Source organism: Varanus komodoensis, unplaced genomic scaffold (genome assembly GCF_004798865.1).
Source record: "Varanus komodoensis strain SLA01 unplaced genomic scaffold, ASM479886v1 scaffold9, whole genome shotgun sequence".
NCBI classification, from domain to species: Eukaryota; Metazoa; Chordata; class Lepidosauria; order Squamata; family Varanidae; genus Varanus; species Varanus komodoensis.
In genome coordinates this window covers 18,996,227-19,140,405 of record NW_025336598.1, presented here as the reverse complement: position 1 = coordinate 19,140,405, position 144,179 = coordinate 18,996,227, and the positions used below count along the sequence as shown (strand labels likewise).

The window sequence follows — 144,179 nt, the reverse complement described above, 5'->3', positions numbered from 1 at the left end:
TTTGTTATTTTAATTGCCCCCCCCAACACACACACATTTTTTAACACATATGGATAATGGATCTGGCCAAGGGGAGCCCCCCCACTTTGCCCCCCCACTTCCTAAAATTGATTACCCTGATACAGAACCACATCTCAAGCTGGAAGAGCCCTGAACATGCAAAAGCAGGTTGCTTACCTGTAACTGATGTTCTTCGAGTGGCCATCTGTGCATCACACATATGGGTGCTGCGCCTGCGCAGCGCCTAAGGCTGGAAGATTGAAAGCTAATGGTTTTTGGCGGGAAACTCCGCTCCCCTCCCCTTCAACAGTATATATAGAGTGGAGTGTCCGCCATTTTACCCAGTCTTTGAAGACCGATTGTTTGCCCCCTTATGGGAGAGAAATACATCACGGTAAGAATCATCAGTACCATGAAGATTAAGGTATGGTACTGATGAGGACATCTACTCACCGACACCAAGCGGGGCCGGTGGGTGGGTTGTGTGAATGCACAGATGGCCACTCGAAGAACATCAGTTACAGGTAAGCAACCTGCTTTTCTTCGTCGTGGCCTCTGTGCATCGCACATATGGGTAACTAGCAAGCTTACCAGATTCGGAGGAGGGAGGTGTCGTCACTGAAGGACAGCAGAGAGAACAGCTCTACCAAAAGAGCAGTCTTGTCTGGCACGTACATCCAGTTGGTAATTTCTTGCGAAAGTGTATGGAACAGCCCAAGTTGCAGCCTTGCAGACATCTTGAATAGGGATTCCCGCAGCAAAGGCAGAAGAAGCAGCTACTGCTCTTGTGGAATGACCCTTCGGAATGATAGGTAAGTCTATTTTGGCAAGCTGATATGCCAGTACAATAGTCTGAACTATCCATTTAGACAGTCTTTGAGATGTAACAGGAGAGCCCGTATCCCACTCCGAATATTTAATGAAGAGTCTATTGGAGTGTCGAATAGATTCAGTCTGTGATCTGTAGAAGGCTAAGCATCGTCTCACATCAAGAGTATGTAAGGATCTTTCGATCGGGTTCAATGGTGATGGGAAGAAGGCTGGCAAGACTATCTCCTGATTCAAATGAAATGGAGTAGCAACTTAAAGTCGATCATTTGCGTGGGAACAAGAGAGGATTTCTCAGGTTAATGCAAAGTCCCAGGTCATTCAGCAGGGCACAAGTCGTTTGGATGAACGACAGAAGACCCTCTCTTGACTGGGAAACTAACAGCCAGTCATCCAAGTATGGGTACACTTGGACACCTCGAATCCGAAGATGTGCGCAGACCGAGGCCATACATTTCGTAAAGACCCTTGGAGCAGTAAAGGGAAGTATGTTGAATTCAAATATGTCCAAGGCAACAGTAAAATGGAGGAGACGCCTGTGACAGGGATGGATGGAAATATGAAAGTAGGCATCCCTCAAGTCCAGTGAGGCGAACCAATCCTCTCTCCTCATCAACGGAAGAATATTTTGAAGGGTGGTCATTCTAAATTTCTTAGGTTTAATAAACATTAATTTCTCATAGATCCAATATTGGACAAAGACCACCATCCCATTTAGGGACTGTAAAGTATCTCGAATAGAATCCGTGAAGCCCTTCAGAATGAGAAAGCTGACGAATTGCTCCTTAACGAAGAAGCTGGTGAACTTCGTCTAGTAATACAGGCGAGCATGGCATGAACGGAATCGGGCTTGATGGAGGAACGATGTTGAATTCTATTCAGTATCTGTGCTATATGATGGATAACACCCACTGATCAGATGTGATGAACTCCCAAATGGGGAGTCGGCTTTGTAGTCGGTCCCCAAATGAGAGGGGGAAAGGTGGGAGATGGAGGAGAGGAATGGTTCACCAGTCCCATCAATGCTGACGTTTATCAACATCAATCTGGCGACAGCCTTGCTGGAAGCGCTGCTGGGGCTGTTGTTTGCGGCGCTGCTGTCGTTGATGGTACTGCTGCCTGGGCTGATACTGCTGGCAGTACGACAGCCGGGACCAGGACCACTTATGTCGTTGCTGCGGTTGGATTTCCATACAACGAGCTGTCATCCTCGATTCATGTATGGACTTCAGCTTGTGGTCCGTCCTGGTGTTGAATAGTCCCGACCCGTCGAAAGGCATTTCTTCAATTCTTCTGTTCATCTCCTGTGGAAAATTGCAGCTTCTTAACCAAGCATGCCGCCAGAGGGAGATGGCACCGACCAGAGCCCTGGAGTTGGTAACAATGTGGTGCCTAGCAGTCGAGAGTTACTGAATAGCAACCTGCATTGCCTCTTTGATAAAGATCTTCGCGAGTTCCCCTTGGTTGTCAGGCAGGGCAGAGACAATGTTGTCAAGGTGCTGCATAATAAAATATTGAAAGCGAGCAAGAGTCGCCTCATAATTTGAGATGTGCAGGCTGAGCCCAGAGGCTGCATAGACTCAGCGTGTGAGGGAGTCAATCTTCCTCCCTTCTTTGTCTTGTGGAGCTGTATGACCTCTAGATTCCCTGCCCTGAGAGGACTCCACCACGACCGAGTTCGGTTTCGGGTGTCTTAGAAGAAAAGGAATGTCCTGTTCACGAACCCGGGACATGGGTTTGTACCATCTAGAGGTGGGTTGAGGATTGGCAGGCAGGTCCCAGGGCTGGACCATCGCCTGGCGCAGAGTTGTTATCAATGATAAGGCGATGATAAGGTTATCAATGATAAGGCTGATTGTTCACCCCTGACCACGTCATAGAACCTGTCGGTGCTGGGACCGAGCTGTTGTTGTGCCTCGATCTCCAGCAACCAAACAAGCCTAGACATCAACTCCACAAAGGAGATATGAGGCTCCTCCGGGGATCCTGGGCCCTGGGAAGTAACAGTCATGTCAGGGGAGGTAGAATCAGCTTCGGACTCATCCGAGTCGATTTGATAGCGTCCTGGGCTGCTGGATGAGGAATCTCCCAGCAACATAGATCGATGCTGACCCCTTGGTTCTTGTACGGGCCTCAGGACCGATGAGGACGGATGATCCTGGGCCGGATAATATCCGAAGGAGTAGTAATCTCCCCATCCCGAGTAGCATGGATACCGGGGGTCCCAATCGTCAGAACGCTGCTCCGCTGAGCGGCTTCGGTCCCTTGGAGAAGACATGGCTGTCTCAGCATCAAGTCTGGTTGGCGGCATAGGTGTAGGCAACCTAGCAAATTTTTCCGTCCGAGATGGACTCATGATGTGGAGCCTCGGGTTGTCGAGGAGATTCACTTTCAGCCCTGACTACATGCCGAGGGGAACCTGGAGGGGTGACCTGCATGGCAGCTTGGAGTGTCAGACCCGATGTTTTTTGGCAGAGAAAGCAGGCTGTTGAGCCATAGTCAGCATGCCTTCATCTGAATGGCACGAAGGCGCCGCGGCTGAGGCAGAGGCAGGAGCAGGGGGTTGCGAGGACGCAGCCAAAGCAGGAGCCAGACACTGGCCAAGAGTGGTCGAGGTGGAAGCAGACTTCGTAACCAGCTGATCTGATTGCATGAGAGCTTGGTCCCAAAGCAGCTTCCACAGGCGGTTTTCCCTGTTTTCCGGGCCTGCTTAGTAAAGGCCAAACAATGGCTGCATTTATCCGTCCTGTGCCCCTCACCTAAACAAAGGAGGCACAGGTCGTGCGGGTCTGCCGGGGACATCTTGGAGCCGCGCTCCACATATTTGCGGAAGGCCACCCGCTGTGCCATCGCAAAAAAGAAAAGAAGAGGATAGTGCAGAGAGAGTAGATAATATTTTGGGTTTTTTTTTTTTTAGAACAAGAGAGATAGTATTGAAAAGAGAAACTAGAGAACTTGGGATATACAAACTTGGAATAAGGGAAGAATGAACAAGAACAAGCTAGGCAAGTAGTCAAAAATCTAAGCGAGAGCCGTTATCAGCCGTTTTTGACTATTTACCACCGCTGTGAAGGCCATCGAGTCCAACCACCTGCTGTTGCAGGACACTATGTTACAGCTTCCCATTCAGATGTCCACCCATTTTCTGAAAATGGAAGACTCATCCACCCACTCCCAAACAAAGCAGGGAAAAAGAGGGCACCGGTCTGAATTATATTTGTCTGTGCTGATTTATTTTTACTAGAAGATAAAATAGAAATTATCATAATTTAAATAGAAATATATCTGATATAGTTGCAACGCCTATGGCCAAGTAACCTGTGTCAGTCAGTCTCAGTCTCTTGTCCAGGTGCAAAGCAGTCCTGGGCTACTTCAGGACCCCTTGTAATGATAGAGCAGATTGTCCTCTATACAAAAGGGCCCATGGCCACCATCCCAGGGATGTTATGCAGAACTGCAAAATAAAAACTATGTTTTAGCCCATTTCCTAATATTAAAGACTGAAGAAAAAGAAGCTTGATCATTAACGTAAGACAACTTCATAGATCATAACATCAAAACAAACCAAGTATCTAGTCAATTCTCAGCATGCAAGAAACATACCTTCGTAATTTACCTTATTCATTGATTTGAGCAGATTTCTGGGGTTTTGGGTTTAACTGCCACTGGTATTAGGCACCTTGAGCCATTCAAGCCATAAATCTGATGAATGCAGATACTTCTGTAAGGAATTATCTCTAATCCTGCAGCATTAAACTGCAGGATTAAGCAAATATATGTGGATGGTTCTAATGTGGGTGGGGATCCACGTAGCAGAATTCGGTGCTTTTGTTTCAGAGGCTTTCTTGCTTTTACCACTGACATCTTTTTTTTCTTTTCTAACTTTTCAAGCTTGTCTTGATTGAGCTGAAAATTCTTCTTCTCACACTATCCTGGGACTTTTTGAAGTTGGCGTTTATCTTATGAAAGAACAATTGCTTGGAACAAGACTGCCACCTACTGGGGAGGTAAGTTTGCTATCGCATTGCCCCTCACTTTGTTACAGTCTTTGCACATCTGTTGAAGTAGGATCCAGTCCACAAAACGTAACCACTGGACACTGTACTTACAGCCACACTATTCTTTGGTTTTTAAGCTATTCATGTGTACTTAACCATCATAACCAGCGTTATCCTTCCCAACCCTTTCCCATGAAGGAAAGGAAAAAGTTGCATCATTTGAGGTGAATATCACAATTCAATGTAAGTGAAATTGCTCTGCCTGTTTTCTCATCTGAGTTGGAAAAGCTACACTTTTAGTTTCCATTTTTCACTGAAATTAATGTTATTCATTCTGGTGGGACCATATCTAAGACTCTCCATGTAAGCTGTGTGTAGAGCATTATCTCTCTTGAGAAGAAATTGTGCAGATTTTGCCCGGCTTTGTTTCTGATTGTGAGGTTTCCTGGGTGGGATGAAAGAAAGAGGATATTCTACAGGTCTTCAGTGTGGGCTTTTCTGCAGTTGATTCAGTAAGAATTCTGTGACTTGGACTTGGAAATTAAAGTTGTAGCTCCACGAAAAATCACCACATTATCCAGTCACAGGAACTAAATTACCAAAGCATTAGCATACAACATTTCCCCTAATATGAAGCTTGGGTGGTCAAGTATGGAAGTTAAATGGGCTACCCAACAGTAAGTACTAATTTTTAAATGCCCAGGGAAATCTGCATATACAGACCACGAATTAATTTAAGTAAAATTATGTTTAATGACCGAATAATGACCTGTGAGTTTCCAGTACCAGCAACAGATTAGGAGCATTTAAACCATGGAGTGCTGAAGTACCATTTGATGTGCAGTTCTTTCTTTTTTTCCTCTCTTCTTTTCAAATTTTACTGTTATTCAAATAAAATTATTTCTTAAAAAAAGAATGGGGGAGAAGAACTGCACAAATGATTAGTGGTTAGGACAGATGGCAATGCCCAAATGGGGAAAGAGGTGTGACCATCTGATACCAGACTGTGATCCCAGGAAGGCCAAATTTGACCCAAGGTCTGGTGGCTCTTAATTATAGACTATCCTTCTAGAAGCTGGTCCCAACTAACAAAAATTTAAAAAATTGCTGCACTAGTATTTTCATGCCGATTTATGGATTCTTTGTTTTGTCACTGCACAGAAACCAAATGACATTCCATACTTAGTTTGGAGATCCATATCTTCTTCTTTTTTAACCAGCTGAAGGTGTAGGGCAGTCAATTCGTATAATAATTGCTGCATGCGTAAAAGGGAAATGTAGCCTTCCTCCAAGCTATAGCCACAATATTTGCCCCCAAGTTTTTTCTCCTAATATTCCTAGCTGTGTGGTGGGAGGAGTTTTGGGGGTGTCACGGCTGGCATCTTGAGCAGGACTTCTTCCTTCCAACAATATCAGTATCAGTCACAATTCTTTACTAATACTCCTTACTATTACACTGAGTCTCTGAAGCTGGACATACACAAAGCATGCACAAGCTCTGAGCATGCACAAAGTGTTGAACCCTTTCTGCTGTGCATTACCCAAAACTCTCTTTAAGAGCCCTTCTGCATCTCAGCCCCAAAAGATGGGCACTGTGAGGCATGCCTTTTCTTCTTCCAGTGTTACCCTAGTTGGACCTTTCTCCAATGATATCTAGTGACTGGGTCTAGCTCTTCAGTAGGTGGAAGTTCCCATCAGACCCATTTCAATTTCTCCTCCCTCAGGCTGCAACTCTTCCCTATTCCCATGGCTGGCCAGGTTGACTGGTCCTCTTGTCTGCCGTGGGTTAATCTTCCCACACCTAATTCCTGTGGAGTCTCAGGACCTTGAATCACAGCTGAATCATTTCAAAAACATTCTTGTCTTTGGAATTTGAGTTGTCAGTCCTGCCAGAATGGGCAGCCTCTTGTGCAAGTTCCTGAAATCTGGTCAGGACATGGACACGTGACAGTTGGAGAAGGACAAGATAAACTTTTGCTACCACATGCTGCAATCTTGATGATAATTGGGTCCCTTACAAGCATACATACTCAGTATTGTGTGTGGTTTATCCTCAAGTGTGTCAGAACTTAGTTAACTACCCAAGAATGTGAGTGAGAATCATAAGAAGTAAAAACAAAACACAACACAAGAAAAACACATCTTCTAAACTATACAGGGAGTCTGATGAAAGATGCATATAAAAAGAACATCTTTCTGCTGACCCCTGTCCAGAAACTCCCCCTCCCCTCGCAATATGCCTAATAGACCTGGGAGAGGGATCAGGCCTTAGGAAGGCATTTATTTTTGGCTATGATAACATTACACCCAATAGCATTGCTCTCTGTAGTTCACAACTTAACATAATGACATACAGCATCATAAAACTGTAAGTAGGAGCATAACAGTTATCCAGCAAAAAGACTGATCTAAAAAGCCTATTTTACATCACGGTGAAATACATACAGCATAAAAACAGTGGTTCAAGACAGTAAGTTCTTGGGTTAGGAAAATAGAAAAGGCTTCACCTGGTGCCAAAGTATGTATGTATGTATGTATTTAGAATATGTATATGCCATCCTGTCGTGAAGGCCTCAGGATGGCTTACATAAAGTACCTTTAATACTATCTTCAGAGAGGAGAGGAGAGGAGAGGAGAGGATAGGAGAGGGAGAGGAATAGGAATAGGAATAGGAATAGGAATAGTAGTAGAGTTGGAAGGGGCACTGAGTCCAGCCCCGGCTCCACTTACACATGTGGTCACCCATCCAGCTTCTGGTCCCTACTTTCCAGCTTAGCAAAGGTTACTTGACATGCTTGTTCAGTGTGTAAATATGGGAGCCATGCATCTCACTTCATTTGACTAGGGCAGTCAAAACAGATTCTCTGAAGAGCGTCTCAGAAAATAAGTATATGTGGCAGAAAGCAATCTCTCTGATAACCCGGTTCTCAGCTGTTAAGGACATGAAAGGTTAAAACAGGAAATAGCATACAAACCAGTGTACCAGTCAAACAGCAACACTTACCAAATATACTGTGAGGCTGAAGAACTCTCCTTCCTGTTCTATTTGGAGGAGGTTTCAAGAGTGTGTGCTGGGGGGAACCAGAGCACTCTTGCTTAGGGTTGCGCATAAACGACATTTAGTTGTGAGTCCTTCCTTGTAACTTCTAGAAGTCAAAGTGATGAATTGGATAGTGTTGTAGACTTGGATACTGAAGGAAGTGCTCAACAACCGGGGTTCAAATACCATTCCCCCTCAGCCCCCCCCACACATAAGCCATAAAACAAATGAGGCAGTTTTATGTATTTACAAGATTTACATACTATTCTGTATACAATAGAATAGCAAGCAGTGAATATTGAAAAAAACACTGTGCCAGTTCATTCCCTTCAGGCTTGATGATCTCATATATTGCTTTGAGGATAAAATGGGATCCTCGCACTCCTTGAATGAAGAGCTGAATACAAATGTGATAAAATCAAAGAAACAAATATGAAGACAAAGCACCAGTGCAATTAGGCACAAAGGGAGCATCTAACTTAAGTTACATTGGCACAAGTGCAGTTGTGCATTGTGCTTGTTCATGGGGTGCGAGTTACATTTGCACAATCTATTGTGCAACCAGTTAGGAAATGATTGTGCAACTGGTCATAGAACAAGTTAGGGAAACATAATGTATAGCCAGTTCCACAATGGATTCAGCAAAGTTCTGCTGGGGTTGTCTGAGTTTGCATAATGGCAGCACTGGATACTGCCCATTGTTTCTGTTGGATGAATAGTGCCATATCAAAGGTCTTTTGCCCGGTTATATTACTCCAAGTGCTGCGAGGAAAGCAGTAGCTACAGCAGCTGAATCTTGACATGGGAAACCCTAGTCAATATTTCTGCTGATCTGTGAAATTCACTGGCAGTACAATCTCAGCTTAAACTTCTCAAAAGGAGTTATAACTACAGTTCTCAGTGGACTGAAGAATTCTTGGTAGAGATTTTTGTTTGGTTCGTTTTTTTAAAAAATGAAGAACTTACTAAACACCACAAATTTCTTCATAAATGGGAAGCAAAGAACTTGTGGACTAAAATTAAACCACACACACACACAGTTGGAGAAAGTGAATCTGACAGATTCTTCATTTCTGGCCTAGGGCTTGGAGTGCTTCACTCTTGAAAGTCTGGCTTTGAATTCCTATGTGGTCAGCCATGTTCACTGTGTTGAAGCAAGATTGCTACCTCCCTTTCCTGGCACATTTCCCACTTTAAGAGTTTCAAGGCAGGCAGGTACAATTCACCAGGCTGCTAAGAGCTACTGAGCATGGCTGATGCAGTTGAGAATTTCACTGGGTTTGGTTTTGATAAGAATGTAAGAGATTAACAAATTTCTTCATAAGCAGAATAGAAAGAGCAGGAGGTCTTCTATTTTGTTTTTAAATAATTAAAAGTGGAGGAAACAAACTTGGCAGATTTGTCCATTCTTACACTTTACGTAGTTGTCATATGGGGCTTTGTGACAACTTACATAAAAGCAAAGTTTAGATTTTTAACAAATCAGCTGCTCAACTATGTGGATGCAACTTTGTATTCAACTGCAAGATATGCAGATGATGATGTCATTCTCAGCTCTTTGCAGGAAAAGCAGGTGGGAAGAACAAAGAGAAAGGGCATCTTCCTGACTCACATTGCAGAGCATACTCCAGATCTGATTTTGTTTTTTCCCCAGCTGGGCAAATGGACATAGATCTGAAGGCAGGGAATTTTCATTGGTCCCTCTGCCATATTCAGATGTTGAGATTTAGTCTGATCTTTTCCCCTCTGCAAGTGTGGGGGATCTTTTAAGATGGTTAATGGATCCAAGGGTTTCTAGAGGGACATCCAGAGTTTTCTGCTGATATGTCTGGCAGTACCATCAAATGCCTCACTGATATCTTGAACCCAGAGATGACCCAGGCAGTTGACATCATTGCTCTTGTAGTTGATCTCACAGAGTTTCACGTTTACCTGGGAGCTGAGAGTGATGTGACATAAAACAAAAACAGCTTGAGTACAGATGGAGGAAAACTCCAGGTGGGTGCAGTTGAGCCCTGGTACATGCTTATAAGTGAGTGTATTTTGGAAGCAATAAGGGTGGCAAAGAAATAACATTTTTCTGCTTCTATTCAATATTCACTGCCCAGAGAAGCTTTTTGGTGTTGCCCCAGGCCTTCTCCATGCAGGTCACTAAAGGCATCCTCAACCTGTCAGAAACCTGCTGCAATACGTATGCTAGGTACTCCCAGGCAAAATCTCTTAACATCCACCAGGACTTAGTTTCTAATGTTATTGCAGTTGGACCAGGTGAGGCAACCAGAATACATACTGGTCCAGTTTTACTGAATGAGTTTCAGTTGGTATAGCTCAAGGATGATGACAAAGTACCTGGATGTGTTTGTGCAAGCTGGACCCTGGAGCCTCGCGGTACCTGGAGCTTTGTCTTAAAACTAGATGACTTATAAACTGGGCCAGGGGAGTGATCCATGGCCCCTTGCAAGAGCAAGTTATCCTATGCTGTTTGAAAGGAGTGGAGGTGAGGCCACTCCTGAAGAAACCCTTTCTGGACCTGGAAGATCTCAACAATTTCCTTTCCTAACCAAATCTAGGCAATCTTCAGTGAGACTAATCATCTGCATTCATTTCAGTTGAGGTTCAAGTTGGGTTTTGGCATGGAAACAGCTTTGGTTGACATGTACAGTGATTGATTCTGGTGGTAAATCAAAGATAGGCAGGACAATTTAAAGTGGGCAGGGTAACATCTACCATACTATAAGCCAGATAACAGATTATTCCTTAGGCGCATCTATATTTTTGGTCAACTTGCACATTCTACACAGAAATTGATTACATAAAATATTATAATTGATTATAAAATATTAAATGCACAGACTACAAGTTATGCAAACCAAAGGCTCACATACCTTCAGATACCTTGTATATGGAAACATTAAAACCCTAATTCCATATAAACCCACTGAGGTCATCTTGAAAGGTTTTCTCCAGATGGCTTAGCCTTCTGAGGTGAGCCAGGTGGCATCAGAAGAGGCTTTTGGGTAGTGACAATACATCTTTGGAATGCTGCTCACCAGGGTGCTTGCCCGGCATCCACTTTTCTGCATTTGTCATGTCAGGTGAAGCACCTTTGTAAATATTTGGGATGCTCAGGAGGCTTTGTCAGGATGCTCAAGGCAGCTTGCTCAGGAGGCTTTGGGATATTTAGGCAATTAGTCTCACTTTTTTGTTGGAGAAGTTGGAACTTGTAGTCCCAGTCCCAACCTCAGTGGCAGGAAGGTACCAGAAATCTGAAGATCTTATTCTCGATTGCACATAAAGTTATTAGGCCTTGGAGAGAAGTGACAGGAAGGAGGCAAGGGAAGAGCTATTCTGCAAATGTCCTTGTGAGGGCTCACATCAGATGCTTGCAAATAGCTTTGGCTTGTGTGTGTGACCAAATGGCGGAGACTTTAGGGGATGCTTTTTCAGTGAACCCCAATAAATAGCCTTGATCTTATTGCTACAGCTTCCATTTATTTGACTTTCGCCAATTGTGATATTTTACATATTCTGATGGTATGTTGCTTTACTGTTTTAAACTAATTATTGTGTGTTGGTTTGTTCTGGGAGTAGGAATACTGAAAAGAAAAGCAGGTTGCTTACCTGTAACTGATGTTCTTCGAGTGGCCATCTGTGCAGTCACACATATGGGTACTGCGCCTGTGCAGTGCCTTTGGCCGGAAGATTGATAGCTAACGGTTTTTAGGTGGGAAGCTCTGCTCCCCCTCCCCCTTGTGGCCTATAAAGAGCGGAGCGTCCACCATTTTGTTCAGTCTTTGCGACCAAACGTACGGTATCTTAATAGAATTTTTTTGTGTGTGTCGGTACCGTAAAGGAGATGGTCGGTACCAAAGATGCCCTCTCTCATCGACATTGAGCTGTTGATGCATCCACTCACCGACACCGAGCGGGGCCGGCGGGCGGGTTGTGTGACTGCACAGATGGCCACTCGAAGAACATCAGTTACAGGTAAGCAACCTGCTTTTCTTCGTCGTGGCCTCTATGCATCACACATATGGGTAGATTAACAAGCTTACCATCAAAAGGAGGAGGGAAGGTGTCCTCATTGAAGGACGGAGGAGAGAACAGCTCTACCGAAGGAGCAGTCCCGTCGAGCCCGAACATCAAGACGGTAATGCTTGGCGAAAGTGTGGGGATTCGCCCAAGTAGCAGCTCTGCAGACATCATCAATTGGAACCCCGGATGCGAATGCAGAAGATGTAGCGACAGCTCTAGTAGAATGGCCTCAAGGAAATGAGGGCAATTCGAGCTTAGCTAACTGATAACACAAGACAATAGTGTGGACTATCCATTTAGAAAGCCTTTGTGGAGTGACTGGGTCGCCCTGATCTCTAGCCAAATATTTGATGAACAGTTTATTGGATTGCCGAATAGACTCCGTTCGCGATCGATAAAAGGCTAAACAACGGCAAACGTCAAGGGAGTGCAAGGATCTTTCCAAGGGATTCGACGATGATGGAAAAAAGGCAGGCAGTACAATGTCTTGTCCTGTATGGGAAGGTGTAGAGACCTTGGGCAAGAAAGATGGGTCGAGATGTAAAACGACCTTTTCTCTGTGGAAGTTTAGATAAGGAGGGTCGACGCGGAGGGCACAAAGTTCACTGGCCCTCCGGGCTGACGTGACAACTACATGGAACGCCGTCTTCCAAGAAACTAATCGGAGATCCACAGTCGCCAAAGGTTCAAAGGGAGCCTTCATAAGGGCCTGTAGAACTACAGAAAGGCTCCACGTGGGCATAACCAGTCTAATTGATGGATTAAGATTATACAGTCCTTTCTAAAATCTCTTGAGGATAGGATGAGAAAATAGAGGTGATCCGTCGACTAAGCCACGGTGGTAGGCTATTGTGGCCGTATACACTTTAATAGAAGATGGCTTCAGTCCAGAGTGATGCAACTCCAGGAGGAACTGAAGAATTTGTTCGATTGATGAGACAAGTGGGGAGAACGAATGAGACTCGGCGAAGGCGGAAAAACGTTTCCATTTAGCCGTATATGACTTCCTTGTGGACGGCTTTAGGGCAGAGTCGATAATATGCTGAATCTCAGGGTGCAAGAGTGTTGGGTTCGAATTCGACAGGGCCTGTCTCGAACCGGATGGTACGGAGAGACTGTGGCAGTGAGAGGCACCCGCATGGTTGGATTTGAGAATCGGAACCGAAGTGGTCGAAGTAATCGTCGGTACCGATGGATTAGTAGAAGCTGTCAGATTCGAGGCTCTCGAATCCGTTGTCGGCCCCAATGGAAGGTCAATCATCGAATCTGCCACACTGTCAGGTTCAATGAGAGCAAGTCCGGGTGACGAAGTGTGCCGTCCATTTGCGTTGTAAGATATGGAAGTGCTGGAAGTTGAAGAAACTCCCCGCGGGAGATGTCGAGCAGTCTCGCAAACCACGCTTGACGTGGCCACCAAGGGGCAACTAGTATCCCTGATGCACAGTCTCTCAGTATCTTTGCTATGACCCTCATCAGAAGAGGGATCAGAGGGAAAGCATAGAAGTTGATGTTGTCCCAAGGGATCATGAATGTGTCCCCTAGGGATGCTTGTCCGATTCCCGCTCTGGAACAGTAAGTCTCGCATACCCTGTTCTGTTGAGTAGCGAATAAGTCCACATCGGGGAACCCCCAGTGCCTGAAAAGGTGGTTGCGCATACGAGGAACCAGTTCCCACTCGTGAGAAGTGAAGATGTGTCTGCTGAGAAGATCCGCGTGCATGTTGTCTTGCCAGCCAGATGAACAGCCATCAGAGTAATATGTCTCTGAATGCACCAGTCCCAAATTCTCATAGAAAGCCTGGCTAAGGTCGGTGACTTTGTCCCTCCTTGCTTGTTCAGATAAAAAACAGTCGCTATATTGTCCGAAGTTATCTGAACGATCCAATGATGGAGGAGGTCTTCGAAAGAACCAAGGGCCTTGAAGACTGCCAGCAGCTCTAGGAAGTTGATATGATTTGTGGATTCTAGATGAGTCCACATTCCCTGGGTAGACAGGCCAGAGCATATCACCCCCCATCCTAGGAGAGATGCATCGGCACCGAGAGTTATCGAAGGAGGTCGCGCCCTGAAGGGGACTCCCATCACGAGATTGGTCAGTTTCAGCCACCAGCACAGAGAATGGAGCACGGAAGACGGGATCTGAATCCGTTTCGACTGTGGGTCCCTTTGTGGATGAATTCTTCAACACCTTGTTGAAGAATAGTTGTAGTGGGCGAAGCCGAAGTCTGGCATGTGGAACTACAGCAACTGAGGAGGCCATATACCCCAGGACCCTCTGGATGGATCTCACCGTAACCGTTCTCTCTTGTTGGATTCGATGGATATGGTGAGCAAGAGTCTCCTGTCTGTCCTGAGGGAGGAAGGCTTTCTCCAATGTTGAATCCAAGCGGGCACCAATGAAGGTGAGCGTCTGTGTCAGAAGAAGAGAAGATTTCTCTGTATTAATACGTAGGCCCAGACTATCTAGTAAGGTACGGGTTGTATGGATGGTGTCTAGGAGTCCTTCTCTGGATTGTGAGACCAACAGCCAGTCATCGAGGTATGGGTAAATTTGTATGCCCTGAAGGTGTAGGAAGGCACAGACAGGAGCCATACATTTGGTAAAAACTCTCGGAGCCGTAGCCAGTCCAAAGGGTAAAACTGTGAACTCATAAAGTTGGTTTGCAACAGCAAAATGAAGGAAACGCCTGTAAGTTGGATGAATTGAAATATGAAAGTAGGCATCCTTCAGGTCCAGTGAGGCGAACCAATCCCCTCTCCTTAACAACAGCAAAATGTTTTGAAGGGTGGTCATACGAAACTTTCTCGGTATAATAAACTTATTCAAGTCCCGTAAATCCAAAATCGGACGTAGACCACCATCCCACTTGGGGACCGTAAAGTATCTGGAATAGAATCCGTGAAGTCCGTCAGATGGAAATACTTGATGAATCACTCCTTTAAGGAGAAGTTGATGTATTTCGTCGAGAAGTCCTGGCGAACATGAAGTAGACCGGATCGGACTCGATGGAGGAACGATGTCGAATTCTATTCGATAGCCGTGTTGAACGATAGATAATACCCACCGGTCAGATGTGATAGACTCCCAAATGGGGAGTCGGCTTCGGAGCTGATCCCCAGATGAGAGGGGGGTGGGTATTAAAGGAGCATGAGGAGTGGTTCGCCAGTCCCGTCAGTGCTGCCTCCGATCGTCAAAATGACAGCGGCCCTGTTGGAAGCGCTCTTGGGGCTGAGGGCGGCGGCGCTGTTGTTGCTGGCGGCTGCTGTCTCTGCTGGTAGGACTGCCTGTAGGATGGCCGATTCCAGGACCACTTACATCTATTGTGTGACTGGATCTCCATCCTGCGCGCCGTCATTCTTGACTCATGTAGTTTCTTAAGTTTGTGGTCGGTATGTGAATGGAAGAGCCCAGATCCATCAAAAGGCATCTCTTCTATTCGCCGCTTGGTTTCCTCCGGGAAATTACAATTCCGGAGCCATGCGTGTCTCCAGAGGGAAACGGCACTGACCAAGGCCCGGAAGTCAGTGTCCACATGGTGACGTGCCGTGGACAACTGCTGCACCGCGACCTGCATGGCTTCTTTGATTAGGACCTTCGCAAGGTCACCCTGGTGGTCTGGGAGGGTGGAGGCGATGTTGTGGAAGCGCTGCATAATAAAATAATGATATCGCGCCAACGTCGCCTCGTAATTGGATATGCGAAGTCCTAAGCCCGAGGCAGCATAGACTCGCCTGGCCAGGGAATCTATTTTCCGGCCCTCCTTATCCCTCAGCGCCATATGTCCTCTCGCCTCTCTGCCTTGCGAGGATTCAACGACCGCCGAGTTTAGTTTCGGGTGCTTTAACAGGAAGGGGATGTCTTCTTCCTGGACCCTGTACATAGACTCATACCTCCTGGACATCAGCTGAGGATGTGAAAGTAGGTCCCAGGGCTGCATCATCGCCTGCCGCAGGGTGGTTATGAGCGGCAGAATGATGAAGGTCGATTGCTCCCACGGACGACATCGTAAAACTTGTCCGTCGATGGTCCCGGGCGCTGGGCAGCGTCGATGTCCAGGGACTGGACAAGCCTTGACATCAGCTCTGCGAAGGAGACATGGGACTCATCGGGTGACGCAGGATCCTGGGATGTCACCACAATGTCCAGGGAGGTTGAGTCTACTTCAGAGTCACCCGAATCAGCACTGTAGTATGGTGGGGCAGAAGATGATGACTCTGCCGGCGAGAAGGAGCGGCTGCTTCCGCTTTGCGGGGATCGAGGTGGCACCCTCCTCGGATCCAGTGATCGCGGTTGGTCGCAGGGCGGAGGTGAGGATCGCGCCCTGGGAGCAGGGTAGTACCCCACAGAGAGCGGGTCTCCCCAAGGTTGGTAGTAGGGACAACGCCAACTCTCCGGGCGTTGCTCTACCGAGTGGCTCCTCCGATTCCCTGGTGGGGACAGGCCAGCTTCTGTCTCCAATGTCACCGCGGGCATCGGTGTCGGTGACCTCGCGCTAGGAGGGGAGTCCTGGATTTCCCCATCCGGAATAGACCCCCGTAGAGTTGGAAGGGGTGCAGGCGGGAGGTTGACCGCACGTCGGGGAGACCCTTGAGGGGTAACCCGCATGGCCTCCTGAAGGATTGGTTTGGGCGGGGTCGGTATCGTAACCGCCACTGGTACCGAGGGTCCCGTCGGCTCCAAGTCCCGATGTCGGGGACGGCCCGTGGACTTCGCCTTCTTTGGAGGCTTAGAGGCCTTTTCCTTTCTGGCCTTCTTATGGCCTGCCGACTTCTCTTCGGCATGCTTCCACTTCTCATGCCTCTTTTTTGGTGAAGCAGAGGGGGCCACCGAAGCGGACGCATCTTCATCTGAAGGGCGTGAGGGTGGAGCCACAGAAGCGGAGCCAGGTTTTGGGATGGAGACGTGTGGGTCTGATTGCATCAGAGCCCTATCCCAAAGGAGCCTCCGAAGCCGGTTCTCGCGGTTCTTCCTAGCCTGCTTTGAGAAGGCTAGGCAATGAACGCACTTATCCGTCCTATGCCCCTCTCCCAAGGCAGAGAAGGCATAGGTCGTGCGGGTCAGTAGGTGCCATTTTTGACCCGCAATCCGCACATTTGCGGAAAGCCGCTTGCTGCGCCATCGCAGAAGAAAAGAAGAAGAAGAGAGATAGTGCAGAGGGTAAGTGTGTGTGTGTATTGATAGATCGAAGAAAGAAATAACAAGAGAAAAACTACACAGAAGCGGGAACGAAGAAAAGGGAAAGTAGTATAAGGGCAATGTATAAGGAGAGAACCAAGAATAGCCAAAGTGAAAGTCGAAAGCGGCACGAGGCACAGCGAACGGTGGTCGCAAAGACTGAACAAAATGGCGGACGCTCCGCTCTTTATAGGCCACAAGGGGGACGGAGAGTGGAGCTTCCTGCCAAAAAACCGTTAGCTATCAATCTTCCGGCCAAAGGCACTGTGCAGGCGCAGTACCCATATGTGTGATGCACAGAGGCCACGACGAAAAAATGTTATGAGGAATAAAATGTAACCACAAGTAAAGCTCTCAGAGAACATCATACCTCCACACCCCCTGGTGAAGTCCTGTAATATATCCTAGAGTGAACCTTTAAATATAGCTGAGAATCTTTTGTCTGGACCTAGCTCCATCTCCCGCTCCACTGATATTGAAATTTAATATGGTACCTCTGGGGATCTTGGTGAGGGGACGCATCTAGACAGCCTCTCTATCCTTTTAAAAGTCACCACCAGCACATTTTCCGAGTAGCAGAACCTTTCTGTTATGTTGGAGCTAGATTTCCTTTGTATCTTAGATTTTCGTTTCCTCCTTTGATCATATACTTTGCTTGCGCATGAGTTCCTTGGACTAACAAGCTTCCTCTTCTTTTAAAGCAGTTTCTTTCCACTGTGGTAAATGTATAAACTTGGGGGTGGGGAATAGGAAGATCAGATGGCCAGGAACTAATTCTCTTAGCTCCCAGGAAAAGAGACTGCCTCTCTGTTGAGCCATAGTGCATTTGAACCACAAAACTATCTGTACCCAACCTTCTTAGTGCTGGTATACTTCACTTTGGTTGGTCTTGGGAGGAGTTCTTTGGTATGAAAAAGCTTTTCTTCTTCTTTAGGTAATGCACTGATTACATCTGTTTACTCCAAGCACCCATTGTGAATGCTGCTGTATTAGAAAATGTGCAAACTTGTTCTCACAGCAGAGCAAATAATTGGCGTTCTGGGCTGTTTTTAAAAATAGGAGTCTCTTGCTGAACTTCCTCCTAGCACTCTGCAATATTTACGACTTTTTATTCTGCATCTTGATGTTAGTGTATTGTTTCCAGGCCTAGAAATGCTGGTGCCCCAGTTGATGCCAGTTCTGCATCACTTACACCTGGCGGCAATAACAGAAGGTAAACATTTTAATGTCCCACAATACCTCTCTTATGGTGTTGCTCCTAGGTCTTGTGGGAAATAAAAATGCTGCTAGAGAAGTTTGAAGAAACAATCAACAAATCTTGGCATCACCTATCCTGTAATAGGGATGAACAAATCAGTTTCCCTTTATACATATTTATTAATACATTTCTCATGCACACATTTTCTATGCAACTTTGAATATACAGATTTTTGCATGCATTTCCCCCTAATAGATAGAGTTTGTGTAGCTTTTATCAGCTGAGAACTCCATTGCAAAATCCAGAAAAGTTAGTTTTGAAAAACAGATGGGTTTCACTTCATGTATTGGTTTGGAAATGCAAAATTAGGTAAGCTCATATTATAGTGTGCGTTGAATGAATTTCTAGCCCATTGGTATCCTGGAAACACCAAAATTTCATGAGATTACCAAAGCTCATGAAATTTCTCCAAGTAGTATAAATTACTAAATTTCCCCTTATCATCACACAATACACCTGTGGAGAGGCCTAGGCAGCTGTCACAAGTAGAAAGCTGCCTGCATTTAAGATAAGATCCCTTCAGGGATAATATGCTAAAACAGAAAGTCCTGTGCTAGTAACTATGAGAAACAGGCCCCAGGTGGGAGTAATAGGACCCATTCATTCATCTTACAATAGTTTATATAACTAAAACTGGCAATACAGGACAAGTCATGCTGTGTCTGGAAACTAAGAAGGAATTTCTAGCTGAAAGTTTACTGGACAAGGCTTTTAAAGTGTGTGGGAGATGTGCATGCAAAGATGAGTCAGTGCTCCAGTGAAAAGCTTGTATCCCATTACTAGATGGCCTGGCTTAAGTTACTAGGTAACTAGCTGGTCTAGGAAACTGTGATCAGTAGTTCAAAAAATTTGGAAAGCCAGAGTCAGAAACAGAGAATGTTGCCATTAGGTCCTGCCTTGTCTGATCATCATGGTCTAGGCTGATGAGACACATTTTCAGAGGCATCATGCCCAAACCTCCTTCCACATTTTTTAAAAAAAATTCAGGTTACTGCAGTTCAAATCATGAGAGAGTTTGTATTTTGCCATGTACAGTTGAAGACAGCTGTAGTCTTTTAAGAGGACTTGAGAGGATTCAGTACTGCCATGGCTGCCCTGAAACACACAAGCGATTTTTTTCCCATTGCAGCTGAGAACCTGGGAAAAACAGTTCCAAAGGTTTTTGTGGCAGAATAAAAACTAAAACCCATTTTTTCTTTAAAAAGGGGGAAGGGCAGGCACTGATTCCATCATGGTGAGCTGAGTGCCTATTGCCTAGCTGTGGAGAAATTCGGCAACTGTTTAAAAACATTTTTAGACCTTGTGCAAGGTGAAAAGAAAACATGTGTGTATGCAGACATGTGTTGCTTAAAAAAATATAATCCTGCAACTCTACAACCTCAACTCTACAGAAACCACCCACAATGTAAAGATCAAACAATTCCCCACTCCAGTAGGCAGTAAACACTGTTAGCATTCTCACTCACCTGCATCACATTGGCTGCTTTTCCCAGTTTTAAGGATGAATTGATACTGTAAGAACCAACACACCTTGGATGGATATTGTTCTGACAAAGCATCCCAGGGTTAAATATCACCTCTCTCTAATTTTACTCCTGCTGCTGTATTTGGTCAACTCATCTATTTGAACAAGTTCTCCTTTGCTATAGAAAACTCTCCTAAGCAGGAGCCACCACTGCTGCAGCCTCCTCCTCCTCCAAAACCCATTCTATCTTCAGATTGTCCTTTCCAAAGAGACCATTAATTTCCCTTTTATCTCAAGAACTGTCTGAGTGCACATTTACATCTTAACGAAGCACAGTTGAAGAAACCTAGTCATCTACTTATACAGGAACAACCATGAATGGTCGAGTACCATGGGGCAAGTTTCAGTAGACAAAGGCAGCAGAGAAATTGTTGGACAGTACCTGGGCACAGAGAACCTTGGGCAGCACTAGGTAGTCACCTTGCAAGTGATGGGGTTTTTGCCTCTATCTCTATTTGTATCTTGCTAACATTTTAGAAGGAACAGTTGGCGTGGCGTGGCGTGACTTCTATGCCAATAGAAAACCTGCGGGAATTTAGCATGTGACACATCCAGGTGCAACACACAGAAGTTTTCCGAAGATACTGAGCACTGTTTGCTGGCTGAATCAACCACACTATGTCAGCTTAGAGCAAAAAAAATGCAGAAAAATCCAACCTTTGCCTTGAACAAGAAGCAGTTAAACACTGTCAGTATTCTTTTGTAGACCTCACCTGCTCTGTACAACACCCAAAATGATCTGGTCAAGACAGTTTGAACATGATGAGGTTTCCTTTTCCCCACACAGTTGTATAAGAAAAACAGTTCTGAGTTAGAATAACTCATATTCAGATATATCATGCAGTAAGATATAAAAAATAAATATATTCCTTTGAGGATGCTCCAATGCAGAATGCTGATAGGAAAATTCATGATTAAACATGCCAGAGCAAAATCAAATAAAACTCTGGCTGAAGAAGGGGAACCCTAGTGTTTTTCTTGATGTGCTAGTTTTCTAATTTCAGAGCAGCTTTACATGGGAACCACTCTACCAGATGATTTTTCCATTTGTATTTTAAAGATGTACAATCCTGAAAGCCTTATACAATAGAATCCTTTTGGATGTTTAGATTGGTTTTAAGAGGATATTTGCGATTTCCAGATGTGTTACAGGATCTACTGTCATCCAAAGTGTTTTTCTTTGGACATACATTAAATGTCAAGTGCCAGCTTTTCACAAACTTGCATAGCTGGGTTTTTCACTAAATCCAAGAGCAGTATAATTACTGTCCAAATTCAGTCTTGCTTTCTTGTCATCATAATAACCAGTTGTCCCAGTTTATCAGCACAATAAACCCTTTTAATTCCTGGTGGCATAAACAGGAGTTTGTAGAGGCATTGTGGTTATGAAATATTTCTTGGCTAGCTTTGGGGTTATAGCCTGAAAAAGCCTGCTTTGAGGTACTGGATTCCTGCTATTTCAAATGCCTGAGAAGGAAGGTGTGTTTCCTGGCAGTCCCGCACAGAGGCTGTTTCTATCTAGGGTAAGTTATATAAAACAAAGATATGGTGAGCATTAAATGTTCTATGCAGAGCCAGTGCCTGGGTGGTAATTTGACAAACTGCCAAGTTTCACCTGCCTTTAACATTCTTTCTGTAGGGAAAACCTTTTGAGGAAAAAGGCACTGTACTGTGATGTCCAGAGCTGGCTTTAGGGGAGAGGGGGAACCATCATGCATGCTTAGTCACATTTCATTATGCTTGTTGTAATTGTTGTGTTTATTTATTATGTTTAATTATGTTGTAAGCCATCCTGAGACATTTGTTATGGACGGGGTAAAAATACTGTAAATAAATAAAATAAAATAAGCATTTGCTAGAAAGCTTGCTTAGGGCAACTTATAACTGAAAGGTTAACGCCCATTAAAATACTGTCTCTCCCCGCACGCTACAACAAATCCGACTCACTTTCCCTGCTTCCAAGCCCTCCCACTCATTTTGCAGTATGTCCCTGGGGAGGATCTCCCACATGCATCATCTTATAGTTATTTTGGGTTACGGGCATTTCAAAATCCTCCAACCTATTCTCAGTCTTCTAACTTTGCTCTAAGGGAGCTATCTTCCTTGAACTCTTAGGAGCATGGCTGCTGTTTTTGACTTCCTGCTTGTTCCTACATACCAGTTTACTCTATATCATCTGCTAATGTATCAAGAAAGCAAATATTTCAATAAATGCCATTCCAGGATGCCTTTATATGTATCCCCTCCATCTACTGCATTCCTTAAAACAAAAGAGTTGGCCCATACCCAGCTCCCAGGGTTGCTTGTTATTCATTTGGCAACACAAAAGTCAGTGCAGGAACACAGATTTCCAATCACACTTCAAAGGGGATAAAGTGTACAGCTTGAAGAATGTATACTATACCACTGAGGACATATCTCCATTCATTATGTTGCAATACCTGCATTTTCTAGGAATGGGTCTATGATCAGAACCTCTCTCTGCCCAGTTCATGTAATCTGCATGCTCAAATTCCAAGGGAGAGAATTTTATACATTCAGGGAAACTTGCTATCACATCCTGTTATTAATATGAAAGCAAAGAAAAGCCAGAAGAAAATTTGCAAAGGTTGAAGATATGGGGAATGTTTTGTCCTGTCTCTTTGACAGTCTGTGCTTGCCAAACCAGTTATCCTTATACTTTATGAAGCGATTGCATTGTTACATGCACAATGCTTTCCCATAGGTGTGAATGACAGGCAGACACTATTAATTTTCCAGCTGGGAACCCTGTCATAGTCATGGTTTCAAAATACATGTGTGCTGCTGTATAAGGACATGTGTCTGGCAAATTTTATATTGTTGCAATGAGAAATACCAGTAATTCTTCAGAAGGCCTGGGTTCAAATACCTACTCTCCCTGATGTGAAAAACAGAGGAAAAATGCTGAGTTGATACATGCTATTTTGTTTCATAAGAAAGCTAAGGAATTCCTACTTTAGCTAAAATAAGCAGAGATCAAACTACAAGTTAATGGTACAATTTGCAATACTGCTGGAGCCAGAGAGCTTCCATTTGTTGTGGAAGTGAGCACAGGTAGACCGAAGGACCTATCCTTCTAAAAGGAGCGGGCACACATACAGAACTGTTGATCACTAGCAGCAATTATTGGTCTACTGTGATTTGAAGGATGTGAACTCATTTGGAAAAGAAAGTTACCCATAAGTCATCTAACAGTAACTCTGCATTGGAAGGCTTACCAACCTGCTTCTCAGACAGCTTCAAGTCCCATGGGCTCTTGGCCTATTCTTCCGACAGGTTCTTCATACTTGCACTGAATAATCCAGCAGGAAATGCTATTCTTTTTGAACATTACAACATGAATTTGGTGGTGTTCACTATATTTTTTATTGCTCTTTCTTCTTTTAGTGTTAAAAAGCCTGGATATCAGTTATTGCCTCTGTCCAAATGCAACATTGCTGGGCATTCAAAGGATTAAATACAATAAAACTTCCAAATAATCCAAAGCAAGACAATCTTTCAAACATAAAAATACTAACAGTTAAGAGTTGTCTTCCACCACACACAATGAATTCATAAATTGCCATTACCAGTATTTAATACTGCAAACCCAGGTGGTAAATTTGTGAGGACAGTTCTTCAAGAAACCAGTCTAAGGTTTTAAAAATCTAAGAATGTACTTTCCTTTTCTCAAAAATTGAGCTTAGATTGTGTCCAATGTTAGTTCTACTTAGAGCAGACCCACTGAAATGAACAAGAATTAAGTTAGTGACAGACAAACTTAAAAGCCATTCATTTCAATGGGTTTGTTCAAAGTAGACTTACTATTGGACACAACTCATTATCTGACAACACAGCATACAAGTAAACAAAATGATTAAAATGATAGGTAGGGACCTTCTACATTAAAACAAATACCAGTTTTGTAGCAGATGAATTGCTGTAATTTCCTTTTAAAAATCCAGGAATTGTAATGTGGTAGGAATGCTGAAAACTCTGTATTAGAGGTTCCTTGCCCTGTGCTTCCTAGAAATGCAGTCTGAGGATTTATTGGGGGAAAGAATTACCACTGAATGGATTTACATTTGTAATGCAGATATGTCCAGAAAGTGCAGCCCATACTCTGTTGGAGTCAACTATAAATTTCCCATAGGTTTTACCATTTCTGGATCTTATGTTTAATCTAGACAAAAGATTATTGTCAACAACTCTCAATAGGAAAAATCCTTTCATAATTAGTTTACAAATTGCAGTTATGACTGGCTTAAGTGAAAACTTATAAAAGTTCAAGCCAGCAAACAAATCTGTGTTACCAGGTGATCCCTTTGTATAGTAAATGGTGAGTTCCGCATTGTTGACTACTACAGTACTTACAGCTGTATCTGAAGTGCTTTTAATGGTTCTAAAAGTACATTACTTAAGAGGAAGATCTCTTAAATATATCACCTTACCCCAAAAGATGCTTCATTTAGAGAACCAGCACTCCAAGTTCAACTATCAGTCAGATATTTTATAAAGAATGCTTTTAACAGTGCAATCCTATACCCAGTTATCAGGCAATGGGCCTTACTTTTGAGTAACACATGTATTGGATTGTGCTTTCATACAAACAATCTTTCCAATATACTTTCCTAATTTTAGAAGGTAAAGTTTGAGGAATATGAGTTCATCAAGATTGTGTTTGTTGTCCAATTACCCACTGAAATTAAAACTGACAATCATTAGATTTCCACTTGGAAACCAATGGCTTACAACACACAAGGATTAAAGAATAAATAGATACTTTATGGCATTATCCACTCTAAGGATATAAGAGTTTCAGATTTAGGTAATGCACATGGGGGACAGGAGTATTACCTTGTTCTATTTTATTAAGAACATGGAACCATGCTAGAATGTTGCCTGTTAAAAATGCCCCCCTCCAAAGAATAATTAAAACACCACATTTGTAATGGCAGAGAAGTAATCCCAAAGTTATATGGTTATATTGGCTCCCTGGGGTTCACTAGGTTGATGTTTTCAGGTGACACTAAGGTTTTAAAAATTCCGTGTAAGCAAGCAGAACCCACTCCAGCTTCAGGCAAAGAACAACTTTGAAAAACCATCACAAACATACAAAGTACAAACACTGATGAATACACTGTAACCCCTTAAAAGAAGTCCAGGCACTCCTAGTGCTGTAATTCTCCAACACCTTTGTAGCACACAGTGTTTACAGCGGAGTTTTCTAAATGCTCAATCTGTAAGCGATATGAAGCCCTTAGGTAGAGAAGCATATACTGCACTGGCAAACTAGAAAGGTTTACCATGGAGTGGAAATGTGTCAGTCAAAAGCAAAATGAAGGCAGGATAAATGTTCTTGCTTGTGCGACTGTGTATGTGTGTCATTCCAAAGAATTTAAGATATGAATAAGCAAGGGTTCCTTCCATTAGTAACATGCTTCTCTCTTGTGCAATTACTTGGTTTCACTCAGCTGAAGTTAACTGAAGTTAAGGCATGGACAATGTGAAGGATGAAATGAAAAAATCTAATGGCGACTTCAGAAAATAGTTCTTCCCTTTTTGGATGTGGTGTATCCCACCTCAAGTAGGTCTGCAGCTGTCAATTAGCAGCATCCATATGCTCTTGTCTGCTAAGCTGGGGTTTTCCACTGGGGCTTGCTGAAGATGCCTGCAACTCCTTTACTGTCTCCAGCAAAGCTTTTCTCTCCAGCTCCAGTGTGAGAATCGTCTGCTTCAGCTTGCTTTCGTGGTTAAGCAAAGTTTCAACCATGACCTGTAGGTTTTGGATCTTTCCATTTGCCACCTGGAAGAACAAACATGAAAACATGACTGGAGTATTTGTGATAAAGGAAGAAGACAGAATGCTCTCTCAGCAAGTTTTCATCCACCGTGTGAAACCACACAGGCAGCTGGAATATACATGTAGAACAGGAAGATACAATAGAAAGAGTACAACTCTAGAATCCTCCATTTTGTGGTTCTATTTTTCCATACTCTTAAATGCACTGATGAAATGAAATTGGTGGGCCAAAAGTGCTTGCTGCACTCCCATACTTAATTTCCCAGTGCTATTTTTAAGTTCTGTAAGTTAGAAGTAACTGGGATAAATTCTGGGACACATGTGATTGACTGGGGCTCCTGGCCACAGGAAGGATTGACCTGTGGGATACGTTTTCCCTCAAACACCATCTGGATAGTCTGATGGATAGTTTGCCACTTAATAATAAATTCAAATTTGTCTGTAATATATTTTTCCATCCTCTTTTAAATCTTGATTATTTAAGCTTTAGAATGACATCAAGGCTGTAAGAACAGAAAAACTGCAAAAATAAATCTATGCCAGATTGATTAATGCTAGTTTAAATTTATTAACTAAAGCATTTTAATTATGCATAGTGTTTTTAATCCAGAACTACATTCAGTATGAATCTCGTTAGTATACTGTGCTAAGGAAACATGAATCATGACTCAGACCCCACCCCCACAAAAAAAAATGTTGTCTGCCAAGGACTGAGAAATTGGCATTTTTCCTTTTCAGCTTTAGCAAGCTTTGACTATGCAGCATTAAATTGAATAGTCTGTGTAATTTCCATCATTTTAGTAATCAGTTTTGATCTCCAAGGCAAAAAAATCCAAAACTAGGGAGAAAAAAATCTCACATACTACTTTTGTTTTTATACCTTTGTAAGCAGTGGGTGCACTATATTGATACTATAACCTCAGCTTTTCCTAACCCGGCACCCTCCAGATGCTTGGGACTACAGCCCCCATCATCTTTGACTATTGATGGGAATTGTGGTCCAAACCATCTGGAAGACATCAGACTGGGGAAGGCTAGTATAATGTTTAACACTACAACAACTTCTCAATATGGAAGGCTTTATTTTTATTTATGTATTTAAGTTCACAGACCAGGAAAATAATAAACAGATAAAATATTGCCAAACATTGGAGGACTGAAGAACCACCCACTGATGAATTGATTTTAAAAAAAGATTCTGGACTGTGCTGAAATGGACAGGCTGACTTTGTCTCTGAAGGAGAAAGAGGATACAAACTTCTATCAAACTTGGAACTCTTTTTATTATTGGCTAGAGAAACGGGACTATGCATAGATTTGAATATGTCTACGGACTGCTATAAAAAAAGGGGGGGGGGCTGACCCAGTAGGTCTGATGTATCTGATGAATGATGTTTTTTAGTTTCTTTTTTTTAGTTTGTAGAAAATAATAATAAAAATTACTTAAAAAAAGATAAAATAGTGGTAGAAAATTAAAACACTGTTAAAACAAGTAAAATTTACACAATATTTTCACTCAACAGATGACCACATTTTCCCTAATCTGCACTGCAATCATAAAAAATTGACAACATTTCCAGTCACATAAAAGGTTACATCCCTTAAACAAACAGATACCAGAGTGGAAGAATTATTCGCATAAAGATTTGTTATTAGTGGTTTAATCAGGTTCTCTCTGCATTCCCTATTGAAGTTGCAATATAGCAGAATATGTTCCACTGTTTCTACTGCTCCAGCACCCCAAGAACATACTCATTCATTGACTGGGGTCCTGTTAAAGTGTCCTTTATAAAACTACTAAGTTGACTAAGTTTCTCCCTTCAGTTCACTGTGCTTCTGATTAGCAACTGCCCACCATACCCACAGTCTATGCATCAGAACGTGCTGAAGGTCCACCAAATATATTTTTAAGACTTTTATCTTTAAAGTCATGATTTCTCTGGTTAATACAGATTCCAGAGTGCACATTTGGTTTTTTTTTTTCAAATATAAAAAATAGTAATGATAAATCCATCTGTAAATAAATGAGTAAAGTTAGTAGCCATCTCCTTGAAAATTGTGTTTAATGTACATTCCATAATGTACAGTCTGTACCTGCAGCTCCTCAAGGAGATCGAAGTTTTGCTTGCGTAAACTACTGTTGGCTTTTTCTAATTTATCCATCCTCTGATTGTCATTGAGTGAAGAATCTATCAATTCATCCTGAAGTACATGGTATTCAACTTCATAGGCTTGGAGCTGTTTGGAGATATCCATCTCAAAAACCTGATACATGTAAAATGGAAGAGAGTCCTGTATCAAAGACAAGCCATGTGTTCCTCCCCACAGCGAGACCACAGAAATGCTGCTCTTGCAAGTGGTTAGAATATACTGGTCATCCACTTACGCAATGAGTTGCATATATTAGCAAGCTGAACATATATAGTTCATAATGTCAAGTTCACCAGGTACTGTAACTAGGATATAGACTGGTACAAGATAAAGATCTTAGGGGAAAAGAGTTAAGAAAGGAATTGGAAAAAGGGTAATTGACAGAAGAGTATGACAGGTAAAAACTGGAGTGCCAGATACAAAGAAAATTATTTTCATATCTGGGAATCTGAGTGGGAAAGAAGAAAAGTCTCAAGAGGTTTGATGGCTGTGGGATAAAATATGTAGTAGATTGAGAAGTAGGGCCTGGAGGAAGATGGATGGAGGTAGAAGTGCGAGAGACAAGACGGATAGTGGAGCTTTGAAGGCAGTGATGGGAAGGGGGGTAACTTTCATATATTTATTTGAATTAAATAAGCCAGATAGCTAACTGGTTACAGGTCCTGTGTTACAAGTTCCTATATTTCTTTCTCTCTTGTTAGAGTTCCTGCGATTTAGCTGCTCTTTTTTAAAATGTCTTGATAGCCATTTCACTATAAAGCAGAACAGACTGCATTGGGTCCCATTTCTTTATGGAGATATGCCCTTTCTTGTTCCATGAAGTACTACATTATATTCCTTAGACATTACTAGAACACTCAGAATACATGTTGGTTGCTGTACACAGAATGTATTACTATTATTCAGCATTCAAAGAATTTCCATGGTTTAAAAAAACCTCAGGAAAATACAGTAGGAGATCTAGCTGGAATATCACTCAGGCACTATGTTAAAACTATTTTGAATATCTAAAAAATATTCTGATTCTGCATAGGAAACATAATCCCTAAAGTCCTTAAATGAGTTACTGAAAATAGGATCCGTTAGAAAGACAAGTACAAATAAATTGTTCGTAATGTTGCAGTGTACATCTTCCTTGGCAATATTCAGCTTCATACCTGGTTAATAGTCTTTTCCATCTGTACCAAGCCCAGGTTTGGAAGAATGCTTTTAATGAAATCAACTATAGTTTCCAGGTTTTCATGTTGCAAAATCAATGGCTTATGGCTTCCCAGTAGACTTAAAGCTACTTTAAATATAACTTCTGACCCCTGAAGAAAAAGTATGTCTGAAAATCAGAGGGGAAAATAAGAAGAGAAAAGGTTAAGGAAGAATACATTATGTATTATATTACTTTCTACAGGAGTTACCTGAAGCTATTTGTTAACTTGGCATTTTATTTATTTAAGAACATTTATATACCTTTTATAGTAAAAACTCTCAGAACAATGTACAATCAGTCTAGACATTTAATACAAGCATAATGTATAAATAACACATAATATTAATAACACTTGCACAATAATCATAAAAATTCAAATATAATCAACAACAATTAAACAGGTAAATAACATACATAATACATAATACAATATAACAACTATTCATGTTGGCCACAGAGCATCTCATTAAGTCACTGTTCTCTTCTCCCTGCTGCACTTGGGCCAGGGAGACATCAGTCCTAACCTGCCCCCACCTGACTGTGTGACTCCGGCCAGCTACATTCCCTCTAAAAAACAACCTGTTTCACAGGCTTGCTGTGAAGACAAGATGGTATAATCTCTGTGGAGAAAAGGATTAATGAAAATGTAATAAATAATACATCACTATGGTTTGGTCCTGTGCCTTGTAGCGGAATCCTACCTTCTGTTTCTTTCTAAGACTATATATAAGTCTAAAGACAACTTCATAAGTAGATCAAACTCTTGACTGATGCCTTGTAGTTATGGATTTTAGATTTGTGGTAGTGTGAGTAGATTTGCTAGTCCACTATGTTACACTGGGTGTTCACAGTTGTCCTGAATTTAGTCAATCCATACTCCATACTTTATGGGAGCCTAATCTTTCAAATCATGCATTCTATTATGAATGCTAAGGCCATCGTCAGAGAAAAGTGACCAGTGCTGTTCGGAAATGGTTTCTGAGTAAATGGTCTCTAGATCAAAATTGTAAGAATCTTTCCTTTACCAGAAAAGAAGCATTCATTATTCTTGACACCAATAAACTGCATTAGCTATGTTTCTAAATATTTAATATTGGTGAATAAATATGACACATGGAATCTCAAGCAAGAATGATTAATGAATTGGAACACCCCATATTGCCCAACCAATGGAATGTTTCTTCATCTTCATCATCACTACTACACTGCATCTATATCCTGCCTTTCTTTCTTTTGCAAGGAACCCAAGGCAGCTTACATAGTCCTCCTACACTCCATTTTCTCCTCATTCTTCTCTGAGTTAGGTTGGGACGAAAGTGAGTGATTGGCCCAAAATCACCAAGTGAGCTTCTTGGCTACATGGGAATTTGATTGCAGATCTCCCAGGCCTCTGGTCCAACACCCTGATTGCTATGCCACACTAGCTCTCTTTTCACAAGAGACTATGGATCTCTCAGGGGAGATAAAGTTGACAGTCTAGCCAATGAAAACCAAAAGTTGTGTATATACAAGGCTCTGTGAAATGATGGAGACCAACACAGGGTGTTGTTTATAATATTTGGTGCAACCTCTACCACTTGCTTCTATAAAACATCAGGCCTTAACAGTTTTGCTCGCATCTCTCATCACAGCAGTTGGTTAGCCAGGCTTTGGAAGTGAGACAAGACTTAAGGATTCTTCCAGGAGTGGAGCTACAGAAGGGGACGATCATCCCAGACTGCTCCTCAGCTCCAAATATGGGTGGAAGCCAGCTATTTGTTTTAGCTCTGCACTGGGTGAATAAAAGCAGAAAGATGAAACAAACTTCTGCCTCTCTTCTCTGGCTCTGAGTTAGAGGAGATGGTACAGATAAATTGGCTTGTCAATCTACCTGTCAGGAGCATGAAGTCTAACTGCCTGGCAAGAGCAAAGCAATGGAAACATGCACATCTCCACTAACCCTCATTAGTTTTCAGAAGGAATGGGATATTTCTTGGCTGGAAGATTGGTGCTCCTACCACTTGGGCAGGTACAGAAGCAGTGAAAGCTGCCTCTCTTTGGTTCTATGGAAGAGGAGGCATGGAGAGTTTTCAGCGGCTCAGGGCAATGACATGTCCCGGCAACAACAAATTTTTGGTTGGCTTCTGAGGCCTGGCCCACCCAGTGTTTGCCAATCCACATAAAACACACTGAACATTTAAACAAAAGGCCAATTGTTTTAAGAACATATCTAGTCCAAAAGCTTGTTACAAATGGGCAAAATGCCAGCAAGTATACAGTACAGACGTCCAAATGGATGTCAGCATGATTCAAAAACCAAATTATCTACAATCTTGGAACAGAGTGAACATTGTTTTTCTACATTTCTTTTACTACTAAGCAAATAAGAGGACTTTTTAATAGGACCATTATAAGGCTATCTGTGCAGGGGTGCTGAAAGTTCACAAGGTCAGAAAGAAAAAACAGAAAAGGAGTTTTGCAGGGCTACTGTACAATATAGTTCTCTAGGCCTCATAGCCAATTTTTAACTCATGATTTAGTTACCTGGAAGTAACACAGCAGCTAAGAGACAAGAAAAGACTCACTTGTGTCTCAGTTTTATAGCTGGAATCCTCTCCCACCCTCCACTGCCCTCCTTATCTGTAGGATACAATTTATATTGTCATGATATTCTTTGTTGCTCTTGTCTGCATGTTTCTGTTGCCTTTCAGATTGATTGTTTTTGTTTCAATTGTTTCTACTGTATTTCCCCAAAAATAAGACTGGCTCTTATATTAATATTTGCTCCAAAAGACACACTAGGGCTTATTTTCAGCTGGTCTTATTTTTTAATGTACAACAATCTACATTTATTCATTTATTTATGAACAAAAATCTGTATTTATTCAAATACAGTCATGCCATCATCTTCTGAAACATCACCATAACTCTCCAAACCCCGAATTGTGTTGCAATGGATGTATTAAATGTGTGTGTCTGGCTGACGATCTTAACTGGGGCTTAGTTTTGGGGTAGGGCTTATATTATGAGCATCCTGAAAAATCATGCTAAGGCTTATTTTCCGGTCAGGTCTTATTTTCGTGGAAACAGGGTAAGTGTTTTTTATGAGCTACTTTGAAGGTTCTACCGCTGAACAAAGAGGGAAGATATGAATATTTAAATAAATACAGAATTACCAGTACATACCTATCTTATCAGCATCTTGTAAGGATAAGTGAAATAATGTAAATGTCAAGTGTTGCTGCTGTTGTAACTGCTGTTATTGCTATTATTGATGTTATTATTGGTAAACAGTTAATTATTAACTATTAATTAAAAATTGATTATTTTATTATTCACTAGTCTCTGTTGATGCAATGAGTTTCAGAGGTGGAGGATAAAAAGTTATTACACTGGTTGGTTTCTTGTATTAGCCTGGATAACAACACACCTTTCCCCATAGGAAACCTTTTATTTGGTAAAAGCATCAAATTGTCTTGTGATACTTAAAGGCTGGCAAATATATGGTGGCAATGGCTCTTACGGGCTACAGCCATAACAAATTTACCTTTACAATTAATCATTCAGCCATAAGAGAAAGTTCTCCTCATGCAAAATAATATGAGCAACTGTGCAAAATCTATTAGAAAGCACTGACTGCTCCCAGTGTAGCAAGCAAAATGTGTGTTTTCTTACATTTTCTTCCTAAGCGCTGCTGTTCTTTGCTTCACAGTGCTCCTAAGCTTTTGTTTTGTTACATATGAACAGTGACTTTTTTAAAAAGTTGTTTCTAACTTTGTTTCTACGCAAGAAGCAAGCAAAACAGAAAAAATGCATGATAATTAAAACATCCCTACATTCAGAAACATATAGAGAAGGAAATATTCATATAACACATGTTTTAGCTTATTTGCATTCAAGCAAGGCATTGGTAAGTAATGCCAAAGTCCATTTTATTATGCATGACTATGAAGAGGAATGTTGGATTATAATCTCAATTTGTTGTATTTAGAATGTTAACTTGATTTTATATTAAGGCATGGGGATTGATCAAGAAATCAAGTGAGAGAGTAATTAGGGCTTCTATATGTAGTGCTGTTAAATTGGAATACTTTTCCAAAATCACAGGAGATTTAACAAAATCCACAATGTTTTTGTCAAATCTTGAAGGAACCTTACATAAAAGATGACTGTGCCACATATGTTAATGAATTTCCAATTTGTTAGAATTTAACCACGGTCATTCTGGACCCTTTCAAAAATTAGCAGATCATCCTAAGGAAAAAATAATGCATTTTGAGAATCGTACAGACAAATCATATTCATGAGTCACAATGGAGTATCTCTTTATTTTGACTAAAGTATTTTAAGTAATGTATCCACAGGGACCCTCTGTGGTTTTATTTCTCAGACACAACTCACAGAAGGCTTTCAATGAAAGCCGAATACAAAGAAAGCAGCAGTACAGTATTTTATCAGATAGAAGTAAACCGTTTGATCAGGTGGCATATAAGTATCTGCATTTGTACTTTGTCTGTCTCCATCTTCTCATCTCTGTGACTTTACGAAGACAGCATCTATCATTCTATTAGCTGATTTTCTTACACTCAAAAAAGCTCATAAAAATCTTAAATTTCAAATAAATATATTCTTAATGGCAAATGACAAGTTGGCTTGTAATGAATATGATTATGATAAATATGATGTAACAAATATAACAAATATGATTCCAAGATACCTTAACCATAATGGAGACTTACCAAACACTCTAGCCACAAAACCCAAGGGAAACTGAGAGGCAAACATTGTAAGAAACCAGGGAGCAGCATACAGACTTGGACTAATTTCATGTGCTTCAAAGTGATCATAGAGATCTCTGTGGTAATCATGAAGGAGTCGAGAAAGTTGATACATCTGGATCTGCAGAAGCAAGTACAAAGTAGAGGAAAACACCACTGAAACATGAAGGTAAAATTACATACCTGGTTTTAAAACTGTGAATCTTAAACTGCTGCAAGCTACTGGTTGTCTGCAGGGCACTTGTAGGTACTCAGCAAGACAAACAGCACCAATGATGACAAAGCTCAGCTGAACTAACCTTGTCTACTATATTCTAGTTCAGCTGTACTAAATCACAGTACATGACATGAGAAGGGGAGTGTGAACTAGTGGGAGCTGTTACTTTTTATTTATTACATTTCTGTACTGCCCAATAGTCAATGCTCTCTCTGAGTAGATCACACAATAACAAAATATGCTGCTCCACAAAGAATGCACAAATGAGAACAAGGTACAGAGTACAACAAAGTTTAATAATTGTCAAGGTATATCATTCATCATAGCCTGAGTCCTCAACGAAGACATACTTAGCTAGATTGAAGTCCTGAGGCATTCAGTAACACTTCCTGGAAAGCATACTTAGGATTACAGTTAGAATTATAATAAGCATTATCTACAAATTGGCATGCGTAAACTAAACAAAAAAGAAGAGAAAACAAGTGGTTTTATATCAAGCTACTTACAATTAGTCCAAATGGAAAAGATCCCTTTTGTTTATATTTGCAAAAATATTGTCATGCAATGATCTCCACAATGTTACCAAAATAGTCTTTCTGGAGGAAATGTCACCTACCCTGTATGAATAACAGATCCGGGCAGCTTACTGATCTATCACTATGGTTATCTTGTTCTACATTCTTATGATGCCCCGTTTATACCCTTGCTTTCAACCTTCTGAATACACGTGCAATCAAAATTTACAAATGTCCTCCTTTTTATGATCACATGGAGGGAAGAAATGTAATATAAACTTGCTCTGTCAATGATAGAGAAGCAGGCATTCTAACCTGTAAGATGGTCATGTCAGGTCGATACTGCTTCCTTAGGCCCATGTCAAACATGAGAAACCTGAGCATCTTGAAAGCCTCTTCTTCACTCATATGAAGCAGCAGGACACCTGCTACAAAGCTTAGGCCCTGGCAATAGCCTACTTCTGGATCCAGGAGGGAATAGGCCTTCAGGATATTGTAGAGTGACAGCTGCCCAGCTCCAAGCTGGGCTGAGAAATATGGATGTGTTGGAAAGGTGCGCCCTACAAAAATAAGAGTGAGTTTAGTAATCTGTACATTAATTAAAACAAATATGCTGTGTTGTCATGTGAAATAATCATTTCCAAGATTCCAAGTCTTATCTAAGAAACGAGGCAGCCAAATTCATTTGCTATTATTTAATCAATTACTTTGACCTAATATAGCCATTGCTTTCTGCTCATCATCATAAATACAGTAAATCTTATTTAGTCAAATTGGGATGCTGGATTGGTTTGAATACTGTGCTAGTATCCCCATCAGGGCATATGGATTTTGGAAGCAACACCAGGAAAAACTGAAGCAAGCATGTTGGGCTACTAGTGTCCACTTCAAGGGCAATTACTAACAAGGGAGTTGCTAGTCTTCTCTCCAATTCTTAGACTGGGTCCTTGCCTTTTTCCTTACCTTGGCTGCGTTTTGACAGATCTTCAGTTTTCAGTAATCCAAACTCCATAGTACAGAGTTCCAAACCCTGTAGTACAGAGTTCTGGGGATTCAGCAGAGGCGAAACTGGAGAAAAACAACTCCAGACAGACAATTTGGATTTTATCACAGCATGCTGTGCTTTGTAATTATTGTCTCAGCAGGAATACAGCTGCTCATAGATCCACTTTTGAGGTCAGACTATGAAGTTCCTCTGCAGGTGTCTTTTATGAGCAAAAGGCAGGTATGAAAATAGCTGAAGTTATGACATCATAGCATTTAGATGAAGTGAAAGTGGTTGTTGTTTCTTCCAGAACTTTTGAGTTATTATTATTGCTATTTATTAAATTTCTATCCTGCCCATTAGCCAAGATGGCACTCTGCATGCCAACAGGCACCGTTCTTAACTCCTACCAAGCAATGACTCCATACCCTGGTTTCCTTATAATCTACCTATTTTGAAACAAACTGGAAAACTCTTGTTAAGTTAATAAAATGAAGAGTTGCTTATTCAGTTTGCTTTAAAAAATTCTATGTACAAATAATTCCACACTAAAATAATACAGCTACTATAGACATTTCAGAAACAAAGATACAGGAGTGTTTATCATTCTGGAAGCAGTATGAGAGAAGGTCAGTTCAAACATCATTGTAAATCATGCTGCAAACAAGTCATGGTGGACTGATTATTGCTTGTTAACCCATGCCGCTGCCATGGCTTGCTTCCTCCTCCATGCTCCCAGGTACATATCCCAGGGCCTTTGCAGCACAAATCCTCTACACTGCTGCTGTAAGAAAATCCATCCCCTTTCCTTTTCTTGCCTTGCGATGCACCTGATGGTAAGCCAGCACAGCTTACTTTACATTAGGACAAGATGACTGAGATTTTTAAATGTTTTCTTTATGAGCTCTTTTAAAAATCCTCCATGTAGCCCATTCCTCTTCTTAGAACACCTGCCTATATGTACAATTGACTTACCTTTTGGTAATCATGCACACATGCATAGCTGTGTTAGCTTGCCTCACAAGGGGATAGAACTAGCTGCTGTCTAAGGAAGCGCCAAGCTGGAGGAAGGAGGGGCACAGGGATACCCCTCCAGGGGTTTTGTGTCATGTGAAGCAGGTCACAGAGAGAAAACACCGAAATGTACCCTTAGAGAGGCTTGTTCCTGTTTCCTTTCCAAGGCAGCTAAACTACCTGCTATAGCTTTTCACTTGTTAAATCTCATCCATCCTTTAATTTCTGAATCATTGCATTCAGGGGAGGTGGTTGTCTCACCAGATATTATCAGACCTCTTTTTTTTCTTTTAAGAAGAATAAAGCCTGAAGCAAAGTCTTTCTGCACATAGATTAGTGATTTGTGTATTGTGTACTAGGAAGGAAGACTCTGTTTGATTTCTGGGTCTGGCTGCTCCCTGCCCAGGCTGGCAGGAAACCCAGGGCTTCTGCAGAAATGGTGCTTTGCTTCTCAACTGGAAGAGCAGCTTGTGTAGCTCTGCAGTTAATTCCCTGCCCGAAGTAGGAGTTGTTCCAACACACACTAAACAGTTCTATTCAGTGTCTCCTGTTTGGCACAAAGTTCCAGCTTAGCAAAAAGTCATTTAGGAAGTATGAACTGTTAAAATAGGGTCCAAATGTATCCAGAACGGAAAAACCACCATGAGAAAGACAAAGAATTAGTTAATCTCTTTTTCTTTTAAAACAGTATCTGATGACATGGCTCAGGCAATCCCAGAAGCCACCTCTCATTGGAATGTTAAGAAATAAAACAATGCAGTTGCTGTGTTGAATCTTAAACCTCATATGTGAGTCAGTTGTTAATTTACTTTGTTCATGCTCAGAAAAGTCTGTTCTTCAGAAGATAGCATATCATAATACAAGAGGAAAAATTCTTAAATATTTTAAGCCTAGGGTTTTCATTCAAGGAAAACGCCTTAGAAACCAGCAAAATGTGTGATTCACTTACAAAAGATACAACTGTTGAAAAAAGCAACATCAAACTACCATATTACATTTTATTCAAACAGTATTTTAATAATTGTTAATATTATGTATTGGTTTTAATTTTTATAGCCAGGGTGAATCCAGATTTTATATTTTATATTCTATATGTATGATTGTTTATTTATTATGTTGGAAGCCGTCCCGAGGCTTATGCAACTGGGATGGCATATAAAAACTCCAAACAAACAAACAAACAAACATCATCTCCAAATATAATGTATATTTAAAAGCTTTTTGGCACTTTGTATGATAACTGCTCTAAGATTAAAGTATTCTGCTGTACTTATTAATTCTGAACTTAACATACTGACTACAAAATTCTGGTTCCAGTTTGGAATAGGTTTGGGCAATGGTGACAATAGGAGAAGGCTGTGGATCATCCCTATTTTGGTAGTCATGGGCATATGGAGATAGTGGTTGGATGAGCCAATTGAATGCAAGAGTGAGGCCTTTCCTTTCTCCTGGTTCACCTACCAACAGGTTTTAGGTTGCACTGCTAATTTGCCTGCTGACCTAGTAGTGCTGTTTAGTGCCATGCTGGTTCATAATAAGAGAACAGTAACCCACAATTGAATTATAAATGAAGAGTTCTATAGTGCATGCATCACTGTGAGGGATTAACTGCATTAGGTAGTTTTGCCCAGGTCTGTACATCTGAGTATTTTATTTATTTATTTATTTAGAATATTCTATGCCGCCCCATTCGCCGAAGCCTCGGGGCAGCTCACAAACATAAATAACTTCGATAAAATAATATAAATTAACAGTATAAATTAAGTCGCCCTGGCCAAAGAATAAAATAAATAAATACTATTAACAGAATACAGCACATCACAAATACAGGCTGAAGAAAGGGGAGTTATTGTCAGCTATAATGTGTGGAACATGATGCCATTATTGATACAGTTCCTATGGAGGTGTCCAAGGCACAGTCTAGGATGGTTTGCTATCAGTTTCCATGAGCTGTTTCAAGCTTGCTGCATCTTTTTTTCCCAATTAATATTTTTAGGGGTGGAGAGAGATGGTGAAAACCAACTGCCAAGTCTGCTTTCTCAGTCCTCCTTTTGACAACTATGAACTGTCCCTCTAAAGTATCTTAGTGGCACCTTGGAAAGGCTGCCAGTGATGGTTCAAGCTTTTTTTTTAATGCACCAAACATTCTTGTTTATGCATTTATTGCTCACAAACTGGGATCCCCATGGCAAGAATGGCAAAATTCCCTTGCTGTTCTTGCCATGAGGCTCTGGGCAGAGGCCAGCTAAAGTGCCCGACCATTACTTGGAGGCAGGGGACATTGGTTTCTCCTGTTCCTGCTCCAAGATTTTCAGACTACAGAGCCCCTTCTGCACATAACATGAACGCTAAGTATCTTTTCAGATTTATTTACGCTTTTGTAGACTTACCTAGGTCAATAAGGATTGCATGCTGCTGAGAGGTTAACTGTTTTAAAAGTTCTTTGTAAGCTGTATCCTTTGGTTGTTGTTTATTTGGAAACTGATGCTTAAGAAGGTATTGTTCTGCTAAAAGTTTCCAGATCTCGCCTCGATGATGTCGAGGGACTCCTTTAAAAAGATAATAGAAACAAAGAAAAAATAATAATTGGAGAGAGGGCAGATTATTACGCATCACTGATCACTGTACAATTCATCTGTCTCAAACAATACTACTAAAGAATTTTTACCTTAACTCCCATCAATTATTTACTAAACTCTCAGTTTTCAAGTTATTTGCTAAACTCTAAGAGACAGGTCTGCATAGGAAGTACTGAGTGCTTTGGATGAGCTTGCCTCCCCAAAGCAGGATAGGGATCCTAGGGTAGGCTAGCCATCCTTTATCAACCAAGCCAAAACAGTGAAGGCTGAATATATATAGTTTTCTATTTAAGATACATTATAGTCCAAAGGTTATTCATCAGGAAATAAGGATTCATTTTAATTATGTAGCATGAGGTTGTATATTCATGCAACATTTGATTTTTTGGTAAATGAATTCCATTAATCCATTCATGTCATAATGGTACACTTCTCGTTCGAGGGCCAATGTGGACAGAAGGGGGTGCTACTTCCTCTCCAAAATGCATCTCAGAATAATGCTATCCCACAGTGCAGGACCATTCAGGTGCATGGAAATTTTTCCCCAACTGTCTGAAAGTCACCCACAAAATGCAAATTAGCAAAGACTGAGCCTGCCTCATCCTCTCTTTTGACTCTAAATTCCCTCCAAAATTTGTCTGAAAATTCTCCTTATATCAGTGTACAGTAATTAATATGCAAACTGCTGACAGAATTAGGAAATGTCATCTAAAAGGAACAATGTGTGCACCTGAGACCTAATGAAGAATCCCAAACTAGTGCTATTCTGGATGTTCATGGTTCTTTTTTACTGGAAAAAAAAGCCTTGTATGGGGTTCATGGGAAAAAAACCAGCCTCTCATACTTCTGCATTTTTTGTGTATTTTCTTTAGACTGTGTGATTTAGTCTGGAATCACATGACAAACATACTGCTATTGCAGCAACATGTAGCCAATTGGATTTAGCAATGTGACAACTTCAAAGAGCAAACAAATTCCCCCAATGCACTACCTCAAATTAGGAAGGGCTGAGAAGGAACATAATCCATTTCCCAAGCAAATGGGCCAATGTTCTCTGGCTTCCTCTATATTACCTGGTGCTTTACTGAGGCTTCTTCTGTTTCCTTTGTGGGGGTCTCTTAGTGTCCTTCACACAAGATTTCCCCCCACTCCTGGAGGTTTGTGTCTCTGCCTGTCTAAAAGCTCCTGTATCTTCCATTATGCAACACAAGGTAGAGCTGCAGGGTGTAGTCATGGAACTGCAATATTTTATTAGATCTCTGCAGTGAATAATGGCACATGTAAGAAAATACCAAAATGTCCCCACAGTAAAAAATGCCATGGGAGAGGCCCTTGAGTACAAAATGTAAAAAGGCCCTGCGGATTCTGTGAGTGAAGGATCACAAGCAAACAAATGTCTTGTGCGGAGAAGCCTTCTGTTTCATTGTGCTGCAGTTGTGGAATCATTACTCACTATCACGCTCTAATCAAGCTATTGTTATGCATCATTATGCACTGGGGAAGAATGTATACTGAGATGCACATGTGAATGCACATTTCCATCCATTTTCTCCCCCTAGGAGTCAAATAGGAACTCCCAGGTCTCAATTACCTCAGTAAATGTAAAGTACTTCCTTCACCTATTCCCTCAGTTCCAGCAGCTGCATTATGAACAAGAGTGTACAGAAAAATCCTTGAAAAGATGGGCATATTTCAGAGGAATGCTAATGAAATGTACCCTTCCTGTGTCTGTACTGCAATATGCCAAGCCACTGAGCCAAAGCCTCAGGACCTTGGAAGTCTCATTGGTTGTCACTGAAATGAAGGAAGGGAGAGGAAAAGAGATTCAGCTGAAGTGCTTATAATTGGTTCTTTTTCTGTGCAGCTGTCTGAGAGCAACGCCATGATTGGTAATGCCCGCTTGCTTCTCTATGAGTATTGCTATATTTTGCTTGAACACATAGTTTGCTGTGAACTGGAACAAGCATACTGGGTGACCATGGGTGGATTCACAAGTTATGCTGACCCAGTAAGTTTTGCAATAAGCCACAGTGGGTTGTTTGCTGAATTGCCCATGATGATGCTGACAATTAATTAGCCTCTTGGAGGCTCATTATGCCTTGTTTCCAAGTCACTCTTCCCACCTGCTCCTGGCATGCATCCCAAAGGCATTTGCAGGAAAACCCATCCCGTGATCATTTGCTACATCAGCACCCTTTCTGCAATTGGTCTGCTGAGTGCTCTGGATGTATCCTGCCTCTGCCAGCTCCCAATGGAAAGTTTTCCAGTCCCTCTTTCTTTAGTCCTTGGCTGATTGATATCCATGTATGTGTCTTTTTCTGGTGAAAACTGTAAGTTCAGCATTCCTTTTGGTAGCTTTATTTTTGCCTTGCACTTACTTAATCTGTGGATGCAGCAATGCTGTCTTTGGCTGCCAAAGAAATGGATTTCACTCATCATCCTCCCCTGTACCTCCTCTGCTCTCCAACAGCTGTAGAAATGGCTATCACTCACTCTACCTTGCTCTCCGCACCCCACCTTCCTACTGTGCTCTGACTACCAGAGAAGTCTGAATTCTTCCTCCCTTTCACCTGCCCCCACACTTTCCTTTATCCAGAGAATCATATTTCACTCATGCTGCCAACTCCTCCACCCCACCATTGGTCTCCAAGAGCACAATAACCATTTCGACCTAAGCCTTGTTCCCCACCCCATCAGCTTGGTTTCCTGCCATCACTGCCTTCTATCTCCACTGTGGATTATTCCCCTAGTTTTATATCTGTTGCTTCTTATAAGCAGACACAGCTGTGCTCTTTAAAAATGTTTTACTGTGAAACCATGATTAGTAGCATGTTCTGCAGACAAGTTTTGGCACTGAGAGGGGTCTGAACTTAGCTATAGGCTTTGTTCATATGGGGATGGCCACCTAAAGCAATACTGATGTGTGGGTGGTTAAAAATCCCCCAAAATATATGAATGGGGTGACACAGGAGATATGATGGGGGGCTTACATGGGAAATGATAAGAGGTGATGACTGCAGAAGGGGAAAAGCTTACACATCTCAGGCTTGCCAGAAGTATATTAATGGTGAAAGGATGCACACATGGCATCAATGGAAGTGTGGTGTGGGTGGGAAGGCTTACCAGCTGTATTCTACCTACAACAACAGTTCCAAGCCAGAGTACATAATTTTGCTGCTGTAAATCATTTGCAAGTGATGCACATTCCCCATGCATGATATGCATGTGGGTGGTCCAGTATCCACACATCAATAGCTGTATTGTGTACTTCATTCCAATTTGCAGTTTTGGATGATGGGTTTAGCAGATACAGGAGTGAGGAGATGGATCTGGGCAATTGTCTATTCCAAATGCAATGTTCTCAGTCTTTGGTCCTGGGGGTTGTGCAGGATGCAACAAGTGACAGATGTCACGAAGTGTTCCTTCACATCCAGGAGCAGATAAAGGGAGCGCCAGATAAAGAGTGTGCCTTTAAGCAGCCAGAAGCACACCTGATGTGGTGTCTATGGAAGTAGTTAATAGTGGGACACCTCTGGATTCTGGAACAGCATATGAACCACAATCCAAGTGCAAAAATCTTGGCTGCTGAGGATGAACAGGTGCATAGGGAGTCCATTTACCATGGTAGTAGTGGTGAAGAATGAACCTGTTACTAGCTCATCTGCAATGGTGAATTCTAAAATATAGCAGTGTCATGGCATCTTCGCAAATTCTGCATGTATGTCTAGAACTCTGCCCTTTGAGTCTATAAGTTCCTGGAGCTCCATGCAATTTAAACACCCAACGCACATTTGAGAACAATCTACCACCAGCCAAAGGGAATCCTAGCTCACAGAATCCTTTCATGTTCTTTCTTTTGTCTCCTATGTTTACAATATCAGACAAATAGAAAGTGCACCATTTCTCCAAATATTTCCCATGCAGAAGACTTCCCTAGTTTAAGGGAGTACTGATGATGAAGTACCCAGTGTTGGAAGGAAACTTATACAAGGCCAGCCCCAACCTTTTGGTTTGAACTGACACATATTTACATCTTAACATGTCTGAATGATGAATTATAGGTGTGATGACGGATGCTGTGATTTCAAAAGTGGTCGGGACATGCAGTAAGTGCCATGGAATCTGGCAGCAGTCCAAGCATCCATTTCAAGCATCGGTGCCTAAAAATGTTTCAGTGTGTGGCACTGCCAACTGGCAGAGACCACATCTATCTCTTGTATGCAGCTATGCTACAGCTGCTGCAATCGTATCCTCACATCATTCTTTGTCCGAAGAAGCAGACATCTGCACCCACTGCACTAGAGTAGATTCTCTAGTGGCTCGACTGCACCTCTGTGCTGCAGGTGGAGGGTAAAGGGAGGATGAAGAGAATTGATCTGCCAAGGCGCAAAAGGCGAGAAGCAGCAAGCAGACCTTGACTCACAAAGCAAGCACTTCGTTTGTTTTGCTGCAGATACCTACAGAGCAGTAGGTAATGCCTCTCAAACAGGTAAGTTGAGGGTATGTTGATAAATTGATTAAGGACTGAGGAAACAGTGCAAAAAGAGAGAAATGAAGACAGAAGAAACAGAAACACTTTTGAGGGTGCAGTGATCAATATTCAGAGCCCCAAAACATTAAACCACATCCCCCTGCTAACACTCATGGTAGGAGTGCACCTTTTTGCCTAAGGCAATCAAATCTTTGTCACAGAAACATGAACATGTCCATGTGTCCTGGCAGTAGAGGTGACCATAGTTCCAGAAGCGAAACTGAAACTTTCCCACTACCACATTCTCTCTAGTTGAATGCCTAGTCCAACCACACAACATTACTACAAATTATGGGCTGAGAGTGGGGTTCCGACGACCCTCCATGGAATCCATCCCTCTTAAGTTTACAGACTGCCTCTCAAGCTTGGTCCTGACCTAGAAAGTGAGCTGAGCCAAAGTCCATGAACATTCACGCAGTGGTACAACCAGCAATCTTCGGCATCACGGGCAGTTGAAAAAAGTCTGAAAATATTGTGCACAGAAGAGGGATGCCACTTGCACAGCAGTCGCACAGGGTTTGATTCCTGATGAGCACTATGCAAACGGTTGGTGTGCTCACCAGGAGATTGGACTCATGACCAGGATGGGGGGAGCCAAGCCCAGGAATCTGATGGATGCCACCCCTCAGAACAGATTCCTCACATGTCCCTAGCTGAGAGTATCCTTGAAAGCACAATCTTCTCATAATGGATTTTATTTTGATACAAGAAGGATGAGAGGGTAATTAAACAGCAAAGCATATAACCAGTGTGGGGCACATATGTGCAGTGGTTAGTGGGAAGAAGCAAAAGAAGCACTTAGCACCTTGACCTTTGCCCTGGTGCCACTCCTTTTCCATGTCTGTCTGCCTGTGTGTTCAGTACTTTCCAATGCAGAACACCAGAATAGAGCTGGACCAATACCCTATGTAAAACCATTGGCAACTGCTATGCTAGCCTAGGAATAACATAGCTTATATGGATTTTAAAAGATGCAGTGGACCTACTTCAGGAACTAGAATGCAATATATCATGTCCAGACTTTAGCTCAAACCACTGATCTCAGTTTAACTGAATTTACTGGTTTTTTAAAGCAAATAAAATGGTGTATATGTTAACACTATATACATTTTCCTGAATAATCAGTCCTGCTTTCTGTATAAATAACTACAACAATAAAGCTTTTTATGATGTGAATTGCCCCTTCTATTTCCAAGTATCTCACATGCATTATTATCTAGTTGCATTCCTCAGAACAGTCCTTTTCAGAAAGGCCACCTAATGAATTAATAGCAGAAATGAGATTCAAACTGGGGAGTTCCAAATTTGTAGCTCAGGTTCTTAGCCACTATGATATACCAAGTCTTTTGTAACACCAATTAAGAATTATTTTGTGTATGTTAAGTATGGTCAACTTCTATACTAAAGTATATTCCAGCAACACTGCATAACAACAATATTTATATAATCAATTACCCCATTATTTAAATACAAATCATAAGAGTTCAGTTTCTAACAATATGTATATAGATCTGCATCTTACAATAATTAAAGCTTCACCTTTTCCAACAGCAGAATGTATTTTTTCCATGTCAAATTTCATCTTCGACTTTCCCGGCGTTGTCAACATTTTTTCCCAGACCAATGTTACTTCTTTAAGGCATGGAGTGATTTCTTCATAATCAAGCTTTAGACGTTTATTTAGAAGATTGTTTTCAGAAGCTAAAAATAATGAAGATACCCAAATTAATGATAACCAGTATAAAGTGCTCTTAAGCAGTTATTTAAGACAGTTCCCTGAAAACATTACCTCAATGAACCATGATGGGGGAAAGGGGGGGAAAAAGGCAAGTGCATTTCAGCAGCTCTGAAAAGGAAAAAATAATAAAGAAATATGACAATGCTTCTGATTCATATTCCATGGGCCACTCCTCAGAATGCCTCATAATGGACACTGGGAAAAAAATGTCATCGTGAGATATTTCCTTGCTAGCAGTTCACTGCATGTAAGTATTGAAATCATTCATTGCTGTTGATGTTGAAATGTGGAAAATGGTTATAGGTATGATGCTTGGCATTACTTTTGAGCTGAACATGGTGTTCATCTCTAAAATGGGGCATTGTGCAGCGATGTTGGCAGCTGATCCAGACAAGGCATATACTGTCAGTGTTACTGCAGATGTAGCATGTGGGCAGGGCCTGAGTGAGGTCAGGCTTAAATGCAAAAGGTAAAAAGGTAGGATTATGCAGTGAAAGCCATTCTGAATCATAAAAGACTTCCCTATCTTAGCTGCTGGGCTTTTTCTTGTGCAAGCTATGCTGCTAAAAGCCAGGAGATCTCTTGGGCAACTACCACAAGGTTCCTTCACCCTGGAGGATAGAAATGATTCCATTTTTTGAAGAAGAAAGACACTGGGGATTACCACCTACCAAACTCTACATAGAGAAATTGGAGCACAAGAACCAAGACAAATGGAGATGGAAAGAAGGCAAGAAAAGTTAAAGCACTGTTCCTCTAGCCTTGAAAGGGCAGCATTAAATGTTGCTTGAACTATTGAGCATAAATTAGGACTACATTCTAAAAATAATGCATCACATCACATTACCCCTTTAATATGCCTGGTTTGATATATGGACAACAAGCCTTTGCTGTGACAATACATTCACAGCACACTGTCATTCTTGGGATATACTAGGCCAATACATCATAAGAATACTGTCACTTTGATGATTTAACAGTATAATGCATCACCAAAACAACACTCTCATTTATTACAGTAATGAGACAATCCACAGGAAAGTACAGTCTTGGATAGCTCAGTCCTCCACTGTAATTTCATGTTATAAAATGAAGAATACCTCTTTTTTACTTTTACCCATTTCTTCAAAATAGCACACTATATTTTCATATGGAAGAGCTTGTGTAAGCCAAGAATCAGGATTTCTTCCTCTGAGCTTGATTGTGACAAAATAATTTGGGGTAAGAGCATAATTCATAAAGTCAGAACAGCTCCTGAAATATCTTGCAGGAGTTCTGATTCCTTCTTGTTTCACTTACACTGGAGATGCCTCTGTGCCACTTGAACCATGAGGGCTTGTCCTCACACCAGCTTTTCCAGCACTCAGTGTAACTGTTTATGATTTGTCAGGTTATTCTTTTTTCACAGTTTTGTGTACTGTGGTGTTTTGTGTACTGCAATGAAAAGGCAGCATGTACAATTACCTCCTTGTTTAATTTTTAGATTTCTCTTCATACACTTTCAGGCATGAGAGCCTTTTGTTACTGGTCCCTTCATTACTAGGAAATCTAGCACTGCTAGATGGGGTGATTGCTAATAGGGGTTACACATGTACATGGTGAGGAAAAAGGAAATGTCTCCACCCATTGCCTATGCAACAGGAGATGCTTCCTTCTCTTCCTGCACTGCATCTTTGCAACAAAGCAGTGCCACAGAATTCCTGCACTACATAGGCAATTCTTCTCCCTTTTGCTGTATTGCCCTACAGTTTCACAAAGCAGGACTAGAAGAAATTAAAGCCACCTAGTTTTTAGGCTATCTTCTCCCTACTCCTTTGTCTGAACAAGAGCAGTGTTTGAACTCAATGATGATAATATGCAGCACATTTTGAATGCTACTGCATGGCATCATCTTGCTAACTTCACCATCCTACATAATTTGACTAGGGCTATGAAGTGAAGGGAAAAAATATTGCACAGAAGCCCAGATGATTGCTTTGAACAGCCACAGAAGATGCCGAAAGGGTACATTGTGGAGGGGAAATTGTGGAGGGATTGTGTACCTTTATCAACTTTCCATGTTTCCTTTTTCATGAATTATACTTTAGTCATGCATCTGGTATACAAAGGAGACATGTTCTGGGATGGATTGAAAAAAGTGTTCCTAATGCAATGAAAATAGGGTGACATGCAATGTCCACCAGTGAGTCTAGTTAAAGCCAGTATCTGTCAAATGGATTAAAGTGCAAGGACAACTCCTTAAGAATTTACTCAGAAAGACTGAATGGGAAGTTAACAGATACCTAGATGACCATTACTTTAAACATAAACAGGTGAATACAAATATATCAAAGACATAGTTCAAAGAAAATAGGATTTGTGCACATTATCAGCACTTCCAGGAACCAGACTAAGAACTGCCATTGATAAAACAAGCAAAGAAGCTATTAAGATAAAGCAAACAAACTATGGGTAAAGTGCAGCAGAAGAGGGAACACAAACATGAGCAGTTACTGGGAAAAAGGAATTCTGAACAAACACAAGGTAATGGTATGTACAATGTCTCTAGACCAGGCCTGAACTGCAAGTCAATCTCCAGATATTTTGAATTTCAACTCACAGAAGCCCTTGACAAAATGGTAATGGTCAGGTTTTTGATCTAGTAATCTACTCGCCTTGCAATTTCTGATTTTCCTTTTCCATCCTAAGTAGTAGTATCTGTTGAAGAATGGCCTTCTGCCACAGTTCCCGAAGTTCCTTGGATGTTCTTTTCCTTTCTTCTTTTACTGTCCTAAAGGGGCCATCTTCACAAACTGGTTGCAGTGGTGATCTAGGAGGAAGTTCTCCCAACTCAGAGTAGTCTTAATAAGGGAACAAAATAAGGAGGAAGATTCAAAAGCCCCATTTTTTTTGGATTTCTAGATCACCCCCCCCCAACATAGCATTTATTATCTCTATTTCTTAAATGCTTTTGGAGGAAAAAAAATCTGTAAGTTAAGCACAGTCCCTATAATGTAACTTACATGTTGTTGATGAACACAACATGCCTATTTTAAAGAGGCATCTGACAGGTGAAGTTCATGATGACTGTATAATCTATACCAGTTCACAATCAGTCCAAAATCCAGTGAAAATCAAGTTCACCCACCAAAGCAGTGAATTCAGCTAACACAAAGGAAATTAGTAAATAAACATCTCTACCTAAACTTGTTCTCTTTCTGTACCTTGTGAATAGGAACACATACATATTTGGCTATGGGTGGCATAGAAATGAATGATGATGATGTGACATTGCAGAAGTGAGCCTTCTTTTTCTGAATTTGCTTTAGAAAACTTACTTCAGCTAGCTTGGTTAGCATTTTTAATAGTTTACTGATGTCAGAAAACACAGACTGCTACTGGAAAAACCATTCTGGAAACCTTCTACTCTATACAAATAGAAAGCCTTTCAGCACATTCAGAAAGGGGATTTCAAGGCTGTAACTGGTGTTCCTGAACTCTTAATGCTGAGGTATGTAACATGTACCAAGGCTTATACCTCGTTATGTTATTTGCCCAAATCTCTGGGGTTTCAGTTAGAGGTCTTTCTTATCACTTGGTACCTTGCTCTTTTAACTTCATGCACTACCACTGAGCTATGGTTCCTTTTCATGTCTTGCCCCTCATAAAAAATCATGAAATGAAGATATGGAAATATAAATGTAAATGTATTATTGCAAGTTTGACTCAGCAGCTTTGCACAATAGAATATTTAAACATGGTTGATGGAAAGAAATAAAATTGACCTAGGTATTAGGAATTTTAAGGTGCAATCCTATCCATGTTTAGACAGAAACATTTGCTGAGTCATGTAGTGAGTTTGAGAACATTTTTCTGTCTAGCCATGCACAGGCATGTGCCCTCCTTTTTGGTTACAGAACACTGTCCAGGAGCCCTGTTGAGTATGTGGAAGAAGTTGTGAAGTTCCTTGGAACAAAGTTAGAAAAAATGATTTTTATTTTTTTCCCTTCTAAAAGCAATACATTTTTCTCCAAGTAAATGAAAGTCCCAAGGTGGAAATTATTAAGCAGAATCCTATCTTTTACCTGATTCCAAATAAATAATTCCTTGTCATCAGAGCTCTGAAAACTGATGCTACCATATATAAAGGCACAGAATTTACATGCTGTAGAGGCCAAGGTACGTTATGCAAATTCTGATTGCAACTCTTCATACTGATAGTCATGTTTTACTAAAGGTCTGCATGAGACCAATAAGACCAATTCTGGAAAATTCTAGCTTTGTGATTTCCAATATGAACTAACTTGGGCTTTGCGTACATCTGTCTACAGATTTTAGTTCTCTTTCCTATACTGTATATCCAGACAACTATCATATGGATTACCTGCTTGGAAATACTAATGATATACATTGAGCAAGTACCCATTGTACTTTCATATGATGTTAGGAATCAAATGTAAGCATTTGAGGATTGATTTGTATATGGAAATTAATGTAAGAAATAATATATGATAGCTTTAGTTCCCAACTTGAAAAATGAGTACAGTATTTTATTGTGAGCACAAAAATTGAGCAAAAACAGTAGAGCAAGCAGACCAATAAAAATAGCTTAAGCATGTATAATTCACTTTAGAAAAATCTATACATTTAACAATGGCTATATTGTGTGGTAGCTGAAATGTGTAAGTCATTTAAATTAAGATGTCTAAAAGATGTAGCTCTTATACAGAATTTAGCAAACTTATTCTCAATTATTCCCCCCCACACATTCATTTATGAATTACTTTTCAGACCAAATAGAACTCTTAAGGTGAGTTACAGTGAAAGCCATTCCAAAAGTTGGAAAAAAGTCAAAATATAACAATATAATGTTATATGTAAAAATATTAAACTTTAAAAAGACATGAAAAACATTGAAACATCACCAACAGCCACACTGAGAGCAAGGAAGGATTTTTTAAAACAGAATGTAAACTAATGTATTTCAAATACCAAGCCCTCTGGAACAATAAAGGTTGAACAGTTTGCCTAACACTAAACAAGGAAGGAGCCTGCCTAATTTCATCTGAGAGAGAATTCCATACATGGGGTACTGCCAACCTAACTTCCTTTGACAGTGCAGACTGTAGGCCGGCTCATTAAGGGTGAAAGTGGTCTTCCGTATATTATAGTCCCAGCTTGCTATCCACAGCTAATCCATCACTGCATTCAGGCAAAGGGTTCAGGACTGCCAAAGCCTCCCTGGTATTAGCTGACAAAGAGAGATATTGCTGAGTACCATTAGCATTACACTGAGACCTGACTCCAAAACTCTGAATGACCTCTCCCAGTGGTTTCATGTATCTGTTAAACAGCATGGGGAAATAAAATGGATCTCTGAGGCCAGAGGCTATGGCGTTGAGCAGTAGTTCCCCAACACAACCTTTTGGGAGTGCTGAGCCAAGTAAGAATGGAACACCTTCAACACAATCTCTCACAAGAACTATACTAGCTGAACACCCTAGAAACATACTATGGCTGATGGTATCTAATTCAGTGGTCTGCACCCTTTGTTCTGCACATATATGCAGTGCCCCTGCATACACACACATTTTCTGAAAGGGCAAGGTGTCCTCTGAAACTATATAATGCAAGAAGTTTCTGCTGGAAGACAAAAATCAGGCATCACCCATTCTGCGTGTACATATAGGTATCTCTGATTCTAAATAGATTTCCAGTAAGTGTCAGTATTTGATAATTTGTGTTTCCTTTCCTCCCAACTAAGTCCTCAAACTGTGGACTTAACACCAATCCATTCCCACTACTAGAAAAGAATAATTCATTTGACTTTAACACATGGGAATAAAACTAAGCAATCTTAATTCTCTAGAATCACCAGTAGGCGAAACAGTGCCATCTGGTGTACATGATAAAAAGTGAGAGAACAATTCAATGATCACCATTTTCTTTTCAGAAATTGTGATGTTCTAGTATTTGGTGTCAAACTCACTGTAAATCAGCTTAAAAGAAAGAAAAGACTGTAGGTGAAAATGCCAGGATGTTAATAAGACCTCAGAGGCTCACATTCACAAAACGCATCAAAATGTTTGTCTCAAATGCAACTGATGAAATTAATTGAAAACTCCATACCTTATCTTTCCCAAATCTGTCTGTCTCCCTGTTTTTTTCTTGACTATTTGTCATCTTACTGCTTGAGGTCAGTGGGTGGAAACAGAGCTACTACAAGCCAGACGTACAAGATGCCTCATATTTTGACTGATGCAACAGACTTCTTCCATGAGAAACTGCTTTTAAAACGTCCTTGTATTTAGAATACATAAGAATAGCCCTGCCGAATCAGACCGAGAGTCCCACTGCCAGATGTGCTCAGTCAACCCCACAAAAACAAAGCAACAGGCTTTCCTCTTTGATTTCCCTTAGTAACTAACATCCACAACTAGAGCACAATCACTGACAGATCAATCTGGCATTATTTTTTACATCTCATAAATCCAGTGTCATCACCACTGCTTTTAGTAGTAAATTTTATTATATTATATTTGGTATATACTGAATCTATTGCCAGTAAATTTTACTCAGAGACCCTGGTTTCTGGAATTTTTAAAAATATAGAAAAACAAAGCTCCATCCATTTTTAACAAATATTTATTTATCTATTACATTTATAACACATCTTTTTCCCATTCAGGAACTCAAGGTGGCTACATGTGGTTCCTAGGTGGTTTCCCCTCCAAGCTCAGGCCACCCCAGACCTGCTTAGCTTCAATATCCTTAACAAATCTCTAGCATGCCCCCACTTAGCTCTACCTGCATCCTGGTCAATAAAACTTTGGTAGCTCTGTCAAAAAACCTGTTTTAAAAGGAAATTTAAGTTCTGACACTCTCAAAACTCCATGTACCTGTAAAGAGGTGGATAGCAACTTTCTACCTTCCTGAGTAGGTCTGGAATACCTCTAGAATCTCAGAAAGAGGTAAAACACAAAAACACTGAGAAGAGAAAGGTCCAGCCAAAAAGCTAGAGAATCTTGCCATGAAGAGGATCGTCTACTGGCCATTCCTTTTTTTTCAAACAAAGAACATGTATGACTTTACTTTCCCTTAATAACTCACTTTTTGACAGCTGTCAGGAAAGAAAGTTGTTTGCTGTTTTAGGCTAATTTTATCTTGTGTGTGTATGTGTGTTTAAATAAAAAAGCTGTGTTAACCACCAAGGCAGTGTTGGCTATTGGGCAATAGAACAACAAAATAAATACATTTTAAAAACTTTTTAAAAAATAATAACCCTATTTGTAGTCACTCTGGATCAGTGCCCAGTGCCTGCTGATAGGAGACACTTGCCAGAACATTGCCCAGGTGAAGCTTCCCATTTTAGGCCTGTACAAGTTCGCATCTCCACACTTGAGCAAGGCTGACTCATTTTAAAAATCCCTATGAAAACATTGTACAACACCTATAAAATGGTAAACCAGTGCAAAATGTACAAAGGGGTACAAAACTAAAATGGTAAACCAGTGACAACCTTCCAGTGTGCCATCTGGGTAATTTGGAGAAGGTGTCAGTGGCTGTCAGCAGATTCAGAATGTGAGATAAATGGGGCAGAAAGGTAGTATTTGGCAGGTGACTCTGTACAGTCAAGGTTAAGAAGCGAAATTGGTTAGGCAGAGATGGAGAATCAGACTATCTTGGACACAGAGGGAGGAGGCACTACAGAGCAAAAGGAGGCAGAGAGTGAATTCATAGATAATGAGGCAGTGCCAGGCCAAACAAGACAGATATGTAAGTCTCAATGCTCCTATGGTTTGGCCACAAGCTGTGAGAGCTACTTGGAGATGGATTCAAGACTCTGGGAAAAGGAATGGAGAAGGGTCCTTCTCTGTTTAAAATCAACTCTTCACATGGGCCGAAACTACTCTGACAGAGGGGAGGGATCATTACTTTGATTTATGCAACTGGTTAACAGCTCTTTTAGCAAAACCTGTTTATAAAACCCTGTATATTAATAAGTTTTTCATTAAGTGGGGGCAGGGAGTAACTCGATGGTGAGTCTGATCATCTGTCAGGCACACTGTGGATTGTTTCATGAACAACCCACACTGTGTAGTTTATTCACAGGGCGGCTTGTTCTGTTGTGCAAACCTGTGCAGTGTCTTCCTTTAGAGAAAAAAAAAGCTAAAACCAAGAAGTATTTCAAGTTATCCATCATGATCAATGAATTAAAGGAAATGACAGAGAACTTATGTAACAGAAACTTCCGGAAACAACCTGTGTTGGGCAGCTGTTCCATTCAGAATATATAATGGAATATATAACCATCAGCATCACCAGAATGAGTTTTCATATCATCATCAGATATTCCTGACAGTAGTAAACCAGTAAATAGCTACCTGGTGACCTGCTCTAATGACTATGGGCCCCTATGTTTCTAAAGTACCATAGAGGCACTTTCCATGTGGTAAACATATGTTCATAAGTGCTGACATATTAATCCATATATCTTCAGTTTGGAAAGATTTCATTCAGACCAGGTAAGGTCCATTTATAGGCTCTTCTGACTCTTGTGGTACTCAGGACTCTGAATCGTAGGATATGTTCAGTTCGGCAATAATGGAATTGTGTTTATGGTAATCCCAACAATCAGGATATGAAAGAAATTACATAAAAAGTTACTGCTACAGTACATTTTATACTTTTACTATAGATGTAATTTAACTGAGAACTGCAATTAAGATTTTGTGTTGGTTAATTATGAAATTACCATATACAATAGAAGATTGATACTGTAGTGATAAGGCTACTATTTTAAACACTTTTTACAAATCCTAAGCCTAGAAACTTTAGAAGCAAAGGTAGGTTTGGCAAAGCACTAGAAAAAGCTGAAATGCCAATGAGTGATCAAGGGAATGATGGAATATGGCCACTGTGAAGTTTATTAAACATGAACATAAGCAAAATTAGGAAAGGTTACAGCAAATGGAGCATTTCACAGATATAATTTATAATGAGTTGCAGAAATATATGGATTGTACCCATGCTATTCTACTGATGGGAACCACTATTTAAGTGGAACTGGAATGAGGGTAATTTCCCCCATCCTGCATGTCTTTACAACCTGCTCTAGGAGACGGTTAAATTCCCAGAGCAGATTTCTGAATGGTGTAGAGAACTACAATGGGAAAGTGAAAGAGAGAAAATCCCACTGTGTAAATGGACTTCCAAAGCTGGATTTAATGTTATGGTCCTTCATATATTGCTTTCCATTTTATGGAAAACATGAAAAAACCGGTATCACTCATGTGAGCTATGCAATGAAAAAAAAAATCCAAGACTTCATCTAGAGAATACATCAGGCAAATTCTTTATCTAAACAAGGCCTTTACCATCATGCCAACTTGGAGAATCACATCCTTTCTGTGGTGTTGCCACTCTCAGGAATATCTGTTGTCTCCATGAATGCCGTCGAGTCCTCACAGGGCTTTCGTGGACAGAATTTACTTCCCTTGACTTGGGCTTGTAGTCACTGAAGTGAGAAGTGTGGAAATCGCATTTATCTTTTTAGTAATAATTGCAAAATGAGGTAATTGCAGCGTTTTACAATTAAATAGAATGAAATACAAAACTAAATACAAATCCTCCACATATGCACAGCCACAAACTGCAGATAAAATATAAGAAATGCAACTCTTTTTTCAAGTTACAGGTCAACTGAGACGAATTGCTACTGCTACCCCTTCACTGAGAGTTCCTATGACAAAAAGAACCCACAGAAGCCTTTGCACCTTGTGCCCGGGCATCCTCACTGAAAAAATACCAAGCACTTGAAGCATTGGTATGAGGCATAAGATAGTCTCCTAGAAAAGTGAGGGGCCTTTCCCTAAACTTTCTCCTTTTCGAGCTCCTTTTGTAAATTCTTTCTCAAAGCACAATCTTTCCCCCAGTATTGTATTTTCTGTCAGTCATGTTTTGAACCAAATGATATTATATTACTCCTGTTTCTTGTAAAAAAAAAAAAGATACTGCCACTTTTTGTCTGAAGGGAGAGCAGCTGCAGAGCTGCATGTGCTCAGTGCAGATCAGAAACTCCCTGCCACAAATCTTCCTCTTTGCCCCTAGAGTTATTTACTGTAAACAACACTTTTAGGAACAAATTGCAGCTGTGGGGGCTCTGGTCTTCTCTAAATCACAAGTATGGCACTGAACTGAGGCTCCATGGCTGCTTCCTCTTCAAAATATATGTGGCAACATTAAAAATATTTTAAAGAAAACCAAAAGTAATGAAATGAGTGGTTTGGCCCTTAAAGAAATACCACGAATCCACAGCTGGTGGGGAGAAGTTCCTGTATTACTTGATAGAATGCAAAGTTTATACTCTAATAAATTTCATCTCACAAAAGCTCTTTCATGAGGTTTGAAGCTGATGTTACTAATACATCTCATAAAAAATTGGGTGATCCATGGATTCATTTTGTTTATATTTATAATTATATAATTGATATTTATAAATAAGCTACAATGAAGTGAAATAGCTTTAATTTTCGATGAAATGCCCTACGTTATCTCAACAATTAAACTTGAACAACAGTAATTTCAAGAACTTTAGTTGAAGCCTGTTTTATCAGAGACAAACAATGCATCTGAATTAAAGATTATTTAGCTTCAGGAAAAGACCCCTACCTTTTTGTGTTCCTAAAGTCAGAAGTGTTATTTTCATCTACAGGAGCCAGAAATTTTAAGAAGTTTGGCACAGAAGAGGAAGAATGAAGCTTTTTCCGTAGAGCAGAACGGTAGGAGGTGCTGAGAGTGTAGTTGAAAGGGGCAATTCAGAATGAGGAAGAAGAGGTGTGCCAAGTAAAATTAAAAACACAAAACACAAAGGAGTCAGTATCAAACCAGGAAAAAAAACATACTTGTAGGTGTTAAAAGCAAATAACAAAAAATCAAAGAATAACACTGCAAGGCATTATATAGTTTGTTCTGTAGGCTACCAATTTAAGCTTTATTTCCAATGTATCGGAGAACATGAAACCTCATTGTTCTGATTTTTAAAATGGTGAATGGGAGATCAGGGGAACAGATTTGGCTTTTCATTGCTACTTAGAAAGGTAAGGGGGCACCACACTTCCTTTTCAGGTGATCTTATAAAACAAAAGAAAAGGTGTAGCAAGAAAAGCACTACTGTCGTCACTTTCCAAGAATAATTTTTTAAAATATATATTTAAGACTGGAAAATAACATACTTAAATGAAGAGGTTTTAGGGCAGATTTGTATGGCCATATGCATATGACAAAGATGCACACTGAATAAATGAATCTTAACTTTTTTACTTTTCTGGATGCATGGTGAAGTGGCCATGCAAATGCTTCATCTGGTGCATACTTATGCACATTACTTTGCAGTAACACAATAAAGCAGAATGGAAGCAGATGATGGAGCCATTACAGCAGTCCTCTCCCACCCTGACACCCTTCTACCACTCTCAGGACTCACAGCTTATCCATGCTATCCCAATGGATCTTGGTAGCTATAGTCCAACACATCAGAAGACTACTAGTTTGGGGAAGGCTACATTGCAGGAATTCATGTACTTCCAAGAGAGAAATATCAACCCCATTCCTCAACTCTCATATAATCACCTTTCAAAGACTATGAAAACTGTTGGTTACTTCTGCATAAATGAAGACATCTTCAAACGATATGTGAAAAGCCAAATTCATGGCAGAAAAAGCATAAATTATGTGCTGCCTATGCTTCTGAGGACTGCATCTGTCTGTTTCACTGCATATGCACACATGACAATCTACAGAAGAAAGTGTTTTCCAAGCAATTCAATTGTCACGTTTCAAATAGCTGGAAATTATGTGTTAATAAACTAAATTAAAATATTGCCTGTATTTATATATAATATGCTCTGATCTTTCAAAACTATAGTTTGGAAGGACAGCAGTTTGTTAGTTTGACAAATCACAGTGTTCTATTAATGTAAGCATACTAGGGGAGAAAGGAATTGAGAAACTGGGCTGGTTTGCATACCATGCTAAGTCACCATTCACCCATCAGACTCGAAGATGTCTGCCAGCCACCATTCTGATATGCAAGGGGTGTTGTAGCTTGTAGAGTCATGGAAACAACCCTCAGATAACCCAAGAACAACCAGTGATATGCTACTTGCATATTAAAAATGGTGCTCAACATACATTCTCAAGTTCAGCAGGTGAATGAACTTAGAGTGGCTTACTGGGACACATGGACCAGGTTTATATGTACACACAGCTCATTCCCAATCCTTGAAACCATGGAATGGAGAACAGAATGTCTGAAATCACTCACTGTTTTAATGGAGTTTTGCTCCCCATGTTAAAACCTTATTTCCTGATTTTTTCTAATTGTCTAAGGAACAAATTAAATGGGATTGCTAAATTCCTGTGCAGTAAAAAAGAAAAATTATGCTAGTTTTCCACATCATGTGCTGGGGGACAGGGTGACAACCTAATTGCAGCCAGAAGGTAGTTTATCTTCCATAGGGTAACAGGTGATTTTTATGATTTAAATGTTCACTGAGTTTAAAAAGAGCCACTTGCTTGTTTGTCCAGGTAGGATAATAGTTGCTTCCAGGCTATTTACCAATTAAGATTTAACAAAAACGGTTCTTTTTTTCTTTTTAGGCTTCAAAACACTGATAGCTATGTGTGGAGTAGTGGACTGGTATATGTTTTTTGTGGGCTAGTAACGTTTGAAAGTTTGACCTTTATTTTCTTTTGCAACATGTAAGGTAGAGACATATGCTTACAAACTGATTTACTTCCAACCATAAACAAATGCCATACATCTCTTCTCTCACCTCATTGGTACAGCACGCCTGCTTTGTTCTCCACTTGAATTATGCCTAAGATGTTTTAATAAATTGGGTGAGGAGGCTGAGGGATTAAGACGAGCTGGAGGAGGAGGTGGAGGAGGAGCTGATGGTGACTGATCAGCTGGTTGTGGTGACTGATCTGAAGAAGTTTTAGAGCTGTTGGCAGATGTGTTCAAAATTTACAGGGAGAGTTCCAGCAGGGAAGATTAAAAGAAAGGTAAGGAAATTAAAAGAAATCTGATAAATCAAAGAAAAGGACAGAGAGTTAAAATAAAAAAGATAATCTACATCACTGTGTCAATAATGCTATCTATATGCTTGGAAACAGCACAGTCAAAGGCACCATGGAACATGTCAGGAAGTATTCTTTCCCTGAAATGTGTCCCTGTTGTGGGCTTGGTCTAACTCAAACTCTCTCTTTCAACGGACTCTCATAGAAAACAAAGTATGTAGAATGTAGACAAGATCAATGAGCAAGTAAACACATAAAGCTGCTGTACTGTTTCATTTTTCCAGATGTATGGAAGGAGTCTAATCTGACATGGCCTCCTTTCTCAACCTCCCAGAGAGCAACAGGAGTTTGGTTTCCAACACTTTAGGAAAGCTTTGTATATAACACAGAAATGATGGGCTGCTGATTTCTGCTGCTCAAATTTCTAACCCAAATCAGACTCTGCAATATCGACAGCTATTTATTTCCAGGGTTACAATATGTAAATTTCCATGCATATACCATCAGCATTGATAGAGACCAGATAATAATGTAGCAACTGCTTCACTGATGTTGTATGCAGAGAGAAAGGATCTCTAAAGCTAAGGTTGTGCACCAGCCATAACATTCAGCTGAGAAGGAATTTCTCAGTTCAAAAAGCAATACAATTTAGCTTAGACTAATCTGAACGTCATCTAGCTCCATCATGTTTAGAAGCCAGAGCTGCCACATGCAAAACCACACCACCTATCCCAGAGTTTTTCTTATATTGGAGTAACACTGCCTGGTTATGGTGTCCCTCCAGAGTGTTCAGATGTGAATTTAGTCCCCTTGAGAGGAGTTCAGATTTTAGACATATCCCAAATCTGTCTAAACTAGCCTGAATCAGTTCAGGGTTAGCACATCCCACACAAAACATTTTACAATATTCAAAGGTTCTCTCTAGGAATATATTTCTAGTGTTATGCTGAGGAACTGAAATGGGAGCTAGGAAGTTGCCATGTGAATTTTTGAATTATTGCAGTAACCTAATTATATGAACAAATTATTGGAACCACAGCCATTTAGCTTCAATTCAACTTCAAATTTACCATATTTAGAATTTACATTTAAAAAAATTACTATTCTAGACAGAGGGGGATGTCACAATGATACCTACAGTGATGCAATTCTCTTTAGGGTGTGCAGAACTGAGGTTAAAAGGAATGGATATTTTAAATGTATGTGCTGGCATACTGGAAGTCCTTAGATTCGTACAAAGCTAAGAACATAAACCAGTGCTTTTCTCAGTATCATTTACGACAAACCATTGTTTTCTCTCCCTGTAATTGTTTGACAAAGCTCAGCATAATGTCCTATAAAGATTTTTTGGATTCAGCAAAGTTGAAGTCAAAGATGAAATCTGCAAAAGACCCTCAGTTTGACTGAGCAGGCAGCAACAAACTGGAAAAGCATTACACAAAATCTGACCAACAATTTGCCAGTCTATAAGTGTAATGCTAAAGCCCTCTAGAAATAAACAAACACAAGGTTCAAGGAAAGGACAAGGAAATGAAATTTCTTTCTTTCACTCTTCCTCTTCTTTCTGCCAGAAAACAAGCACTGTATCTGAGGCAAGACTCTTTTGTTTTACCCTGCTATGCACTGCAGGAAAAACCGATTTGGCACAAATTCCAGTTTCTGATCGTTTATTTCCTAGCAAAGCAAAGAATTTCAGGCAAATGCACATTATGGAGGAGGTCAGAGAAAAGAAGAAGGTGAGAGGGGGGAATTATCAAGAATTTAGGGCTGCACATGCCAATGTTTAAAAAGTAAATATATGAAGAAAACTGGCACAAGAGGAACAAGAGATGTTCCATTAAAAGTAAATGAACTCCAGTCAAGTACCATGCAGGAAGGTAAAATAGGACAGGGATCAGATCTCTATCAGTAGACAAAGTGATATATACATTATGCCTCTTTTATAAACTACACTAGCAAATAAATAGCCAGATATTTAGTCTCCATTTCTGTGGGTATCATCCAAAGCTCATTCTCTTCCTGGAAGGAAAATCCCCTATGTACATTCTGGCCACAGGCATTCCCTTCAGCAAACACAACAGGAAAACATGTGCAAGTACAGCAGCCCATGCTTGAATCCTATCCCCTGGTATGTATCAATATGACTATTTCTCTAAATGTAAGACTTGAGTCACAGTTCCCACTGAGTGGTGGTACTGATGTTACCTAAGTGTCCAAAGGCATAATTGGGGCTTGCTTACTAACCCAATCAAAAAGGAACCCCTTTATAGGTTTCATTCATAAATGTGGAAATACACTTTGTAATATTGTCTGAGAATTTAAAAATTTAAGTCCATGCCGTGGCTCACTGAAAATGTACCTTTCCCATACAGTGGTAAGAAGTTAAAACATTTCCCCCCAAAACTTTTCCCAGATTGCATCTTACTTTAAAGCTAGTCTTACTTTTGCTGGTGAGGAGTCTCTGTGCTCACAGAATGGTACCTCATAAGTTTCTTTTGGGGAACAGATGGAGATGCATCAGTAAATTCTGAGGACTCCTGGCTGTCCGTTGGCACATGGCTCAGGGTATTGGCTCGCCGTCTAAAGCCCTGTTGGGCTGATTTTGCAGCCTGTTCAGGGGATGGGCTTTGGGGCTCACTTGAAAGATTGCCTACTGATCCATTTGCCTTCAGAGGACTTTCTGGGGGAGCAAGATCTTCTCGTTCACATAGTGACGTTTCCTTTCAACGTAAAAAATAAAAATGCACATAAAAACACACAAGATAGAACAAGTCATAAACTTGTTCTTCTCAGTACTGTATGTGTCTTCCAGCTGCACTTTGTAAGAACTACCAACTTATTTATAACTTCATTAAGATTTTATTTATTACTATGTTCCAATTGTACATGCTAAGAAAAATATTGCAGTTGTCTAGAACTACCTTTCAGTTGCTATACTGCAGTCAAGAGGCACACACTTTCCCCAGTTATTTGTGCATGCAAGATCAGGAAGTATTTATCCAGAATCCATTCTTTTTTCAAACTTAATTCTTATTAAGACTTTTTAATTACTTAACTGATACATGAACAAAATACTGTTGTTGTAGAAAGTACAAGCAAAACAGTACACCTGATCTGAGATAATGAGAAACACAGCTGCAGCCTTGGGGTCAAGATAATGAAGCTTATGCCACTGGATGGTTTATTAAAAGCATGAAAATAGGCAATCAGTTGCTTGTCCTTAATGAATAAGAATCCTACCCAGGTGACTAAGAAAGAAAGTTTTTGTAAGTGGAAAATATACAGCTCATATTTTCTTTCTGATTTACTGATCTGCTGGAAATTACTTAAAAAGATATGAATGGACTAGTATTGAAAATTGGCTAACAATGCCCTTAGGCTTATTGGCAAGCTTATGATAGATTAAATAACACGATCTTTGCTTGACAAGTAAAATTTAACATTATCTTTAATGATGTAAACCTGGGGCCCCTTTGGCCATTCTACATTTCAGGAAAGAATATTAGAAGATTGTATGCTATTACTTATTGTGCTTATCTTCTGGTGGACAAGAGACTTACCTTACTTGTAGTACTGAGTGTGCTAGACAAGGAGCTTTCCAAGTCAATGCTTCCAGAACTTTCCAGTAGACCTTTGCTTTTATTTCCCTAACAAGAAAAGCATCATGTTATACATGTTATATTATGCAGAGGTACAGATATAGAAAGAAATCTGAAAATTCACACAGTTGCATGCCCTACAAGAATGCTGAAGAAGCAATCCCAAAGATTCTCACGGATTCTCACTGTGCTGAGATCATTATTAAATTTAATTTCCTGAGTGAACTAAGAATAGCCTTACTTCACATGAGAAACAACAATCTCCTTCAGAAAGGTCACTCATACTGACATTTGTAAGAAACTGGAAACTAGCAAAACATGACTGCTAAATATTTTGATAAGTGCTTGTTTTGTGTGGCCAATATTGTTGGTTCCTTTCTAATTTAACAAAGAGTCAATTAATATTTGCAATATCCTCAAATCAGTTATCATTATAAAGAGCACCCCTTTTGAGCCACAAAAATTGTACTTCTGATTAAAGCAAAACCAGGGAATAAAAGAACTGAAAGCTGTGCTAAAGCTATGTTGCAGCACAACTTTTCCAAGAAAGGCCTCCTATTTTTATGCAGCCCTGTCTGAAGACTCTGACAGTATAACGATGTTATGATTATTATAGAGAACTGTTTTATACACTGCTGAACATCTTGCAAATTTCAAGAAATAAGAATAATCTATTCTGGAGTGTCAGCATCACAAGTTAATGCATCTACTGAAGCAACTTTTTGAAGAACTACAGAACAGAACATTTGATAAGCATTTATTTAAAACATTTTAGCCAACAATTAATATTCCCAAACTTCTTCCTTGGTTGGTAATAAAATACAATGATATGTATCTGCCGGTGCCACAGTGTGGAAACCATGAATTAAGACACCTGAAATTTGCCATGCTTAATGAGGGAGGTTTTTTAATTACTTAATTTGGATCAATATAAATGGGTCTTTGTGTTGGAAACGTGCAGTGTTCTTCAGTTACTTCCCACAGTGAACACACTTAGAATCTGCAGACAGGAGTGGCTCCTGGGATGGAGTTGTACAGCTGCTTCTCCCTCTTGCTTTGGGTAGCATTCAACTCAGGAGAACAGAGTGAGGTGATCCCTCCTTCAGGGGTACACCATGGCATAAGACAGTGTCAGTGGGCACAGCTTTACCTAAATGGAGCAGACGTAATATGTCCAACTCTGATAAGAGCATAACTTTGTTTGAAGGCCTCACTGTATCAAAATCAGGGCTCTTTCAGCCTGTGCAGAACCAGGTCCATTCACTAGTATCAAATAAGTAACGAGGAAACTTGGCCAAAAATAAAAAAATCAGATCAAAAAGCCAACACAGATTAAATCAAAAGTTTAGGTAAAGACATATATTTCAGTTGGTGCCTAACAGAGAAAAATATAAGCACCACACAAATGTTACTGGGGAGAGGATACCAAACTGTAGGAACCATCTGTACCAACAAATGTAGGAACATCTCTGGTAACCACTCACTCATTTCAGAAGGTGGAGGCACCAGGACCACAGCTTTGATATGCAAATAGGTTCTGCACTTTTTTTCTACACGTAGTTTAATTTTTCTTCTTTTCAGTATATAATATTTAGCTATCAGATGTCTACGGTAATACTATCATAACTATTCATCTAACACCAAATGTTGCAGCTAAAACATATAAAAAATGGGTTGTACTTACAGATGAGGACAATAGATGTATATTAACATTTGTACAGAGAAGGATAATTAACATAATAATATATAGTACTTAAAATCAGGTTTGTAATTCTAATTCCTGTTTTTTGTCTACTTATTTCAACTGAAAGGAAATTAGGCAAGACAGACAAGATAAGAAAACTGAAGACTCTTACTCGGGATAATATACTTTCTAACGATTCTGTTAGCGACCTTTTAGCCTTGCTCTTCAACATATCTAGTCTGAACCGGGATGTATTGCTTGGCATTTCATTTCCCACTGTCTCTATTGAAGACTGTGCATTCTAGAAAGTTACAATAACAAAATGAGTTGTTTTCATTTTTTAAAAGAGAACAAAGATAAACAACAAAATTCTATAGAAAAGATGTGTTAGTATACAATCCTGGACACTGGACACTCTGAAGTTAGAATTAATCATTCTAAAATAGTTCTAAATAGCTAAATATTTGTTACATGCATTTGATTTTTCTTTCAAAAATAATTTCCTCCGATCAGCTTCATTCTCCAGGATACATCTCAGGAAAAACACAATTTTCTGGAGTTGAAAACACAAGCACATACGTGTGCATGCACACACATTTAGAAGTGTGGTGCACTAGCAACAGTTGCTTCAAAGTGCCACTTGGGCATTGCTAAAGGGGATGTGGCACTGATAGAGTCAACAGTGAAGTCAGAACGAGCATCGGGGTTGTTTGCTGCTCTTGACAAATGGCTTGCTAGTGCATCCTCACAACCCACCATTTTATTGCTTTCTTGGGTTCTGATGCATAGCAACCCATAAGGGATTGAACAAACCCTAGAGCGTGCCATGGGTAGTCATGATGGTTTGTTCATGAAAGGTAAGAGGAGCCCAGGCTGGATTTTCATGTCATGGGAACCCAACTTATGTCCCCTTCCCCATTCTCTCAGCCTCCACTTTTTCACTTCAGGCCTCTACAACTGCAAGCCTTGATGAGCATAATGTTTCCCTTGGAATATAGCATATATTGCAAATGAAAACTTTTAGAATAAAAGGGGCATCTGGAGAGAGCAAAAATGTTGCCACAGGCCAACACAAACACCTTATTTGTTCTTGTCTACTGCCCTTTCTGGTAGTTCCTTCAGTTCAACTATACTTTAAAAAGAGCATCTTCTTGTTGACTATATGATCTAAGCCAATCAGGAGCACAAAGCCATTGTAAAGATTTAGCTGTGAGTCGACTTCATAAAGCTTTTTCAAACTATTTGTCATAAACACATTTGCTAGTTGAAAGCTAATCTGTACATGCTATTTTTCTATGTGCAGGAAGTTATGTGGAGCAGCATACAAGTCCGATCCTCCCAGGAAGACCATTCCACAGGTTTATGTATAAAAACTTTCTCAGGTGCTGTTACTTTTAGAAAAGGTAATGTCACATTATGCAATAATACATATTTTCTATCAATAAGAAATGAAAAATAATATTCAAAATTGCACACCTGCTTGGCTTCTGCAAGGTGAATGTGATCCTTCTGTTTGTCCTCATATATATGTCTCAGAGCAGAGATTATCAATTCATTCTCTTTCTGTTCATTTCTTGGCCTTATTTTCTATAAAACAGGAAAAACAAAAAGGAGAAAGAGAAGGAGAAGGAGAAGAAAACGAAAAAAGGATTGGTATTGTAGCTATCTAAATTGTGCTATCTTACTTAACCTTTGTCAGCACATTGCCACTAGATGGCAACAGAACCTAAAATATACAATTGGCTAAAAAAAAAAGGAAACAAGAAAACTGTACAAGTCCATAGACTTTATTTACAAACTAATTTTGTAAATAAGTTAATGTAAGGTGAAGAGCGGAAAGGGTATATAAGCAGGATCAAACAAAATTGAATAAACTGCCCTTGAACAAGCATTTAAAAATGCAGCTGTTGGGAATTTATCAAAAGAGAGGATGGCCAGGAATCAGAGCAGCTTAGTAGGGCCATGCAAGGGTCCTGCGATGTAGCATGGTATGCGCATGTGTAGGAGTGCAGGGAACGGTGCTGGTTATGCAAGAAAAGCAATTTGACAGCCCTCTTGGGCTAAGTGAACTAGTTTCACTGCCCTCTTTATACTGGCAAATATATTGACTGTGCCTATATTGAATCATTTACTGCGAAGAGCCTGTCATACTAAGACACTAGTTTTCAAGGTAATTCTACCTCCCAGTGTCTACATAAGAAATCTACCTAATGAATGAATAATCAATCAGATAAGGCTAAGTTTTTCCAGCATTGTGCATTAGTTTTGTTTTATCATTCCTTTAGTTCATGTAGTGAAATGCTTTAATAAGTATTTCCTGTTCATATCCCTCAGTCCAACTAATTTTTGTAAACAGGAATGAACAATTCAGTAATAAATGTTAAAAGCCAAACACATTAACACATTTCTAGGTTGTAAAATGATAATACAAACATGGGGTCATTCTATGACAGGGCTCCTCAACATGGTACCCAATGGCACATCCAATGGCATCTGCCATTCCTCCCGTCCTTTTTAGTATATGGATCTGTTTGAAATGCATACAGTCTTTATACAATGTTATTTAAGTGTAAGTGGACCAATTATCCAAATGGGGATCCCTTTGGAGTTGGTATCTACATGTTTCCTGTTTGCATTTCAGTTGTGTTGTAAGGTCCTCAAACCCAGTGCATTAAAGAAGGCACTTCTAATTTTGTAATATCAGTCTTTTACCTGTAAAATGGCTTATGGAATATATCCACTTCCATCTGTTGACTTCCATGAAACAGGTATATAATTTAAGAGAGTGTGTCTATCAGTGGATATTAAAGACTGTTCCAGTACAAAATCTTTGTAATAACCCCAACCCCAAAAAAGCAACCACCAGACATAGCCAAAATATATGTTTAAAAGAAGCATAAGGTATATTGCACCACCCCTGAATAAGACAATCTATAATTAATGAGATATTGCGGTATCTAATAGACATGAAACAAATATATCTTCTGAGTAAGACAATGGTCTAGGATACATAGATAAAACAGGCAGATGCCAAAACAGCAGTCTACTGATTAGACACTTTATTCTGGCTCCCACTGCCATTTCTCAAATTCCCCAGTGTGCCCACAGATCCAAAAAGGTTGCAGACTCCCACTATATGAAAATTTACCATTGCCAGATGTTTATAAATTGAAATTTTTAATAACAGCAGTTAACATTAGCTGCTGCAAAGTAGTAGACAGAGGCATAAAGAAATAATTGAAGTTCTTCCACCCACCTTTCTACCTCCTACACAAAATGACACAGACTGGCAAGAGGGTTACCTGAACTTCCTCAAAGATTGCAGCCTGCTCCTGGTTATTCAGTGTTGTTAAATGTTTTTGGAGTTCTAGTTTAGTTTTAGAAGGATGCATCCCTATCAAGTAACAAACAAATATTGAATAAACAAAAAAATTTTTGGTTGCAATGCTTGATCACATACAGTATCCATACAGTAATATTCATGTGCTCACTTAGCTTCGGTTAACACAATTTCCCACACTGTCCTTTGAGCTGCAAGGGAGCAATCCCCCTGGAACCTTGGAAGCATCTTATATGCATCTAACACTTTTAAGAAACAAAAGTAGTTTTCCAGCATATCTCAGAAGTTTTCTGGTATGCAAAAACACCCTTCTGGCCTAACTTTCATCCTATTTTTTCCAATCCAGGCCAAGCACATGCACACCAAGAATGACAGTTGTGAAACATTTCTTCTTCATTGTCTTCTTGTATTTTGGACCTTATAAAAACTGGTATTGGTCTGGTAATGGCTTCTCCCTAAACTTCTCAACTACCACTCAAGCAGAAGAATTGACAAAGCATTTCATTCCAGATCATCTACTTAGCAATAAAATATAAAAAAAATTAAAGCCAACATATACCATATTGTATAGTTCCTACCTTCTATTTTTTCACAGAGCCTATGAAGGCTCTGCATAGGACATCCTTCACAGAGCTGTAATTGTGCTTTGGAGGTTTGTTGGACAGCAGCTACTGTAAAAGCCTGTTTTAAAGTCATCATGATCTCATCAACCTAGCGAAGGAAAAACAAGTCTGAAGGTCTAATCTTTGAGAAAGATAAAGCCTAAACTAGAAACAGATAGTTTCTATTAGCTTAAAGTGACTGCCATCAAGCTAAGAGTCAATAAAAATATAACTGCTTTATGCCCCTTCCTACACTAAGTCAGCTTATAAACCAGTAAAATACCACAATGTGCTCCAGATTTAAACTGCCTTGAAATTCCCTTAAACCAGCATAAAAATAAGACCAGAACCATAAACAACTGAAAAAGGAAATATACAACAAAGGCAATATAAAATAAACAACTTATTTTATATACTGAATTATACTTGATAACTGCAGCATTCTGTTCTGAAAGGTGCATTAGATTAGATAATGATTTAATACAGGTTGAAAGGGTTTGCATCGTTTCATTGTTATGCATATTCATGTTAACTGTTATACATATTTAATCCATTTTGTGGAGCTGAAATCTGCCCTACTGGGTGAAAACTGGGTAATCCAGCAGTCTCATCTGTTTGGGGACTGATGTTCTTTTTAATACTAGCTGTGAATTTGTCTATTTGTGTTTAATTGTTTTATTATGGTTATTTGGGATATGCTTTCATTGTGCTAGATTTTGTTGAGCTATTTTGAGACTTGGATGAGAAAGTGGATATAAATTCTGATTAATAACAATAAGAGTAATCTGCTTACCACAACACCGCTAAACTTCCGAAAGTAGGTTAAACAAATCACAGTCTGGGAATGTGATGAAGCAAACAGGCAATCCTTTTAATGTTTAACATTATTCCAGTAATATGCATTTGCCAGTCCAAACTGGTCATATACATTGGTTTAATTGTCATGAAATATAAATAGCAGAAGTCAGGTTTTAAAATTAGGAACAATTTTTATTTATGAAAGAATCAGAATATTGGACCACAACTTACTAGCTTCTCTTATTATGGACCAGATTCCATCCCTCAAGTTGCCTTACTGTAACTATATTATGTGCATGTGGGTGGGGCAGTAAAATGCTATATAGTCATCTGTAAGCTATCTCTCTAAAAAGATGAAGTAGCAGCAGCTCTTACCAGGGCTTCATCTGTGCACTGAAAGACGTAACAGACAAAATGGAAGCCTCTGCTTTCTGAAGTTTCTCTGCAGATAAATCCAAAGTGATCCACATGTCTAATTCCCTGAAACAACAAATAAACACACATACAAATCAGATTTTCACAAGACTGGCTATCAAATTACTATTAGTCAGTTAATGAAAACAAAGCAAAAATAAGGTATTAATTGCAACAACAAGCAAAATGAATCCTTTGCAAAAGAAAACATAATATGTACATTCATAGTCTAAGATGAAGGGTTTAATGGACAAATGCTTTCCACTCTATTTTCCATTTTGAACAGATAGACAGTAAGTTTTGTAGAAATTAAATACTGGAAAGACAGATTTTTGGAAGGGTTCACAACCTTGAGTACTTTTGCTACTTCTCTCTCTCCTTGGGTTAAACTAGCCATTACATTAATTTCATGAAAGCAATTATCACATGCAGCACCCTTCTGTCTGTGGAAGGGTGAATGGGAAAAGGTAATTTAATTCTTCCTGTCCTTGCCATAGCGCCAACCAAAATAACCTCTATAAATAAATGCAAAGAGCACAGATGATGCAATAGTTGGAAAAGGGACATTCTTGTCAGGACAGAAAGAATTACATTCCCCCTTTCCATCTCCCACAGTCACAAAACTTTCATGTGGCTATTATTTACATTTTTCACAGTGTGCATATTAAAAGGGTAATTCTTCAAATCTGCAACTACAGTGGAAGGGGGAAATTTGAGGTTTGGAGCTTCTCTTCTGTATCAACATTCAAAGATTCTCTGCTATGAATTAAATAAATTAAGGGGAGAGAGTTATCTGATGAATTATCAGCACAACATTTTTCCTTTCTATGTTGACAACTTTTTTTACCCCACTCTTGCCTTCAAGAGTACAAAAGCAGAGCACACCCTTTCTTATTTCATTTTCCACAACAGCTATATTAAACAAGTTGGTCCAGAGAATAACATTTTTGTTCATAACTCTAGGGCAGCATTTTTATTCATAATGTCTACCAGAGTATTTTTCTCTCTATAAACTTTAAGAAGACATACAACTAACTTTTACAAACTTTACATTGTAATCAATACAAAAGTCAAGAGCATCAATACTGGACTAATTATAGCAGTCATCATCTCCAGAGGAAAAACATATTCATTCTCTGAAAAGTATCTTCATGTTCTATTTTCCTGTATCAAAAGAAAATTGCTGGGTATACTGTATCTATAGCAGTGCTCATGGCTGAAATCAATTAGCACATGCTTCACACGCATTCTAGACAACAAAATAGTGTTAAATGTACAAGTCTGTTCCCTCTCTCCTCTCCCAGGACACCTGTAAGGAGGAGATCACAAGTTTCCATTTCCATCTTTAACTAACCTCAGTTTGTCATTTCTTATGATCAAGAAGCTGGCTAGTTTCAGGAAATAGACCTAACACATAAACCACAGTTTGAAGTTGTGCAAACCACAGTTAAAACTAAATGCCATGTCCTAGTTTTAACAAAGGGACAAACTATTGTTAGCTGAAAATAGAAACAGGTTTTCCTGATCTCTTTTTCACTCCATAAAATGAAAAAAGGACAGGGGAGAGATGAATGACTTTATGCACATAACAATAAAACATCTTAATTATGTTTATGTAGCTGTTCAATGAAAATACAAGCTAAAGATTAAAAAATAGAAAACGTCTCTGTTCATTCAAATTGAGCACATTAACTATGAATATGAAGGGCAGCATTGTTTTCACACTCTACTTATGCTACCATTTGTCACAAGGGACATCCAACATAAATAGCTCTCCAGGGAAAATTAAGTTGTGTAATTACAGCATGCTCACACTCTCCTCTCAAAATATGCAAAGCAGGCTTAACAAAAGAGGTTGCTGTAGAATAGCCTTCCTGTATCTACTACTCCCCAGCTGTTTTGGACTACAACTCCAATCAAGCCTGTCTTTAACTATTCTGAATAGGGCTGATGGGAGTTCAACTGCAAAACATCTGGAATGTACCAGATTGGAGAAGGCTGCTATAGAGAATGTTTTTTACAAGTGGAGAGGAAAGAGAATGTTTATAGGACCACACATTTTTTAAAAGATGGGCCTCAGTATGGCTTGACTGTTAACATATTCAAGAGATAAATAGAAATGGAATGGCAGAGCAACATCAGGCTTTACTGTGCTACATACCAGATGAATTTCAAGCAACTACCCTCCAATTTTCTTTTATGTTATATATAAAGCTTCTTTTCGCCAGCAACTAAGTCACAGTAATTCTCAAGGTATTAAAAAGTCAGCCAATTGTTTAAAAGCATTAAAAGGACACATGACATCCCCCCCCCCCACACAGATAAAGTTAAGTCCTCATGGTAACACTCAGTGAAGTAGATGAAATACTTAAAAATGCTTAAGCAACTGAGTAGAAAAATACAAGACACATATCCTGCTGGGACCTCCCCCTTTATCAAGAGCTGGAATGAATTCCTGGCTGAACTGTGGTAACTTTCTTCCTGCAATTCTTGAAGGATGCCATCAACAGAAAGCCACTGAATGATCAGTTCAGATTTGAAGATGGGATAAAATTAGTAAATGGGATTCCTGTGGGTCTAACTGAAAGATGTGTGGTATTCCTGGAAGCCTGGCAACTAATGCATAGCTGCAGTTCCAAGACGAGCAGGAACCCAGAAATGCACATCATGATCCCACAGAAAATTAAGTCTCTAACTTGGATGTAATGTGAATGAGCCAATAAAAAAGCAATGAAAGGCAGAAGGCATATATTGCTCCTACACAGTCTTCGAACATGGAGTCAACTATAAAAAGTGCAGCACAAATGTTGATGAATGAATAATATTCATGAAAAGTATCCCAGACACTTTCATTTTAATATCAAGTAATGGTTTGCTTCCTAAGGTTTAATACTGACTATACTCTTCATTTGGAGTCCCTGTTTTTACAATGCACACAAACGCACATTTGAAAGGAATATATGCCTTTTTTGGGTAGGGAACTGCTTTAATATTCATGGCTTCCCAAAGAAGGAAGCAAAACAGAATGATTTTTCAATACTGCAGCCTTAAGCAAAGAGTCCCTGTCAATAGTCACCAGAGAAACAGATTCTGTGTCTGGCCTCCGAGGAAGGATGTAGAATGGGGTAGCATATGCCCTGGTTTCTCCTGAGGAAGTGAATAGAAGCAACCTTACTGTTTTCTTTCATTGGTTTGCCACTAGTCAAGCAATTAAATTGACTGGGAGAAGGAGTCAAGTCATTAAAATTGTTTCTCTTAGTCTTAGAAAGAAAGAATTTGACCTTAAGGGCAAGTTGCTAAGTACTAGCTCAGAACTATTTTTGCTGACAAAGGAAGTAGTCTCAAGGAAGCTACCTCCAAGTCTAAAATCTGACAAATTTCCCTTAGAAAAATTCTGGGATTTCTGTAAACTCCTTTCAAGGGACCAATGTTCCTCATCAACGATACACTGAAGACAATCAGATCACTCCCATAATGTACTGGAATTCTTCTTGATTTGGTTGCCTGCCTTCATGCTTTGGACGATAAAGAAAAAAAATCTAGCTTGCTGAAACACATACTCATGGAATTTAATGCAAAATAGGCTTTCCGCAAAAGTATTAGTTGCACAGTGATCTTGCCACATATTGGGCACATTTACATGTCACACCAAGCCACCTTGCAGTAAGCCATGGTGGCCTGTTCACTGTATGAACATCCCACACTGCACCTTAGAGGTGCCTGGGCTCACCATAGGTTGTTTACCTCTCTTTCCATTCCACTCCTCCCACAGGACAACCATCAGGAGAAAGCACAGAAAAACCCTTAACTGAAGCCTATTGGGTCATATCAAGGGCAAGTACCTCTGCACTTTGACTAACAGAAACAAAACCATTTTATTCTAATACTAGAAATGATTAAAAGTGTAATGTCTGATGGTTCTGCTATTGGAAAAAACAGAATTAGAGAACAGTTTTGGTTAATGGGCAACATTTATTGATGCATACTACCCATTATTTGTGAACATTAAAAATCAACATTATAATAAGACAACCGTGAAACTAAATTGCCCACACAAGTGCTGGATTGTGGCACATCTCTGCAAATTTATTTATTTAGTTATTTAGAATATCCCTTTTTATTTATATTTATATGCAAATATCAGTCAATCAAGAAGGAACACTGTTTTCACCCTTTTAGATTTTACAAGAAGCATACAGATTGATTGATTGATTAAATAAAGGAAGGAATGAAGGGAAGGAAGGAAGAATAACATATGTACCTGAGAGCAAAAAGAGATTTCTTTAAAGCTTTTCTCAATAACTACTTTTTTGGTGTCAGGACTGATGATGTAAACTTCAGACTGGCCAATCTGAAAAGAAGAAATCAAATATTACTCAGCTGCACTTATAGTTTACAGACAAAAATATGATTGCACACTGAATTTGAGATTATATATATAATACATTTTGCATGAGAAATGAGCCACATCACAAAGTATAACCAGTATTTTGCTATTGATTCTAATGCTCTGAGAAGAAACTGAACTGGATATTTAATCTATAGAAAAGAATATTGTTAAAGTATGACTACATTAACTAAAAAATGTTATGATGCTTAGCAAAGTTACCCCAACTTTACATACAAGTAGGGTATAAAACTGCTTTACATTGCTCAGACAATTATTAATCTTGCTCAATACAGCGTACTCTGAGTAAAAGCATCTTTCCAGATAAATCATGTGTTTATATGACCCTTTACATTGGAAACACCAGTTTCTGTAAAGATGACTCTATTGCTGAAATATGATCTCTCTCCCCGAAGATGCAGTGTACAAATGGGACGGCCTGAACAATCACTCTTCAGTCACTCCCAACAGAAGAGGAAGCTCTGAATGCTTGCTACCCTGTGACTGGCCACTATAATGTAGCCCATGAGTCGCCAACCTGTGCTCCTCACCCCCTCAGTTATTGCTGGATTGCATTTCCCTCACAAGCTACTATTCTGACTAGGGCTGATGAGTGTTGCTGTCCAAAAACATCTGGAGGGTGACAAATTGCCTACCTTGGTCTGGCATTATTAGAAGGCAGTACGACCGAGAGAATATTCATACATTCTAAGTTTTGTATATAAGTTGCTCTTGTTTACCTAAGAAGCTTGGAGGCAGCAAAGGCGCACTTGTTTGTACATACTCAACTCATGCAGTCATTTTAGAGCCAGTATTGGCTGTGGCTTGAGTCAGCAGGCCTAGGCTACCATTCTGAAATCATTTACTTCAGGACAGCTCAAACAAAGCCAATTCACTGTGGAAGCATGGGGCAGGTGCCATGACATGACATGACAACCCACTGTGTGAAAAAGTTATGATAGTTTGCAGAACAACTTGCAATGGCCCCAACAGGCAACTGGGCTTATCCCCTGGTCTTTCAATAGGTGACCCAGGGTCCTGTATGTCAGAATCCATCTTATCTCCCTAGTCCTGCTTGGTTCACCACCCCATTTTCATTCTAGTTTCTTACATAGTCCTTTGCTGCTCCGTCAATGCCTTAGTGGCACTTTGGATTGCCCAGTACTACCTCATTACCCTAAAAAAACAGGAATGCAGAAACTGAAATTGTAATTTTCTTTTTGGTCCTTCACAGTTGTGCACTTTTGTCTAGTCAATGTCAGGGTAAATGTCCGCTCTCAAAATTCCGTAAGCAACATCCATGGGCCTTAACCAAGCAAGGCTGCTCAAAGATCACTTGCATACATTTGACAGCTGTCAACTGGCTGTCAATAAAAAGGCAAATTGGAGAAGAGATTTTGATTTCCGAAAGGGGTGGTAAATATATCTTAGCTGTGTGATCCTCCAGTTTCTTAGTACTGCTACAATTGTTCTCCGTGCCCTTCTCTTTTCCACACTTCCCTGAACCTCTAGATATTTCAGAAAGGGAAGAGACACGTATTTTTTACCCCCATCTGGTAAATTTGAGATTTTTGGGGTGGGGACAGGGATATATATGCAGATTTTCTGGCTCCACTATGAAATCGAGATACTCAAAGTACATATACTATTTAAAATGCCTGGATTAACAGAAATGTTTTTACCTGGTGCCAAAATAGTATCTAGAAATATGTCACTCAAATCTCTCTAGGAAAGCTATTCCAAAATTGGGATGTTGCAACTGAAAAGGCCCTCAAAAATGCATGATTGAGTACAGAGTACATACATTCCAGAGGCTGTACAGGAGTACCATGATAAATTATAAGCTTTTCATGTTTTTGTGAAAATGTAAACAAAGAAGGCTAAAATGAGAGGTGCCAAGACTCAGGTCTGTATGAGAGCTTTGCTATTTGCGCTAATGCTTAATTTTATGTGGGTAGAGGCTGCAGTTGCTCATGAAGCAGGGGAAGTACATTTCAGAAGTAAATTTCTTTATTTCTTCATATCCATTTCCTTTAAGAAGAAAAAGGAAACATGCCAGTGATGGGGTGGTGTTTATTTTAAAATGCATGTATTTTAAGGATCTATAGAATCAATAAAAATTGTTCATATAAGATTTGTCAGCTGCAATCCTAAGCATTCATATTAAAAATCAATTTCATTTTAATCAAGTCAGATTGCCAAATAAATATGCACAAGATCTTTTTTCCCCAAGAGTGGTGAACAGCAGCTGGGAACAGAGAGAAATGATTGGTGAAAATGCAGCATGAGAAAGGTTTTTAACTTAATATTCCACACCACTCCTTCCCTGATCTAGTCAAGTCCCCCTGAAGCTGTTTTCAGATTTAAAAAATAAAAATAAGATGGGAGGTCTCACCATATAGCTCCTGTGTAATGTGCAGTGTGGTCCTGTGTGGATCACAGTGTAAACAAAGTATCAGCATGGTGCCGCAAAACAAATAATGAGTGGCAATGAGGGGAGGATTTGACAAGCAACTGCACACAAACAGTTTGCCACATGAAGAAGCCTTTCCAGCCACCTCCAAGTCATGGCAGGTATTTGTATACTGTGGCCTTTGAAATAAAATAAGACTTAAAAAGAGCTGGGTGTAGAATTCACATGTCAATTTGAACACGAGACCATGTGTATTAACTTCGGCATGAAAATATTCACATTTTTCCTAGTTAAACTATTTTAAAAGGCTAGTAAGACAAAGATGGTATTCATTCTATCTTCATGTTCCCAGATCTATTTACAAGAACAACCAAGGAATGCCAGTGCACAGCTCTGATCTCTACTAGTTCTCCAGGTGGTTTAGTCAAACTCCCACTTGATGAGCATACATATGAATGAATCTTTGGGGGTGGGAACAGCTCCTTTACTCCCCCTTTCATGGAAGAAGCAAACAAATGAGAAGTTCTTCAATTAATTATACTTTCCCAGTTTGCCTGCCTGGAAAACAATGGCTTCAGAATAAGCCAAGATATTAAGCTAATTTAAAGCTATTATCTGGTTTGCATGTAACAACTACCCCTGGGGTATCATGTTTAACACATGGGTGGTTGGGATTACACAGGAGGAAGCAAGTGTGGTGCTTCTAACCACATGTCTGGGAGACGTCTAGAATGTAGGTGGAGGAAATCACAGGATGAATCTGACCGAACACACTTAAGAGCCCATTATTGGACCTATGCTGTGGCGGTGAGGGCAGCGAAAAAGAAATTCTTCTCTGTTTCCATTGCCTCCTCACAATGCCGTCCGACGGAGCTGTTTCGGGTGGTACAAGGGCTGGTTCGTCCTGGCCCTAAGAAAGATCCAGTTCCACCCTCGAAGGCCCGCTGTGACGACTTTGCCAAGCATTTCAGGGAGAAAATCGCTCAGATTCGTCACGAGCTGGACTCCACTAGTGATTCAGAGGCTTCTGGGGAGATACCAATGTCGCCGTCTGGTCCAAAATTGATGGATGAATTTCAGTTACTGCGGCCTGATGATGTGGACAAGGTGCTTGGATGAGTACATCCCACCACCTGCCTATTGGACCCTTGCCCATCTTGGCTAATTAACAACGCCAAGCACGGGATAGGGATCTGGATCCTGGAAGTGGTTAACGCCTCTCTGAGGGAGGGCCGGGTACCTGCCCCTTTAAAGGAGGCGGTAGTCCGACCAGTCCTGAAGAAGGCGTCACTGGATCCATAGATGGCCACTAATTATAGACCAGTGGCCAACATCCCGTTTCTGGGCAAGGTATTGGATTGGGTAGTGGCGGGACAACTCCAAGCACTCTTGGAGGAAACTGATTATCTGGACCCATTTCAGTCCGGCTTCAGACCCGGGTACGGTACTGAATCTGCCTTGGTCGCCCTGTACGATGACCTGTGCAGGTAAAAAGACAGGGGGAGCGCGTTCCTGTTGATTCTCCTGGACCTCTCAGCGGCTTTCGATACCATCGACCATGGTATCCTTCTCGATAGGCTAGCGGGATTGGGGGTCGGAGGCACTGCTTGGCAGTGGTTCCGCTCCTATCTCAATGGCCGATTCCAGAAGGTGATGCTGGGGGACTATGGCTCTGTACCATGGCAGCTATGCCATGGAGTTCTGCAGGGTTCCATTTTGTCCCCCTTGCTATTTAACATCTACATGAAACCACTGGGGGAGATCATCAGGAGGTGTGGGCTGCGGAATCATCAGTACACTGATGATACCCAGCTCTACCTCTCGTTTTCTACCAATCCAGGTGAGGCAGTGGCTGTACTGAACCAGTGCCTGGTTGAGGTAATGCGCTGGATGAGGGCCAATAACTGAAGCTCAATCCAGACAAGATGGAGGTCCTGTTGGTTGGCGGATCGGGCTTCAGGGAAGGGGACCTGAACCTAGTCCTGAATGGGGTTGCACTCCCTCTTAGGGACAAGGTCCGCAGCTTGGGAGTGCTCCTTGACCCAGAGCTTTCACTGGAAGCTCAGGTGACAGCAGTGGCGAGAAGTGCTTTCTTTCAGCTTCGGCTGATCCATCAGCTGTGTCCCTACCTGGAGAATGACTGCCTGGCGATGGTGACACACGCATTGGTGACTTCCTGACTTGACTTCTGTAACGCGCTCTATGTGGGGCTTGAAGACGGTCTGGATACTTCAATTGGTTCAAAATAGAACTGCCAGGCTGCTGATGGGGAGTGGGCGTTATGTTCACATGACTCCAGTTCTCCGTCAGCTCCACTGGCTCCCCACTGAAGTCTGGGCCCAATTCAAGGTGTTGGTTATGACTGATAAAGCCCTTAATGGCTTGGGTCCTGGTTACCTGAAGAAGTGCTTACGTCCATATATGCCCGCCTGCCCCTTGAGATCAGTGGAAGAGGCCCTTCTCCAGGAACCCTCCGTGAAGGATGTTAGGAGGGTAAGTACTTGGAGGAGGGCTTTCTCTGCGGTGGCACCCAATCTATGGAATGCGCTCCCCAGAGAGGACCGCCTGGCGCGTCGTCGTTTTTTGGCGCCAGGCAAAGACCTTTTTATTCAAACGCTATTTTTTTCGGGCCAGGTTGACTCATATTATATTGTTTTATTCAGTCCTTATTTATTTATTATTGTGAGCCACCCTGAGGCTTCGGCGAATGGGGCGGCATAGAAGCCTTCTAAATGAATGAATGAATGAATGAATGAATGAATGAATAAATAAATAAATGTCACCTCCACTTTGTTACCTTTTGGAAAACAACCCAGAAATGCCCCCTTCCTTTATTGTGTTCCATGACATCTGAATCTAGAACTCCAGATTGCTGAAACGGAGTTTTAATCAATGGTTCGTTGTTGGGCTCTTTTTCCCCTCAGCAACCCAGAATGCCATGTTCAGATGACAGATTGCACAACCCTATAAACTTCCTCCTTTTGCTGAGGCTGCAAAAAGAATGTGCAGGAGAAGGAAGTCAAGCACCTTGCAAGCCACAGTGGACCTATAATTGTTCAAGGCTCACAACTTCCGTGAACCTATTTTACACTAAACAAAATAGTATAATTACTCTCTATATTCTCAGACACAAATACTGAATTTAATTAACTACAGGAGCTCAACCAGTAGCAATACCAAAAGCTCTGGATATCTGTTTTGGTAAAATTGTTATAATTGTTCAGAGATGCTTGCAGACATAACTGTGTTTTACCGTGAATAACATAATCCTGTTTCCTGCAATATCTGTAGGCTCCACATTTTGCCCATGGATAAACCGACTTTTCAAATTCAGAGAAACCACATCATCATCAAAGGATCTGGCAAAGCTGTTATTCCTCAGGCTCCCGGCTTGCAAATCTTTCTTGAAAGAAAATGAACGCAGTCCAGGCTGAGAATAGGATTTCCTCATTGGCCTTTTTTCCAGTTCTTCGTTAACCAACGGTTGGAAGACAGCTCGGAATTTATCACTTATGGAAAAACCTCCAGAGTTGGCAGTTTCATGTTGTTGGGAAAATGAACCAGAGTCCAAGTTTTTGGTATAACTAACATCGTTAAATTTTTCAATACATTCATCTATGAGTGCTGGAGGTGCATTTTTGTGTGCCACTGTCACTCGACCACAAAACAGCACCTCAAATTTTTTGCTAAATGGATCATCGACATCTGAAAGGTTATTCTGAAATTCTTCTTGACGTGCAATCTTTCCAGCTTGTCTGATGGTGCTTATAATCTCAGGCACCTGTAAGAAAATATATCAGAGCTCATTCCAGAAAAGAAAAGTAACAGCAAGTAATCTAGGAACGTGGATCACTCCTAATTTTGAAATGCCTCTGTAAAAATAATCTCTGGGGTCTAGCTGCACATAGATGTCCATCATTTGATGGTCACCACCATCAAGAGATATGTGTGCCAATTTGCTATCACAGACCTAATTCTACAGAGAGAATTCTCATTCTCACCTTAAACAGAATTATTTTCAATGAAGCTAGATCACATGATTAGCTGCCTCTGTATTTCAGAGCAAGTTCACACACAGATACTGATTTTGCTTCCATTCTACTTCAGTTCCTATTCCCTGTTCAGGGATGCACTTGAGTAAAATTCCAAGTGATATATATGGGCTGTAGTCATAAGGGGAAAACAGCTAGCCCTTAAGCACATACCTAAACTTGGCCACACAAGTTCAATGTATTTAATCCTGACCCAAGTGTGTGTTTGCACAGATGAGTGCATACGATAGTATGAAAGGTGTTTTATACATTGATGAGCTAAGATGAATATTATTTAAGGAGAATGTAAATACAGCTTAGCAAATCCAAATATTTTACCTTTCTGTGTACAAAAGATTACTTTTCTCGTATAGAAGACCGAGGGACAGTCAGTCCAATAATACATATAAACAAAAACCACATGGAAAGGCCGGATAGCATTACTCCCTAGGACAGGCTGCTGTATCCTAGAAAGGGGTCATGATGCCACGGGAAATTTATTCAATTTCCCACATGGTTTACACATTTTTCACATGGCAGAAGATCAAACTGAGAGAAACAACTCCCACACCATAAAGATAAATCAGAAATGGAGCACACTTCTTACTTTTGAATCCTTCTGGATTCAAGCCATGATGGCATTAGCCTAGAATAAAAAGAAAGTATGTTTGCAGATCTGCTTCACTTTGCATAAAAGTTTGACCCAACATTTTAAGGAAAAAAATTGCTCATGGTGAATTAATCCTTTCAGGAATGAAGTGTGATACTTTTACTCTGAGAGCACCATCTTATTATGATGCCCATAAGCCCCTGAACTCAAATGCTTACAGTCATCCTATGCAGAGTGAGAGGAGCAGCAAAAGTGATCTTTGCTTCCAACCAGTGTATTTTATTCTAGCTGGAGTATTTTGCAGGGGGAAAGAAGTAAGGAGACTATAGGACCCTCAAGAGGACTCATATCCTGGCCTTGCCAGCTGCAAAGGGGAGGAGGGAGAGAGCTCTATTCCCAGCTCCAAGGTCAAAGTACAGTCTCCAACCTTGATAAGGTAAGATGAAATACTGCACGTCCTCTCAGACACTGTCCAGGGGCCAAAGGATTGCTCCCTTGAGAACCATCTGTGTACATAAGCAGATCAACATTACTGCAGAGAGAAAAGGGAAGCTCTCTGACTTCTATCTGACTGTATCTGCTTTTTAAAAAAGCAGAAGCACATTTCTTCCTTAATGGTAATAGAAAGGGTTTACATCCTGATTTCACAAAGACCACAGTAAGGTCATTTCAAGGATAACAGACATATCTCAATAGCATTACTCACAAGATTGCAGTAAGAAAACAAGAATGGTCTAAAATGAGATGGGAAGAATTACTTCATTCTTTGAGCATGGTGCATGACTCAGACTTCCAACATACAGTTTGGCTGCACTTTGAACTAACAGGTAGCCAGAAGCGCAAGAACAAAATGCTCTCTTGCACTTTGTAAGGTGTCATATATATGGTTGGCACTACGTAAGTAATAAAGTTACTGCAAAAAATTGTATATCTTTACTCAAATCTTTACTCAAATTTGGTATTATCAGTACATGGTGAAAGTATCTAGCATTTATCTTGTCCAGACAGAGCTTCTGACTGCTACTGACACTTAATATTATTTTATTTAATTTTTGTTTCTTTCACATTTCTACTTTAAACTCCCTCTGCTACTTATTGAATTTCTACCAATCATTAGTAATTTTATTAGAGAACAGAATGTGATGGGTAACTTTCAAATAACAAACAGAAAACAAGAAGAAAGGGGGAAATATATTGGCTTTCCGCCAATGAGCTAAAGAAAACATACTGAGCCAGGAATCCTCAAAATGATTCCCTCCAATGAAGTCTCCCTTCCATGACCCCTTTTTAAAAAAGGAGAAAAACCTTGGAAAATGTCTTCTTTTCTTTCTTTCTAGCCTCTAGTTTTGTTCCTTCTTTCCTCTTTGACTTGCTGTTTCCCTTTCCTTCCAGAGGTGTCTACCCTAGCTATTCCTCTCCCCCAGCCTCTTAAGCTCATTTTCGACTAGGCAGGTCCCCATCGCAGCCACCATAGGACTATGTGGTTCCCACAGCAGCTTCTCAATTTCTCAAATATATGCCCTTAGATCCAAAACATCCTAACATTTGCTTTCATTTGCAAATGCCAGTCCCAATTTATCTGGAAACTATAAGATATGAGAACTCTTGCACAAAGAAAACAGTAAAACCAACCCAGAACTAAAACACACACCTCCAATTGCCCTCAGCTACAGAGCTGATACTGAGAATTCCACTTAGTGAAACATATATCTCTTCCTATTGACTGTTCAGGGAAATAATAACATAACCTTGGCTTAAAATAACTGCAAATTCAGGTAAATCGAAATACACACTCACCCCCTTCGTGTGCACATTTAAGTATTTGGAGGCATAACAACCCATTTAGATCTGCAAATAATGGTTCCAAAATTACTTTTAGCTGTAAAAAGAAAAGGACTAATTCACCAATACTAAATTTGTAGTAAGTGCCTCCCAGGACACTCTAATTATGACCGTTTTTATTTGGCTAGTTCTGTCTGTTGAAATAAAAAGTTTTATATATTGTTTATAAATAGAAAATATTTATAAACAGAAAAAACTCTGTTACTTTCCAGTACAAACAAAGTTTTCAGCGGCAGAGAAACCAAAACACGGCCAGGCAGCCTATTATGAACCACAAACCAGAGTCCTGCAGGTTTGATTCTAGTTCCTTGCTCCAGTAGAGGATGATGACTACCGGCAGTTCAAGCTGAGACACTTAAACATCTCAAGATCTTCCAGGCCTAGGGAATCAAAGCCAATGTCTGCCGCAATCAGTCCATTAACAAAAAGTGAACAGTGCTCTCAGGAGGCAAATACATGAAGTCCTGCACAACTTTCACATGATGCATTGGCACAAGGCTCATGAGTCCAGGGGCAGGAGAAATGTGATTACTCTAAATGTATGTTGTAGAAAGGGAAAGGTCAGGAGACTTTGATTTTACAGCATATGGGGCATTATCAGTGAGGGTGTCAAACACTTTCCTTCATGGATTGCTTCCCTGAAGTTTGTTGTTGCTCAGAACTTGCTGTAATACTAAAAGTGAGTTTGACTAGAACAAAAACATGTAGGAGAGGAAAGTATAAAGAGAGACTTCCACCATTCATCATTAAAAATGGAACTCTTCCTTTGAATGAAGCTTAGCTATGAGATTTACTTTTAAATCTACATACATACTGACTCTACATACTCAGAGTCACTGTATTTTATTTATATTTATATCTTTCCTTCTCTCCTTTCCAGAAACTCAAGGCAGCTTATATAATTTTTCTGCTCCTCTCAGCAAGCTTATGAGGTTGGCTGGGCTGAGACTCTGTGACTGCCCCAAAGTCACCCAGTGAGCAGCATGACTGAATGGGGACTAGAACCCAGGTCACCTGGGTCCCAGTCCCTCACACATAACCATAAGGTACAAATATACAACATCTAATTCTGATCCATCATCAGTTGTGCCTAAACTTAACTGCTACTATTGAACATTTGATATTTCAACATGTTCCATATTACTTCAGATATCTGATATCTAACTCTTCCAGACTTAGTCACATGGATAGTACCATGAATTTTAAAAATAAATCATTGCTATTCTTTCTAAAATGAATTATGATCCTATCCCTCAGTGTATACCTATAATAAGTAGAATAGAAATAGAACAAAATTGTAGTCCGTGTTCTTACCCAAGTGGCACAATTTTACTTGGGTTTTTACTCTCAGTTATGAATAATCCCTTTGCTTTCATGTTTTAAACAGTTCAAAAGTTCAGCCATGCTTCTTAGTTTATCCATGTGTCTGTCCATATACTTTGAGTTGCTAAAGTTCCCAAAATCAAAAGTTGATTAAACATTCCATTATGTGTGTATGTGCATGTATTTTGCTTTTGAGGCAAGAGAGCTCTTTTGTGTTCTAAAACCAGTCTGAATGTACAAAGATTCAGATATCCCAAAATATATTTTATGTGACAATTCAGCAGTCTTGAAGATCCCATGGACCATTTTCTCTAGGGAGCTGCATTTGTTTTTATTAGCAATGGAGTGGGGGGAAGGTACAACTTTACATTTCTACGCTTTAGTACTTGTAGTTAGTGCTCAAATGGTACTCTGTGTACAGTATTTAGGAGATATGATCTGGAAAGAAAGGTTTAATATGAAGAAATTCCTAATCAAAGCACTCATGACCCATCAGAATTCAAACTTGTAGGTCTTGAACTGGTGACCTAGAAAGTGGAGGAGGCCTTAGATAATGATTCAAGTGCGTCAGCACCGCACAGCATTGGCCAGGAATAATAAGCACAGGTACAGCAGCCGAACTATCACAGGGGAAAAAAGGCTCTTTATAATAACAGGCAGAAATGGGTTGATTCTCCTGATGCGTATAAACACTCCTAGGCATGGTTTGCTCACTGGCCTTAGTGACCGAGAACCGTTCTTGTTCAATGCAGACTGTACTCATCTTCCTTCCCCACCGTACTAGCAACTTCACTGAGTTAGAAAACCACTTTGCACAGAATATCTGCATGTACCCCAGTACTAGGACCCCACCACCATGTAGCTGTCATTGCACATGGGAAATGTCCGTGCTGGGAGGACGGATACCCTGGCATTTTAGCTTTCCACATGGAGAAACATACAATAATGCAATACCCACCTTTGTGCCCAATACTTTCTGTACTGGGAGAAATCTGAAAAGTGTGTATCACATGGTTACTCCAAATATATGGACTGACCATCAGCCATAACTATGAAGCTACATGTCTTAGGTTAAACATTCACTGTTCATTGGAGTTAAGTAATCAGAGGAAATGCCATCTAGCAAGTGAATCACAGCATCTAAGATACAGGGTTCTACAGGAAGAATACTTTACCAATTCTGTTTCCTGCAAAGGGATAAGCATCAAAATTTCCCCCCATTTTAAGACCCTATACAGAAAGATTTTGGTCTTGCTTGTTCTTGTTGCATGCCAAGGGTACACAGACTGGCAACACCACAGAAGGAGAAAGTCAATGAAAACAAAAAGGGTCATGCTATTAGCCTAACTTGATCCATTTACAGAGGGGCGGGGGCAGGGGGAGAGAAACCCAGTGTGGTTTTACACTTTGCTTCCATGTACATGCTGGTCTTTCCACAGAAGCTCTCCATCATAAAGAACAACTAGGTACAGCGGAGATTTAATCCTCCAAGCCAATTCACAAGGTTCCTTAGGGAAGTCTGGCCATTAGTTCAGGAATCAAGGTTTTAAATCATCTATCAATTTATTATGGGAATCAAGGAATATCTAGCCAAGTATCAAAGAACAGTGCCATATGGCTAAGTTAAGGGGCCTCTAACTTTTGCTGGCATATTTGGCATTTTGCCCTGGGCACCACCACAAATTAAGTGTTGAGGTGGTGGAAGGCCAATCACAAAAATCTTAGGAATGCTCTCTAATCTCTCTCTGTGTACTTGTGCATGCATGCATGTGTATGTGCCTTCTGTGTGCACACTACTCACTTTGGCTTCTCTTCTCTCCCTGGATCTTTTCTCTTTCTTCCACTCTGACTTGCCCTCCCCACCCCCACCCCCACTTCCTTCATCTTTTTGATTCCTCTGAACTTTCTGTCCTTCTCCAGCTCCATCTTTCCTTCCTCTCTCTCCTTCTCTTCTTCACTAGTCTTTGTTTCTGATTTCTTCTTTCCCCCTCCCCGTCTTTCTTCTCCTTTCTCACCATTAGCAGCAATTTCTCTTCCCTTGACTTATCTTTCTCCTAAGTTCAGACAACACCATTCCTCCCACTCAAGTTGGGTAGGGGTTATTATGTTGTCTGAACTGGACTGGGCTAACAAGCCCTGGCTTTTCAACCCATGAAGTGTACCCAAGTTTGTTGCTGTTTTGTAAACTGTGCATTGCTTACCATGATTTGTCCCTCTCAGCTATTTCAGACCCATATTACAACAACTAGCAGTTCGGCAACAAATTATGCTCGACCCATATTCAGCCCTTGAGTGTGGGATATTTTGGTTCACTCTCACCAAACCCATGCAACAGAAGAAGCAATTTCTCCATTCATTTTCATGAGAATAAAAAAGCCTGTTGCTGAAAATAAAAAGGCTGGAAGTCACCTTCTGATTTATTATTTATTAGATTTATATCCTGCTTTTTTAATGAATGCAAAGCAGTTTACATCTACCTCCTGCCATGGAACCTTGATGGGGGTCAACATTTCACCCTCCTGTCTGTGTGTTTGTCAGGAGGGCTTTTTCACTGCCTGTAATGAATTCCTCCATTGGCCTGCATTGGAAGTGAACAAATCCCCATGTTGAAAAATAGCTAGAAATGAGGCAAAGCTCACATACCATACCATTGACCTGCACAGAGAGAAATTATCAGGGCAGGGGTTTAAGCCCGACTATGTAGTGCTGCCTATAGGCACTGCAATTGGGACCCCAGACCTAGCAGAACTCACGTTAAGTCTGTAGTTACGCTCGGTTTCAAGAACCTTAACATTTTTATAGTACTGGACAATGAGAGTAATTCATAATAGAATCTTGGGCACATACTGTTGTCTGAGTCAAATGTAATCCTCTAAAGCCTTTACCTGGATGGATCTCTATTTTTCTCTATTTATAGCTATACCCATCATTTACATCACTATCTCAGATTCAGTAATAATAATGCAAATTTATATTGCCAACTCTCAACATTATTTTATGTTCTTTGTATATTTATTATTCATTTCGTTTCAACCCCATCTTTCCACCAAGGAAATGATGCCCAAGGTGGTCATTTGGCATATAGTATGCCAAATAACATTCCTCGCTGTTTGGCCAAAAATAACTCTGTGTTCTGGTTTAGGAAAGCCTGTTAGACTTACCTCCATGCACATGAATGCTTTTGTCCTTTTGGTGAAGTCACTAAGAAAACGAGTCATGCATTTAGAATGGGACACGTGTATCCTCTCTAACACAAGGGGCATTTCCTTTTCTAATTAAGGACTTCAAACTATAGGAAATACTGCATGGTAATGCACACTGGTATGAGGTAAGGGAATTAGCATGTGGACCCCGAGGGTGTGGAATGGGCTTCCACAAGAGGTCGTTGAGGCCCCATCGGTGCGGGTGTTCAAGGATAGGCTGGACGTGCACATGGTGGGCATGTCGTAAGCAGAGCCAGCTGGTGCCGGACGTCAGACTAGATGGCCTGGGAGGCCCCTTCTGACTCGCTCTGTTTTTCTATGTTTTCTACCCTGAGTCCCACAGAGAATTTTATCTATTGGAACAGTAAGATGGTTAGGTATTGGAAAACTGGTTCTAATCTAATAGATCTAATAGATCTGAGTCAAGTAGGTACTACAATTTTCTATGCTCAATCAACAGAAGGGGAACCTACTCATTTATGGTGTTTTCTATGGTGGTTTTAGTCCCATCCAATCCAGTTTACTGGTGACACTTGGGGTGCTGGTGTAAGGAACGTGAAAGCTCTCTTAGGGATCCTAGGGATAAACAACAACCTTGCCATTTACTGGAAACATCTTTTTAATGTTTAGCATGCCATAGCATGTAGCTTCTTTTTTATTCCTCTTGTCCTATAATAAGAACAGGAAACACCCCTATTGTTAGAGAGGATGCACATGATCCATTGTAAATGCTTTACATCAGTCCCCACTGTGGGACTAATTCTAAAAAATATTTCCACAAGGAATCAACAATATTGGTTTCCCTCACTATAGAATAATGACCAGAATGTCATTTTTTCCTCTTGGAGGTGGTTTGACTCTGTATTTGTATCTATATATGAACTAAGGCTAAAAAAGGTTGCCTTGTTTTAAGTCTGACCTGTCCATTTAAATCACTAGTGTCTTTGGCTGCTGGCAACTATCCAGGGTATCAGAAAGAGCATTCTTAAAGCCTTTAAACCTTAAACCCGAGATGCCACTTTGCAAGAGCTTGAGTTGTGCCACAATGCCTTCTTTTAAAAGGTTACAGGCGCAACCTTCATCTCACAAAATGGCTCCATCTTGCCCCCTCACCCCATTCTTTTCAACATCTACATGCAAACACTGGGAGAGATCATCTGGAGGTTTGGGCTGAAGTGTCATCAATATGCGGGTGACACTCAGTTCCACCTCTCGTTCTCATCTGATCCAGGAGAGGTAGAGTCTGTTCTAAACTGGTGCTTTGCTTGGTGATGGACTGGATGAGGGCCAATAAGGTGAAGCTCAATCCAGACAAGATAGAGGTGCTGCAGGAGGGCAATCCGTCTAACTGGATAATTTTCAAACTGACCTTGATGCGGTAGTACTCCCTCGAAAGGTGGCCTCGGTGGCCAGGAGCACTTTCTATTGGGCTTGGGTGATTTTTCAGCTACATTCCTACTTGGATGAGCAGAGCCTTGCCACAGTTATCCATGCACAAGTAACCAATCTCCTGGATTACTGTAATGTGCTCTGTGTGGGGCTGCCTTTGAAGACTGTCCAGACACTCCAGCTAATTCAAAACAGAGCAGCCTGGCTGTTAAAGAGAGCCGGTTCTAGCAAGCACATCAGGTCAGTTGTTCATCAGCTATTGCTATTGCCCAGGCCCAATTCAAAGTGCTCACATTAACATATAAAGGCCTAAATGACTTGGAGCTGAGATATCTGATGGAACGCCTGTCTCCTTGCCAGACCACTAAGATCTTCAGAGGAGGCCCTTCTTCATGAACCTCCCCAAAATGAAGGGGAGAGATGGTGAGGAGAAGGGCCTATTCTGCTACTGCATCTTGCTTGTGGAATGCGCTTCCCAAGGAGGTGAGGTTGGCACTTGTTGCGACTTGTTTTCCATTGCCAGGTGAAGACATTTTCATTTAATATTTGTTTTTAGTAGAATTTTTGGTTCTACTTGTTAATATTCTATTATGTTAATATTGCTGCTCTCCTTCTGCCATTTTTATTCATTTGTACTCCTGTCTCGTATTTTATGCAATCTGCATTTTATGCTGCATACCAGATTTTACTGTTTTAATCTTGTTTTTTGGTTTTATGAGAATTGTTTTGCCATACTTGTGAGCCTCCCAGAGAGCCTTTGGGTTATGGGGTGGCATACAAATGTAACAAATCTTCTGACCTGCAAGAATGACAAAATAACTCAGTTATTCTTCCAGTAAATGTGATTTCCCAGCATATGGGTTAAGTCAGAAAAGCAAGAGACAAGAGTATTTTCTACATAGGAAGTGGCATGAGAACATGACAGAAAGGAAAAGACGGGTGCAGATATACTGTAGCTCTATATTCAGTGTAGTTTTCCCAACTTAAAATGAATTCTGCAAACATTCCTCTCTGTGGATGTTATTCAATAGTGGGCAGGTCTAGTAGCCAACAGTATATTACCAGTTTTGAGGAAGGCTAATGTAACTTCTTAAAAGACCTGTGTCTTACTGAGTTTTTGACTCTGGACATGACTATTTCAGCTTGAGACTGTTTGCATAATCTTATAGAGAAAATAAGCTACAGTGGCTAGCTTCCTCTCTCTGTGTGTGCTAGTTCTGAGCTGCCATATTCACATAATCACCCTTGCTAGGCATGGATTGTTGCAATGTCTGAATCCAGCAAAGCTGGGTCTTAGGGGTGGTTTACAAAGTTAAACCCTAAAACAAACAGTGAGTGTTAGAGTGGTTTGTAATCCAGTCCAAATACCTACCTTCACCAGGTTCAGAAATCACAACAAATTGTGTCCTGTGAAAGGAATTATGCTGATTTGGTACCATGAACTGCACATGCAGAGATAATTTCTTTTGTGATCATGCAAACCTGTCCTGGGGCAACCAAAAGTAAAGGAAGCTGGATTCTAAAGCTTATCTAGTCTTATTAGCTCGTGGCAGATAATATGTGTAGAATCCAGATTTTGACAAGCTAACTCAAGTATTTGATTAGATCCTCACTGCTCCTTATTTTCTGTCCCAACTATCTCCTCAGAGCTTCTATGTTTGCAAAGAACAGGGGCAGTAGTAATGATAGGCATTTTATTAAGTCTCCCCAATATCTGGGTCTGGCTCCTATTATTGTTTTCCTTATTACTCTCTCAAACATACTATGCTCTGCTTCAAAAGCTGTGTAATATGCTGCATCTTTCTGCATTTTACTACTATTATTCAAAAGAACTATTCATTTTCAATAGAATGTTAAAGCTTTTTTCTTTTTTTAATGCCGGGCAACAGCCCAGGGATGCGATTCACAAATGTGAAATTATAATGGAAGCAGACTCATCTGAAAAAAACAAATGCTAAAAGCCTTCTGACAATGCATCCTATTCAAACCTACCCAGAAGTAGGTCCAAATGAACTCAAAAAGGCTTATTTCCAGGTAGTGGATATAAGATCACAGCCATCATCTGTTTAGCTGGGAACTGTTTGCTGAATTTTGAATCATTATCCTTGAGGGTAACCTACAATTATGGCTTTTGGTGCTACCTCTCTTATCTTCCTGACTGTGTCTTTCCTTCAAAATTCTAGTTAGGGAGCTTGAGTGCTCTTCAACACTAGAGACATTCAAGAAGAAGCTAGACAGTTATCTGAGTGGGAGAGTGTAACTGGCATCCTGCACCAGCAGTGGGCTGGACTCAAAATGGCCTTCTTGGCCCCTCCTGTTCTATGATTCTATGAAGGGTGGCTCTTTCAACAATTCATGTTCCTATTTGCAATGTATTTCTTCTACCACATTTGAATGCAGTAAAGTAAATTCCTTAAAAGACCTGCTTTTGAGTCCATATTGATTGTCAAATGAACAAGCTGATCTCAGACCAAAATCACTAACACAGGTCATTCCTGTTATGTATCTGGTCAACTTCTGGTAGTCTATGTAAGGCCAAATCCAGAGGTCACATCATAGCATGATCTTAACCAGATCCTGTGCATTGTATTCATGTGTTCTACGTATGGTTATATTCTCTTGCTTTTGATTAAGAAAAATATCTTTAGAACACTTGTGGACAAAGAACAGGTCCCACTAGAGACTCAGGGAGCAGTCTACTAGGTCTGGAGCTTGGCCCCAAATCTCTGAGAAGTCATCTGTCTTCCATGGGTACTTGCTGAAATAAAGATGCGAGGTCTGTTGCTTCTGATCTTGCTGGATTAGCTGTTCATTTACCTATATGTGGCTTTGGATCACCTCTTGCCACCTGAGGATTTTCTGTCCATGTATCCTCTGTCTATATATCCCTTTTCGGAAAAAGGAGTATTCTTAGGAGACAGGGTACTTTAGACACAGGGACAGACTTTACAGCATATATAAATTAGCAAATGGAATTTTTGTTTTCCTGTATGTCTGAACCTCTGAGTCCTGCATCTTTTCAGGATGTAGCACCAGCCCTGCAACCCACTGAAGATTCAATATTCAGCAGACACTAAATGTATCTGAAGAGTTGGCAAAAGGAAGGTTAACTAAACTTTAACTAAAATGGCCTTTCCTACAGGCTGTGGATATTAGCTCTAAGAGAACTAGATGATGCATTCCCTTCTTTTTCTCACTGGGTCATATACAGGGCACATCAGAGCAGCAACGCATTCAATAACAGTAACTCTTACATTAGTGTGGCTAAATGACCATTTTGAAGCATGATCACTTAGTGTCATTTAAATGTGAGTTCACCTCCATAAAGCATAAAATTCAGAGGTATCTTTGATCTACCAGAATACTCAGTTAAGGGCTTGCAATATTGTACAGGATGTTGTTTAGATTACAATCCTTTTGCTTTGTTAATTAGACTCTTCAGCAATTACTATGGGAATTAACACAGTACTAGCAGTACTAGGGTGATACAAAAACAACAGAAACATAAAAGGGATAATTGATTATTTGCTATCCATAGGCAAAATCTTGCCTCTTTGGCGGGGGGGGGGGGAGGGGGGGGTGACTGCACATTATTAAGAGCAGTGGAGATACTCTTTAGTAAAGAGATGAAGATAATGTGTGTAAAGCGAGCATTTCAGTTAAGAGTAAGGATGGTCAGGAGGACACAGGAGAAACAGAAATAAATTTGTGTTCTTTTTTCCCCTGCAGTTTGAACTACTAAAAGGACTGCTACATAGATCTTTTGTAAGATGCTTCTGCAAATGAGTATTTTTTAAAAATGCCATTGCTTGTTTTCTGTAACTAAACTTGTTTTCAAACTCAAAAAACTCAAAACTCAAAAAAGTCTTATGACTATCTGCTTGGGGCTATTGTTGGCCAGCAGGTGACTGACAGCAGCAGCTGATAATGATGGTCTGGAAGAATAACAAAGGCAAAGAAATTTCTCAAAGAGGAAAAGCCCTACTGTTGGGAAAATAAAGTATAAGCTGAGAGGAATCTTGGAGACAGAGTGATGAAAGGGTTTTGTGAAGGCAAAGATGTACACATTTTTGTGTTTGCTGCAGACAAGACTGCCGTAAAACCAGCATATACAAGACAACTATAATTGCTACATAAATGGTGCAATTCTTCAAATTTATCAATAAGAAGTAACTAAATTCATTAAAATTCTTTCATGTGCTCCTGCCATGGATGTCTGCAAGAGCGGGAATGATAGACAGCAGTTTGTGCTTTTAATTGTGCAACCTCTCTCCATACTTTCCTTGTGTGTGCTTTTTCTGGCTTAGTATCACATTCCATGACATTTAAAAAACTGTATAGAAGAGCAGAAGATCCTGGGAATTGAACAGCACTAACGTAAAAATGTTATTTTCAAGAAGCATCATGAACACCAACCAAATTTTATTAGGAATGAGAGATAAATTACACATAGGAACTAGGGTACTCTCAACCTTTCAAATGTATGAACAGAATACAGCTGTTTGAGTCATGCATCTTACGCCATCACTGTCCTTATCGTAACATCAACAACTCCATATGACTCGTCCTAGAATGATTTCCTTCACCTTGCAAATGCTGGGGAATATTCTCTAGAACAATCTTTTCAACCTCTTGCCTTCCAGATGTTTTGGGCTGCAACTCCCACATTTATTTATTTATTTATTTATTTATTTATTTATTTAAAGCATTTCTATGCCGCCCCCATCGCAACAAAGCCTCGGGGCGGCTCACAAAAAATACATAAAAACATACATAAATAATAATAATATAATAATTTAAAAGAAAAAAACATTTAAAAACCCCTGGTGCATTCTCGGCTAATTTTAAAATCCTAATTATTTCAATGATTTAGCAATTAAAATAAGTTTTAAATAAAAAGGTCTTAGCCTGGTGCCAAAAAACAAATAACGACGGTGCCAGGCGGACCTCTCTGGGGAGCGCATTCCATAGATGGGGCGCCACCACAGAGAAAGCCCTCCTCCTCACCCTCCTAATATCATTCACAGAGGATTCCCGGAGAAGGGCATCCGTTGCTGATCTCAAGGGTCGGGAGGGCATATATGGGCGGAAGCGTTCCTTTAGATATCCAGGTCCCAAGCCATTTAGGGCTTTATAGGTCATAACCAACACCTTGAATTGGGCCCGGACTTCAGTCGGGAGCCAGTGGAGCTGACAGAGAACTGCGGTTATATGAGAACAATGCCCAGTCCCCGTCAGCAACCTGGCAGCTCTATTCTGCACCAACTGAAGTATCCGGACCGTTTTCAAGGGTAACCCCACATAGAGCGCGTTACAGAAATCTAATCGGGAAGTTACCAGCACGTGTGTCACTGTCGCCAGGCAGTCATTCGTTTCACACCACTGGCCATGTTGCCTAGTGCTAAGTGGAGTTGACATCCAAAGCATCTGAACAGCACCAAGTTGGGGACAGGAGCTCTGCAGAGTTCCAGTACAGTCTGTGAGGAGTGTCTTTAGCCACGGAGGGAAAAAGGAGTATGCTTAATCAGATTTCATGCATCTAGAAGAGCCAGGACTTCTTATCAGCCATTTTTACATCCGTTTTGATGTATGGTACAAAATCAATATGGTTTTGATTTTGAACTATAGCAATGTTTTTTTTAGGAATTTTTCTTTGAACTGCTCCATTTTATTTATGGTTGCTTGTTTTAAAAAAAGTTCTGATAGCATCAGAGAACAGATTTCTGGTAGAGCTGGGGGCTGAGAATCAATAAAGCCTTAATACCAGGCTTATCAGCAAAGGCAGATCTAGCCTGAGAAATTTGTATCTCAGGTCTACCCCTCTGATTTTTTAAACAGGTGGACCTGCTGTCCACTCAAGGGCTTTCTACCCACAGCTGAAATTTTCATGACTCTCTGTACTCCATAATGATCCTTTACAGAGGCCATTACAGAGCTGAAAGCATAGTTAATATTGATGGAGAGAGCTGCTCAGATTCCTGTCCACTGTAATATAGGCAGCGCATAACAGATTCAGGTACATTTACAAGTTGTTTTTTTCTGCATCACAGAAGAAAACATTAACTTCTGTGGAGCTGCAGAGCATACTACCTCAGCTCCAGGGACAAAACAAAGAAAAATAGGGAGGACTTCCACTGGGACCTTCTGCAAGAGCTAATAACAAATAGTTCTAGCCCTTAATACACTCTTCCTTTCAGTTTAATGGAAGCATCTGCATTTTCTTAAAACACCAGCAACACTAGATTATGCTGCACTGTTGTCATACACTAATATACACACACACCCTTTTGCAAAATAGGAACAATAGCTCTGTTTTGCAGGACTCATATACCCACACTTCCTCAGCCACAGTCCTGCTTCCTGCAATATGAGTACAATAATGATGAACCTTATCTGCACACAGATAAAGTTTAGTATCCTCCCTTTCCAACATATCACTATCTCTCAAGGTACCCTTTTAGGGTTTATTAACTCTGCAAAAATATATATTAACAAGACTTGAATTTAAAAGATCCTGAACTCCTGTTGTTGCTTTTACTTTTTCTTTTGGCAGACACACTACTACCTCAACCCAGCTGAAGAAAACTCCTGTATTTCTAAATTGTGGGGGGTTTTTTATGAAGTCACAATTACTAACAGGGAAGATCCCCAAATGTTTAACTATATCCAGAAGGCTTAACACACCCAGATAATGGGCATGTTGACCCTTGATGTGATTTCATTCATTAGCTAAGAACACCAAAGGCTGAAAGCAGGCTAATTTCTCATGGTATCAAAGAATACAAGCTACACATTTCAACTTGTATCTTGGGTTTTTATAAGGGCTAGAGACTTGTGTAACCTCCATTGTGGGCCTAGTTAGGATTGTCCTTACAAGCAGCCACCCTTCTGCATGTTAAAACTAGGTACATTTCTGGGTTCTCCCATGTCTCACTTTGCTTGTGGGTTGGAAGTAAGTACACATGAGGGACATGACTGCAAAGCAGTGATGTGCACAGTCACTGCCAGCAAGGGAGCCTATCATACTAGTGTCCATTTACTTTATGAAGCAGGCATAGTGTACTATGAAGCATGCTAGCAAACCAAGGGCCTAACAGGTGACAGCACTGCATGGCTGGTCCTGCCAGAAAGAAAGGAACCCCACCACTGTTTCCAATCCCAAACCCAGGTGTAATTGATACAGCACCCCTGGCTAGGCAGTGTCCTTTTGTGTTTTGGAGACCTGGAGGGCAGAAAAAGATGCAGAAGGCTTGTGCAGCATGAAATGCTGATGCACTTTGAATGGAGCTACTTCAGTGTGGAGGAGCCTTTTCTTTGTCGTACAAGGAGGTACTCTGGCAATGCAGGTTAACTTGAGAGTATTTCCACTGTACTTAATTTGCTGAGCTTCCTGAGCCTTGCGTACATGGCTGGAGACCAGAAGTACAGAGAGATAGGGTAAGGACTAACATTTCAGCCACTCTTCTGCTCTCAGACTTACATAGTAACTGGCATGGGGGAGGGGGAGCTAACCTGCCCCCTTGACCCCATGAGCAGATGCCCATGGCTTCTGCCAACTGAGGCAACATAGTTGGCTACCTATAAGGAGCCTCTTTGCTGGTGAAACACCAGTTATGAAATAGCTTTCTTAAGAGAGGTTCCTTCCTATAGGCATTTCAGTGATAGGTAAAGATTTATTTATTTATTTATTTAGACAGCTTATATGCTGCCCTCTTTGCATAAGCCTCGTCTTTGAAGTCTTTCAAACAATTTGTATTCAAAAAGAAAAAAAACTGGACTCTTTAAGAGCCATGTTTTATTTTATATTCTGGGCTTCTGCATTTTAATTTTATTCTCATCTGTTTATGCAGCATTTACAAAATCATTATTTTGTTTTTGATGTTGTATTTTTATTCTGTATCTGTGAACCAGAGAGCAGACTATATTTGTGAATAAAGTAAACATTAGATGTAACCATCACTGAAACAAAAATGAGAAAAGGGGTTTCAGGAAGTATGTTTATATGTATTATGAAAGCATTAACTTTCTATAAGAACTACTTTAAAAGAAATGAATTGGGTTACTCTGTCTGTAGCACTAAACAGTCTGGCTCAATGTTAGGATGTGAATGGTGGTAGTTGGACTTCAGAATAGCTATTAACACAATGGATGGCCCTTCCCAAATCCCTGTTTCTCAGTTTCAGTTCCTCCTGTCTAACAACAAGAGCATGCATGGTAGAGCTATTATAATGACAAACTTATATGAAAACTGAAGACTACAAAGTGTATTGTATTTAAAATATCATATATGCCTATTTCTACTCATACCCAGATCTAGACTCTGAGAAGCTTAATTTGTGACCATGAAAAAAACACTAAGCCTACTTTGCTATTTCAAGCAGTTATAAAAACTGTATTATACATATCAAGGAAGAGGAACAATCCTAACATTATGCTTAGAAAGTGGCCTGTCTCTTCAGGACAACCGTACCTAACTAAGTTAAGTCCATGTGACAGACAGAAAGGATGCAAGTGGGTAGATCTACATGGTTTGAAACAAGGAAAGGTCTGTGAGAAGTAGTAAGGCACAAAGCTTTCAGTTCACCCAAGACAGGAAATATGAGCTGAGAATAAAAACCAGGAAGAAGACCAGGAAAAAACTACAGCTTACTTCAGATAAAGAACACACTCCTTAAATCAGATCTACTACTGGGGTGAAGAACTGGGTAATAATGGTTTAGCCACTACCATTTTCTCTTGTAGGAAAAAATAAAGTATTACAGTCTTTGATAAAACGTGTATGTACTAGGAGACAAATGAAACAAGTTTCAAATAGCTTATACTTGAGATTTTTGTTCCAGTTTTTCAATTATATTCAAGGATATACTCTGAGAGGCAAGGAGAAGCAATTTTGCATTTTCTCATTGAAATTCAAGTTCACTCATTGTGAATCACACACTGGAAATAGAGTCCAGTTTATTAATCCCTCATGGGCACACACAAAAAGAAAGATATGCTGTACTACACAGTGTACTAGAAAGTGCCTATGCTTGGAAAAAACAAAGTTGCTATCAAGTCTCATGGGCAGACAGCTAAAATAGACAGAACCCCTGCCACTTTTTCATACTTCTAAGACCCCCACAAAGGTTTCTACATTACTGAAACAATGAAGGTGAAGAAAAATGCAGACCAAACAAAAAAAGCTAAAATGGGTTAATGGTGAAATTTCACTTCTTAAGACAATGCCATGTTTAAAATTAAATTTTCCCACTCCCACAAATCAGCTGGGAAGCAATGATGCGCTGTTAGAGATTCACTCTGTTTACATATTCTAAAGAAAAACCAGTTATAGACGTATTTTTCTCCAACTAAAGCTTGCTTTTGATGTACATTTTCTTCTGCAGAAACCAAAACATAGCTCAGTGCATCTGTTAGACAGATAAGAAGATAAATTAATTAAAACTCCTCCTACCTTTGCCACCCAGTTAAACAATGGTGACATCCTAACAGGCGCAGATACAGCAGCGTGTTGCAAGTTGTAATTCTACCCACTTTCTCCTCTTCTGTTTTTGGTATGTACTCTTTCATAAAACCTCTCTCTCACACATCTGCCTCAAGCAGTAAGTTCATTTACTGGGAAGCATGAAAGCGCTTCTTTCAGAGCATTTGCTCCATGCTGAAAGAAACATGCTTGCTTCTAGGTCTCTAAGCTACTATGAGGTCACTAGTCTCTCACATAATTCTACCGTCTATCACAGACATCCAGTGCAAGAAAGGAAAAGGCTGGCTACGTTATGAACAGAAGCAAGTCCTCTATAGGCTGGTTTCAAAAGAAGACTCCACCTACTACCAGGGAAGAGGGGGAGAATAAAGTACTAACAAAGTGCTGCTCTGTAGATCAGTCAGGAAGTTGTGAAATGCAGCAGCTTGTGTTTAAGAGCACTGAAATAACATGCCAAAAGGGGAAAAAAATTATGAACATAGACTGGCAAATTTTACGGAGCTCTGAATAAAAGGCTGTATTCATAACTACCACTTTAAAAAACCTAGCTGTTAATAGGGCTTTCTAGAAGCATTTCAATATTCAAATAAATAATGTCACTGCTAATTGAAAATAAAAACAAAGCCCAGCATTCAGTAAAACCAGCTTTATCTATCTGTTTAACTGTATAACAGTAGTGCAATAGTGGAATAGTGCATTTTGTAATATAAACATAAAACACAAAGTGAGCATTTGTAATTCCTTAAGGTTTATTTTTAAACAAGTTGAAAAATATCTGTAATTAACGTTAGTGGTTTAAAGTTAAATACTGCCAGATATAGATTCTTTTTTTTTTCCTTCTGGAAAAAGCAGACATGAATACTTCCTTGTTAAACTGCCAGAATGTCTCCCCTTCTGAAACATATGTAACCGTTGGGGGAAATGAGAGAAGGGGGGAGAGAGAGAGGTCAGAATATGCTATCTGTGATCAGCAATACAAATAGTGCAGCCGTGGTTCCATTACTAGATCTGTGTGAAATGCTGGTATTTGTAAGCACTCCTCACACAACCCCACATCAAACAGGATATTCTCCTCACAAATCAACTAGAATACAATGTGGTAACTGGCGAATGTCATTGTGTTAAAGTTGCATCAGAGCTGTATCCAAAAAGTGTTTTTATAACAAAGTATACCCTATGCACACATATGCAAATCTCATCACTTCACTATGAACGGCCAGATTTTCATCATCAGAATGAAAATGATCAGCAACAGGGTGAAGAGGCAGCACAACAGTAACCGTTTTTCAAATAGGTTTTAGGCCCTCTTTTGCTACATGACCATTTTTATCAGGAGGGTGGCAGGGAAAAACAACAGTACGCTGAGAAATCGCAAAGTAATGTATGCAACTCTCTTTTTTTTTACTGCATGGGCATGAAAGTGATGAGCATAGAAGCCACTAATGTTATTTTCTAGCATTAGTAAAAGCTAGTATAATGTGGACTACATGGGAACAGAAGCAGTCGCTCACACACCTGTCACACAAACAAAACACAGGGGCTGCCACCTCTTAATCTTCCACAAGATGCATATTGTCAGATGGCAGAAACTGCTGCACTGGGACAAAACATCTAAAACCGCTATACATTAGGAACATTTATTTTCCTGAAAGTTCTACACAGAACACAGAAATCAACACTCCTCTAGGTGTACTGGTACATTAATGGGGTGCATGTGTGTGTGTCAGTCTAAACTCACAAACTTGAATAATGGCTACTTCTTTTGATAGTTAATTAACATTATTCTCTCAATGAGATAACCAACTTCTCTTCTGATCCAATTTATACAACCGATATAATTTTGCCATGGCTTATTGTGAGCTGGGTGCAATTTGCATATTCACCACCTGGCTACAGCTTGTGTTATCCAAACCTGGGCACTGTGGCTTTTTAGAGAGTTCAATAATGCTCATATAACCCATGGGATGTTATATATTTCTCTTGGGTTGGTGAACTGTCAAACAATCCATCCTACCCAGGTCTGGATGACACGATAAGCCATAGCAGGACAGCAATTTTGGAAAGTATTTCAAATATATTTATAATCAACAAATAGGCAAGGTCAGCATTAGCATTCTCATATTAAAGATGGAGGCTGAAGCTGAGAAACAAAGAACTACCTTATTTATTTATTTATTTATTTATTTATTTATATCCTGCCTTTTCCTACAAAGAGCTCAAGGCAGCTTACATCATTCTCCTCCTCCATTTTATCCCCACAACAACCCTGTGAGGTAGGTTGGGCTGAGAGTCTATGACTGGCCCAAAGTCATCCAGTTGGCTCCATGGTCGAGTGGGGACTAGAACCCAGATTGTCTGAGTCCCAGTCCCATGCTCTTAACCACTACCATATCAGATGTAAGACTTGAGCAAAGGATGTTTGGGTCACAGGTCAGATACTCTGCTAGCTTTCAGCTCTTGTGGTATAGTAGTTTACAAACTTAACAACTCAAACACTTCCAGGTCTCTTTGACAGGTAAACATTATTGCTGCTCTTTCACGGAGAACTGGGGATGTTGTGTCTCGCTATAAAATAAATGTGTCTTCACAAGAAGACACATTGAATACATATTTAGTGCTGGAAGCACCTTTGGATTATATAAATCATTGTCACTGTTTCCCATAATTCATGGTAACTCTCTCTTTGGTCCAAAGCTTGGTGTGCATTCATCAGAGGTACATGTGGATTGGCTACACAATTGAGCTTCCCTATTATCTTCAGTGCTGAGAAGCAACAATACTGATTTGCAAAGCTGTTCAAAGTCAATGGTGAAGACCTTACAAGTGTGGGAATTCTTGTTCAAGCATCAGCCCAATCCCACATGCTTCAGGGCAGGTAAAACAAGTTAACTACCTTTTCACAGGCCTTGAGAAATGGAACAGTATTGTACTGGACTTTTGTCAATGGAATGCCTAACACAGATTGGATTAGGTGTTATGATGTATTGGATCAATTTGTGGAATAAAGTGTTCAGCTACAGAATACGGTTTAGTTCTACAAGGGATGAGAAAGTTGTTATTTCACTGATAGGCAGTCTTCACTGATAGGAGGAACTGTGTGGAGTAGCTAAGAATTAGAAAGAGATGGAGGAATAGGTTTCAGAAAGTAGTGAAGCTGGTGGAACAGGGAGAGTATTAGTAAAATGACTGGAGGAAGATTATAGTATAGTAGGTGCAACTGATTGCAAGCAGTAAAGATCCTAATAGCAAATAATAGATAACCAAATGTATGATGGAATAAGCTTTTGTGGACTAGAAGGCACTTTGTGGAAGTCACAGAAAAGGGTGAAGTCTGTAGACAGCTCTCACACAGGGCCCAAAGGCATGAAGAGCTGGTATGGAGACAAAAAAAGGGGAGGGGGAGTGTCTAAAGGAAGAGGGAGAGTAGGCAGTAGGTTAAAAATAATCTGGGTAAACAATGGGATAATTCTACCTGCCACAAGTGTAGCACAAACTAAACTGGGCAAGGCTAAGAAGGCCGCCTGCCTTTTTTTGACTTGATCATGCACATTTAACAGCAGCATTTAAGAAATTAGCTGCCATTTGACTTCTGTTTGACAACTCTCAACAGGCATTCTACCTGGCTAGAGGAAGAGATGAGAACAGGGCCCACTCCATCAGCTTTGATTAAAAGATCAGCTGCCATTTGGCCCTCCCCCTTCCTGAACTATTACCCATTCAGAATGCTTATTATTAGAACTACGATGCAACTATTGTTAGAACCATGCAACTAGGATTGTTTCTTTCCCACAACTCTGCCAAGTTTCCATCCCTTTTTCTTTTTGATTTGTCTGTTAATGAAGGCCCAAAGTAGCATAGAGTGGTCTACACAGCAACACCATTCTAATGCCATCTTACTACTAAGAGGAGGAAACCTCCATTTTACAATCACTTGCAACTCTCAACTAAAAACAGGAGAAATGCTATTTGTCATGGGATAGATGCTGAGATTGTGATGGCCAGCCTGGCTGAGATCATCTCAAGGCTAAATGCCTTCACTTAGCAAGCTCCTTGAGTGGTAAATTGCCCAACGGTCAATTTATGAGAAATCTTCAAGAACCCATCTTTGGGCTGAAGATGAACATTGTGTGCACTATCAGCTAGGCTAAAACATATGATTATTTTGGGGAACCTCCACCTAGGCAAGTATGCAGATATACTTCACTGGAAAAGAAGTTTGGGGTCTTCAGTACAAGCACCAGAATGCTGATCTCCCAGGAGAGGGAGTGCCTGCCAGAGGAATTGTCCCAGCGAGCCCACAGGCTTCCAAAAAAGCAGGTAGGCAGCTTAATACAGGACTGTGAATAATTAGATGGTGTTTTGCAGTCTAATATGCCATTTGCCACTGCCCTGCCACTTACACTATTTAGCACTTGGTGCCCTGAAACTGTTCATCCTTTCTTCCATTCTGTACTTCTTGCTTAGACCCTGACTATGACTTGTACTCTGTTTTTACCAAAACACAGAATAAATAACCCTAACACTGGTTAACCACCAGGTTGCATGTAATGTCCAAAATAAAACCTGCAACCTCATTGTGTTCAGACACAAGAAGGTTACAAATAAGCCCAAGGCAAAATACCCTACGGCCAGTCGCACCCAAAATATTGAAAGCGCTTGCAGAGTGGAGAGACTGGGTTTTTCTTACTCTCGGTGGTGACGGCTATCAGTTGGCTCTGCAGCACTAGGCCTTGCACCCATAGCTGGGAAAACATGGGCACAAGGTCACCACAGCATCTTTTAAATTATAAACCTGTGGATGAGGACCATTCCAAGTCAATTTCAAGTGCTTTATATATGCTAAATAATATTTACACAGTCCTTTCGATGATATTATTATATAAAGCAGCAATGGGCAACTAGCAGTGAAGGCTGGTTTTGTGATCACAGGACTGAGGACTCATGCAATAGTTATAAATTGTTCTTAGATGCACTTATTTCTTCTCCCAGTTGCATAGTAAAAGTGCAGTCAGATTACTATGCTGTGACAGCAGGAAGCTGTTCAGATATTAAATAATTTATTTTTTATTGTCTCTTCATGATTAACCAGCTATTCCCCATACTCCTCTAAAAGTTTAGCAATATACTAAAAATAGAGCCCTATATTTTAATGTTTATTATATCCTATGAATAGATTAAGGAACTGTTTCCCAAATTACGATATATACATTTTGAACAAATAGAAGACTCCAGAATATACCATCTAAAACTATAAAATGCACTATTATACAGTGTTTTTAAAAGTTTTTAAAACTGCATTGTATAAGTGGAAAGCTTCAGTAATCTTTTGTGGGGGATGACAGAGCAGAGTAGATATCCTTTCCTTTCATGAGATAGAAACTCTGGCCTCTGTGCATAAAATACAAACCCTATGAGGGCAACTGCAATGGAGACAATTCCTTGGGAGAGAAGTGGTCACTTCTGACCTAATATAGGGTTTTCAACCTACCAGGAAAAAATAATATTGTGAAATACTGTGTGTACATTCCACTACATTACATCCACACACTTAACCTTTAGTAGTGCCCTTAGCTCTATTCTTCCTTTTTTAAAGGCCTTGGGTGCTGACATGGGTAGTGACTAATGAGGCAAATGACTATCACAATTCAGGACACAATTCAGTGCCAAAAGTTCCCCGTTTTAAAAAAAATAAATATTTTCAGTAAGTCTAAAACACTTTTATGGTAACAGTGAAATATCACTTTGGTATCAGTGAATGTACAGTGAAGGAGTAGAACCATATCCTTTAATTATATATTGTATATAAGATAGCTATTGCAGTTTTAGCAAGACAGTTAACAGGTGTGGTCAAACATAACAAGAGAACCTTCAAAATAATTCAGTAGCAAAAAAGAAACAATGTATCAGGATGTTGAAAATAAGTTTTATTTCTCAGAGTACCCCATGTACTTTGGCCCCATACCATATATTTTGGGTCTTTGTGGAAGTTAAGATTTTTTAAAATTGCCTGTGCTGATCTCTGCAAAGGTATGTCTGCAAGACTCAACCTGTTACCAGTTCTAGGTTCATCTTGGAGATGTTACCTTTTCAGAGTTGGACTTTCTGGAGAAAGAAAGCAGCATGGGAAGAACATGGGAAATTTTCAAATGGATGACAATGTTGTGTTGAGCTCCCTCTGCCATTACATTCCAGGGCAATTCCACAATAAATGCTGATCTGGAAGCCACCTAGTTCTAGGCTCTGTTCACCCCAATCCATGAGAAGAGGTATCTCTTCGTATGTCCAAACTCATTTAACACTCATTTGCGGCATCACTTGTATACTGCACTAACGGAGGTCTACAAATTTTGAGAAATTATTGACCCCCAAGATAAATGTGCTAATTCTTACATATTTTAATTAGATGAACTAGAAAACAGGTGATAAAGGTGCTGGTTGGCTAAAGTTTTCAAGATATTTCACAATGAAGATTTATACACAGGTGAGTATATTTGCTTACAAGGGAGGCAGGTGTCTGATGATCACGATGCCTCATAACTTCTCGACAAAGTACAGTAGAACAATGAAAATGGTACAAGGAAGTGTATAAATCTTCACTTTGAGACTAAAGATTATTACCTAACTGTAATTTATTGTTTTTTAATTGCAAGGTGCATTTGTCTTGGTCAGATCTATGCATCATACAGTTACATCTGGTGGCTTGTGAAAGTGTCATTGTCTAACATTTCCAAGGAACAGTTGTGTGATATTTTTCCTCAGAAGCCAAGGTGCCTCAAAACTGTGTAAACAACGCAGATAACTTCTGCTACATTTGTGGTCAGGTTATATTTGCATCTCAAAACTGTAGTATATGGCAGTGGTTAAAAAACGCATACCACCTATATTTGAGATGCAAAATAGGAGAACAGGACAAGAGTTCGCCCCCTCATTATAGTTGCATTACATGTGCAACTTATCTGCATCATTGGCTAAACAAGAAGAAAAAGTCCTTGCTTTTCACAGTTCCAGTGGTGTGGAGGGAACCCACCAAGTCCGTGGCAATGGAGTTTCTCAGGAACAGCAAAGCAGATGACTATGAAAAACACATGGAAAATTTGCTTGGGTCCTACAAACCACCTGGTGCAAACATGCCACTGAAAATTCACTTCTTACACTAACATTTAGACTATTTCCCTGTGGGGCAGTGAGTGATGAGCATGGGGAGAGATTCCACCAGGATATGCCAGGCATGGAGAAAAGATACCAAGGAAAATGGAGTCCATCCATGCTTGCTGATTACTGCTGCAATCTCTCCAGGGATGATCCTACTGCAGTTCACAAGAGAAAAGCCAAAAAGTACAGTTTAGATACCAAATAAAAATGGAACCTTGTTGTTTAATCTGATGTTAGAGCTGTCAGTTTTTATGCAAAAAGCATGAAAATGTTACATGAAAAAAATAAATGAATGGAAAGTTATATTACTGGTAATAAAAAGATAAATTATAATTATTGGTGTGGCACCATTCTCATTGCTATGTCACGTTTTGCAGAAAAGTTATGGAGCATAATTACACATCTCCCTCGTAATTTTGAATTATTTTGATGCATTTTTGACCAATTTTGATGCAATTTTTTGGAAACTGGAGCCAATTAATACTAAGGACTTAATTTTCCTTTATTAGTGACCCAATTCTGGTAAAATTTATCTACTTTCATTCCAAGGCTTTCTCCTTGTTGTTGCTAGTTGCGAAGTTGTATCTGACCCATCGCAACCCCATGGACAACATTCTTCCAGGCCTTCCTGTCCTCCACCATCGCCCGGAGTCCACTTAAGTTCACACCAACTGCTTCAGTGACTCCATCTAGCCACCTCATCCTCTGCCATCCCCTTCCTCTTTTGCCATCAGTTGTTCCCAGCATTAGGCTCTTCTCCAGGGAGTCCTTCCTTCTCATCAGGTGGGCAAAGTATTTGAGTTTCATCTTCAGTATCTGGCCTTCTAAAGAGCAGTCAATGTTAATCCCCTCTAAGACAGACTGGTTTGATCTCCTTGTAGTCCAAGGGACTCGCAGGAGTCTTCTCCAGCACCACAATTCAAAGGCCTCAGTTCTTCAGTGCTCAGCCTTCCTTATGGTCCAACTTTCACAGCCATACATTGCAACTGGGAAAACCACAGCCTTGACTTATACGCACTTTTGTCAGCAGGGTGATGTCTCTGCTTTTTAGTATGCTGTCTAGATTTTTCACTTTGGCTATATTTAAATAACTGAAACACGTCTCACTGAGTTCTCTGCAAGTATTCTTGAATAATAATATTTGATAAATACAGCTATATTTAAGGTATTTTATGTTTAAATTGGTTATTTTGCTTCATTTTTTAAATGTGTTAGTTGATGATTAATACTCTTTATACAAATATTATAAAATGTGTTGGTGTTGCTTTAATAAGTACTCTCTGAACAAAGTCTTTTTGGCTTAAACTCAATGGGTTCTTGATGAATAATTCACAGTGTGGAGAGAATGTGGTCTCTCTTTTGTTGGTTGTTTTGCATGCTTGCCGCAGGGCAGGGGAAGTGGGGGGAAGTGGGGGTAGAGGCAAAGCTTTGTGTTGGTTATCCTATCTTAGTGAATTTATGTTGCTTATTCTACTTTAGAAAACACTTTGCCTCAGAGCTGAAACTAGTTCTACATTCACTGATTCTGAGTCCAAATAAATGTAAAGAGGTTTTAAGCAATATAATGAGGTTTTAATCTATATGTTAGTAGCTGCATGTTAAGTCATCATCTGATACTGGAAATTGAACAGTAATTGGAACTTAGAGATGCAGTCCAACTACCTATGGGACATTTTATTAGCTAGCAAAACTTAGTGCTGGTATAAAGGCACAGCAACTGTACTTGGAAGCTGATAACTTTGGCTATTTGCATCTCTTTTATTACTACATTAGCAGTCTGGAATTTGAAAGGATAGTCTACCATACACAGAAGCCTGTGTAAAGATTCAGGATAACACAACCATGATTTAAATCTGAACTCCTTATCTTAATGGAAAGTTAATCCAGAACTTCCCCTTAATGTTCACTGTGTATCTCCCTGTATTTTGCTTCTTCTGTTATATTACTTTCTTAAAGCTTATTTTGAAATGTTTATAAGAGTTATAAAATTTATAAAATTTATTTATAATTTTAAGAAATAAACATTTTTCCTCCTTATGCATTTTTAAAATCACACAAAGTGTTAATAAAAGCATGATGCAAAGAACCCTATAAATTTATGAGAGCCAGTGTAGTGTGATGGCTAAAATCTTGAACTGGAGACCTGGAAGATGCAGTACGCAGAGTGTGCCAATCTCTCGCTCACTGCAGAATGTGTGGTGGGAATCGTCATTGTCAGATTCTAAAGGAAAGGGGACAGCAGCAAATAGAGACTGAACCCCTTAAAGGTCCTTCAGAGTCGCTGGTTTGGAAGAAAGAGAAGGTTTTTAAGGAGAGGAGGAGCACTTGCAGGACATAGTTCTTAACCCAGTAAGGAGGTGTTGGGAGAGATGAGTTGCTCAACTGGAAGGGCTCAGTTGCTCTTACCATCTAGATTTTCTATGGCAAGAGCTCCCCTGAGGGTGGAGCCAACAGCCTTTCTGAAAGAGAGGGACAACATGGAAACTTCCAGTTTAGATTCAGCTTTTTACATGAGCAGAGGTTTCTCCCTCTGGACTGGTAAAAAGGCTATTTAGGGTTAAAACTATTCTGTCAACTGTAGAGTTATAACAAAAGAACTGCATGTCAAAATACCATCTTGAGTCTTTGAAACCTGGAGGAAACAGGGAAAGCACTAGATCCTATTTTCCAGGTTCTAGTCCCTGCTTGACCTTGAAGTTCAGTAGGTGACTTTGGGCAAGTTACCTACTCTCAGCCTAAAACACCACGCAGGTTCCTTGTTGTGAGGATAAAGAAGGGCTATATACCCACTCTGGTTCCACACAATAGGAAAAAGCAAGATCTAACTGCAACAACAACAACAACAAAGTGGGTGTGACACCAGATTTAAATCACTAATTTCCCATATCCTACAACAAACCAAATCAAAAAAAGCCTAAACAGCTTTACTGCAAAACAGTTCTGCTCAGCTGATCATGAGTTAAATGTGAACAATTGTTATCTTTTTTATATCTATATGCTAAAGATGCATTAAAGCATAATACATCAGAAGCAGTAAGACAAGAATCAGAGTACCCTTCCTAGTTACACAGGCCCACACAGCTTGTAATATGTACATATATCCTGTCAGCCATATCTTGTGGAAGATATTTGATAATTCTTGGCCAGCATAAACAAGCTGATTAAGGCCCAGCAGGTCACTAGCATGATTTTAGTTGTGCAACTAGTCTGTAACTGTACAATTTTTATCTTATCAGTACTGCTGCCTAATGTTTTGCAAGAAGAAGCTTCATTTTAGCTAAATATAACAGTGAGGGTTTTACAAGAAGTGACTGAAGATTACCCTTTGTTTAGATAAGCACATTAGAATTTAGTATTAGCATTTAAACTTTCTAGATATCAAAGGAGATAGAAATGTAGGACTGGCTACTATAAGAGGCTTTGTTCCTGCAACAGTTTAATGATGGCCAAAAATTCACCTGGTGTGGCTTTTCTCTGAGATATAAGAATAGTGACTGGAGAATGGCATCTGTTGAATTAATAAATGAAACAAAATTACGCATTTGAATTTCTAGGCTATGGGACAGAATCATGATAGATTCTGATAGATTGTCTAATTTAATGGCCTCATTTTCTTCCTAACCAAAATATTTTTGGAAAGTGCCATAGCTGGATTGAATACATTTCAGGCTGAAAGTGAGGAAAAACATGGTCAATCACTGGCAAGGGGGCCACAAGAACATCTCGCAATGCAGCCTCTGGCCATCAAAGCTTCCTGATCTCAGCCTTAAAGATTGCAGCAGCCTTATTTTAGATGTTACTGTGCTCCCAGGTAACCCATATGCTTGGTAGGTGGTACATTTTCTGGCATGACAGTTTAAGATGCTTAAAAAATAGCAGCCATGATTTCTCTGCTGCTGACCTTACCAGTTAAACATTGCTTCATGGGATTGCCAGTGCTGGGTGGGGTCCAACACAAAAGTAGATGGGGCTAAAACATGCCAGTCCCTCTGCTCCACAAATTCTACTTTTACAAGCTTATAAAGAAAGCATGTCTGCCTTATCGGGTATGTGGCCTGAAGGTTCCCCAACCTTGCTTAGGGCCTATCGATACTACACTTGTATCTAAGCTTTATAATAGTTTCAACTATCATGGCTTCCTCACAATGACTCCTAGGAAATGTATTTGGTGAAGTGCTGGAGAATTCTGTAATAGAGCTTCATTGCTTCCTCCCACTACAGTCATAACAAGGGAGAGCTTCTGAACAGTAACCAGCTTAATTAAACTTCAGTAGTTATGTAGTTATGCCGAGCATGTCATTTCCTAACAAGGGATTTATTCCAGTTATATTTGCATTTTGGCTTTTGCATTTCTCCTGAATGACCACCAAGTGATACTTTAACATTTACTCATGTCAAGCTGAAAAATGCTAGTGCAAAATTACAAAAATGATATCCACTGGGTATTTTTACAATAAACTTTTACAGAAATTAACGGTTGATATGTATAAAATATATTTTGGGGAAATATTAAGAGAAATTCATCAAGCTATGAGAAGAAGCACTCTCTCCTCAATTAAAAACTTCTGTAATAGTAAAGTGTTTCAACTTTAAAGTTGCCAACAATTTTGAATTATATACAGCAGCTAAAGTGCCCCACAGCTTGAAGCTATTTTTGTGAAGGCAAACTTAAGAGGTTCTGATTTCCTGACATGACTTTCAGAAATGTCTCAGACTTGGACAGTAACTGGAGACCCATGCAGACACCAACAGTGTTTGTACTGGCAGAGACATGCTAAAGCAATTCTTAGCAATCAGCACAGAAATAAAAATGATGAATGGAACTCAGCTCTTTAGATTCTGGATTGCACAGCCTGAACAACTATGTTATACCCATATTTTCATTTTTTAATTAAAAAATAAGCCTGAGGCTGGAAGCCTAGGTGTCTTAAAACTTTCCATTTCATTTTACATTTTACCATTAAAGTTGTATGTTTTCTTTACTACAGTTACACTAAAACTACATTTTAGCCAATTAATTTAAAACTGGAAACCAAGAAAACTGTAGACTGAAAGCACCCAAGAGGAAGGTTAATCTCTATAGATATAATAATAATGTAATTTGGTCAAAATGATCCCATGCTAACATTTTAATTCATTTAAAATGTGACATTTACTGATTCAAATGAATAAGATACTGAGGCTGTTTGCACAGTATAATAACCCGTGTTATTTAAAGGAGTGGGCAACCTCTTGTGGGGGCCAGCCTGAAATACAAGCCAAGCCTAATAGGCAATGGTGGGTCATTTACCCCATGGCAAGGTGGCAGTCCTTGTGGTTGTCTCCCCCCCCCCCCCGCCCCAATATATGGCACATGTGAATCTGATGAGGACAGGTTATATGAGGGTCTGTTTTACCGCTAAGCACAAGGTCTGTTTTAGGGTTAAGCAAGGTGTAACCCATACTCTGTGTTTGCATGACAGGGGGTTTGCAGTCACCCCAGTCACTGAATAAGAAGCAATCTTCTGTATAATTGGAAGTATAGATTTTCAATCTGAAATTTGACTAATAAATTACCATCTTCATTTTTTTAGTACATAATCTAATGCTTAGAATATAAGTGAAATTTTCCAGAAGAGGAGTGGGCAGTTGCTAGAAAGATGATGGTCTGAAATCCAAAGCATACCTAATAGGCAACAGTAACTCCCACTAAATTAAATAAGGGGGTTTAGGCTGAAGGTGGCAAGCATATTCCTGACTTTTCCAATCGTTATGGCTGTTTAGGAAATAGAATGACAACCTTTGCCTCCCCACACATAAAAATCTTATGACACAGTAAAATTGAGAAAGGAGTTCAGCAAGGCTATATACCAGGGGTCCTCAAACTTTTTAAACAGGGGGCCAGTTCACCGTCCCTCAAACAGTTGGGCAGCCGTACTATACTTTGAAAAAAATATGAACAAATTCCTATGTACATTGCACATTAAAAATTAATTAAAAATAAAAGTAATTAAAATTAGAATTAATTAAAATGTAAAAATAATTTAAAAAATAAAAAAGTTTGCTCTACTCACTTGGGCTACAGCAGAAGCCGAAGATGAAGTGGGGAAGAGCATGTTCATAGTCAAGGGACATAGCTACAATGTCCACAATCGTGCTTGAGGTGGGAGGGGAAGACAGGTGCGATTATGCTCATGCAGGGAAGGAGGGCGCGATTGCAGCCATCTCCTCCCCACAGCACAATTGCAATTCTGCCAGTCTTCCCTGCATGAGCGTGACTGCAATCATTGACATCACCCCCCCCCCCCACGATCGTGCAGGGAAGGTGGGCGCAGTCGCAGCCATCTCTCCCCCACCCCCACAGCACGACTGCGGTCGTGCCTGTCTTCCCTGCATGAGCATGACCGTGATTGCAGCCACCCCCCCAAGCACGATCATGCAGGGAAGATGGGTGATATTGTGAGCACGCTCATGCAGGGAAGGCGGGCGCAATCGTGGCCATCCCCCCCCAGCATGATCACAATTCTGCCCATCTTCCCTGCACGACTGTGACCGTGATCATGGCCATCCCCACCCCAGCACAATCGTGCAGGGAAGGTGGATGTGATCACAGGCACGCTCATGCAGGGAAGGCGGGCACAATTGTGGCCATATCCCCCTCGCCAGCATGACCGCAATCGCACCCATCTTCCCTGCATGAGCACACCCACGATCGCGGCCATCTCCCCACTGAGTACTCCTGCTTTGGCTCGGAGCTTTTGGACTCGCTTGGACATCGTTTTCTCCAAGTGAGTCCAAAAGCTCTGAGGCGGGCTGGATAAAGGAGCACGGTAGGCCGCATCCGGCCCACAGGCCGTAGTTCGACATCCCATGCTGTATACTGTTGCCCCACCTTTTTAACTTATACGTAGAGCACATCATGAGAAAGACCAGGCTACATGAATCACAAGGTGGAATTAAGATTGCCAGGAGAAATATCAACAACCTCAGATTTGCAGATGATACCACTCTAATGGCAGAAAGTGAAGAGGAACTAAAGAGCCTCTTGATGAGGGTGAAAGAGGAGAGCACGAAAGTTGGCTTGAAACTCAACATCAAGAAAACTAAGATCATGGCATCTGGTCCAAGGCAAATAGATGGGGAAGAAATGGAGGTGGTGACAGATTTTATTTTCCTGGGCTCTAAGATCACTGTAGATGGGGACTACAGCCAAGAAATTAAAAGATGCTTGCTCCTGGGAGGAAAGCTATGGCAAATCTAGACAGCATACTAAAAAGCAGAGGCATCACCCTGCCGACAAAAGTGCATATAGTCAAGGCTATGGTTTTCCCAGTTGCAATGTATGGCTGTGAAAGCTGAACCATAAGGAAGGCTGAGCGCCGAAGAACTGAGGTCTTTGAATTGTGGTGCTGGAGAAGACTCCTGCGAGTCCCTTGGACTGCAAGATGATCAAACCAGTCAGTCCTAGAGAAGTTCAACCCAGACTGCTCTTTAGAAGGCCAGATACTGAAGATGAAACTCAAATACTTTGCCCACCTAATGAGAAGGAAGACTCCCTGGAGAAGAGCCTAATGCTGGGAACAATTGATGGCAAAAGAAGAAGGGGCGGCAGAGGTTGAGGTGGCTAGATGGAATCACTGAAACAGTTGGTGTGGGCTTAGGTGGACTTCAGCAGTTGGTGGAGGACAGGAGAGCCTGAAAAATGTTGTCCATAGGGGCGTGATGGGTCAGGCATGACTTCACAAATAACATAACATAATCTGTATTGCATCTGGTAATTCTGTACACTTTAGTAGGAATAAGTCGCATTGAACTCTGTGGTTCTTACATCTGAGTAGGCACGCTCAGGATTCTGATATAAGGCTAAAAAGTAATGTTGTAACCAAACCAAAGCTGACAAGGAATTCTTTGGTGCCACAAACATCTGACTACAAATCCCACTCCTGTATTAGAAGCTTAGCTTCACTGCTTCTCATATCTATCAGTCCTAATCTTTTACATCAGAGAAATTGAAATAAGAATGCTAGAGAAATTCTGTAATATGTTCAAAAACCATAGTAAAACAACCACAAGAATGATAAAGATATGCTAATCACGTTAATTGCAACATTTTAAATCTATATAAATTAGATACAACTCTCAGGCATATGATACAGTATCAAAACAAGCTTTTGTATCCTATAAGTTAAATATATATTATTAGCAGCAGTTCACATAAACAGCTCTCTCTGTGGGCACAACAGTCCTTCTGTGGACTAACATGACCGAAGAACTAAGGGTCATCACACATTAAAATATATGTTCATTGTAAGGTGTGATGTGTTGCATGAAAACAACACATATTTCCACACTGCTTGTTTCTGTATAGAAAACTATAATGTCTAAAGCATCTATTAGGCTGAAATCCTACACCCTTAGAAACAAACCACTTCCTTTGACATTCCTAGTGAGATTGCTCAGAAAATATGTTTAGCAGCAGAATCCTCAGGAGTAGCAGGCAATATTTCACTGTTAGAAATTGTAATTAGCTCTACAAGTTGTGAATCCATCATCATACATTTGGATGAAAACTGATGATTTGAAGTGTTTCTGCATTTTGTGCTTGTTTTTGTGCATTTTTCTCCATGCACTAAAGAGCATCTTAGGAATGTAGTCTCCAGGCAGTCTCCCGGTTACAAACGAATTCCATTCCTGGGAAAATCTAAGTTGAAATTTAATGTAAGTTGGACATACAAGTCTACAGACCTAGTTTTTGAGTTTACAAATGCAAGTTAATGCTAATTTACTACTTTTAAAGCCTTCAAATGTTTTAAATCTATTTACATTCTAGATGAGAAAGAGCTGCAGGAAAGTACTGTATATTTTTAGTTCTGGCCAGATGCAAAAGTTCTGTATTCTTAAGGAATTTTTGAAAAGGTTCTAATGGTTGTTCAAATCTAACTGCGAGATAGCTATCTCTAATTTTTAAAAAGGTTAAACTTGTGATTTTATTTGAGAATCTTACTGAGATACAAAATCATCAGATTGTATATAATAAACATACATATTGTAGTCGTGGATCCTTGGAAGGACATTTACAGTGATGGGAAAGAATTGTGTCTGGAACTTTTTAAATCTAAAAATGAATGCAAATGTTTTTGTTAGTTCTTTTTTTCGGGGGGGGGGGCAGTTGTTTTGAACTGCAATGTTTAAAAAAAAAAAGGTGAATGGCTGACAGATGCTCCAACATCCTACTTGGACACTTTGGAGAGACAATGACTACCTCTCAGCATAGAATTCATTTTAAAAAATCTCCAAAAAATACCCCACAGCAGCCAAAAAAGGACAGATTATGATTAAAGAAATGGGAAGAAACAAGTTGGGTACTATTGTGAACAACTGTAGGAGGATCCTGAAACAGTTGCAGGAGGATCAAGGACTAAGGAATAGGAACAACCCATGGTGAGCCCAATCATCAGTCAGATGCACTGTGGGTTGTTTCAGGAACAACCCACATAGCCTAACTTATTGCAGAGTGGGTTGTCACATGGTAAGAATGCAATAAATATGTGAATTGGAACACGATTATCCATCATTTTCATACTACTTAGAATTTTGCATGGGCTATGGGGTGGAATAGAAATTTAATAAATAATAGGAAGAGGAAAACAGCTTGAAAAAATTGTATATATTAGACTAAACTGCTTACAAAAGTATCTATTTATCAAGGAAAATGGGCATAAGGACAAATACTCATTTTTGTATAGTCCCTTTTTTAAAAAAGGCACTCTCTGCAATGGCACTTTTGCAACTTAAGTTTTAATGGCTTTATTGTTTACATGTTTGCAGAGATGACCATTCTATCATAGGAATCCAATATAGCACAGATTCATTTGCTTAGTATTGCATTGTAATGAGCAAGTGTGGTTTTGGTGCATTAATAAAGAAAAAAAATAAAGGTATCAAACTTTTATTATACTGATGGATTTTCTAGAGCTTTTTCTTTGTCTATGTATAAACTGGTTTTGCCCTGGTTTTGTTTTCATGGTTGCTGACCACAACAGACAAGATAAAAGGGAACAAGTTCATGAAGTCAGATGATTTCTTCTGACTTCCCTGACCTGTTGTAATGTCTAATACAGTTTTTCCATTATCAAGAGAATACAGATATTTATTAGCCAAATTCCAGATTTTGAGATGGATGTGATTTCAATTACCCTTCAAATTACTTTTTGCACCTATTAATATTAGCATTTTTGATGCATCTGGAGATCTTTATATTATCGTAAGCCCCATTTGTTGAAGAGAAGGCAGATCCTGGGAGAAAACACCTTTCATGTCCTGCACAAGACAGTACGATCAATTATTTGGCAAAAAGCTGCACTTTCAAAAATTAGTATACAGTGTATCCAGTTTTACTGGAAAGAGGCAACAGCTGGGGCAGAGTATTTGCTAAGGTACTTGTGCAAATCTATAGTTACCACCACGGAATCCTAAACTTTAATTCCTTAGAACAGCTATTTTTGACATTAAGAAAATAAGCTCTGTATCCTACATATCAAGCAAGTCAGACTGTTGAATTCCTGCATATGCCACAGCTCCACAATGTGGCCTTTAGAAGAAACAGCAAGATAACAAGAACAAACACAAATGAAGGGTGCAGTGAATGTTCCCGAGAAGGAGAAAGCATTGGCTTAGGAGAATCACTGAATGGATAAGAAGGCTGATTGCTCCCTTAGGCTTTCACCAATTCTTCTATGTGATTTCTCTCCCTAAGGCTATTATTCCTTCACCAAGCTCACTTTGACTCTGGGCCCAGCTAAGGAATTTTCTTACATGCTGGAAGGTATTGGTAAAGGAAAACCCGGCATTAAGGAGAAAGAGTGAGCATACGCATGCTGCCTGCTGGTTCTCTTCTGCAAGTGCTACCTACTAAATGCAAGGGAAATTAGTAGGTAAAAATGCAAGTTTGGCACTTGCATCCACTAGAAATACTAACAGGACTCCTAAACAGGGTAGAGGGTTCTCTAAGAGCAAGACAGCTAGGTTTCGATTAGGGTAGATAATGAATCCCATCAAGTGATTACAATATTCAAATTGGCACTATTCAGCTTGACAGAAATAGGCAATGAAAAACTTTAAACATAACTTTTTAAAAAACCATTCCATTCTACTAGAATAGCCAATAGAAACAAAAGTGAAATGGAGATATATTGGGTAAAACATTTTGTAAAATACAGGAAATTCTGACAAAACTTTCTTTTTTGACAGGTCAATTTCATTCATGGAATCTATCTGTACATTCATTTTATTTAGCTTTGCTTCTTCAAAATGAAAATCAGCTACATCTTTTAAGTTATAAACAACCTTATACTGAAAAGAAATTGTGACTGCTGCATATGATGAAAGAAACAACAGGCAATCCTGGCAGGCAGTAATAGTTATATAAATATGCACTGATTGCAGAAGACTACTTTTCTCTAGGTATAACTCCCAATTTTGCCATTTCTATTAACACGTACAAATGTTATAAATTATAGTTAGTTTAACCATGCAACTAAATGTCTTGGCTATGTCATTTTTAGAGAGAGAGACTTACACAAAGTTTTAGTCTTGGTGTCAAATATCAAAAATAAATTACATAATAATCACCTGTCATAAAGCTAAACCTAGCGTCAAATACTTTGGAGTTCATTCAGTCTTTACTATGCCTTTTATAGCTGAATTATGCAAGCCTCACTACTTGTCAGCCCCCGATGGACTGAATAGTTTGGCTGTTGGTAGCTGAGCCTACTGTGGTGCTGATGAAAATGCATGAAACTTTTAACAGCCTTTTAGAAACATGTGAGTAATGAATGGGAACATGGATCCATGCAGGGTGAATATGATTACATGACAAAGCATGAATGTATTGGAGTTAATGTGGAATTAGAAGCACAGTGTTATTTATTTCTAGGACTTCCTTTCCAATAAAATTACACAGTAAGAGAAGACAAGATTCCCTGGAGAAGAGCAGTTGGGAAACATTTTTAAACTTGAAGACTTGATCCGGACAAGGCAGAGGTCCTGTTGATGGGCGATTCAACCTTATGAGTAAGTGATTTTAGCTCTGTTCTGGAAAGGTTGCACTCCATCTAAAGGACAGGGTGCACAGTTTGGGAGTGCTCCTCGACCCAGAGCTGTCATTGGAGTCCCATGGGCTTTACTTTAGCTTTGGCTGATCTACCAAGTGTGACCTTACCTGGATGAGCAGTGCCTAGCAACAGTCACCCATGCTCTGGTAACTTCCGGATTAAATTATTGTAATGCACTTTAATGTGGGGCTGTCCTTGCAGACAGTCCAATACTTCAGTTGGCTCAGAATATAGCTGCCATGATGTTAACGAGAACTGGCAGGTATTCACTTACAATGCTGGTCCTCTACCATCTACATTAGCTGCCAATTGAAGTTTGGGCCCAATTTAAGGTGCTGGTGATGACCTATAAAGCCCTAAACAGCTTAGGTCCTGGATACCTGAAGGAGTACCTCCTTCCCTATGTGCCTTCCTGCCCCTTAAGATCTGAGGTGGAGGTCCTTCTACAGGAGCCCTCCTTGAAGGAGATTGGGAGGGTGGTTACCCAGAGAAGGGCCTTCTCCATGGTGGCACCGCAATTTTGGAATGTGCTTTCTAGAGAGGTTTGCCTGGTGCCAATGGTTTTTTTTTCCTTTCGGTGCCAGGCAATCCCATTTTTATTTTCCCATTATTTTAATGTTTAATAGGTTTTAATGTGGATTTTATTACACTGGAATTAGTGGATGCTGTGCTCCACTTTATTTTAAGTTGCTTCTATTGTAAAAGCATCCTGAGACACTAGTAGTTGGGATATAAAAGCTTTAAATAAACAAACAAGGCTACATGATATAATGTGAATTTGATTCCTAGGCTTCAGGATGTAGGGGAAAGGTTAACTTAGGAAAGAATACCAGAAATAAACCAAGAAATACCAGGTGCAAGCCTTGAGGGAATCAGGCGGCCAAGGCTTAGAGGAGATTTTCACCTCCCTTTTAGGTTAGGCAGGCAAGAACTTTCAATTAGCTTCAAGGCTGCAGGAGGTAACTAATGATGACAAATTGATGGAGCTAACGAACGGACTCCGGAGACTGGGGTTTAGGTGATCGCCCCATAGTCCGCTGGTGGTTGTGGGGGGGGGAGGGGGGGAATAAAGCTCCAAGGATTGAGAAGTTTTATTCCCCTCTTGGAGGAGGTTCCATTCTGCTCCCAATCCTCTGTACTGATGACTGCTATGGTATCCTGTTTTCACTGTGCTGCTAGAAGGTAGAGGCCTAGACTAGGATAGAAGTTGGTTGTTATTTTAGTTTCCAAGTGGGCCAACAAAGCCCTGGGAGTGGGGTTCTTGGTTGTCTGTAATTCTCATTTTCCCCTCTCTTTTGTCTCTTCCCTGATTTTACCCCTTTACACTTGTATGTTTTAGTCCCTCCACCCCTACTTTTAACCTTTTAGTAAAGTTGCTGGTTTCCTCAAGCTTGGGTTTGTCATGTGCAGAATCCAGCAGCTGGTCCAGGGTTATTGTACCAGGGATTTCTGGGCAGGAGTTCACCCACCAGTTGGCCAGGGGAGTGTGGAATCCTGGCTGGCTTTCTGTTGCACATGGAAGGACTGAACCAAATGAGTTCTGTTGCTGTTGTCTCCAACTTATGGCAAGAAGTCTCCAACTTATGGCAACCCTATAAATTAATGCTTTCCAAAATGTTTTGCTCAGCTCTTGAAAATTCAAGGCCATGCTTTCTGTATTGATATGATCCATCTCATATTTGCTCCTCCTCTTTTACTTTTATCTTTGACTTATCCCATGATTGTCTTCTCCAGGAGTTCTTGCCTTCTCATGAGGCACTCCAGTACAATAGCTTCAGCTCCATAAATTTTGCTTCCAGGGGAAGATGTAGGTCTCACTCATTCCTCCTCTTCTTCTGTCAGTGCAGAGTATTCACAAAGTTTTTCTCCAGCACCATGTTTCAAATGCATCAATGTTCTACCTGTCAGCTTTCTCCACTGTCCAGCTTTCATACCCAAACACAACCATCAGGAATACAATGATCTTGGTCTCCAGTGAAACATCTGAAAACTTGATTATCTTCCTTGCTGCCCTTACAAGTCTTAGTCTTCTAATTGCTTGGCTGTAGTCTGCCTTTTACTTGATTGAGCCAAGATATGCAAAATTGACAATTTCAATGTCTTCACTGTTGGCATTAAAGTTGTTTAATTCTTCTGTACTTATGGTTTTTGTTTTATTAACGTTCACCTTTTGTACTATTCTCTTTCACTTTCTGCAGTACGCATTTCAATTCACTGGTGTCATCAGCACATCTTAAATTACTGATATGTGTTTCGGCCAATTTTCAGGCCAATTTTCACTCCTTCCCTTAAACCTAATTCAGATTTCCCGATGATATGCCCTGTGAGCAGATTGAAAAGATAAGGAGATAAAATACAGCCTTGCCTGACACCTTTGCCTATGGGAAGCACTTCTGTTTCTCCATATTCTGTCCTAACAATAGCTTCTTGTCCATGATACACATTACACATTGGAACAATCAAGATGCACACACCATCCATAGCTTCCTGTAATCCACACAGTCAAAAGCTTTGCTGTAATGATAAAACACATACTGATCTGAAACTCTCTGCTGTGCTGCAGGAGCCAACACATATTTGGAATATGATCTCTAGTGCCTCTTCCTTTTCAGAAACCAGCTTGAATGTCAGGCATTTCACACTCCATATAGGGTAAAAGTCTGTGTTACAACACGTTGAGCATCACTCTGCTTGCATGGGAAATTAGTGTAATGGTCCTGCAGTTCTTGTATTCCTTTGCATTCTTGGGAACTGGAACATATATTGAACATTTCCAGTTGGTGAGTCATTGATTTGCTTCTTCTGTATACTTTCCTATATTCTTCCTACCTTCTCATATTTTCTTCTGGTCAGATAGTATGTTTCCTGTTGGTCTTTCAGCATTCCTAATCTAAATTTGAATTTCCCTTTGATTTCTTGAATGTACTGGAATCTCCTGTGTTTCCTCTTTTGTTCTCTTCTATTTCTTTGTACTGGCCATCGTAATAGCTTTTTGTCTCTATGTAACCATTTCTGAAAAGTTATATTCAGGATTCTTACCCTATTTCTGTCACCTTTGCTTCACAACTATCCTTAGCAATTTTGAGTTTCTTCTGTTCTCTATCAAAGCCTTTTCTTTCTTTTTTTGCTACAGGAATTGTCTTTTGGCATTGTTCCCTAATAATGACTGGTTTCATTCCACAGTTCTTATTTATTTTTTATTTATTTACTTATTTTTCAATTTATATCCTGCCTTTTTCCTACAAAGGGCTCAAGGCAGCTTACACCATTCTCCTCCTCCATCTTATCCCCACAAAAACAACCCTGTGAGGTAGGTTGGGCTGAGAGTCTGTGACTGGCCCAAAGTCACCCAGTTGGCTCCACGGCCGAGTGAGGACCAGAACCCAGATCGTCCAGTCCCACGCTCTTAACCACTACACCACACTGGCTCTGTGAGTTCTTTTGGCTCACAGTTAACCAAGTTCAGTAATACAATTCTGTTCTTTATTTCAACTTCAAATTCCTCAGGAATGTTATTTAAGTTGTATTTTGGCACCATACTTCTGTTAGTGTTTTTTTGACTCTGATTTTTATATAATAGTTTTATATTAATAGTTCACCATCACAATCTACTGTTTGAATTGTTTTGGGAGGGTGACTACAGCATCTTCATCTCTTACATCCAATTAGTCTATTTGATTTCATTATTGGTAATCTAAAAATGTCCATGTGTAGAGCTGTCTTATCAATGTTTGTTGGCTTCTTTTTCTTTGTTTCAGATCCCTAGACCAAATTCTCCTACAATATAGGACTCTGTTTTATTTCCTACTTTTGCATTCCAGTCACCTGTGCTTACCAGCACGTCCTATTTTGATATGTCACTGATTTCCTCCTGAACATCTGCATAAGAATTTTCTATTCTCCTTCAGCATCTGATGTTGGAGCACAGACTTGAATGATGTTGATAGGTCTTCCACAAATTCCAATTGATATGATTCAGTTTGACTTTGCATTATAGCCTTTTACTGCTTGAGCTACTTTGTCTGACTGAGGATGTTCCCTTCCAGTGCACTTTGGTTCACGCACATCAAGCACTGGAATTTTTAACTTGCTTTTTGGTTTCCAGTTTGTCTTGACTCATATATCTCACATTCCAAGCTCTAACTGTATGTGCTGTACAGTGTTGTATCTTCCTTTTGCGCATGTCATCTACCAGGCTCCCTTTTGACTTTGATCAAGTCGCATCATTACCCACTACTCCATTCTTTCTTGTCCTTTGCTATTCCCCAGTTGCTAGTTGAATTCCTGCTTACCTGAGAATTTCATCTTCAGGCACTGGTTCTTGCTCCATTTTGGAGTGTTTCATTAAAGAGATATCAATGTAAGAAATATTTGGAAATGAATTACCATTCCCTTCTTCTGCCACAGTACCAGTCTGTGAAAAATCCTGCATCATATCATTGTAAACATAAACTACCGTTGCTGCTTAGTAGCGGCCCTTCAAGAGTTTCTCTGTGCCATTGCCATTTGAAATACCTATTTTCTTCGGCTGATGTGACTGTTACTCCTGATGAGGCTGGATGTATCTTAGTCTGTGTGTCTCAACTCTGACCATTCTGACTAGGAGATCAGCCTCCTGGCAGCATTGTTCTCATCTTCTCTGATACACTCAGACATTCTCACTGTATGAAGGTATACATCCAGGAGGAGGCCAAAATAGGTGGTGTAGCCCTTTTCTTTCTCCTCCTAATTTTGTCCCTAAAGACACTTCCTTTCTATTCCTGAGAAATTAAATATGAAAGAACACTTCAACTGCATTCTAAAGAGCAAACATTTGAGAAATGTTTGTTTTCTGGTCAAAATCTCCTGGTGAAGCCTTCCTGCTAAAGTTGTTTGACAGACCTCAGTAGAGGAGATTAAAGGCACCAAGAAAAAACAGCAAGATTTGGCAATATAGAACTAAATTGCATTTTATAGTTATACCCTTATCTGATAGGCCAGGTCAAAAATAAAGGCACACTGATCACAGGTATCAGCCAAACCATGCCTGGTCATAAGGAACATGTATTTCTCTCCCTTACCCCTAATGCCTTCCATCATAGTCTGGCTCAGATAAATCAAAGTTTGTCATGAATCCAAACCATGGCTGGAAGAAGAGTTCTGATTTTGATTTGATAATGAACTATGGCTGGTACAATTTGAACAAGACAATCCATGGTGTTAAATAGTCCATACCAGGCCTTTCCTATTTTATAAATGGTTTCTAGTTATGCATTTTCTTAAATAAACACCTTCCTATTCTGAAGGTTTTTTAATTCAAGAGGGAAAAGCACACACTCAATGCTGTAATTCTCATGTTCAACACTATGGTCAGGAGCCTCCCCTGCTCTCCTCCCCAAAAAGAGAGCTCCTTTAAGAGAATCACAGAGCTCACACTTGTCAGTGAGTTTTTAACTAGTTTTTCTTTAACAAGTAGCCAAACTCCTCTCAAATGGCTTTTGAAATTCCCTTCATGTCCAAAAGGCATGAGGACCACCTATTCAAAGATATGCAAGCCAAGAGGCACCTCAGGCACACTGTCTTTCAGATCTTTGTGCAAATCTTTACCAAAGTACAGAGGTTCATTTTGGCAATCTCCCCAATGTACCAGCAGGCCATTTTAACAGTTCAAGCTACCTCTTGGATAACACAAAAATAATTAATAAACTCAGTGCTTCATTCTAGTTGAACTGCAGTACATCTCTTACAAAAAAAAAAAACCACCTGCCACTTTCAACTTCAAAAGCTTCCACACAATGGAGGAACCACCCAGTGTGTCCAAAATCACATCCATTTTGTAAGTACAAAATGCTGCTATAGCACATTTCTTTTATAGACAAATATTTTAACAGGGATATATGTGTCCTTCTGATAACAAGTACCAGGAATACAATGGAGGCTCAACACTCCCTCATCAGCAATGTTTTTGTATTTCTTAAACAAAATATTTATTTTACTTGATAGAAACAAAGACCACGATGATTTAAGTTTCTCTCTAATCAGGTCTAATTTACACAATAAGCTTCAGGGCCTTGTAATTTTTTTCTTTTTTCATTGTAAATGTGTGGTCTATTTGATATGTACATCTATGCAAAAATGGTCAGAGGATGTTATCTCAGTCCAGAACATGTTAAGAATACTCTGAAATAGGACAACTAAAAATATACAATTCTCTTTATAAAGTTAGGTTTTATTCTTTAGGATTTATGTCAAACTGTTCTCAGAACTAATCCAGGAAGTAGATTCTATAATTCTAGACAGCATACAAATACTCTAAATAAATAAATAAATAAGTTTCCACAGTGCCAATATGAATGGACATTGTGGGAGACCGAGATCAGTAATTAATATTATTATTGCAAACTGCCCAGTATTTCAGGAAATCATTACTACTATTGTTGTTATGAAGGAAAGTCTTAGCCCAAAATATGACATAACTGATGGAGACGACCACAGGCATTCTTTCTATTCCTTTTCAATATAGACCTAAAAGATCTGAATGTAAAGTAAATAAGGAATAGAGAAAGATCAGCTTGAGAAGGTTTTGTATACTTATGAACATAAGAAGCACATCTATAACATTACAGCACATCACAGTTCTTAGAAAACAGCTTTAAGCCTGCTAGTCTTGGCACTATCAATTTACCCATACCTGGCTTGACACACAAAGTTATCAATTCACATAGTTAAATTCAGGCTAGGAAAAACCACCTTTTATTAGCATGTGGCCCAAAATATAAAGATGTACATCTATATAGTCTTAAAAGTGATTTTCCTTTCCCCCCAAAAAACTGTACATCTGTAAGGATGACTAAGGGTCGGTAGCAAAGAATTCATAGCATAATCACCTAATACAATCCTCAGATTATTTGGGGAAGATATATGATAAAACTGATGACTTCCATATTGTAAGGTGTAAGAACATACATGTTGTCAAGATCTGAATCATTTGTCTCCCATTCAAATGACTATTAAATGAAATGCCACCATGAAGCAATCTACATAAACTGTTTCACTAACTGTTTGGGGGCAGATCGATACTATTTATTTATATTCGTTTTATACCACCACAACTGTTCCCCCAACTGCTAATCACTGTAAGTTGATTAGGATGCTCAGAATTTTCTTTAACAATTTCCTGCATCACCACCACCAAGCTACAGTTTGCACAGTTCTCTAGTAAAAGGAAATTCTATGAGAAAGACAACGGAATAACATCCAAAATTATAAACAGCTACTAAAATACATTCATAGCTTTATCTGGAGCTGTTCTTTTATGACAGCTTCAATAGAAGGGAAGAATCATTCCTTAATTGACCCATTTGTTTCCAGATATTGGTACAGAGTAAACACCAAGATTCCCAGAGTACTAATTTGATATTATTTGATCATTCTTACATTCTAGAACACGACAAATATATATGTTGCACATATGTGTTGGAGAGTTGGTTTACATACCAATTTCATAACATGGGCAAAATGTGCAGAAATAAGAAATATTAGTTTTAAGAACAAGTTCAGCATTAGGAGTTAAATCAAGTATTCAGCTAAAGAGCCAAGGTTGTATCAAAACACCATAGAAGTAGTATCTTTCTATTATATAATTTAATTTAATGTATTACCATATGATTTAATCAATTAAATTTGTAGCACATCCTGTAAAACACAGGTGGTCATCTCTGCTCTTGGGATCTACTGGCTGATTTAAGGTATAAAGGCAAGCACTGACTGCTGTTTAGCAACTCACTCCCCCTCCACCAAAACAAAAATATACTTCTAAACTGAAAAACTCTGAGGTAGAGTAGCCAGAAATGAATCTCCGTGTGAAAAGACTATGAGATTATTTTAGTCTGCATACTCTAAACAAATTTTTGGGCTCAGAATTCTAAATGTAAACAAACATATTCAACTTACTTTTGTTTGATCATCAGCTTTGAATACATAGCAGGTACTTTGCTGAGTTACTGCTCTATCCTTTATTAAACAGGCAAAGTAACTTGGATCATGACTGTTGTGAATCAGTTTGTGGACTTGCTGTGGCCTACATTCAAACAGACTGGAACAAATCAGAGGATCCCATTGCTGACTTTTTCCTGTGTCTGCTTCACATCTCAGTCTGTCTGGCGAGACATAAAGCCGGATTTGGCTGGTGCAGGGCTCTTCCTTCAAGGACTGGGTGCTGAGCTGCCGAATCTCTGCCACAATCCAAGGAAGTACCGGCATAGTGGTTAAAAAATGGACAGGAAGAGAACCTACTAGCTGGAGACTGAAGTCTACTGAGCCATCACTGGCTGCTTCAGGATTTTTAACTTTGAACGATATGGGATCCATTTTCAGTCACCAAGGAGGCATCCAATTCAGTTATGGAGGCTTGACATTCTGAAATGAAAGATACATTTATTTACAGCACAGTAATTTAACAAACCTGCCTCCCCCCGCCATCTCATCAGGCCAGTGATTACTGGACTCATTCATAGTACATCTTCAATTAATTATATTTTATTTCTATTGGGTTAAATAGAAAATGTTAAATGTATTTATTGCTAAGAACTGAACAAGGAATAATTGAGTGAAATAATGTGTTTCCAATAGTCTATGAGCCTTACAAAGCAGAAGAATGAACACTTTAGGATTTCACTATGTGATTCTAGACTAGTTGAAGCCTATGGCAAAAGAACAGACTACATTCCAAGTAGAGCAAAGCTGCAGCAAGCAAGGTCTAAACACTGCTGCTTGCCATGAAAATAAACATTTAGCAGTGTTCAGAACACAGATCCAAAGTATGCACAGCCAAGTACACAAACAGAAAATGCACATTTTGGACATGGCTTATGCCTCTAAGTTGGTATATTGCAACCCACAGACTCACCCAGACTCTTAAAAGCAAAGGTAAGGTTTATTTAAACACTAAGCTTTCTATCAAGCTTTGCTAGGCTATGACCTCCCTCCCTCTTCCTCTTCAAGCCAGAAGCAGTAGTAGTTGCCATCAATTAATCCCTGGTTTTCCAAGAACAACAACCCATTCAAGCCAAATGAAGTCCTTCTTTCACATTGTTATACCCTATCCAAAGTGACATTTGGAGTAACATTTATACTGTTCTCAAACTCTCAATGAGTTTTAACTGGAGCTGCAATATTTAATCAATTATCAGTGAGAATGATTAAAATAAAGGTTTAAACTGCAGTTTCAAAATCATTTTTTAAAACATGATGGATCATAATCCCTACCATTCATAAGTACCATCTTACATTTGTACCATCTTAAATTTGTTCATCCTTCTTTACATATAGGCAGAATTCCTCTGCTGAGATTATGTCTTCCACCGCATGTGGATGGAACATCTAATAAAGCCTTATTCTTGATCCAGAAATACTGTGTTTGCTGATGCACATTTAATGAGAGATTAGCTAAAACTCATCAGATTGGTCAATTAAAATTTCAACAGTTGCAGCCCTAGCTTTCACAAACATATGTTCCAAAAATTGCAAAATGTCCTGACCCTTTAGGATAGGCTAGGATGATGGGAAAATGAACAATTAGCAGAAAGAACAAACCAGAATGTTAGAATTTCAACCAAATTTCCATGATACATTAAGTATGCACTGTCATGACATTTGATTATCAAATAAAATATTTTGTTATAAAATATTGTAGTTTTATTAGATTATTAATACTGTAGTTTTCTTGGATCAATATGCATGATTAATTCTTAAGCAAATGTATGACAAGACTTAAACCATATTAAAACACTGGAATGTTAAAGCCTCAGATGATCTTCAATCTGCTGTAACCTGTAATAATTTATTTACAACTTTGTAGTAAATAAAGTACTGTAGTATTTTCATTATAGTTGTTCAGTATTGCATCAATTATGACAGTGGATGAATTGTGCACCAAGTAAATTCTTCATAAGAAACTAGCATTTTGGGAAATCACCAGCATTAATCACAACACTTCCATGCAAGAAATAGATTAATGAGAAATAAACTAAGACTATTAGGGGACAAGTAAAACAACCAAAGGTAATCAGAAATAAGTTGTATCCACCAGTATAATGGTTCTACCACTTTGGAAGCACTATATTTATCCTTGCAGAACTGGCAAATTTAGTACTTGGATTCTGCTTTCCCAGCCCATTGCCCAAACATTTTTACAACTGTTTATGACTTCATTACACTAGATGTTGTTTGTCCAAGTTGTTCCATTAGGCTTTTAAAGCACTACCAGGATACATAACTATTATTAGAATGCCATCTCTTGCATTTTTTCCACTGGCATAAATGGGATATACCCAGCACATTTAACAGGAACTGCAGAGGTGGTAAATCCATCTCTTCTGTCCACTGAGGCATGTATTTATTAAAAGCTACTATCAGACATGCATGTTTTTGATCTTTCTTTATATCTTCAACTCCCCATTCTTCTATTACCACTTCTTTCCTCTCAACTGCCTTTAATTTAGCACACAAAACAATAATTGATGGACTGGATTCCCCACCATCTGTGTCATCTGTGAACAGAAGATTTCCACTAACAGAATGTGCCACTGGTCAATTTTCACGACTCCCCTCTCCCCTGTCCAGCACAGTCTGCCAACATTCCATGCAGCATTTTCAAAGAGCTGGGGGGGGGGGTAACTGCAGGGAAGAGGGCAGGGAAATTCACTCCTGCTAGTCCAGTTGCACACTCTTAATAACTGGATCCAATCCATTTAGTAATTAGAAAGATAGCTTTCAAACTATATTTCAGACAAATATAGACAAACATGGAAACTGAGATAGGTGAGTGCAGAAGCTGAATTCTAATTTAGAGGAAAGGTAAGAAAGCTTGATGAATTACAAAGGAAACTGTTCCAGCAATTGGAATAAGCATTATAGCAGATATACTGGTAAAATATGGGGAAAGAACGTAGATGAGTTTGAGGAAGAAGATTAAAGCAAGAGAGAAAGGAACATTAGAGAGTTAATACACTTGGGACAGAGATGAAAAGGCTCATATTAAGCATCCTGAATCTGAAGTAGAGTGAATGGTAAAAGTGAGCCGATACAGAGACTTAGGGAAGGACTCTGAGCTAGTCCAACTACTTAGTATCTTTGAACCAATGCCACGGTTTTGGCTGGGTTCACTGCTGTAAGGCTGGGGATACCAGCTCTGCCAGCTGGCTGATGGGTAGAACATCCAGTTTGGCTGCCACCACAGTGTGTATATGTATGAGCTTAACTGAGGGGATGGGGACTTTGGCCCAGCAATGGTGCTGAACAGGAAGAAGGTGCAACCAAACTTTTATTGTGTTAGGAGTGGCAAATCAGGATACTAAAGAAGCACCACCATGTGACTCCTGTGCACTTTTGGCTGCAATTTTTGGGATGCACTTGAACAAGATGTGCTCAGTTAACCTCTCCTCTCTGAATAGGTTCAGCTTTTCATCACTGTAATCGCTTTCCAACTTGCCTTCTTCCTCCAAGCCAATCCACACCACTATCTGTGATCCCCTGAAAATGCTAGGCACCTGGAGAAGCACAATGTATAAATTCTTCATTGAAATGGTTTTAGGCTTGTTATTATGTAGAATGGTACCTATGCAACTCTGCTGTAGAATGTCATCCATGAACAGTCCTGGTCTAATGAACACTCGATCCTGCTAAAAAAAGAAATCTGTACAGACCAGTAGCTATCTCTCCTTTCTGTCTCTTCCCCTCTCTAGGCTGTTCTATTTGACAATACATATTTTTACTTGAAATGCTCCATAATGGGCAAGAATCTGCTTTGAAATCTTTACTGGAATGCATGTACCTATGTCATCCTGTATTTTTCTATTACTGCTGTTAGCACTGTCCCTACGAAGGCAGTCATATGCACCCAATTATTTCTTAAAATTACTGAGCTGGAAGGAACCTCAGGGAACATTTATTCTAACTCCCTTCTCAATGCAGGCTTTGCAATCCAAGATGAAGCTACAGTATCCCTGCCGAGCTTTCAGTGAAGGGCAGTCCACTTCCTGAAGCAGTCTGTTCCGCTACTGAACAGCTCTCACTGTCAAGAGTTGCTCCTCCTAAGTTTAGCTAAACTCTGCTTCTCTAAAATTTCTAATCATTCTAGTCCTGCTTTCTGAAGCAAGAGAATGAATCTTCTCGTTCCATTCCATCAATGGAATGACAGTCTTTAAGATATCTTAAGATCACTACCATGTTTCTCCTTAATCTTGCTTTGTCCAGGATAAACATACCCCTACTTCAACTATTCTTCAATGAACTTGGCTTGCAGTTCCCTAACAAATCCTGGTCATTCTCTAAACTAGGGATGAATGAGAACTTCATTTCTGCTTGCAAAACATACAAACATGCACCATTTGAAGCTTGCATGTGTCCACTGAAAATATTCACAAACCACAGATAATCACCTGTCTCATTGATAATTCCTAGTTCAATTGTACTAATTCCCTCCATAGACCAAATCAGTTCTGCTTTAATCTATGGCAGAAATTTGCACAGATCTCTGTTTCAATCTTTCAATTTGTGCAAGTTTACTCTTCATGCAAAGTAAGCAGGGATCACAAATGCAAACTGGAAGCCAAGGTGACTGGCAAGAGAATGATGATGATCTCAAACATCATCCATTCCTACTCTGACCATTCCCCGATTTTCAAAGTGCACCTAATGTGGCTTCACTAACACAGAATAGAGCAGAATTATTACTTCCCACAGCTTGCACACTGTGATTTATTATCCACTGTACATACATTATAAATCAGAGTAGTGAGGCTAATTTACATGTTAGATGAACATAATTCATATACCTGTACTGGTGGATGCACTATTTCTTCAATACTGCCTGGGAATGTTCAGAGTTTGGTACTTTTTTCTGCCTACACATGCATAGTATTGTGCCCTCAACATCTTAATGCAAGAGAGGGAAAATGCATTTCAGTCTTTGAAAAGAGATAGGATTACAAGTTGAGAAACAAAGATTAGAGCTTCTAGGTACTTCTTTATCATTTTGTATCCTTAGTGCATTTGTCACCAGATATTCAAAAAGATATCCATATCTGATGGGGAAAAAGAGAAATATATCTTTTTAAAAAGTCTGGATTCTTAGAATTTTAAGAATCAGCTGTACATTGCCACCTCTCTTATCTAAGTAAAATTCTCTTAGATCAGGGGTCGGCAACCTTTAACACTCAAACAGCCATTTGGACCCGTTTCCCACACAAAAGAAAACACCAGGAGCCGCAAAAACCTTTTGACATCTAAAAAGAAGATAACACTGCATATATCGTTTTTTACCTTAATACTATGTATATCTTTATTATGATTTAGCTGCAGCTCTTGTTCAGTCACTAAAAAATGTTATTTTTAATCTTACATTATAAACTAGTAGGACTCCTTTCATATATTTTGAATAGGAGAACAGCTTCCTGCAGAGTCAAAGTCAGTGCTAAAGGGCTGCATGCATTAAACAGCAAACCCCATAAGTTCGTCAGCAGTAAAGGAAATGAATCTACCCACTTATCATTAAACATTTGGTTTTCTTCAGAAACTTTTCTTCGATTTATCCATGGTTGGCCTATGGTGGGGTGGGGGGGAGTCACAGCTATAGGTGTGTTTAGTGACTGATTAGCAGATAAACAGTCAAGTGATATGAATTGTGACAAGTCCCAAGCACAGCTTTTAACATTCAGATGACGGAGATTACATTTAGGCAAAGAGAATCTTTTCAGCAGGGTTTGAGTAACATGAGAGCCTGCAGGAAGCTTGTTCCACTCTTTCCCTGCACAGTAGCAGAGGAATGTAGTAATTTACTTAACCTGCTAGTGCAGCCTTCCTGAGTGGATGCCTCATCATCACCTACTGGTATTTTGTAACTTGGAGCCTCGGTCGCAGATTGGCGGCTGTGCTGGTGCGTGTTTTGAGCAACGGAGCTGCAGCAGGAGGATTCAAGAGCCACATGCGGCTCCGAAGCCACGGGTTGCCGACCCATCTTAGATGCTTCATTACTCGGTTATAACTCAAGGTATTCCAACTAGGTCATATACTGGTACCACTGGGAGTCTCCTAACTGCAACCATTATTAAGACCTCCTACATGAATCAGCATTGGTTCTGATCTGTTCCTTGGATTGCAAGGATTACTGTGAGCTAGAGTCCACGTTCCATATTTTTAAAGGATATAAATGCATGTAAACTTTTCCAAGTTGGCCTATCCATCTACCACATTTCACCTTTCTTTCCACTGAGGTAACAAGATCCAGATTCAGATGTCTTTTGGGGTAAGAAAAAGTGCTCATGTCCTGTCTGAATTGTACCAACATTTGAACTCTTATTTCATGCAACATATTTAAATATTAATATTCCTTTTAAAATAAAGGATCCATCCTTTTGCATGAAAATTTGTGAAAATAGTGTCCTATTTTAGCCTAGTTTCAAGAGATTGCTTCTGCACTGCATGTATTTAGGAAAGAAGCTAATACTTCTGAGCTATTACTTAGGAACTCCACTACAGTACAGATGGTGGGATTTGTGACTATGGCTAAGCTCAGAGATTGAAAGGAACATTACTATGTGAAATAAAAAGGCACTCTTGTATCACTCAGAGTTCAAATGGCCATAAACATTAACAGTTGCTCTCAACAGTATCAAATGTGCTCATGAACTACTGTGTGTATTAAGTGAAGGTAAATATTTTCAAAGTGCATAGACTTTCATTAGATCACAAACAAGTACTATAAAACCAAGCTAGATTAAAAATAGTGGTCTACGTGCATCATTGGCTTTGCATTGCCTAGATATGTGCCAATGCTCTAATTTGGCTTGAAAAGAACAGAATGATCTCTCTGGAGATGAAAGGGCCAGTTCCAAGTAACCTTTTCTGCCATCCCCACTGCATGTGGAACATACTAGATTGAATGCCTTACTCGTTTTGTGTGCGATGAAGCAATACATGACTGAGTTTATCAGAAAATGAGAAGTAGTTCAATAGAATTGCAAGAAACATGAGACCAATACAGTAGGGGTCCCCAATATTTTGGGCCAGTGATAGCATCTAGTATTTCGCAACAGTGCTGTGGGATGATTCATTCTCACAAAGAAGCTGCCACTGGGAGCTTTCCCATTCACAAAATGGTGCCCATGACAAATAACCCATGGCAAATAACCCATTTCCCCAAATGCAGATTGGTAAGCCTGTAAGAAAAGTAGCTCGTCCAAGAACTTAAGTGTAAAACAGAGATAGGGCCCGAGCTCCAAAACAACATGAAACCTCTCCACAGGTTACTGCTCCAACAACCCATTCATAGAGCACAAACTGATGAAATTCAGACAGAATTAGCTTGGCTAAACAACTCAGTAAAAGATAGAGGAGGCTGAGATTCAAGGTAGGGTCTGAGATCCAAATGCCAAATCACATTATTTTCCCCCGCAAAACATAACAAAATACCAATTTCACAGAAAGCAAACAGGTGATGCTCAGAAAAGCACATGCACACATACAAAGCACACAGATGCATACACACATATGCCAACAGAAAAGATACAACACTGTATGAACATCACCCCAACTTACAAACCAAACTGCCTGCCATTTTAATTTTCTAATCTGCTTTCTAAAAATACAGGTGGGCTCCACAGTATTCTTGGAAACACAGATAGTGCTGAAGGCTGGTACTACTCATTGTCTTCCAATTAAAAATACATTAAATATTAAATTTTTATATATTGAGAGGATATGGATCTTGGTAGATGTCAAGGGTGGTGTTTGCAAACATACCACCCTTGACATATGGTGTGAGCATCATATTGGGAACCCCAGCAGTGCAGGCAAACATCCTCCTATATATGAATTCACACATTTGCACTTGATAAATGGGAATGATGTTCTTGTGGAATGAAAGGGTATCTTGGCTCTATTTCTCTAAACAGAGCTGCCAGGCTGCTGACAGGGACTGGACGTTATGTTCACATGACTTCAGTCCTCCGTCAGCTTCACTGGCTTCCCATTGAAGCCCGGGCCCAATTCAAGGTGTTGGTGATGACCTATAAAGCCCTTAACGGCTTGGGTCCTGGTTACCTGAAGGAGCGCTTATGTCCATATATGCCCGCCCGCCTGCCTGCCCCTTGAGATCAGCGGGAGAGGCCCTTCTCCGGGAACCCTCCGTGAAGGAATTAGGAGGGCAAGTACTTGGAGGAGGGCTTTCTCTGCGGTGGCGCCCAACCTATGGAATGCACTCCCCAGAGAGGTCTGCCTGGCACCGTCGTTATTTGTTTTTCGGCGCCAGGCTAAGACCTTTTTATTCAAATGTTATTTTAATTGTTAATATTATTTATTCATTTCATTCTTTGGCCAGGGTGACTTAATTTATATTGTTAATTTATATTGTTTTATTGAATTCTATTTATTTATGGTTTGTGAGCCGCCCCGAGGCTTTGGTGAATGGGGCAGCATAGAAGTCCCCTGAATAAATAAATAAATATTTCAGGGCAACTGGCTTGTCCATGCTGGATCTTGGGTTGATAAACTAGAATCACGGATTTAGTGACCTTACCAGGTCTAGATTAACCCTAACATTTGTGTAAAGTGAGTAGATGAGTTTGAGGGAGAAGATTCAGAGAGCTGCAAATGCCTAATCCAGCCTCAGCCTGGCCACGACATAGCTCACTTCTCCGGTGGGCAAAATATGGCCCTCCAGATCTTTTGAAGACAACCATCAGTCAGAGCCCACACAGCCAATGGTGAGGAATGATAAGAGTTGGCCACATATTCTTCAGCCGTGGGTTACACAGTTATTTACTCTGGAAGTGATACAACAGAGTTGCACCAAAAATCCAATAATTATACAAACATTTCTTTTGTTTCCACACTTTTCCTTTCTTCAGGCATTGGTGTATTCCTTGATCTAGGAAAATAATCTGCAGTTGAAGTTAAATAACTGTTAAGTAACCCTCCAAAAGGCTGACTAACCAATGTAGCTTTCAAGCTCCCCATGGAACCATTTAAATTGCCAAAACCCCACAAATTCACCAGGGAATAATAAAAGCTGCTGTGGTGGTTAGAGAGTTGGACTAGGGATCTGGGAGATCTGGGTTTTGGACCCCAGTTAGCTATGAAGCTCATCGGACGACTTTGGGCTACACTTGTGCTTGGCTCAATGCACCCCAAAGGGTTACTCTTGGGAAGATAAAATGGAGTGGAGGAGGACTATGTAAGCACCTTGGGTCCCTCACAAGAGGGAAAAAGGCAGGATATCAATGCAATGTAACAATCATATCTGGTGACTGTTAATCCTATCAATCTAGTTTTAAAAAAAAAAAATTATACAAGCCCTTGTGGTTACGGAAGGAACTTCAAGCATCTATTTTTATCACAAAAAAGGCCACAACCTGTGACCTACATATGTTTTGTCCCACAGCTTCTATCAGTTCTGATACAGCCAATGATACGAGAATATGGCAAGATGTGGGCCAAAATATCTAGTGCAGGTGTCCCAAAAACTTTGGGGCACATTTGGGAGTTTGGTAAAATTCTGTGGACACCACTCAAAAATGCCTCCCACTGTATATGCAGCTAGGAAGTAAAGGCTGCCATGTGAGCCTAGGTAGTCAAAAGTGGGAGCAGGGAAGAAATAGCAATGCAATAGGCTGGTAGTAAGAGGAAGATGCTAAGGTAGATGGGAGAGAAAGGACAAGTCTAGAGGCCCCAAAGGGAAGGAAGGAAGGAAGGAAGGAAGGAAGGAAGGAAGGAAGGAAAGCAAACTGTTCTAACGCTTCTCAAGATTTTTCTTAAAACTTTTCATAGGGGCATGGAGAACTTTGTGGACACCGCTAAAAGTCCCTGTGAACATTATGGCAGTTGTGGGTGTCACACTGTAGATACCTGATCTAGAAGGCCATGAGTTGCCCACCCCTCTTTTACTGGTTCAGTACCAATTGTTTTGTTATCACACCTACTGATCAATAGACAATTTCCAACTACTTTGAACAGCTCTTATTCCTTCATTAATGGCTATTATTACCCCCAAAATATTCGCCTTATAACCATTTACGCCCCTCCCCACTTATTTCCTTGGCCCCGTCATTGCCTAAATACTTGCAAACTCCTTGAAAGGTTTAGTCTCGTAATGAATATATGTTGTGCTATGCATTAAATTATTTTGCATGGCATATTTTGCATTGCATGGAGCACAGAATAGAGTTTTGGTGCAATATGTGTGATTATCACAAAGTAAGAATGAAATAATTGCTACTGACACACTATTTTTACCCATAATGCTCCAAACACAACTGGGAAGTGAAGTGTAAGCAAACTAAGAAAAAAGTTGCAATCTGTGCAATATGACACATTTTGGATAATGCACCATCAGGAACAATGGCCTTATACAGATGACAATGGTTACCATTTTTATTTTTAAGCAGGTTGGGGAGAAGCAACAAATGATTATAATAATGCAAGTAAAAAAAAAACCCCTGCATACTCACATACACAGCACAAATCACATGTTTATTTCTGGATTCTTTAAGCTTTCATCATCATCCAGCACAGGCGAATTTATATCATCATTGGGACTTCAAAACTGCAGCATAGTCCCAGGCTGAAATTTTATCCTGAGCTCTGCAGTGCTGAATGGCAGAGCGACCTGATCCCAGAAAAGAAAAGAACAGTAGATATAAACAAGATGCAGATGCTCTGTGTTATGAGCAAATTTAGTAACTTCAGTTCTACAGTTTGTTGTTGGCACAGGTACAACTACAAAGTGAGTTTGAAGCAGCTTTTGAATCTCAACAAATAGTTTAACTGCCAAGTAAATCTGCATCTGCCTCCAAGAAAAGGGGTAAATTAAGTCAATTTCCATTTAACTTGATGTGTGTGTGGTATCTACATTCAAAAAAATAACAAAAACCCAACTCCTTTTCCAAAGGTTCCACCTAGCATATTATGTTAATTAGTTGTGTAATGAAAGTTAGTTTAAAGTAGTTTTGGTGCCATTTCTTTATTGGTGTCATTATTATTTTGGTGCCATTCTTCTTTAAAGGCAAAGTAGCTTGGAAGTTCATGGAAAAAAGTGACAAAAGGTATATTCATTAGGAAAATTATCCAACATCTTTGTAACCAAAAGTCTGTGTGATTTTAGTAAAATCCAGTTAGATGCCAATAGCCAGCTGCCCATACTAAATGGATAAACACAAATTTAGATAAGATGATAGGGAAAGAAATTAGCCTGTACAAAAATGCACTAGCATATACCCATAATGGATACATGCATAAGCATTATTTTATTATAGCCACCCTATATACACCAACCATTTAACTTCATTTGTATTGTACAAAAAGTGTATGAATATATAATCGCCAGGACCAGGAAACAGTTTTTAAAATATATCCATCTGGCAACTGCAGCTTCCTCCCAACCATCCCACAAAGGGGAAACCTGGGTCAGTCAATCCCTTTCTTCACTCCCTGTCAATATCTGGCCCAATCCTACAATATTATGCTAATTTTACATGCCAGTGAAACCCCAAATGCTTATTTCCAAAAACATGTTCAGCACATGTGCAACTGTATCTCACCATATTCTCTTTTAAGATTTTCACCAGCAACCTTTCGTCCGGTCCCCCGTTTTCTCCCCCATTATTCTCAGGGGCGCAAGAACCTGTTGTGTTATGAAGTCTCACTTACATGGCTGGTGACATATAACAACAAGAGGACGACCAGAATCTTAATGCTTCACTGCATGTTATTCTCTGAGCGCAGCACTCAACCTCGCCGTCCCACTAAATTGAGTGCAACGTGCAATCTCGCCGTCCCACTGAGTGCAACGTGCAACCTCGCCGTCCCACTGAGTGCAACGTGCAACCTCGCCGTCCCACTAAATCCACGGCAGCCGTGCTTACAGCTAGACCTTCCAGGCTTGTCTTACGCAGCTGCACATGTAGCAACCGAGCTCCAAATAAGTTAAGAAGACGGCGAGTGGGCAAAAGCTCTTACCCCACAACACAGGATGTTCGCAGCAGCGCTCCTCGAAAGGAAGTGGGGGTTTTTCTATCACAGATGAGAGAGAGAGAGAGATGTCATTTTCCTGGGTAGATGAGACGGAGGGAGAGAGGGAGAGAGCAGAAAGGCGAGCTCAGGCCCTCCGCCCTCTTCCATGAGAATATTCGCTGGTGAAGCCTCCGCAAGAAGTGGCGGCAGCGGCGACGGCGAAGTTAGCAGCAGCGTGACAAAACTGACGGATGTGCCGCCCTCTTGTTGCTTCGTTTGGTACGTGACCGCCTCAGCGGGTGCCCGCAGGGCACTGTCAAAATCAGGGGAGGCGGCGAAAGTGAGGCGGCTTCGTCGTTGGGGGAGCCGCTGGGACGCCGCTCTGCTCGCACCGCCGGAGCCCTTCCCGCCCGTCCTGCCTCTGTCCCTGGCGGCGCAGCCGAGGGAGGAAGGCGGACGGCGGAGAAAGCCGCCCGCGCCAAACCCCGCGTACCAATAGCAACCAGCCGGCACATGCGCGAGCCCCCGCCTTCGCTGCTGCCGGCTTCCGCGTCTCTCGAAGGGGAGGAGGCACAAGGGCAGGGCAGAGCCGAGCCGCGGGGGACGGGCCCGGAGGGGCCATGACGCGCTCCTCCGGCGCGGGAAGGGACTCGGAAGCGCTCCGGGTGGGGGCAGAGAGCGCTGCAAAAATAGAAGTTTCAACAGGCTGGCCAAGTCGCTTGACCGCGGCGGCAAGCAAAGCCTCGGAGGGGAAGCGCGGGCATGGAGGGTGGCTGCAGGCGCTCTAGGCGAGGCGCGGGGACGGAGAAAGGCAGGATCCCGTCTCTGGCACCCTCCCGCCGCTCCCCTCAGCCGTGCAAGAGCAAGCACACGGCGCCTGGATGTGGCGCAGCACCGGGGGAGCTCGGTCCGCTCGCTGGCCCTGTGCGGAAAAAACAGCTGCAGTGCAGGGGCGGCTGCTGCGCTTGTTTCCGTGCTGGCCGCCGTCGCCAGGCCGACCCTGCTGGGAAGTGCGAAAGGCGTCTCGCCGTTGCTGTGCACCACAGTCGTACTCACTTGCATGTGTTTATTTTCTTTGCCCCTTCGGAAAGTATTCCAACTCCGCTTAACGTCCTAAAAGGCCTGAGGAGGGGCTGACATACAGTGGAAAGTGTGGCCTCTCGTTTCCACTTCATGACTCGGCGTTGTGTGAACCGTCACGGGCGAGGCTGTCATGCCACTTCGCGTTCCCTCGAACACGAATTGTTTGGAGTGGCGTCAGTTCTCTCACATCCAGACAGGCTAATCGCATCCGCATGCATGAACCGACACGGAGCTATCCGTGTGTTGGAGAGCAAGTACTCCAGTGGAACTCGCATCTTACGAATTTATACCCGCTTTGGGTTTCAGTGCACCCTACTAACAAGGGTAGCACTAAATCAGTGCTTTATACATGTTAGAAAACTTCCATTGTAGGACAACTTGTGATTTCCATCTGGCTCATCCATTATTTGTAACAAATGGGCACTGGGGTATTAAATTATGACTAAATAAAAAGTGATTCACTGTTGTTTTCCCCTAGAATATCTCTGACTATGTGCATTTATGGATGCACATGAGATGATTGGATGCTCAAGTGCTGTACCCCTGGCAGAAAAAGGAACTCTTGAACTTTACTGTTGTAGATCTATTTTCCAAAACCATCACTCAGACTGGTTTACATATTTTTTAATGATTTAGTTTGTAGAGAACCTCCTCACAATCACAACTATGAACCCATGGACTTTGCCCCACTGTGCACACAATAACTTATTAGTAGACCAGTGCCAGAATCTAACATGTGTTATCTTCTTTTTCCACCTGGATGAAAGCAAGGGTTAGTACGTCCCAGTTTAACTTTGCAAACTCTCAGTTACAGGTTCCATATAATAAAATACAATTTAGAAAAGATCACAAAACCTCTGAAATACTTACCATCTGAATTAACACTGAAAGCAATGGATTTAAGAAGTTACCATAGCTCTGAGAAAAAGAAACAATAGAAATAGGAATAGAAACCATAGAAATACGGTTTAAAAGGGGGAAAAGAAAAAACTGGTTACCAGATCAAGCAATATCCTGTGAAGCATATATCCTGAATTATGGCTTGAAGGTCAAGAATGATTGATCAATTGCTGCACATGATTCAGTTTTACTGAAAAATTATTTGCGGCACTTCTCCCTTTAATTTCCTCATTCTTACCATTGTTTACAAACATAAAATGTGAGCCAGTATATTGTTCACAGACCTTTTCAACAAGAACAGACTTGCTGATTTTACTGGCATCTGGGCCAGCCCAAGATATTTTGCTGTTCAAGGTAAAGGAAATTATGTCTCCACCCTTCCACATACAGAAGCCAAGATAAATCTATATAGTTAGCAAGCAAATTGGGATTGTTAAAAATGTAATAGTAGGCATAACTGAGGACTTTGGACAACAATGTGCAAGGATGGGAATTTAACCTTTAACCTTTCCTTCTATGGCCATGATCCCAACACAGATCTCCCCTGCACAGAAATTAGCTTTAGATGAAAACTTTTGGCACCCTAAGGCTGCCAAATGAGGAGAATTTTTACTGGAATTATGGCTACATAGTTAAGACTTAAACTTTGCCTCCCTGCCTGCTGCAGTTACCTACCCAACCCTGCACTTAGTTTGAAAAAATAAAGTACAGTAGTTGCAAATCTCATGATTCAGATTGCATGCAATTTTGTCTCAAGAACAGCAGGTGCTTCAACACTAGAGATAGGAGAGCATCCTTGCCTAAACCCTAGGACAACTGCCCTAGCTTGGAGGGTACAGGGCAGGCCATAGCTATGTCTTCTCAACACTCCAGTGTCGTTCATTCACTATTCCACCCGACCCCTGTTGCAGAGCAGCACAAAAGGTGCAAATGTGTACCACAGCAGGACAACACACGCAATGACTGATGAACTACTCAGGCTGTCTCTCCCTCTCCCAGAAGTGGAAGATGGGAACGGTGGGGGAGGGGCTCAGCCCACTTCTCAGCATCCAGGATTCCTGACCAGTGGCCATGCTTGCCAGGGCAGTGGGAGTTGGAAGTGCAAAACATCTGATGGGCACCAGGTTGGGAAAGGCTGCTCTACTTAATTGTAAGGATAGCTCTAAGAGGAACTAGGCCAGAGAGTACTTCTGCTCCCCACCTGGAATGCCCCTGAGCTGTACTTGGGATGGGAGAAAGAACTTAAGAGCAAGGTCCAGTTTTTTATTCTGCCTTTCACTTCCAACTAGTATTACTGAATGCAATCTTACGCATGGTTAGATAGAAAAGAGTCCTACGATACCCATCATTCCCTAGCCACACTGTGTGCATGAGGGAAGACTGGATGTTGTAGGGCTTTTTTCTGCCTAAACATGTACAAGAGTGCACTTGTTAACTGGAATGGAGCTAGACAGAACTGGGCTTTAGAATGATAGAAGCTTCTGTGTTACACAAGAAGTATTTTCCCAGACAGAAACAAATGCCCAGATTATCGCAAATACATCTCCATGGTGGTATAATGTCAGCCCCAATAACAACAATCTATCTCTGTGACCTGTGTTCAAACGCTTCAGTGTGTGCTTTGCTGGTGAAACGTTAATGCAGTCAGACAAAACAGATACCTCTGATTGGTTCTTACCATGTCTGTTTGGTAATAGTTCCATGGAAGGCAACTTGGTATTTAAAAAAATAATGTAAGCATTGCATTTCTTTTTGAAGACAGAAAATATGCAATTTTCTAGAATTGTGATTTGCAACCCAAAAATCATTTCTAATGAACTTGGACCATTTGGATTTTATTTTTCCTTTCAACATTTTTGTAAAGTCTCCTTGCATGACATTGTGATTACTGTAGATAAGTAAGTCCAGCTCTGAGAAAAATATTTGAGAACTGTTTTCTGAAAGGGTATCAAGCCACCACAATATTAAATGAAGGCTTTTCTTAATTCCAGCTTTAATGCCGAACCAGTAGTTTATAGTTGTTTTTAAAATGCATTTCAGCTAGCTTTTCAATGGAAAAGCCTTGCAGAAGAGCTTACAGATCAGTCCAAAAATAAAGACTCCCACTGTGCTCAATCTAAAAGACAAGACAGGAAGAAAACAAGCAGACTCAGGTACCAGTTACAATCCATGCAACAAGAAGCTGAGATAGGGATTGTTCAGAGAGGAACCAAGGGCAGCTATTCTCACAGCCCAGTGACTGGAGTGATGCTGCTCCTTATCTCTCCATATGATAGAATGACTACTGTGAGTAACACAATGGCTATTGTGCCCATATATGCCCTCCCGCCCCTTGAGATCAGCAACGGATGCCCTTCTCCGGGAACCCTCTGTGAATGTTATTAGGAGGGTGAGTACCTGGAGGAGGGCTTTCTCTGCGGTGGCGCCCCATCTATGGAATGCGCTCCCCAGAGAGGTCTGCCTGGCGCCGTCGTTATTTGTTTTTCGGCGCCAGGCTAAGACCTTTTTATTTAAAACTTATTTTAATTGTTAAATTATTGAATTAATTAGGATTTTTAAAATTGTTATATTATTATTATTTATGTATGTTTTTAATGTATTCTTTGTGAGCCGCCCTGAGGCTTTGTTGTGATCGGGGCAGCATAGAAATGTTTTAAATAAATAAATAAAAAATAACAGTTTAGGTGGCACAGCATTATATAGGAAGCTACGCAAGCAAGTTTCACCTTGGACTGTGCTGATAGCTTACCCTGCAGAGGTTCCATTAATGTGCCAATCTGGCAGACAGGTAGAGAATTCAGGTGGGATTAAATGAGAGCAATTGACCACCCTGCCCTGTCCCATTCCCACCACCAAAGACTCTAAAATACATTGTGTTATTGCCACCTGCTGTCTGTTATTAACTATTAGCTGAACTATGGTTTCTTAAAATTGCTGTTTGTCTTATTCACAATGAAAGAATGTTAAAGATTTTTAGTTACCCAACAAGATCACGGACATTTTAGAACCAATTGATGCAAGCCACAAAGGAAGGCCACCATCACTGTGTGCATCATGTTACCAGAGGGAACTCTGGAAGACTTTTAAAAGTGGCAGAACATGTAGACCCAAAATGGGCAATCCAAAGAACCTGATGAATGATATGGATGACCTAAACAGTTTTTAAGACATTCATTGGTTTCTAAAAGGCTTTTAAGGAAAGATGACAGCTAGGCTGATTTAATGCCACGTGTTTTCCTCACTCTTAAAAGAAAGGCTTAATTACACTGGAGTTTTATTTCTAGATAGTAGTTCAACTGCAGAGATTCCGCATGTATCTCAAAGTTGTCTTGAACAACAGCATATTGCTTAACAGAAACTTTTGAGCTATGGCTTATCAAAAAGAACACTGTTCTTGGCATCCATTTTCACCACACATTTCTAATTTGTTGCTTTTCGGAAGGTGGGGGCATGCCTTAATGAGGGCCTGATTCAATCTCCACTTAACACTGATTAGAAGCTTTTCCTTTGGCTTCAGTGGGCTCTGAATCAAGGCAAATTCTTTTCTAATGACTTATTTTCCCAGGTCTATTTTTACATTGTAAAAGCTATGACTATATACAGAACCTGAATGTTGTGTGCTTCACAAGGATATAAGGGCAGTATTAATTTATAGTCTAAAGCTAGGGAGAGATCAGATAACAAAGTTAACAAGACAAGTGAACTGACCTTGTAGGACTTGAACACATTGCTTCTTTTGCAGTCTTCGCTAGCAGTATCTAATATGATATCTACACATTTCTACAGATTTACAATTAATATATTGCTAGAGTAGTCCTAAGACTGTAAGAAAGAAAAATGTAAATTCCCGGCAGCTCCAGAGTCTTGCAGTGATGTTGCAGCATAGCAGTTGTAAAAGATCAGAGAAACCTGCATGTCTTTTGTGGTTAGTTTTCATAGGCAAGAACATATTTCATCAGATACATAAAGCAGACAGTGATGAGGCTGGATATTTGCAAATAAATGCATGTCAGCATCTTAACCTTTTTCTTTGCTGTGATGCTATGTATTCTTTTATCTATAGAAAATGGATAAAAACATCTGGCCACTCAGTCATACCATTGTGGAGGTCACTGAGTGGGACTGCAGAAGTTTAATTATCTTAACTGGATGGGGATTAAGTTTTAACAAGCTCCTTATAACACATATGCTGAAGTTGTTCATTTTTTCAACATCATACCCATCACAAAGGACTTGTTCTAAAATGTGTTACTAACACATGGAACTTCTTCCTTATTTAGTTAATTCATTAATATAATTCCAAATTTCCTATGTAGGTAATTTGAGAAGTTGACAAAAAATGGAACAATGTGACCAAGTGAACGGAAATTGCATGGTATTTCTCATTAGTATTACTAAATTGTTTTCAATGTGTTCTTATGGGTGTAGTTTCAGATCATTATTTAAAAACTTTCACTTCTGCCTAGTTACTCTAGTTACTCCCTTCCTGAACAGCTGTTATAAAGCTGAATCACATTTTTGCAATAACTAAACCACTGTCTGGATGTAAGTTATCTAGGGTATCTGTACAACCCACAAATTAACAGGTCTTTACATGATATTTTTTTTTTAATTGCAAGACCATCCACAACAACATAAAGGATAGGAAAGTGTTTAATTACTTTGCATATTTATTAAAGGACTGAACAGCATAGAGAAGTGAGAAGCACCCATTCAGAGTGACATCAAATAAGGTTCAACTATAGATCATCAGGAACATGGGCCAATGATTTAGCATACACATGCCATACCTATTATGAATGGAATGTGTTTTTAAAAATTATACATGAATAAGTCAGTAGAACGGTCTCCTATGATCTCAACTTTGGTCAAACCTTACAAAACTGGCATGTCCTACTTCTGATTTGCTCTTCAATCTGTTCAAGTGGGGAAAAGGCCTTTTTTGTAGTTAAGACTCCAGACTTTCAGGAAAAGAAATTATAGTATTTACATAATGAATATTCTGAGGTGTACTTCATACAGTGAAGGATATGATATACTCTAGAAGGACTATGGCACTATAAGCAAGTAAAATATTAAGGTTCCATCTTGTGAACCTATCACTTGGTTCCAAGAAGCTATCAAGTAGATTTATATTCCAAACTACAAAGTAAAAATACCAGTACTATTATGGTTCAATTAACAGGAAGGTATGGGCAAGTGGTAGAGAATGCATTTCTCCTGTAAGAAGTTCTACATCCAGTTGGAGAGACCATTTATGAAAGACAGTGCAGAACTTCCTAAGGAGAGTGTCCTATCAAGGATCCAAACAAACAAAATAGAACAAAAGCAATGAATAGATTGGGAGAGACTGGCAATAACATAAGCAATATGGATTGGTTCTTCAATCATGACTTGAAAAACCAATTAATTCTAAAAGAATAAGATCAGTAAGTACT

The 144,179-nt window shown here is 40.1% G+C and overlaps 1 protein-coding gene across 6 annotated transcripts; it reads right to left on the bottom strand.

Moving 5' to 3' along the window:
- Window positions 1-23,222: 23,222 nt before the first annotated feature.
- TBC1D1 (TBC1 domain family member 1) lies at window positions 23,223-137,999 on the bottom strand. 6 transcript variants are annotated; one of them, XM_044417732.1, is made up of 24 exons: window positions 137,815-137,999; window positions 136,765-136,818; window positions 135,258-135,415; window positions 124,705-125,169; window positions 78,903-79,430; window positions 73,111-73,200; window positions 68,811-68,915; window positions 67,614-67,746; window positions 66,998-67,089; window positions 65,172-65,282; window positions 63,868-63,996; window positions 61,973-62,059; window positions 60,855-61,132; window positions 58,166-58,336; window positions 56,001-56,120; window positions 54,707-54,846; window positions 48,005-48,190; window positions 45,152-45,313; window positions 38,893-39,051; window positions 34,819-35,063; window positions 33,733-33,892; window positions 28,971-29,140; window positions 27,757-27,927; window positions 23,223-25,665 (listed from the first exon to the last, which is right to left on the bottom strand). In XM_044417732.1, the coding sequence occupies exons 4-24, from the start codon at window positions 125,119-125,121 to the stop codon at window positions 25,462-25,464; spliced, it is 3,858 nt and encodes a 1,285-aa protein (XP_044273667.1). In that variant the 5' UTR covers window positions 125,122-125,169; window positions 135,258-135,415; window positions 136,765-136,818; window positions 137,815-137,999; the 3' UTR covers window positions 23,223-25,461. The 6 variants fall into 6 exon arrangements, with proteins under 6 accessions (XP_044273667.1, XP_044273666.1, XP_044273671.1 ...); XM_044417731.1 differs by lacking the exon at window positions 137,815-137,999 and having other exon boundaries at window positions 136,765-137,275; XM_044417736.1 differs by lacking the exons at window positions 78,903-79,430; window positions 137,815-137,999 and having other exon boundaries at window positions 136,765-137,279.
- Window positions 138,000-144,179: the final 6,180 nt, after the last annotated feature.

Bases quoted from the DNA above. Each gene is read 5' to 3' on its own strand.
- TBC1D1 (XM_044417732.1), bottom strand. From the start codon at position 125,121: ATGGATCCCATATCGTTCAAAGTTAAAAATCCTGAAGCAGCCAGTGAT. The intron at 54,847-56,000 runs GTAGGGGTCTTT...TTCTCACTTCAG, and splicing joins GACTTTAGGAACACAAAAAG to TGACTACAAGCCCAAGTCAA. The intron at 33,893-34,818 runs GTTAGAATGCCT...TTGCTTCTGCAG, and splicing joins CTGACATGACCATCTTACAG to ATCCAGATGTATCAACTTTC.